This window comes from Rhinolophus sinicus, linkage group LG07 (genome assembly GCF_036562045.2).
Source record: "Rhinolophus sinicus isolate RSC01 linkage group LG07, ASM3656204v1, whole genome shotgun sequence".
In the NCBI taxonomy this organism is placed as follows: domain Eukaryota; kingdom Metazoa; phylum Chordata; class Mammalia; order Chiroptera; family Rhinolophidae; genus Rhinolophus; species Rhinolophus sinicus.
In genome coordinates, this window is record NC_133757.1 from 79563871 (window position 1) to 79673407 (window position 109537).

Genomic DNA, 109537 nt, shown 5'->3' on the forward strand with positions numbered 1-109537 from the left:
TGTTGGAGGGCGCCGAGCCGCAGCGTGCCCCGGGCAGGGGCGGGGCCGGTCCACAGAGGGGCCGTGGGTGGGTGGAAGGGTAGGGCGGGTGTGGGGAGGATAGTCCAGGGAGGGTGCGAGTCCCGGGAGGATGTGGGGCCAGGGTGAGGGTGGACAGAGTCGCTGGATGAGGGGAAGGGGATGGGCCGGGTCTGGGGGTGCATCCGGGCAGGGGGCGGGTCCCGGGAGGGAGTGGGGGGAGTCGGTGGAGGGGATGAGTCCAGGGGCGGGGCGGGGGCGGGGCGCGCGGGGCGGGTCCGGGGCCGAGGCGGGTCGGGGAGAGGGCTGGTCCCGGCTGCCCCATCCTGGTCGGGCGCAGAGCGGGGCGCATGGCGCCGGGTGCACGGCGCGGGGGCTGTGAACAAAGGGCCCCCGGCGGCGCAGCGGGGACGGAGGCGCTCGGACCCCGGCCCCGGCCCAACCCCGGCCCGCCCCTCTCCCCCGGCGCGGCGCCTCCGCAGAGCCGGAAAATGTGGGGCGCCCTGCTCTGGTCGCCGCTCTGGCTCCTGCTGCTGCTTTCGCCGCGGGACGGCGTGCACGCTGCACAGCCCCAGGCCCCGTGAGTAGCCCCGGGCGACAGAGGAAGCTGGCCTCTTTCTCGGGGTGGTGGTCTCAAAGACTGGCTCAGAGAGGTGCAACGACCTGTTCAACGCCACACAGCGTCCGCGCTGGGCGGTACCTAGAGTCTCATTTTCCGACCCCCACGCGTCGGACTGGGAAAGGGGGCAACCTGAGGCTTTAGAAGTGGCCCCGTGGAGGTACAGGGACTCCCCAGAGCTCAGGCTGCGATCTACCCCCACCCCACCTCGCCCCTTGGTGTGACGGGGCTATCTTTGGGGTGGCAATTTCAAGTTGTCCTTGACATGAAGGGAAGAAATAGAGTCTTGGCTGAGAAATAGGAGAGACCTACGTTCCGTCTTCCTTTGGAGGGCTTGGTGGTGGGGGAGGAAGTGTTTGTTTGGCTTCCACATTTTTCTTGAGGTTTGCTTACAGAGCTTCTGGTGGGTTGACACAGTGAGGAGGTGAATTAACTAGATGCTAAGGAGAATTTCCCATGAGCTGGCTTCAGAGGGAATTTTTCCAAATCTGCCAAGTTTGGGTGAGCCTTGCAAGGCTGTGGGTTCAGGGGGCCTGCCTCCAGTTGCCCAAGCTCAGCCACTTCGTCCATCTCAGCCTTTTTGAGGTGGCTTGTCTAAGCAGCTCATGTTTAGGAGTTCCCAGAAAACAGGTCACCAGTGGGACTGGGTGGGCGGTAGCGCTTCCAGCTGCACTGCTCCTTTGGGATCACAGTGTGAAAAGTAAGACACCGCACTGCACTTTGGGCAATGGGATTCCCCTCCACTGGGCTTTGCGAAGTTGGAACCCAGCAAACTTTTAAGGGGGCACCCTTTGGAATATCCGATCTCAGCCAAGGCATGACTTTTGTTCCCTTGGATCATTCAGCAATGTCCAGAGGCATTTTGGGGTTGTCACGTTCACTGGGTGGGGGCCACAGATGCTGCTAAACATCCTGCCATGCACAACACAGGTCATCCCCCAACACAAAGCATGACCAGGCCCTACATGAGAGCCCCTGCCTTGTAAGGGCCAAGTTCAGAGTCCCTTTGTTGCAGAGTTTTAAACAGAGTGTTTGACTAAATTCACCCTGGGATGTTAACCACTGTTACGTGAAATGGAACCGCCCACGCTGGGATACATTGACCGACTCAGGGTTCCAGATTAACCGGCCTCTGAGCTGTGGTCCATCTGCCTGATGGAACTCGTTTTAGAAATAGCCCTGATACTCACTTCCGTGCCCTGTGTGGTTTTTCCATGAGGATTCCCTGGCCTCAGAAAGCAGCATGGATTTATACTGTTGTAAGGCCAACACTGTGTATAGTTTACCAAACACCACCTTTCTCAGGTCCACAGGAAGAGAAGCCAGTGTCAGCCCAGAAGCCAGGCTTGGCAGTGACCAGCTGGCGAGCACACCGACAGCTGCAGCTCCTAACCCACAGGAAACGTTCGTTTGGTTCCGTCGGGTCCTCCAGGCCTTTGGGTGAAGATGCTAACCCAGATCTGGATAAGGGCTAACCAAGGAAAACAAACACGTGGATTGTATATTTCCCAGATGTTCTTCCACACTCAGCACATGCTACGTGCCATGGGAGGCCCTAGGGGTTAGCTGGGATCTGGACAGAAAGACTCCATCCTAAAGGAGGCCACATTCCTGTGTGGCAGCGAGACGGGACACATAGGAGCCCAGGGTCACTATATGCCCAGGGTGGTGCTGGAGTTAGATAGTAACCACATGTCCCTAGGGTGACTGTGTACTCCGGATAGTACAGGACATACTCAGGGTCATTGCATGCTCTGTGCACGGCTGAGACCAGCACTGTACAAGGAAGCTCAGGGTCTTTGCACCCTTTGGTCAGTGCTGGAGCCAGACACGTCACATATGAAGCAAGGGTCTTCCCATGCTCAAGACAGTACATGTCCATTCCCAGTGTCCCTGCATGCTCTGTTGGTTGCTGGAGTTGGATAGAACACATAGGATCCAGGGTCAGTACACATTCTGGTCAGTACATCCATGAAACCCAGGGTCACTGCATGCTCTAGAAGGTACAGTTACATACCCAGGATCGATGCATGCTCTGTGCTTGATGGGGGCCAGACACTGCACACAAGAAACCAGTCTGCAGCTATTGGTTGGTGCTGGAGTCAGACAGAACATGGGACCCCAGGGTTACTACTTATTCCAGTCATTGCTTGATCTGGCCACTGCACCTATGAAACTAGAGTCTTTGCATACTCTTGTTCGTGCTGGAGTCATATAGTAGATGGTAAGTCCCCAAGGTCCTTGCAGGCTCCGCTCAGTCCTGCAGTCGGACAGTACATGTAGGAACCCAGGGTGTGTGAACGCTGGTCGTTGTTCAAGCCGGACAGAACACAGTGGGTTCCCAGGGTCAGTGCTGTGGCCAGATGGTACTCAACAGGAACCTGTTGTGTCTTTTGAAATGCCAAACTTTTCATGAAGTTTTTTTTTTTCCCCAAGTCAAGTTGTTGTCCTTTCAGTCTTAGTTGTGGAGGGCGCAGCTCAGCTCCGGGTCCAGTCACCGTTTTCTAGTTGCAGGGGGCGCAGACCACCATCCCTTGCAGGAGTCAAACCAGTAACCTTGTGGTTGAGAGGACACACTCCAACCAACTGAGCCATCCGGGAGGCAGCTCAGCTCAAGGTGCCATGTTCAATCTTAGTTGCAGGGGGTGGAGCCCACCATCCCTTGCGGGACTCGAGGAGTTGAACCGGCAACCTTGTGGTTGAGAGCCCACTCGCCCATGTGGGAATCGAACCACCAGCCTTTGGAGTCAGGAGCATAGAGCTCCAACCACCTGAGCCACCGGGCCGGCCTTCATGAAGTTTTAATGAAGTCTAGTTTATCAGTGATTTCTTTGATGGATTGTGCTTTTAGTATCTTATTCACGAAATCTTTGACTAACTGAAACTCACAAAGCCTTTCTCCTATGTTTTCTTCTAGTGCTTTTATAGTTTTATGTTTAGATCTCTGACCCACATTGAGTTCCTCTTAGTGCATGGTGTGTGATAAAGGGTCTAAATTCATCTTTTTTAGCGTGTGGATGTTGGGCTGTCTCAGAGAAGATTTTGAGAAATGAAAATCTTTCCTCATCTCAATGCCTGGCCCAGTGTTTTCCCTTTCGCCTGTTTCCTTCTGTGCCCATAGTAGTGCACAGTTGGAATTATGCTGCCTTTGCTGCTGGGCCTCTTGGCATTTGTTGCATTGTGAGCGGGTCCCGTGGTTACAGATGAGGCTTTGTGGTTTTCAGTGGAAGGCTGCAGAATATGAGGAGGCGGGAACTCAGGTGGGGAAGCCTTGGCCCAGGTCAGGTGCCCTCTCCTACCTGTCTGTGTCATCTGGTGCACGTGCCTTCTCTTTCTGCAAGGTCAGCTTTTGTGTCTGGAAAGCAGGATAATGACCCGTTTTCTCCAGAAGTGTCTTCACAGTCAAGCTGAGGATTTGCGGTCAGAGAGGGCTGTTTTGATTCCATTGTTTATGGAACTTTTCCTGTTTCATGCCATTTAGTTTGTTTTCAGGTTTTGTTCTTAAAATTAATGCCGCAGGAAGCTCTTTGCTTCTTTTCACTGGGTCTGGGCCACCTGAGTCAAATCCTGGTCTCTCAGTGATGCAGACACGTGACTTGGCTTCTCCAGGGTTTGAGTTTGGACTCTGTAAATGGGAGATGTTCTCACTTCTCGTAGGGTGGCTATGAGGAAGAAGTAGGGTCCTACCCATTACTCAGCCAACAGGGGAGAGTATTTCCGGCTGGGTGCCACATGTGCAAAGGTCCTATAGCAGAGAAAAAGCCAGAGGCCAGAATACAGAAACCAAAGGGCAGTGTGGTACTGGGTAGATCCAGAGAGCCCAGATTCTTACCTAAGTGGGGGGGCTTTAGAGGTGAATAAGCCAGTCCATGGTCTTCAGGAGCTCACAGATTGGTGGGGGAAAACAGATGCATAAAACGACCGTGCTGTCAGAGTGTGGTCAGGCATAGGCAGGAGTCTGCCCAGGGTGCACCCTGACCCAGCCAGGGTGGTAGTGAGGCCAGGTGTGGGTCAGACAACCCTTGGTCTTCACTGTGGTTCTCCTCTCCTACAGGGGCTATTTGATCACTGCACCCTCTGTCTTCCGCTCGGGAGTGGAGGAAGTCATCAGCGTGACCATCTTTAACTCCCCAAGGGAAGTCATGGTCCAGGTTCAGCTGGTGGCCCAGGGCGAGGCTGTGGCACGGAACCAGGGAGCCATCCTGGGTAGGTCCTTGGGGTGCTTGGCCGGGGCTTCCTCTCCCTTTGCACAGTGGAGCCATTTGCTGGACTTTAGGGCTCCAGCAGGGTGGGTACTGCTTTGCCTCCTCCCACCCTACCTCTCCAGGACCCCTGTAGGGGGAGGGAAGGCAGGTTGAGTTCTCCCCATTTCACAGATGGAGAGAGTAAGGCCCAGGAGGGACAGCCACCTGCCTAGTCTGGGAAATCAGAGTGCTTTGTTCCCTCGGCAGCCCAGGTTCTAAGGGTGCAAATCTGGACGGAGTCAGGCACGCTTCTGTGTCAGTTTGGCCGGTGGTGGGCCTGGGGCCCGGAGGGAGTCCTGTGACCATATCAGACTTCCATTGAGCTCTCAGTACTCCTGTGGTTTTAGACCCAAAACTGGGCGCACAACCGGCCTGTCACTAAGTGGAGCTCAGGCCCTCAGCCTGCCTCTCACCCACTCTCCTTAGTAAACTGCAGATAACAGCAGTGCTGACCTCCGGACACACGAGAGCAGGGCCCCACCGCAGGGGCGCCCAGTGTGGCAGAGCAGCTAACTTATTCTTCATGCAGAGCCGGGTGCACAGGGATGATGCTGGGGCCCCAGTGGGACAGCACCTGTCCCCGGGGGGACATGGGGCGGCTGGCTTGGAGTGGAAATTAGGAGAAGGTCGTGTATGGACACGGTGCAGGCAGTCCCACTCCGGTGGCTAGCCCCAAAATCCCACTCAGGGTGACTTCAGCAACAGAGAGTTTAGGGGCTCTCATAACTAGAAAAATCCACAGGCATCACTGGCCATCTTCTGGCCCCACTTCTGGATGGGCCTGTGTCTCCTCAAAGCTCAGAGGGAATGAGGGGGTTCCCAGGACCTCTGGGGAGAGCCCCAGGTTCCCCTCTGATTGGCCCATCTTCGCTCATGTGCTCAGGCCTGAGCCAATCACTGATCAGGGGGAAGACCTATGTACATTTGCACAGAGCCCCAAACCACATGGACTGGGAGCTGGGTAGGTGGTTCCCCCAAAGAAATGGGGGTTTGGCTAGCAGGAAATCGGGGAATTGAGTCTGGGAGGCAGAAACAGTAGATGCCTAATCAAGTCCTGGAGGCCAGAAAGCCTGGAGAGGTGTCAGAGTAGCAAATGACTCCTTTTGGGTAGAAGAGAGAGGTGATGGGAGACCAGTCAGCTCCACTGGAGTGAGGTCCACTGGGGACCTCAGTCTCCTCTTCTTTCTCTCCACACTTCTCCTGTTCCTCTTCCCTGGAGTTTTTGCTTTGCTCCCCTCACAGCTTACCTTGGACAGGGGCCAGGGGTGAAGTGAATCAAGTACGCAGGCCGGCCAACTTTCCCCTGAATAGCTTGGCTTTGTCCATCCCCTCCGGCCTTCAGCTCTTGCCAGTTTGGAGGAAATCTCTCACTTCTGCCAATCCCAGCCCAGCCCAAGCCAGACCAGCATGACCCAGGTGTATGTGTGTCCACAGAAAATCCCTGTAGGTTGAGAAAGCCCTTGTTTATAAAGCTGTAGGCCGGAGGGGCAGGAAAACACTGCTCCTGATTTAACCGTTCTCGTTTTATTTTCATTTTTTAGATAAAGGGACAATCAAACTCAAGGTAAGCTATGAATTTTTAAAATCATAAACCCTACCTGGGAAATAAAAAATTGAATTGGAATGGGATAAGAAACATTGCATGTGTTTGGAGAAAAGTCATTAACAGTAATATACAAAAATGAATGGTGAAGAAAAAGTTTAGAAAAGAAGAAAAGTCACCCGTAATCCCATTCCCCATACTTTTCACTTTTTCATGTTTCCTACGAACCCTTGTCCACATGAAGACATTTTCTTTCATAGTTGCAATTAAAGGATATACACCATGGTGTTTCCTGCTGTTTTCTCTAAACATATTACATAAACATACCTCCATGTTTTCAACTCTCTGTAATTGTACATTGTCTTCTGTTATAAACAGCCTCCGATTGCATCTCTTTTATATACAGTTGACCTTTGAACAATGCAGGGATTACCAGCACCCGTTCCCACCTGGTGCAGCCAGAAATTTGCATATAACTTTTGACTCGCCAAAACTTAACTGTAATCTGCCCTCAGTATCCATAGAGGATTGGTTTCAAGACCCCCTTGCAGATACCAAAATCCATGGGTGTTCAAGTCCCTTACATAAAATGGTGTAGAACAATGCATACAGTTAGCTTTCCACACCCGTGGATTCCCAGCCACAGGTCGAAAATTCTGTTTTCAACCACAGATGCAAAACCCACAGATATGGACGCCTAACTGTATTTATTGAAAAAAATCCGTAATTCAAGCCCGTGTTGTTCAAGGGTCAACTGTACTAATTTACTAACCTCCCACCTTGTACACGGTTAGATTTTTTAAAAATTGTTTTGAGGATTTGGATAATGTCATCCAAAAGTTGCAAGCGTCTTTGTATGTAAAGTTACACTAGCATTCTGGATACCTGCCTCAGTCTAATTACCAGGTCAAGAGCCAGGCCTCCTGCTCGGTCCTGTTTTGTCTTAGAAAACAGCAGGGCTCACACACGGCACCACCTGCCATACATTAGACACCAGATTTCCCGCAGCTGCGTTGGCATTGAATATTATGATTTGAAAATTATTTTACGGACCAAACTACACTGTAGGTAATTCTCTGATGTGGGTTTTTAAACTGGAGTCCTTGGAGCTCAAGGGGTTTGTAAGCCCTGAAATTGTAGGCGTTTACTGGGTTAGCTAGTCCTTAACTTTTACCAGATGCTCAGAGGAGTCCCTGAATGAATGGGCTAACTCGAGAATCATTCTGAATTATAATGTGCCCTCCCCCAGTGATCACCATGAAGTCTGAGGTGGTTCCTCTTCCAGCGGGATGTGTCATTAGTGCCTAAGTGCTGTGGCACAGGGGGCAATAGTAGAACCTTTTTTTTTTAAATTAGTTTCAGGTGCACAAAACAATGTAATAGACATTTCTCATTTATATCCCTCACACAGTGACAACCTAGAACCCTTTCTTTAAGGCAGCATTTCCCACCTGATAGGGAGGGATGTTTAGTCCCTCCCCTCCCCGCGGCCCCCCCCCACCCCCGGGACTTTGGCAGTGTCTAGAGACATGTCACTCTTGGGGAGGGGGGTTGCTACTGGCATCTAGTGAGTGGAGACCAGGGGTGCTGCTCAACACCCCCACAGTGCCCAGGACAGCCCTCCCACCAAGAACGAGCCAGCCCCTGATGTCAGCAGTTGGGAAACCCTTGATAAGTACCCTGCAGCTACGCTTGCCGACTTTCTCTGAGCGGATCTGTTTTCTGGTGAGGCAGAAAGCAGGGATGCCCCGGGCAGGGGTTAAGATTGTGCGCTTTCCCTGGCCATCGCACACAAGAAGGCACTCTTCCCAGGGTAGGTGCTGTGGATTTGTATGGAGACCGATGAAGGGCTGTATAACTCTGGGAGAGGGGGGTCAGTGGATCTTGACCCACTAGATGACAGTAGCATCCTCATCTGCAGATAATGACAATGAGAAATGTCCCCTGTGGAGGGGGAAGAATCCTTCCCACCTCTACCCCAAGTTGAGAAATGCTCATCTAGAGCTATTCTAAGGATCCAAGACCCTTTGGGGGAGTCTCTAGTCTGTTGAGCAGCATTCCTGACCTCCACCCACTAGATGTCAGTAACACTCCCCCCCCCCGACCCCCCGACCCCCCGTTCTCCACTAGCTGTGATACCCGAAAATGTCTCCAGAAACTGCCAAGTGCCCCCTGGGGGGCACAGTCACCCCTGGATGAGCACCCCAACCCTAGACCTCTACGTTGCTTTCCCAACACCTAGGTCCCTTCCAGGGCGACACCCCATTTCCAAAGCTCCGTGTTCTGCCGGCAGGTGCCCACGGGGCTCCAGGGCCAGGCCCTCCTGAAGGTGTGGGGCCTTGGCTGGCAAGCAGAGGAGGGCCCCCTGTTCCACAACCAGACATCAGTGACCGTGGATGGCCGGGGAGCCTCTGTGTTCATCCAGACTGACAAGCCAGTGTACAGGCCCCAGCACCGAGGTGGGTGGCTGGCATGGGCCAGGGGGAGGGCTGGTCACTGTCTGGAGCTGCTACAAGCCTCTCTTCTTTCTTCCAGTGCTCATAAGTGTCTTCACCGTCACCCCAGACCTGAGGCCGGTCAGCGAGAAGGTGAGGTTGGCTTCTAAAACCGTGTGCCTGGGACACACCCACTTGAAATACCCTGGCCAAGGCCACCATCAGCAACTGGCTTTTCTTCCTGGCCCCTTTCCAATTTCTACCTCCATTTCCGGTTCCTTTCTAGCGCTCCATGTCTCCTGGGAGGCCCAGGAGGAGGTCTGGGACCTAGGGAGGCAAGATCGCTGGTGGGTGCTCTGTTCCTCAATAAGGGCTCCCCAGGGGTCCCCAAAGTGGTCAGTGCCCCTCCATGCAAGCTTCAGAAGGATTTAAGTAGCTGTGGATCATCATTTGAAATCCCAGTAGCCCTGCATTTATTTAACTTGTATTAGAAAGAAAATATAACTACACATCAGACCTATCATTTCTCCTTCGAAATAAACATATCCACAGAAAGAGGGCATTGATTTTCTTGTAACCTTTTATTTGGAAATAACTTCAGACACACAGAAAAGTTGGAAGAACAGCACAGAGAGATCCCGAATACTTTCATATAGCCCAGGGATCGACAAACTTTCTATAAAGGGCTGGGTAGTAGGTTTGTTCAGGTCTCCAGGCTGTTGCAACTGCTGTTGTGATGTAAACTCAGCCACAGACATATGTGTATGAATGGGCATGGCTGGGTGCCAATAAAACTTTATTTACACAAACAGTCAGAGGTCCGGATTTGGCTTGAGGGCTGTAGTTGGCCAAGCTCTGATCTGGAGCAGTGGTTCGCAAACTTGAGTGCGCATCTGATTTCCCTGGGAGACTTGTTCAGACAGAGATGGCTGGGCCCTCCCCAGAGTTCTTGATTCAGGAGTTTCTTGGGGAGGGGCCTGAGGATCTGTGTTTCTAAAAAATTCCCAGTTGATGTTGCTGCTGGTCTGGGGAACACACTCTAGAGTCACCAATTTCTCTCTCTCTCTCTCCCCACATATATACCTGTATACTTACAAAATTATTTTAATGATAAATCGTTTGAGAATACTTTGCAAATATCACATCGTTTTAGCCCTGAACACCTGTATCCTTTCAGAACAAGAACATTCTTGCGTACAACCAAAGTACCAGAATCACATTTAGGAATTTTGACATCAATACAATAGTATTATCTAATATAAAACCCACATTGTTCCAATGACATCCTTGATAGCGTGTTGCTTTGCTGGTCCAGCCTCTAGTCCAGACCATGTGTTGTGTGCAATCATCATGACTCCTGGCGTCCTTACATCTGAATCACTTCTTTCTGTGTCTTTCATGATGTTGACATTTTTGAAGGGAGTCCAGGCGGTTGTTTTGCAGGACTCCCCCTGAGGGGCTGGCCTGCTAGTTCTCTGTGGCCAGGTTCAGGTTGTGTGTCTCGGGGCGGGATCTGCAGGAGCCATGCTGGGCCTCCCGCCTGTGTTGTGCTCCTGCAGATCCCGCCCCGAGGAAGCACCTGACCTTGGTTTGTCCCGTTGTGGGTGATGTAAGTGCCGCCAGTGCAGGTTCAGGTAGAGTTCAGCCTGTTTCTCCCCCCAAAAGTCTGTATTTACCCTTCATGGCCAATAAGTAATCTGTGAGGGACACTTGAGACTCTGTGGACATCCTGTTACCCATTAGACGCTCACCTGCTAGTTCTAGCATCCACAGATAATTCGAAAATGAATCCGAACTTGCCGTGAAGATTGCAAAGTGGTGATTTTTCCAGCTCTGTTATTTTTTCTACATATCTTAATTGGCATTCTATTGTAAGGAGGAGCTTTCAGAAAGGCATTAATTTTGAAGAAAGATTTAAATAAACTGTACGTGTACTATGTAGCAAGATGTGAGTGTGGTGGTCTACAGGCTACTTCAATTTAGGGAGCCCTGATGGGGGGACGTGTAAGGTGGGTATTGCATGCGTCCCTGAGTACTAAATGCGTGGGGCATATCAATGAGCAGAGCAGACATGGACCCCACCACCATCGGGCTCATATTCTGGAAAATAATCTTGCAGAGTTCCTGGTGGCCAGCCTAGAAGAGCAGTTCTGTGGGTACACAAAGCTTTTTCTTAACTTCCATCATCCCAAGTTTCTGTGCTTTTTCATTGGATATTTTAATGCACTTGCCCATGTTCTGGATGCAGCCTTGTAAACTCACCTCAGTGTCTGAGTTCCTTCTGCCAAGGAAGGCTTCGTACCTAACCCCCGCTTCCTGGAGGACATTTGTTTGTTTCCATGTTTTCACTGTTGTCAGAAATGCTGCCAGGGTTACCTGTATTCGCGAACCTTCTTTCCCACTGGCACATCCTTCCTCAGGCTCAACTGGACCCCAGGAGCAGGGTTCTGGGGTCCACAGCCAGGGCAGTGTTGAAGGCCCTGCATGTGTGTGTGTGTGTTTTGCTTTCTGAGTGGACGGTGCTGAATTTGTGCACCCAGAAGTCCGAGGAGGTCCACAGCCTTCCCTGGGGAGGAGGCGGGGCTCAGTCACTTGACATCAGCTGCTGTCCAATATGCAGTTATTGTTAGGAAGCACTTGACACACACGGTAGAAGGGCAGAGCCCTGGATGTGTGCGGCTACCTGTTTTCCTTGGAGGTTGGTCAAGGGCCCGTGCTGGGTGAGACCCAAGGATAAAAATCACAAGAAATTGATTGTCAGCCCAGATACCCCTGGACACACTGTCAGCCCTGAGCTAATGGGAACGGACCCACGCACGTGGGGTCAGCCATGCATGGGGACCAGGCAGGGCATGATGTAGGGGACAGGAATCATGGCTGTGCAAGCTGTGCCCTCTGCAGGAGAGTTCTGAGTCTTGGTCAGAGTCGGTGGTGACCAGTTTGATGTCATGGGCACTGGCTCACTTCCAGGCTCCAGGCAGGTGCTGGGGCAGGGGCGGGGGTCAGAGATGGAAGTGCATGTTCTGGGCCTTCGAGGAACCTGGCACTTGCTGCCTGAGAAAATACCCCAATGACAGTCTAGGAGGGCTACCTGGCGGGGCCATCCCTGGTTGGAGGTGGAGGGCAGTCTAGAAGGGAGGACAGGACCATGATGGGGGGCGGGGAGCACAGAGGCCCCGAGAAAGGGCTTGACCACGCCACCCTCATTGCCAGCGGCAACTGCATGAGTTTGCTAAGGCTGCTGTCACTAAGTGTTATATAAATCGGGTAGGCTAAGCAACAGAAATTAATTCTCTCCCAGTTCTGGAGGCCGGAAGTCCAAGATGAAGGTGTCAGCAGGGTTGGTTCCTTCTGAGGGCCTTGAGGAAAGAATCTGTTCTCGGATGCTCTCCTTGGCTTGTCGCTGGCTGTCTTCTCTCTCTGTCTTCATATCATCTTCCTCTACGCATGTCTATGTCCAAATTGCCCCTTCTTATAAGGACACCAGGCCTATTTGATAAGGACCTACTCTAATGACCTCATTTTAAGTTGATTATCTCGATAAAGAACTATTTCCAAATATAGTCACATTCTGAGGTACTGGGGGTTAGGATGTCACATATGAGGTTTTTTTTTTTGGGGGGGCACAATTCAACCCCTAACAGTGACTGTGTTTTCTGACGGATCCAGGCCGTGCATGGATGAAGACACAGCATGCACCGAGGGTTGGGGGATTTCGGGGGTGTTTGCTCACTGTCTCTCTCTGTCTTTGTTGCAGCTGGAAGCCTACATCCTGGTGAGTGGTCTGCCCGCCTCAGCTCTGACTTCCAGCCTGGTTAGCCCGCGTTCGGCGAGACCCGGTCTACACCCACTGCCTGCCCCTCTGGGTTGATCCCTGCCCGCTCAGCGCCTCACAAAGCTGGGACCTGGTCCATTCCAGTTCCCGGGGTCCACCATGGGACAGGCCAAGCATGCATCTGTCTGTCTCTTTGTAGATTGCATGCAGGTTACTAAATGGTGATCCCTAATTGGTGAGACAAACCCAGCCTGGCCTCTTCTGCCCCTTTGTCCTCAGATAAGTCCCTTCTATTTCCCAAGCTCTTGTTTGCTCCCATGTAAGTGGCTAATATGGGGCCTGCCCTCCATGCTTGTCGTGCCCTAGAGAGGGCTCGGAAGGTCCACACCCAAACCGGGCACATGCTGGCTGCCCTGAATTGACCGTGTGTGTCCCCCGACAGGACCCCCGGGGATCCAGAATGATGGAGTGGAGACACTTGGAGCCGGTCTGCTGCGGTAAATGTCTTTCCCTCCTCTCCCCTTTTCCTTCTGTGGTTTGGGGGCTGCACCTTACAGTGGCAGATGTGATAAACCTTCAGGAAGACAGAATGTGCTCTCTCTGGGGACCCTCCACCCAAGTTTCTCTGTGCCCGGGATCCAGCTGGGGCACCTGCCTGTAACAGGGGGCCTTTCTGGAACATCGGGGCTTCACTTGTCAGCACCCCCAACCTTTCTCCCACTGCAGGTCTCCCATCTCATTACTCCCTACCCAGCATGAGAGGTGTCTTTTCCAGCTAGGAGTCAGAGGCTTTGCTTTGGCTGAGGAGCTGGCATTGTTTTTCTTTCTCTATGACAATAAGTACTGTGTGACTGACATCTCCCTTTTAGTTTTGACCCTAAGGGAAGTGAAGAGAGGTAGGTGATAGGTAGGATTTGGAGAGACTGAGGACAGCGGTGCAGCCTCAGCCTGGAAAATGCATAAATGCGACAGACCCCGAGTCCTGCTTGGGGGTGTTCCTGGACCCCACGTGCCTCTGTGAGCCAGAATCGGAGTGTGGGGTCTCTAGCAGGTGCATGCGCCATGGTGGTTTGCACAATGTCATGCCTCTGAGTCCCCTGGACTGGCCTTACCCCTCCCCATGTCCACTCTCCTCTTCCTGAGTCTGAGGTACCTGTGGAGGGCTGCTTAGTAGGCACAGGGCATGTGCAATAACCCTTATGACTCGGGTGGGGAGCAGAGTGGATGAGCTGGGGGGTCCCTCTCTCTGGTTTGTCCAGCTCATGGCCTGCACCTTGCCTTGGCTGCAGGACTCTCCTAGGAACCCAAGATACAGTCTCTCCCTGCTTCCTCCCTCCCAGCCTGCAGGGGTGCTTGTTTTGCCTAGTCACCCCAGCCTCGGTATGGTCTCTGGCTTCCCTGAGGGGCTGTTTGGGGCAGAGGGCCCCTAAGGTGTCTCTGCGCTGACCTTGCCGCTGTCCGACGTGGGCCCGCAGGCTCTCTGCACATGCACTTGCCACAGGGTGAGGGGGCATCTCTCTTCACACAGGCATCACCAACATGACCTTCCCCTTGTCCGACCAGCCAGTGCTGGGAGAATGGTTCGTTTTTGTCGAAATGCAAGGCCACCTGTACAACAAGTCCTTTGAAGTTCAGAAGTATGGTAAGTTGGAGAATCTAGCATCTTAGGATTTCAGACCTGGGAGAAACCACAGACCCAAGGATGACACAGATGATGAGGGTGAGGATGGCAGAGCCCCGTACAAGGAGCGCTTGGTACAGCCAGGCATGGCGTGGAGGGCTGGCTTTGTCATGGCCTTTTTTGTTTTTTTTTAATGGTGATAAAATATAAGTAACATAGAATTTGCCATCTTAACTACTACTAAACATGCAGTCAGTTCAGTGGCGTTAAGTACATTCGCACTGTTGTGTAGCCATCACCACCATCCATCTTCAGAATTTGTTATCTTCCCAAACTGACACTCTGTCCCCGTTAAACACTAACTCCCCATCCCCGCCCCCAGCCCCTGGCACCCACCATCTACTTTCTGTGTCTAGGAATCTGACTACCCTAGGGACCTCATATAGATGGCATTTGTCCTTTTGTGACTGGCTATTTCACTCAGCATAATGTCCTCAAGGTTCATCCATGTTGTATCAAGTGTCAGAATTCCCTTCCTTTTTAAGGCCGTCATTTCTTTTTGTACTTTCATCCTTGTCCTGACCTTGTGAGGCATCTCCACTTTACAGATGGGGAAACTGAGGCTGAGAGAGCCATTAAGGAAAATGCTCAAGTAACAAGAGCTGGGGAGCGAACCTGCCAGAGCCACTTACTCTGCTTCTGTGCTAAAGTCACCCTGACGTGGTCAAGGGCTTCTCCTTTTAAGAAGAAGATCCTGGAAGGAAAAGCTGTAGAGGTCAGGGCTGTGGGTTGCAAGCAACAGAAGCCCAGGGAAAATTCAGTAAGCAAAAGGAAGTTATTGTCTCCTGTAACAAGCTCTCAGGACCAGGTTTCCTCTGTGCTGTTCCCGGGTATTGCTCCCTCCCTAAGCTGTGCGCTGCACAGGGTGACCAGATGGCTGGACACTCCTAGGCTGAGTCCTGCAGCAAAGAGAGGCACCCTCCATCCGTAAGCACCCTCAGGATGCCTCTAGTTGGTCCAGGAGCCACTGGCACACCCCTGGGATGGGCTGGAATTGGTTACACGCAAAGTACGTGGCCCCCTGAGAGAAACGGGGCGCTGGTCCCCTAACGGTAGGAAGGAAATAGATGTGGCTGGCAAATCCCCAGAGAGCTGTCAGTGCTCAACCAAGGGTGACATGGATTCTTCAGTGCAGTGGTGGGGCCGTCATTCTTTGGCCACCTCCTGTACTCTGAGGCCCCCCCAGTGGTGGAAGCCATCTGCCTCCCTCCTCTCTGCTCTCTCCCTGCAGTGCTGCCAAAGTTTGAGCTCCTTATTGACCCACCCCACTATATCAGGGACCTGGATAGCTGTGAGACCGGCACTGTGCAGGCCAGGTGAGAAGGTTGTACCCTGTCCCCCACAGGCATGCCCCTCCCCCCGTGGGCATGTCCTTCCTCCCACTGGATGCCCCTTCCGCTATGGACATGCATCTCCTCCCACAGGCATGGCCCTCCCCTGCTGCTGTCCCCTCCCACTCCTTCAAGGTTGAGCCCTTCCCCTGAGGGGGGCACCTTTCCCCAGGCCGTACTTTTCTCTGTCAGGCCTCCCCCTACCCCGGGTTTTGCCCCTTCTCTGAAGGCTCCCACTCCCCCCTTTCCCACAGGCAGCACCCACAGCTGCAGTCTGACCAGAGAGGGATTTCTAGAGGGGGTTGCCCTCTTAATGGCAAGGCCTTTCACCAAGGCCAAAGTGCCGGTGACCAGAGGGTGTCAAGAGACACTGTCCCTTTCTGGGGTCCCCAGGAGAGCCCTGCAATGCCCAATGCCTGTATTCCTGCCCCAGCGCTGCCGCCTGCTGGAGCCTGTGGCCTGGCCAAGGCTGCTCTCTGGCCTGTGTCTCCTCCAGCTGTATGTGTGTGTTAAAATGCAAAGACGTGCTGTGTACACACACGTTTTCTAGTCTAGAAAACACTGTTGAAGTGTCTGGCGTTATAGTTTAATTCACTGCTGTCTCCCATTTTGCTCCTGTACCCTGGTAAGCAGGTGTCCCCTCTGCATCAGGCATGACATACATACATTTAAATTTCACCAATATCCCTGAGATGACAGTTTTATTCCCATTCTCTGGATGAGGAAACCGAGGCTCAGAGAAGTCAAGTCCCTAGTTCAAGCTGAACTCTTTAGGGCACTTAAGGCCAGGCTCTCTGGTACTCCAATGGAGTCACCAACTCCAGTGGTTGTCTCACACATTCTGCTTGTTCTTGGGTCCAGAGTTCCTCTCTGACCCTTGGTCTCTTTCTCTGTCAAACATGAGGCTTGGTGCAGAGGATCACAGGGCCATGATGTTATCTGTCCTGACTCAGGGCTGCAGGAAGGGCTGTAAGGATGGACTGTAGGATGGGGAAGCATCCCTGTGTGAGGGACATGATCTGGCAGTCGTCCATGAGCATTTCTTGGGCATAGTCAGCAGGTGGCCCTGGACAACTCCACCCCTATCCAGTTGCTGTACCAGTGACCATGCTCCTGCCTGTGGAGTTCACTTCTCTGGTCCTTTTGTTCCAGGTATACCTTTGGGAAACCTGTCTCCGGGACCTTAGTGATCAACATGACTGTGAATGGCGTGGGGTACTACAGCCAGGAGGTGGGGCGCCCCATTCTTAGGACCATGAAGGTGAGGAACAGGAGCCCCATGCTGCTCACCCACAGGGTCTGCCCTCTCCTTCAGTTCCATGGTCATCCATTTTAGTTTACTTTCTAAAACAGTATACAGTGGGGATTTTCCTGATGATAAAATTCTTTTTGGCTGAACATAGAGACTTTAGAAACTTTTTAAAAGGGAAGACAATAAAGATGACTTATCTTCCAACAAGCAGACACAACCATTGTTGATATTTTAATGTGTTTCCCCCCAGGACATTGAATATAAAGTTTTTTGTTTTGTTTTTTAAATAGCCATATAGAGTGTATGACTCAGTGGTTTTTAGTATATTCACAGAGTTGTGCAGCCATCACCACTATCCAGTTTTAAAATAGTTCCACCATCCCCCCAAAAAAATTTCTCAGGTCCTTTTGCAGTTAATCCCTGTTTCCATCTCCAGCTCTAGGTGACCACTAATTCACTTTCTGTCTCTATGGATTTGCCTATTCTGGACATTTCACATAAATAGGATCATAGAACATGTGGCCTTTCATGTCTGGCTCTTTTCATTCGGCATCAGTTTTTCAGAGTTCATCCACGTTGTAGCATGTCAGTGCTTCATTCCTTTTTATCAACCAAGTAATATTCCACTGTATGGAGGGACCACATTGTGTTTATGCATTCATCCATTGATGGGCTTTGGGTTGTTTCCACTTTTTGGCAATTGTGACTAATGCTTTCTGAATATTCATTTGCAAGTTTTTTGTGGCCAGATGTTTTCCTTTCTCTTGGGTGTGCCATGCCTGGGTCACATGGTGTGGAATTAAATGAAGACCACCCAAATTAGGGTGAACAAAGGCTATTGATTTGGAGTTTGCTGTAGCAAGGTAGTTAGCCACTTGCATTTGGCAGAGATTTCATGGCAGGCGGAGACGTGGGACAGCGTTATAGTGAAGAAACAAGAGAAGACGGCTTTAGGTGTGTCCTGTTGCAGGCGGGTGACCTAGAGAAGCTGTAGGCGGCTAACTAGAAGCAGGCATCTGAAACAGTGTGTGAGGGATGCACATTTGGCTTTCTCCAGTAGGTCCTAAGTTGGGAGTGGGGGCAAAAATCGGGGAAATTGTCAGTGATTAAGTCCTGGCCATTGGGGGCCAGTTGTTGCAGGTTATTGTTTAGTTGTTAGAGAGAGGAGTCTGTCTGGCTTCATGCAAATCTAACCTGTAGGTGACAGGTTGGCTTCCTGGGTTGGTGACTGCTGATTGTGTGTCAGTGTTTTTTTTCCTGCATGATCTGGCCATGATCCGTTCAATCTCTCAGGGGTGACTCTGTGTTTAGCCGTTTCAGAAATTCCCAGACTGCATGATTTCACATTCCTTGTATGTCAAGTTTTATAACTTATTTTTTGTTCTTCTTCAACTTAACGTTACGTTGTGAGTGTGCTACAGTGTACCTGCACATGTCCTGGAGATTCTGTGCTTCTATGGGGGCCGCTGACATTGAACCCTGTCAGTGCCAGCTCCTCCTCACCCCACCCAAAGCTTCTCCCTGTCCCTTCCTTTCTTCCTGGAGGCCGCCCGCTGGTGGTGACCCCTGTTTTAGTTCTCTCGTTGACTGAGTAACTCACTCCACAGCTGCGTCTGGATGTGGAGTTGCTAGGCGCCAGGTGGGTCCTGAGATAGGCATTGAATGGGGGAGTTCTGTGCCTCGGAAGTGGGAGGGGAGAGAGTGCTCTGAAACGGGACTATTTTCAAATCTCCTCCCTGCTGTCTGGCTGGCGGGGATTGTCTCACCTGCCCCACAGAGTAGACAGGGACATTGTGCATCCCCACACAGTGACTCATGGCGTAGGTCAGGTGTGTCACCGAGTGTCCTCCTGGCCCTCCAGGTGGCCAGAGAGACCTGGATTTCAGATGTGTGTTTGCGAGTTGTCCTTTGAAGCAGCTGCAGCCCCTACTGAGCACAGCCTGCGTGTCTCCTGCTTCCAGATCCACGGCTCCCAGGACTTTGACATCTGCGTGAAGGACATGGTCCCGGCCGACGTCCCTGAGCACTTCCGGGGCATAGTCAGCATCTGGGCCATGGTCACCACTGTGGATGGGAGCCAGCAGGTGGCCTTTGATGACTCCACCCCCGTCCAGAGGCAGCTGGTAGACGTCCGGTACTCCAAGGTCACCAGGAAGCAGTTCAAGCCGGGTCTGTCCTATGTGGGGATGGTGAGTGCTGGAGCCAGTGCCCAGCAGGTGCCAACCGAGGTCGCAGGCTCTGCGCTGCCTTCCACTCCAGCTCCCGCCTCAGGGCCACCATGAAACCACTGCCGTAGGGTCCCAATTGCAGCTGGAGAAAGCAAGACAAGCAGAGCTGGGTGTCACCTCAGGGGGAGGCTTGCTCTGCCCCTGGGCACTGCCACCCACACCCCGACCCCTTTTGCCTTCCACCGGCCATAGGATCCTGGTGTCCTCACACTGTGTCCCCCTCTTGCTCCACTTTGGGACCTCCCTTCTCTCAGCCACCACTGTCCCAAGCATGGAGACACAGCTCATATGCCCTTTGATTTTCAGGTCCCAGCTGGAGTAGAAGCTAAAGCACCGCAGGCACGGTCATAATATGCATGAAGAAGGGGCTTGGGGCTATGGATTCAGGGAAAGGGGAGCATTCATGTACAGTTGAGAAATTACCCACCATCTGCATTAAAGAACAGAGCTGTTAATGGGGATCACACAGGCTGAAGCCCCCGTCACCCCATCACCAAATACCTGCTCCAGGGTCCCTCCGCACCCACTGACCACATTTCTTTTACAACATTCATGTCTTCTGAACCCTTCATTCTGATCACCTTTTCTACCCGCCTGAATGATGAGCTACGAGAGTTCCTGTCTATGGCATTGCCCACCCTGTTCCTACCCTGGCATGAGGCTAATGGGTGGCTTGTGGTGATTTGCACCTTGTGATTTCTTTGCGCAGTCCAAAGTCATGAAGGTTTTCCCTCTGTTTTATTCTAAGCGTTTTATAGTTTTAGCTCTTCCATTTAGATCTGTATCCATTTTGAGTTCATTTTTATATATGGTGTGAGGTAGGGGTTCCACTTCATTCTTTTGCATGTGGCGATCCAATGGTTTCACCATTTGTTGTAGAAACTATACTTTTCCCCAGTGAGTGGCCTTGGCACCCTTATCAAAGATCAATTGGCTATAGATGTGTGGGTTCATTTCTGGACTCCCTGGGTCTCCATGTCTATTCTTATGCTAATACCACACTATCTTGATTATTACATTTTTGTAGTGACTTTTGAAATTGCAATGTGTGAGTTCTCCTTTTTTGTTCCTTTTTTAGGATTGCTTTGGCTACTGGAGTCCCCTGAAATTCCTTGTGAATTTTAGCATCAGCTTGTCTCTTTCATCAAAGAAGCCGGCTGGGGTTCTGGTGGGGATCAGGTCGAGTCTGTAAATCAGTTTGGGGAGTGTTGCCTAACCACTTGAAATCTTTGGTGACCCCTTCCAGGTGGAGCTGTCCTACCCTGATGGCAGCCCAGCTGAGGGGGTGACGGTCCAAATCAGGGCAGAGCTGACACCAAAGGACAACATCTACACTACGGAATCTGTGTCCCGAGAAGGGCTGGTGGCATTTGAAATCCCCTCCATCCCCATGTCAGCCCAGCATGTGTGGCTGGAGGTGGGTGAGTCGCCTGGGCCCTTGTCATTCAGCCAACAGGCACATGCTCAGGAGGCCTGGGTCCTCTCCCTACCCTGAGAGAGTTCATGGTCTGATGGGGGAAGCCAACAGGAGTACAAATAATGCACCTGCCCCAGGGCGAGGTGGGAGGCTGCTTCTCGGGGAATGGGACAGTATGTGCAGAGGCCCAGGGGCCCACGATCACAGTGCAATCGGGTCCTGCAAGTGCCCGGCCAAGCTGAGCCATTTCAGGAAGCTGTGGAGGAAGGAGCTGGTGAGGCTAACCCCCACCTCCCAGAAGGTAGTCAGGCAGACAGAGTCATCTGAATTTTGACACCCAGCCACTTCTCCAGTGCACATATCCTGTTTCCCCGAAAATAAGACCTAGCCGGACAATCAGCTCTAATGCGTCTTTTGGACCTGGTATTCTATTCTATTCTATTCTATTCTATTCTATTCTATTCTATTCTATTCTATTCTATTCTATTCTATTCTATTCTATTCTATTCTATTCTATTCTTTGTTATATTATACCTGGTCTTATATTATAGTAAAATAAGACTGGGTTTTATAAATTTTTGCTCCAAAAGATGCATTAGAGCTGATTTTCCGGCTAGGTCTTATTTTCAGGGAAACACGGTAGTTGGGGGGTTGGGGGATGACAGGTGGGCAGACAGGAGATGATGATGGAGAGGGCACCAAGCTTGGAGCTGCTGAGGTACAATCAGTAGGACTTGGTGTCCCATTGTCAGGGGAAGGAGGAACAGGAATGATAGAAGTGGTGTCCTGGCTCCCAGCTCTGTGACCGCCCCAGAGACACTGGGTGGGGGGGACGCGGCAACTGAGAATAAATGTGTAGGTGGGAGCTGAGGACATTTGTGGTCTCTGTGTCCCTTATGGTTGACATGTCCTTAAAGCTTTTTAACCACCAAAGCCACAAGCACAAGGGTCCCCAGGCCACCCACATTCTTTACCAACTGGCTATAAATTTGGGTTTCCTGCTGCCTCACTACCTTACAATTTCAGGTTTTTAAAAAATGGAAGACATTTCTTTATTTCCATTCGTCCGTTAGCAATTAAGTAGCAGCAAAGTGCCCAAATACTTCAAATATCAGAATTAGCTGAATAATTTTCTCTCATAGATGTCTAAAAATTAGCTTTTTCCAAAAATGTCCCTTTAATAGAAAGATATTCTATTTCTGTTACCAAATACTGCTTAGGAGAAGGTCTTTAATTAATTGTTTTTTAAAAAGCAGAACCAGTTTTAAATATTATCTAATTTTTTTAGTGCGATGTAATTGACATATAACATTATATTAGCTTCCTATGTATAACAATGATTCAATATGTGCGCATATTACAAAACAACCACTACAGTACGTCTAGTTAACATCTATCACCACGCATAGTTTCAAATATTTTTTTCTTGTGACGAGAACTTTTAAGATCTCCTTTCTTAGCAACTTTCAAATATACAATACAGTATTGTTTACCATAGTTATCCTGCTATACAGTATATCCCCAGGACTGCAAGTTCGAACCTTTTGCAATTACAGTTTTATTATAGAAAAATAATACAAATTAGAACAAAGCAAAGAGAGAGACGCTTAGGACAAGAGCTGGGAGGGTCCCAAATTCGAAGCTTCTTGTGCTGTCTCTGTGGAGCTGTGACTCATTACCCTCCCAGCTCACGGATGTGTGACAATACACAAAAAGAACTGCCAACCAGGGGCGCTCACTCACACATCAGTGTCCACTGTTTTTATTGGGGTTTCATTACATAGGTGCTTTGGAGTGAATCATGGGCCCAAAGACCGAACTCAGTCTCCAGCTACTTCCCCAACCTGGAGGTCAGGATGATATGTGACTCAGAGCCCCAATCCTCCAATCAAAGGGTTGGTCTTTCTGGAGGGGCCGTCCCCATCCTGAGTCATCTCATTAGCCACATGCTCAGGACCTACCATGAATAACAAACGCACTCTCATCACCCAAGAAATTCCAGGGGTTTAGAGAAAGAAGCCTGGCCACCTTCTTTATTCTTTATCACGCAGAGGTCTTAGACTCCCCCTTTAAACATCCCTCTTGTGTTAGCCTCATTCTTTTAGCAGCAACTGAAGGCAACAGGCTCAAACCACCAGAGGAGCAAAAATAGTATAACCACCAGGATCTGGGGCTGCAGGGGTTGGGCTGTGAGCTCCAGACGGGGCCAGGTCCAGAGCCGCTGGGATGCCTTCCAGGATAGCCACTCCCTTTCCTGACTGCCATCTCCTCTATTCCCTTCTCAGGCAGGTTATTCCCTCAGAGAAGCCACCCTGGGGCTGCTGGCAAGCTTGGGGCGGGGGAGGGGGGATACAAACATGCACACAGAGAGGAGGGGGTTTTCCCCAAAATGTGATGGCACTGTCTCCTGATGGCCACCTGTCCCTGCCTGAGCCAACCCCCAACACCCTGTGGCCAGTCTTGGACAATTGCTTCCCACAGAGCTGGAAAGAACAGGCTAACCACACTGAACCCCATTGTCTGAGAATTGAAAAGGGAGTTCCCCAAAGGGAAACTGGAGCCTGGGGGGTGGGTCTTCCTGCAGGGCAGGGCAGGGCAGGGCAGGGCAGGCCAGGCCAAGCATCCCAAGACCCCCTTCCCGGGCACCCAGACCTTGACCAAGTACCCTCTCTTCTTCAGACCAAGGTGACAGCACTCAACGGAAAGCCTGTGGGGACCCAGTACCTGCCCAGCTACCTCTCCCTCAGCAGCTGGTACTCCCCCAGCCAGTGCTACCTGCAGCTGCAGCCGCCCTCCCACCCCCTGCAGGTAAGGCTTTCAGGGGTGCCTTTCCCCGGGCAGGATGGAGCACAGGATGTGGCATGTACGCTCTTCCAGGGCACCTATACCGGCCCCAGCGGGACTAATGCTGAGGCCAGGGCTGGACCCCCCATCCCTCCAGCAAGGAAGGTATTCGTAGGAATGAATGCCTGTAATTTATTTGTGATGGACGTTAAGGCCGTGGCTCAGGGTTTATCATGATAAACGTGACTCCTATCCTCAGGGTGCCACTGCTCCCAGGCCTCAGATGGGCCCCCTGCTGTTGGCACTGGGTTCTCCACTTTCTAGAGGCTTCCACTTCTTGTGTGAAGGCACCAGGAATTTCCCCACCCAGACACTTCCAGACATACCGAGTGCAGAGACGAGACCAACTTAGAGCTGGGTCTCTTGTTAGTTCTTTCTAAGTCTGTTATTCCACGATCCCGATTAAGTAAGATGCGTGGAGAGGTACGTGGAGAGGATTTGTAAAAATTGAGCAGTAAGTTGGGAGAGTTCCCATGTACCCCTGTCCCCTGCGCACTGATTAGCAGCACCTTGCATTACTGTTAAAATGGATGAGCCAATATCGGTGCATTATTATGAACTAAAGTCCATAGTGTACGTTAGGGTTCTCTCTTGGTGTTGCACATTCTGTGAGTTTGGACAAATGTACAATGACATATACCGTGTTTCCCCAAAAATAAGACCTAACCAGACAATCAGCTCTAATGCGTCTTTTGGAGCAAAAATTAATATAAGACCCGGTCTTATTTCACTGTAAGACCCAGTCTCATATAAAATAAAATAATATAATATAATATAATATAATATAATATAATATAATATAATATAATATAATATATAACATATATTATACTATATACTATATAATATAATATATATTACATAACATATAATATAGTATATATTATGTAAGACCAGGTCTTATATTAATTTTTGCTCCAAAAGACACATTAGAGCTGATTGTCCAGTTAGGTCTGATTTTCGGGGAAACATGGTATATACCGTTACAGTATCATACAAAATGGTTTTATTGCCCTAAAAATCCTCTATGCTCTACCTCTTCATCTTTCCCTCCCCGCTAGCTCCTGGCAACCATTGATCTTTTCACTGTCTTTATACTTTTGCCTTTCCCAGAATGTTGTACGGTCAGAATCATACAGTATGTAGCCTTTTCAGTTTGGCTTCTTTCATTTAGAAACTTGCATTGAAGTTTCCTCTGTGACTTTTCATGACTTGCGAGCTCCTTTCATTTTAGTGGTGAATAATACTCCATTGTATAGTATGGACGAACTGCGGTTTGTTTAGTCCCTCACCTACTGAACGATACATAGCTGTGTGTTTTATAAAGCACTCCATTAACCCCCTTAACCAGAGCACCAAGGGCGGAGCCTGGCTGCCATGGGTGGTGGCAGGCCCGCCAGCATTGCTCCTAATGCAAACCACTTGCCATGGGCTCCCAGGCCCTACCAGCCCCATAAACCTCTAGCAGTTCTGCCCAGACCTGAGGCCACAAGGGGCCCCTGGGATGCAGCTCGAAGAAATTCCGGCTCCGTGCCTGTCTCCTGGGCTTGGCAGCCCTCTGCAGGGGTTATAAGAATGAGAAACTCAGGCGAGATCGTGCCCAGCTTGGCTGAACACACTGTTCTTGTCGTAATGCTGTTCAACCAGCAGTGTGGTGTGGGGACACTGGCGTTGGCCACTTTCCCACGGGGGTGGGAAGAAGCCCTGTGTCCCCAGCTGCCAGTACCGCTGTTCCCAGTAGGTGAGGACTTGGCTGGGTCAGATGAGGACTCAGACTTTCCTCTTGGAGGGATGTCTCCATCCTGCCTCAGTCAGTCAGCAGGCTCCAGCTCCTTCTACCCCCAGGCTGTCATCAAGGGGCCCTGGGTGCGACCTCAGGGCATTGAGGCAAGAGTGGCCATGCTTGGTCCAGCCTGCGGGTGGGAGGAGCTGGAGCCTGCTGGCTGACTACGTTTCCCCTTCCTCTGGCACCAAGTCACATGCAGGGATGAGCTGCTCTGTATAAGAGGAATGTCACTTGAATCTTTTAGGGTTAATGTGACACCACAGGGTTAGTGTAGGAGAAAGCTTTGTGCTCTTTCCTTCTTTCTATCCAACATTTCAAACAGAAGGGTACTTTTGTTTGTCTTTTTGTAGGGGATATTTACAAATTTAAGATAATTTTTTTAAAGTATAATAAACAACCACATGCTTTTCCCTTAGATTTATGAATTAACATTTTGCCTCCATCCGTCCATTCCTCCATCCACCCACCCCTTCATTCACCCACCCAACCACCCATCCACGCACCCATCTATCTAATTTCTCTACACTTTTTTTGGCTGCAGCATTTGAAAGTACATTACACATATCATGACGCTTCACTCTTAAATACTTGAGCATAATATATCCTAAAAATAAGGACATTCTTCAACATGGCCTCAAGGCCATTGTCACATCTACGAAAATTACATTAACTCAATTATATTGGTCAAGCCACAGGCAACATTCAGGTTTTCAAAGGTGTCCTCAAGATGTAACATATATCTAGTGTGTGTGCACACCCATGCATGTCTGCACAATTGTGTGCACCTATACATATATGTGCACGTGCACATGTGTGAATGCACATGCGTGGGTTTGTGTGCACGTCTTATTCAGGATCAATTTACATGTTGCATTTTGGCTCTTCTGTGTCCGTAGTCATACTTGATCTGGAACAATCCCCCCACCTTTTCATCACCGTAACTTTTGTGACGAATACAGGCCTATGGTTCCTTTATCCGGCTTCCCCTAGTGTTTTCAAATTTTTAAATGTTGTTTGCCTTTTTCTTGTTGAATCGTGAGAGTTCTTTATATATTCTGGACACTGTGCACTTATCAGATATATGGTTTGCAAACATTTTGTCTCATTTTCTGGGTTGTGTTTTCACTTTCCTGATGGTATCCTTTGATGCAACAAAAGTTTAATTTTGGTGAATTCCAATTTATCTTTTATCTTTTTTTTGTTGTTGTTGCTTGTGCTTTGGTACCATATTTTAAAGAAACTATTGCCAAATCCATGGTCATGAAAATTTACCCTTGTTTTCTTCTAAGAGTTTTATAGTTTTAGTTCTTACATTAAGGTTTTGAATTGTTTCCAGTTATTTTTTATATATGGTGTGCGGTGGGGTCTGACTTCAGTCCTTTGCACCATCTGTTGAAAAGACTATCCTTTTCCCACTGAATGGTCTTCGCACCCTCATTGAAAATCATTAGGCCATAGATGTGTGGGTTTATTTCTGGACTCTCAGTTCTATCCCCTTTATCTGTACGTCTAGCCTTATGCCAGTGCCACACTTTCTTGATTACTGTAGCTCTGTAGTAAGTTTTGAAATTGGCAAGTGTGTGTCCTCTGACTTTGCTCTTTTTCAAGATTGTTTTGGTTATCCTGGATCCTTTTTATTTCAATGTGAATTTTAAGGTCAGCCTTTCCATTCTGCCTAAAAAAGCCATTGGCATTTTGATAGGCTTGCCCTTAATGTTCACATCATACAAAACCACGGTACATTTGTCAAAACTAAGAAATCAACACTAGATATTTCCATGAACTAAACTGGTGTTTAAATTTCATTTGGTTTTTCTCACATCTTTTTCTGATCCAGAATCTCATTCAGGTTCTCTCATTGTGTTTTGTCTCCTCCAATCTGATGGTTTCTCAGTCTTTCCTGTCCTTGATACTCTTGAAGAGTTCACTCTTCCTTTTGCTGCTCAAATTTGGTCATCAGAGTGCCTTTGGGCCAGCTCCTTAAACAGGCATGTTGTCATCTTCGGGTGGTGGTGGTGGTGGTGGTGTGGTGGGGGGAGGTGTGGAATGACATTTATTAACCACACATGGCGAATCGGTGTGGTGTGGAGCATGACATGTTCATCCCCTCATTGGCTCTTTAGGACCTTCTGTCCAGGAGATATAACCTTATTTTATGGATGGGGGAACTGAGGCTCAGAGGGGTGAAATGACTTGCTCAAGGACCCACAACCAGAGCAAGACTCACCACCCGCCCCAGGTTTCCATCCTCTGGGCATTCAGGGCAATCCAGATGTTTGGGGAGAGTCATGGACTGCAAAAGATGGGGCATAGGAGGGAAGCTCTGGGGGAAAGGCCCAGAGGATGACCTTCCACATAGCCTGTGGCCTCAGCGTTAGACATGGTTATACCCCCAAGCCACCAGGGAGGTCACAGGACCTGGGAGGCTTCAGCTATAACACAGGGAATGAGGGCAGCTTGGGGTTTAAGCCAGGGGCCCTGGCATCAGCCTGCCTGGGTTTGAACCTAACCCCCACCACTCATTCACATGGGGAAGGGACAGAGCCTCAGTTTCCCCCTCTGGAAACTTGGGGATTAGAGAGGACCCAACTTGTCAAGTGCACATTTGAGGAGAAGGCCCAGCTCACTGTAGCGCTGGCACCTGCAGAATTAGGGAGTAGTTCCAAGACCATCCACCCTCCTGACACCGATTGCAGAATTTGGGGGTCCCCAAATCATCCTCAGGCTTTTAAAATTTCTAAGGGAAGTTTACAGAATCACTGAAAGCTGTTATACTCAGTTACACTTTATTATATTGAGAGACACAGATTAAAATCAGCCTAGGAAAGAGAACACAGGGCAGGGTCCAGGAGACTTCTGAACGGGAGCTTCCATTGGTCCTCTCCAGCATGATGTGTGACAACATGCATGGTGTGCTGCCCACCAGGACACTCACCTGAGCCTCAACGTCCAGAGTTTTTCTTGAGGGGTCAGTCACGTAGACATGTCTGACTATTGCATGACTGGCCTCTGTCACAGCCCCTCCAAAAGTCAAACCGATACAGCGTGGCCTGCAGCCCCCACAGTAAATCATATTGTCACTATCTGGTGCGGCCCAAGGCCCCTGGTAAACAAAGACACTTCTCAGGCAGAACATTTTAATTGTTCAGAGATCACCTATTAGGAGCCAGGAGCAAATTCCAGACCTCTTTTTGGGCCAAGTTCAATTCTTTACCACATGACACCTCATGGAGAGCTTCCATGCTGTTATCCCATGTTGTGTGCTCTGTAGCCCCACTTGTAGAACAACAGCTGAGGCTTCCAAGGAGACGTGGCCACAGCCGGCATGGGATACCAGGCATCTTCCCTGAAGCCAGCGCTCCTCCCTCAGCCATCCCAACCTCCCTGTGGCCCCAGAGTGGCTGGCTCCCTGCCTGGGCTGTGGCATTGGTACTGGGTCATTGGTGTCAGGCAGGAGTCCCCATGCTACGTGTCTCCTGCAGGTCGGGGAAGAAGCCCATTTTTCTGTGAAGTCCACGTGTCCCTGCAATTTCACCTTGTACTATGAGGTGGCCGCACGGGGCAACATCGTGCTCTCGGGCCAGCAGCCCGCCCACATCACCCAGCAGAGAAGCAGGCGGGCAGCCCCAGAGAAACCAATTCGCTTAACACACCTTTCCGAGACAGGTGAGCCAGGCCGCAGGCTGGAAGTTCTGTTCTTCGTTCTGAACCGCTGAGACTGGGATAGGTGCCCCAGAAAGGAAGGGTACGCTAGACGTAGTCAAAAGGGGAGCCTACCTCAGGAGGACATGTGTCCCAGGCGAGACACAGGAGGGTTCAGGAGGGTGGGCAGTGACTAGCTGCTGGAGGTGGAGACGTCCTCTAAGGCCATCCTCACTGTGTGTCTTTAGGGGACAGGGTGGGCCAGTCACAATCGGGGCCCCTACACTGACACGTACACTGCTGTGTTGCCATCTGGCCACCCCCCTCTCTGCCTTTGCCCAGGCTCTTCCCTCACCTAGGAGTCCTCTTCTCTCTCCTTGACTCTACGTGCTCCTCACGAGACCTACGTCCTCCCTTTGGTCGTCCCCTTCCCCATCCTTTTCACAGCCCTTCTGCCTAAAGTAGGATCTCCAAAGTGGGGACGGTGGAGGGCAGGTCATCCTCGACGGTGGGGCGTTCTGTGCACTGTCGGGTATGGAGCAGCGAGCGTCCCTGGTCTCCACCCACCAGATGCCTGTAACACCCATCCAACCTAACAACCTCTAGTGTCCCTGGGGGGACATGTCACCCAGCGTGAGAACCCTTGAGATGGATGGATAGATAGATAGATTTATAGATTTATAGATGGATGGATGGAGTAATTGACTCATGGAAAATAGATACATAGATTCATAGATAAATAGATTTATAGATAGGCAGGAAGACAGACAGGGTCTCTCTCATGCTAAGTCACTTTCTCACCTTTGGCCCTACTGATATTTAGGACTGGATCATTCTCTGTGGTGGGGGCTGCCCTGTGCATTGCAAGGCGTTGATCAGCGTCCTGGCCCCCCCCCACTAGAAGCCAGTAGCACCCCCAAATTGTGACAACCAAAAATGTCCCCAGATGTTGCTGAATGTCCCCTGAAGGGCAGCATCACCCTGGGTGCGAGCCGCTGGCTCTGGGCATTGGGTATTGTGCTTTGGGCATTGTGTACCTACATTCTGGGGCTTCTTTTCCTTTCTGGGTGAAATAACAGAGATATCAGTGTCCATGGAGCATTTACCATGGGTCAGCACCTCCCCATGCTGTGCCCCATGTCACCCCAGGGCAGCCTGGGGCACTGGTGGTCCCACTGTGGGATGCTGGGTTCTGATGCCTCTCCCACCTTTGACTTGTCTTAGAGCCCCCTCCAGCTCCAGCAGCAGAGGTCAATGTGTGCGTGACCTCTCTCCAACTGGCTGTGACCCCCAGCATGGTCCCCCTCGGCCGTCTGCTTGTCTTCTATGTCAGGGAAAATGGAGAAGGGGTCGCTGACAGCCTCCAATTCACTGTGGGAACCTTCTTTGAAAACCAGGTAGAACATTGGGAATCCCAGCTTGGGGGAGAGAAGAGGGCATGGTCAAGCACCGTCTGGGGCTCGGGTCCTCAGGGTGTCAGTGCCGGGATGGGCTGTGCACAGCTGCCACACATGGTGTCACAGGCAGGACTTGTAAGCAATAATTGGAACATAAGTTGCATCTTAACTGTCGCATCTTCAAAAGTCACCCAGATGGGGATTGCATTCATCATACACAGGGAAAAATGGTCAGCTGTTCTCTGTCCACACTGGGCTCCAGACCTAAGGGACATTGCTCATGTCCCCAACAATGGGCTCAGGCTCCCTCACCCTGTCTCTGCACCCTTTGAAACTGGCTGCAACATGCCCTTGGCTGGTGCCTGTCTCCCCACCCCTCCCATTCGTCCTCTGCACAGATGTCCCAGTTGCACCAGCCTAGTTCCTGTCATTCTGTCTCCCACTCTTGTCCTCACCTGGGTGGCAAGGTCAGGGTCCTGGCTGAGCTGGCAAGGACTGACTCTCCTTGGCAGGTGGAGAAGGTGGTTGGCGTGGGAGGGTATCGTCAAGCTCCTGGTTTCTTTGCTGTGTTTGGGTTCAGGTTTCACTGATGTTTTCAGCAAATGAGACCCAACCTGGGGAAGTTGTTGATCTGCGGGTCAGGGCTGCCAGGGGCAGCTGCGTGTGTGTCACTGTGGTTGATAAGAGCGTCTACCTGCTGAGGTCTGGGTTTCGGCTGACTCCTGCCCAGGTAAGTGGGGCCCCTGGGTGCCAGCCTCCAGCACCTCCACGGGGGTCTCTCACTTTCCAATAAGTGAAGAGCCCTGTGTGACTCCAGATTCTCTCTCTCCATTGGGTTCATTTCTCAGTGAAATTACTCCTTGTTGCTGCTCCAGTGCCGTTAGAAGGTCTTAGAGTCAGATTCATCAGACCCTTGCAATGTGACTTTGTTCTGGTCCTCCCTCTCCGACTCCAATCTGCCCATCTTTAAAATGGGCTAATGTCACTGCTCACCTGAAAATAAAAGGCCTTTCAAAGGGAGAGGCAACAAGCATTCATTTGAGATCAGTAAGAATAGCTATTTGAGGAGGCACCGTTTCAGGCAGAAGCCCAAGTAGTGTTCCAATTAGGAAACAAAGGCAATGGGTATTTATGAGAAAGGGAAGGAGAGCAATTACATCAGTAGAAGGAAGGCGTTTCTATTGGTGCATGTAACATAGCATAGTGCTGTTAATTCTTCACCATTTAAAAAAATTTTCAGTCCAGTAGTCATCAGGCTGGTAGTCATAATAACTGCTTTCTTGTTATCTTTGCAAACAGTTATTTGGGACACAAGGTTGCTTTAGGCCCAGTCCAAAGGTTATTTTTCCATTTTAGCATTCCAAAGGTTTGAGGCATAGGTCGCGCAAGGCTGTTTCTCTGGGACGGTAGCTCTGGCTTCATTTTAAAGTGGCTCCATTTATATCATTTTTAACACCATCAATGCCCGTCTCAAGATTGTCTCCCAATGATGTATGTGAAAGGAGGTTGAGACAGGAGCATGCCAGGCCCACGAGAGCCAGTTTGGGTCGAAAGAAACCATTAGCTGACTGATTCCCACTTCCCTTTGCCTGTAGGTTTTCCGAGAATTAGAAGATTACGACATTTCTGATGCCTTCGGGGTGTCACGGGAGGACGGACCCTTCTGGTGGGCTGGGCTGACGGCCCGACGACGCCGGCGCTCCTCTGTCTTCCCATGGCCCTGGGGTGTCACCAAGGACTCCGGGTTTGCCTTCGCCGTAAGGAGAGGTGGTCTTGGATGCTGGGTTCTCATGCCTCTCCCACTTTTGCCCCCTTCCATGCTTCTCTCACTTTGAAACAAAGAGATGAGTGCGGGTGGAAGCTTTCAAACTTTTATTGCCACAGAACTCATTTGGGATTCTCCTCAATGAAAGCTCATAAGCAGACCATTGGATTTGCAAAGCAGATGAGAGTAAAATGTTATCAGCGTGGACTGGAAACTTGAACTTGATAAGGAGCAATGATGTTCAGGGTACTTTGCTGGAAGGAAAACTGTCACATTGGGAGTGGGTGGCCCTGTTCTCAGGCAGCAGGTTCACTTGCGATGACATTCATAGCTCCTGTCCGTCCCCCTCCTTCCTGGCTACAGGGGTCAGGGGGCTGCCAGCAGGTGCAGTATGCACAAGTGTCCCCCTAGGTCACGCCAGGAGCTCACATGCTGGTGGTCTCCACTCAAATGCATGTTCCATCTGAAGGTACTTTTCATCTCAGTTTTAAAATCACTTAAAAGACATTCCTCCTGTTTTCACCGTGTTTCCCCGAAAATAAGATCTAGCCAGACAATCAGCTCTAATTAATCTTTTGGAGCAAAAATTAATATAAGACCCAGTATTATATTATATTATATTATATTATATTATATTATATTATATTATATTATATTATATTACATTATATAATATTAAAAACCCAGTCTTATAGTAAAATAAGACCGGGTCTTATATTAATTTTTGCTCCAAAAGACACATTAGAGCTGATTGTCCGGCTAGGTCTTATTTTCGGGGAAACGGTATTATGGAGTTTTTCAAATATATGGAAAAGTTGAACAAACTCATGAACACCCGTATCCTACAATTAACATTTTGTTCTATTAGCTTGAAAATTTTTATATATATATATATATATATATATGTATACATATATCATATTATCTATGAGGAGTGATCAAAAACTACAATGAATGTTTAAATAAAAAAATTTATTACAATAAAAGACACGTTGCCATTAATCCCCCTCAAAATAGGCTTCCTCGCTTCGAACACACTTATCCCATCATTCTTGCTCCTTTCTGAAGCAGTTCTGGAGGTCTTTTTTCATGAGTGTCTTTAGTTGTGCTGTCGTGGCTGCCTCGATGTTCTGAATTGATTCTAAACGTTTTCCTTTCATGGTCATTTTGTCTTTGGGGAAGAGCCAGAAGTCACATGGTGCCAGATCCGGTGAATAAGGTGGAAGACACACTGTAATGTTTTTATTTGACAGAAATCGCCATACCAGAAGTGATGTGTGACACGGAGCCTTTCCGTTGTGATCACAAAATACAGTGAATGCTGCTGCCGAGTGCCATCCAAGGGAAAGGCAGGAATCTTCAATGTTGGAAGTTGCATGTCGAGCCTTAGTAACAGTGTGTGACAAGTTTCAACTTGTTCGGTGCAGTCAGTCGGGTATGACCTATGGTTGAGAGAAGGTGTGTTTTAAAGTGTGCCATAAATCATCCTCCATCATGACAATACATGTCACACATCGCTTCTGGTATATGGCAATTTCTGTCAAATAAAAACATATGGTGTGTCCTCATCCACTTTATTCACCGGATCTGGTACCGTGAGACTTCTGGGTCTTCCCCAAAGTCAAAATGACCATGAAAGGAAAACGTTCTGAATCAATTCAGGACATCGAGGCAGCCACAACAGCTCAAGTAAAGACACTCACAAAAGAGGACTTCCAGAACGGCTTCAGAAAGTGGCAAGAACGGTGGAATAAGTGTGTTCGAAGTGAGGGGAAGTATTTTGAAGGGGAGTAATGGAAAGGTGTCTTTTACTGTAATAAATTTTTTTATTTAAACATTCACTGTATTGCTTGATCACACTGTATATTTGAACAATTGACTTATTTGCTAATTGTTTGCTAATATATTAGCAAAAATATATTACATATCTATCTATATTTACATTTATATATCGATATTGGAACAAATGATGTTTCAACTGTACGTTTGTTGAATGCCTGGTGATTTAAACCCCTGGGCCCTGCTGACTTCTGGAATTAAGAGGTGCTACCTCTGAGTCAAAGAAAGTAGGTTTAAGTTCTTTATTCGCAAAGCATAGTCAGCCAGTCTAGGATGGGACTTCTCCTCAACCCCGTCGTTCCCAATAACTAGCACAGCGATGAAGATACAGTGGTACCTCGGTTTTCGAACGTCTCTGTTGACGAACATTTCGGTTTATGAATGCCGTAAACATGGAAGTAAATGCTTCGGGTTTTGAACACACCTCGGAAGTCGAACATGTCACGTGGCTTCTGCTGACTGCAAGATCCTGAGGCCTAGCTGTCAGCTGTTTTTTACTGTTTCAGAACTCGTGGATTACATTTGAAAACCGAGGTACCACTGTAATTATAACAGTAACAATTGTAGCCCACATACCCCTTGGTCTAGATAATAATGCACTGTGCCAATTGATTTTTTGTGAAATTTACACAATAGAAAATTAACCCATTTTAAAGTGAACAATTCAGTGGCATTTAGTACATTCACAATGTTGTGCAACTACTACCTCTGTCTAGTTCCAGAACTTTTCCATCAGCCCAAAAGGAAATCCCATCTCCATTAGCAGTCACTCCTGATTCCCCCTCCCCCAGCCCCAGACAACCACCAGTCTGTTTTCTGTCTCTATGGGTTTGCTTGTTCTGGACATTTCATGTAAACGGAATCATACAATATGTGGCCTTTTGTGTCTAGGTTACAAATGTGTTGGCCTTCCCTTTGCTCTGCCCTGGATGGTCACTGGGTGCCATGACCCCCTCAGTCCGTGTCACCAAGCCCACAGCAGGGCCATCACACAGCAGCAATGTTGGGCCAGTGGCCCCAGGGTGATGAGAACTAGTGGGGCAATCACATCCACTTCCCCACCATGGGTCTGGATGTTGTCTGTTGCCTAGGAAACGGGACTTGTGGTGATGACTGACCTGGTGAGCCTGAACCACCGGCAGGATGGCGGCCTATACACCGACGAGGCTGTCCACGCCTTCCAGCCCCACACGGGGAGCCTGGTGGCAGTGGCGTCCTCCAGGCAACCCCCCAGGTAATTGCTGCGGACTCAAGCAGAGTTTTCTAACTTCACCCTGTTGACCTCTAAGGCTGGGTACCAGGTCATTCAATGTGGTGAGGCTGTCCCGTGTACTGTAGGGTGTTGAGAAGCATCCCTGGCCTCCACCCACCGGATGTCAATAGCACCACTTTCCTCCAGTTGTGACAACGAAAAATATCTTCAGACATCACCCAATGTCCCCTTGGGGGCAAAAGCACTACTGGCCTGGTGGACTGGGTCACTGAGCACTCGGGCCTGCCCCAGTGCCTGGGTTGGGGGTGTAGAGAGAAGAAGGTCCATCAAGGGAGAAGACCTGCCTGGAGACAGAAGGAACAGGGCAGGGAGGAAAGCTGGGGCTTCATCGTCCAGCTCCCAGAGACTCTGCTTAGAAAATTCCATTACTCTTTCTCCTTCCTGCTTTCCCTCTTCCTTCGCTCCTCTCTCTTCCTTCTTCCCCTCCAACTCTCTGCCTTCTCAAATTGGACACCAAATAATTACTTATCAGTCTTTATTATTTTATTTTAACTCTATAAACATTTAAGCCTTTTGAAGGCTATGAATTTCCCTCTGCTTTGGCTACACCTGAATTGTGCCGTGAAAAGTTTTCATTATTATTTGGTTCCAAATAGGGTCTCACTTACGAATGATTCCCTTTTTGAGCTGTGATGTGTCCAGAAGTGCTTTAAATTTTCAAGTGATTTTTAAAGTTCTTTTTATGTTTTGTAAATTTGTGCCAAATGTGTATTGTAGCCAATGAACATGGTCTGTGATATCCATCGTCCGGTTTTTATTTTGGAGACTGACTATATGGGCAGTGTTTGTAAATGCTCATGTCTATTTGAATGTCCAAACCCCCGTCATTGGGTACAGGGCTCTCTACGCATACTTTCATTCAGGCCTATTAATGGTGGTACCCAGATTCTCCATATTTTTGTTTGTTTGTTTGTTTGTTGATTAACATCAATTACTGAGAGAGAGGAATTCACATCTGCCCCTTAGATTTGTGGCTTTGTCCCTGGAGTCATGGAAACCTTTGTTTCACAAGAGGTGATATTTTCTCCTCTCTCCAGTCTCCCTCTTTGGCCTGTTCCTTTTGACCCCCTGCTGCCTACCTCTTTTCTCTCTCACTCCCTTCATTCCTCTGCCTCTGCCACTAGCTCCTCAATCCCAGGTCTCAGCCAGCCAGCCTGGGAAGGTGCTCTGAAAAATTTGCCTCCCTGCTCTCTCCGGATTTAAGGGCATGTTGGCTGGAACAGGGGAGGCAAACCTTGGATGGCCTCACTCCTGCCCACTCCTCTGAGCGAGGGCACAGAACCCAGGAGGGCCAAGGATGAGGTCAGTCCCTCAATGTCTGGATCTCTCCAGAGACGTTGAGGATGGGTCTCAGCACCCTTGTTCTGAGCCAGAAGTAGCCCAGAGGACCTTCTGCACTTGTGGGCCTGTCCATGAAAGTCCTCTTCATTTTCAAGCCTGCTCTGCCCAGATTGAGAGCCTTCCCCAACGCCCAGTCCCCTCTGCAGTGGTTCCTGGATACCTGGGTCCCCTGGGTTCTTCCTGCCTGGGCCACTCATTTAGCAGGAGTGGGGTAAGTCCACAGGGGTCTTCGTTTCCAAACTCCAAGTCAGGGTGTGGGCAGACCAGGCTCCTCCCACAGAAGTATGGATGCACATGGAGGCGTTGCCAGGATATGGTTGGATGAGGGAGGTGGCATACCGGCCCCTCAGCCTCCACCAGTCAGCCACCACCACAGGGACCCTGGCCCTCCCATGTGCAGGACTCACAAGAGATTGGCCCGGACTGGGCACAGAAGCAGCCTTCTGAAACCCAGAAACACAAAGGCAATTGTAAATCCCAGTACAGAAAGGTGCAAGAAACGCCTTAAAAAGCAGGTGTGTGTGCCATTTTGTTGGATAACATTCGTATTCTGAGGACAAGATATTATTCTTACCCATGTGCATGTGGTTGGAATTGTTTCAAACAGTGTGAAAGGTTATATAATGCAACGGAAGACTCCCTCCCACCTCCAGACCGTCGGTTCCCTTCCTAGAGGCAACTGTGGTCAATAATTCTTAGATATCCTAGAAAAATTTTTGTGCATATATAAGGATTTAAGGATTTTTTAAAAAATCATCATTGGGATAATACTGTAATACAGCTGTGCCTTCTTTTTTTTAAGTCAACAGTAAGTCTTGGAGATATTCCATATTAGTGCATACAATATATGCTTACCTCACTCTTTTTCGCTGACATAATATTCCAGAGTTTGACTACTTCCTAATTCTTTCAGTGCTGCAGTGAACCACTCCATCTGTCTGTCTTTGCACACGTGTCTGTGGGTATTTCCAGAGTGCGTTCCTAGGAGAGGTATTACAGGTTGAAAGAATGCGACCATTTTTAATTTTGAGCGGTGTTGTCAAATTTGGAGTCGGTTTTATTATTTTTTTTAATGAAAGGTCAGCCCCCAAAAAAGATGAGCTGTGAGGCTTCTGAGGATGGACCAACAATGAAACGCACTCTTTAGGAAACAGAGGAGGGATTGGGGGAGGTGGCGGGCTCTATGTGATGGTGCGGAAAAACATGGCAAATCCAGGGAAGGAAATGAGCAGAGGGGAGGACGTGGGGTCCCTGTGGCCCTTCAGGATATGAAACACCACTGTCGCTTTAAGGTGACTCTGCCAAGCCTTGGATGCCTCACTTCTAGTCCTAATCAAGTAGAATGTTAACCCTTCCAAGTAAAAGAATGAACATTTTATATCCTAATTGGGCAGAATGTTAACTCACAAGTAAGAGAATTAACATGTTATATCCTGACTGGGTAGCATGTTAACTGACAAGCAAATTAACACGGTATGTCCTAATCGAGTAAAATGTTAACCTGCCAGCTAACAGAATTAAGTTATGTTCATGAAACTTGAATCACTTCTTTTTTTTAATTTTCATAGAGCAGAGAAGAGGAAAAGGACCTTCTTCCCGGAAACGTGGATTTGGCAGTGTCTCAACATCAGGTAAGACTCCTTTCCTTTGCTGTCTTTGTGGGCTCTGAGGCACTCAGGCGAGTCCCGATTGTTCCCAGTGGGTTTGCCTGTGGATCAGACACCCACATCTGAGTAAGACGTTGGGCATCCTTTTCTAACACATAAAACCCAAAGCCATGAAGTCAGCCCTAAATCCTGCTGCAGCCTCGGACATCCGCCCATGAAATATGAAATGCGAGGGTTTTGTGCCTCTTACGACTCCCTCTTGGGGTAACTCTATCTGCTCTGTTTGCATAACGAGCTCATTAAAACGATTACAGTTCCCTGGAACATGAACTTGACCCCACCCTCCCCCTCCTCACTCCTCAGGGGACTCGGACTCCTGCCTGCAAAACAGGCTGCTTTTCTCAGCACGTTTCCTTTCCACATTTTTCCCCCTTTTCGTTCTCCTTGAAGCAGCAGTGCCCTGCCAAATTCCTGCTGGACGCAATTGGCTTTTTTCTTTCAGTGCTCAGCGTGAGAACACCAGTGGCACTGGTAGAAGGTAGTGGTAGCCTGCCTGCCCTGGGGAACCAGTGAGGCATGAAAGTTCAGACCCCTGGGCCAGCAGGTGGGCCCACTCCTGAGCCAGGTCCCCCTTTGAGGCACGAGGTGCCACAAGGCACATGACACATGCTCCAACACAGAACTGAGCTCACTGCTGGGAGTTCCTCAGGCTGTTTTCATGGATGTGTATGTCCTCATTAGGGGAAGGGTTAACCCCAGGTCAGAATAGATCCAGATTGTTCTGTTTGCCTTGGGGCCCCAGATTTAAGATGGGCTGTCTGGCCATCGTCATTCAAATATATCTGCTTTCTGGATGCCTGAAGATGTTTTTGGTGCCAAGAATGGCATCTTGAACAATGCGGGCAGGGTCCCCTCACTCATGGAATTTATTCCCCAAGAGGCTTCATGCTTCAGTAGGATTGGTGAGCTGGGCACAGGGCTTGGGAGGCAGAAGAGGAACCCTTTGGAGCAGCCAGTGAGGCTCCCAGGTGGAGCCCAAGCTGAACCCATGTTTTGAGGGTCCTGTGTCCACAGTTGCCCTGAGAGCTGTACATATTTCTGATTACAGCTAGTCAGGGTGGAGGGATGGCTTTCTGCTGTCACACATTCTGTGGTACCTTAAGTGCTTATTTCTAAGCTGCAGGGGGCACCTTCCTGGGCCCCGAGGCCGTATGGCTGGAGTCATCTGTTCTCATCTGGCTGCTCACATGGCCCTGGAGAAGGGCCGATGGGTTGCCCATCTTTCTGCAGTGACCCGTCTGGCGAGGAGACACTCAGTGTGCAGGTCCCTGACTCCATCACCAGCTGGGTGGCCGAGGCTGTGGGTCTATCTGCCACGTGGGGTCTGGGCATCGCTGAGCCCACCCTGCTGAAGACCTTCAAGCCCTTCTTTGTGGACTTCACGCTGCCTCTCCATGTGGTTCGTGGGGAGCAGGCCAAGATCCCGCTCAGCATTTACAACTACATGGGCGGCTGTGCTGAGGTACTGAACCTGCCCCCCTCACTACACAGCCTTCCCTGTTGGGGGGGCAGCATCCATGATGTTAGGAGGTGGGAGGATGGGGTCATTTTGGGGGACCATGGGGATAGTATCTGTGACGTTGGGGAGGTAGGGGATATGGGGTCATCCTGGAGAGGCCATGGGGATAGTGTCTTTGATATTGGGGAGGCAGGGTGGATGGGGTCATCCCAGGGAGATCATAGGGGCAGCATGTGTGTTATTGAGGAGGCAGAGGTAGGCTGTTTCAGCTTCTAATTCACCAGCCATCTAAGCTTGGGGAGGGTTGGGGAGGGGGTGTGTGCATGGCAGGGTTGGGGTGACAGGTATGATGGAGCCACCACCCTGACTTCTGGCCTGCAGGGGCATGGGGGGACAGGTATCCGATGTAGGGACTGAAACAGGAGCCAGCACACTTTCTCTAAAAAGGGCCAGATAGTAAATATTTCAGTCTTTGCCAGGCAGACGGCCTCTGTCACAGCTACTGAACTCGGTCGTTGTAGCAGGAAAGCCATTCTAGACCATATGTACATGAATGGGCCTGGCAGCATGCCCATAAATCTTTATTTCTGGACACTGAAAGTTGGACTTCATATTGTTTTCGTGTGTCACAGACTATCATTCTTCTTTTGATTCTCCCTCCCCTCCAAACATTTTTTAAAATGTAGACACCATTGTTAACTGTCTGACCTTATAGAAACAGCTAGTGGGTTGGGTTAGGGTCAGGTTGTACCATCCCGGGGCACAGAGACAGGAAATCCCGCAGGTCAACTGAGCGGACACCCGGAATCCCAGTTCCTACTTACAAACTCGCTGACCTTGGCCACGTAATTCAACTTGTTGGTGTGTCACTTTCCATAGAGTGTCAGGGAGAGAGGAGCCCCACCGGTGGTTACAGAGGTAAATGAGTTAGTACAAGTAGGTGCTAAGAACAGTGACCACAGAGCTGCAGACCTTGTTGATGCTGTTATTGGGGTTCTAGCTCCTGTGGGGGTGTGTGCAGTGGGGGCCATGGCTCCCTCTCAGAGGAAGTGGAAAAGGCTGCTGTACTAGTTTCTTTTCTTTTTTCTTTTTTATTGGGGAATATTGGGGAACAGTGTGTTTCTCCAGGGCCCATCAGCCCCAAGTCATTGTCCTTCAATCTAGTGAAGGGTGCAGCTCAGCTGCAAGTCTGATTACTGTTTTCAATCTTAGTTGCAGGGGGCACAGCCCACTATCCCATGCGGGAGTCGAACTGGCAACCTTGTTGAGAGCTCACGCTCTAACCAACTGAGCCATCCGGCCGCCCCTCTGGGAGCTCAGTGGCAGCTTGTTGTCTTCAATCTAGTTGTGGAGGGCGCAGCTCATAGGCCTATGTGGGAATTGAAATGGCAACCCTGTTGTTCAGAGCTCCCGCTCTAACCACCTGAGCCATCCAGTAGCCCCTGTATCAGTTTCTCAGCTGCCGTAACAAAGTAGCACAAACTGGGTGGTTTTAAACAGTAGAAATTTATTCTCTCACAGTTTCAGAGGCCAGAGTTCAAGGTCAAGGTGTGGGCAGGGTTGGCTCCTTCTGGAGGCTCTAAGGGAGAATCTGTCCAATGCCTCTCCCAGCTTCTGGCAGCGACCGGCAACCCTTGGCGATCCTTTCGCTTATGGCTGCATTGCTCCCTTAGCTGCCCCTGTCTCCATGTGGCTGCTTCCACGTGTATATCTCCTTATCATCTTTCCTCTGAATGTCTGTGTCCAAATTTCCTCTTATAAGAAAGGACCCTAATCATATTGGATGAGGGGCCACCTTAAGACCTCATTGTCACTTAATGACATCTGTAGAAATCCTATTTCCAAATAAGGTCATGTTTATGGGTACCTGGGGTTAGGACTTCAACATATGTTTTTGGGGAGACACAGTTCAACTCATAGCTCCCCTGAGGTGGTGGCTTGGGGCTGACCTTGGAGGCTGGGGGAATTTCAGACCCTGGTGGTGAGGTGGGATGGCAGGTGAGGTGAAAGGACCCATGAGGACCAAGATCAGATGGGGCACAGTGGGGAAGGGTTCTTTGGGGGGGCTGTGCATTCATGTGGCTTGGGGAGACCAGGGGCACCCATCTCCCTGATCTTGGCCTGGATGTCAGCTGGTGGGTGGGAGGCAGGGAGGGGAGGAGGGTGCCTTCATTGGCAGGGATTGTACGCTGAGGCTTCGGGCAGAGGGGTGAATGGGGCGCAGGGTCAGCAGTGCAGCCAGGAGCAAGCCTGCTCTTTGCAGGTCGGCCCAGAGCTCTGGCCGCAGGTCTCAGCCTTACCCCAGCCCGCTGGGCACTGCAAGCATGGCTGTCCTCCTGGGCCTGCCATGTGCTGGCTCATTTCATACCAAGGGCAGAAAACGTGAGCTTTAGCTCCAGACTAGAGACGCTGTGGAAACCAAGAGATTTCACTCCCCAAAAACAGACTTCTGGCTTTTTCCAAAAAATGAGGACATCTAGCCATGAAGTGGTTGGAATTTATGCCCTGAAGGGCACCAATGCTGCTGGGCATTTGGGGGCGGTGGTGTCTCAATGCCTCACTGTTCCCAAAAGACCCTCTAGGTTTTAGCTTGGCATTTCTAATTATTGGCTCATTTTGCATCAGTTTCCCTATCTGTAAACTGGGCCTGAGACCTCGACCTGGCTCCACTCACCACCGCAGGCTCAGGGTTTCATTCAGTTCTGTTTCTTTAGCTCAAAGCAGGACACCCACTAAGTGCTTCATCTATGTTGGTTGGACAAACGGATTTGGAGCAAAGAGCCTGTTCTAGATTGGGGGGAGGTATAAACATACATGCACACGGAGACATTAGTGTGCACACATATGCATGCACATATGTGTACAATGGCATGCTTGCACACATGCTCATAGATATAGACATAGGCACAATATATACACACACACATATGCACGCACACGCACACCCATAGAGCTCTGTTATGACGCCGTGGACCTCAGTCGTTGCAGAGAGGCTCAGCGGAAGTGCTCTGCAGGGCACTTCCTGTCGGTGGAGTGGTCCCTCCCCCCTGATGCTCTGAGGTAGACAGGGAGAGGCTGCCCTTGCACTGGTCTTGGTCCTGAGGCGGAACTGGACCTGTGGGGTTCAGGGGGCTGAGGGAGGGGGGACTCCCAGCAGGACGGTGAGTATTGGTTCTGATTGGAACTGGACAGGGGGCCTTTCCAGGAGGGCATGGCTTTTGGAGAGAGCCGACAAGGCTGATGGTGGCATTGGGCGGTGTGCTGGGAGGGCACACAGGTTCCAGGCGCCATCAGTACATGCCACCCCTGCAGGTGTATGTGAAGATCTCGGTTCCCAAGGGCATCCGGTTTGTGGGGCATCCTGGCAAACGCCATCTGACCAAGAAGATGTGCATGGCCCCTGGGGAGACCGAGCCCACCTGGGTGGTTCTGTCCTTCAGTGACCTGGGGCTCAGCAACATCACAGGTGAGGGCCCTGTGCTTCTTCAGGCACCCACCTTCCAGGCCATCAAGGGGTCCAGGTGCTGACCAAAGGCACAGGTGAGGGGGAGGTGGGGCAGCCGGTGAGGTCAGGACTATCTTGAGGGACAGGACAGCAGCGGGGGAAGCAGGGCAGAGGGAATGGTCAAGAGGTAGGGGGAGGCAGCCCCTGGGGGGGTCCTGAGGCCTCATCTGGGGAGAGCTGAACCAATGGAACACACACATGTGAACACAGAGGCAGGCACAAGCATGCACACACAAATAGGCAGGACATCCATGCACACTCACATGCATGCACGCGTACACACACACAAATACATATACATGCACAGACAAATGTACATATATGTACACTTGCACAAACATACATGTATCTGCACATATGCACACCTGAGACAAGGGTGGGGACAGGACAGCTCCCTGTTCTGAGAGCAGCCCCAAGCACTCCAATCTCCGCAGCCAAAGCCCTAGCTTATGGAGAAACAAGCTGCTGCCGGGACGGGAAGTCCATCAAACACCCAGAGGAGAATTACACTGTCAGGAGGGACCACATCAGGCGCAGCGTGGTGGTTGAGGTAAGCCCACACCCGCATCTGGGGCGCTGGACCAGGGCCCCTTTCCCTGAAGAATTCTCTGGTTTCGTGAGGCAGGGGCCCAGCCTGAGTGTGGGGTCTCTGCCTGAGCCAAGGCTAGGGCAGCCCCCACGGGTCCCTCCAGGGCTTGGGGCAGGTGAGGGGGCTTCCTCACCACAGGACTGCAGCATCCGGCCCCTCTCCATGGTGCAGAACCGGCTATGGTGAGTGGCCTGGGAGTCCCCAGGGCTGCAGGGAAGCGTGGCTGCTCCAACTTACCACCTGACATAAAAGAAGTATTAAAAGTTGAGAGCTGTGTTGGTCACACCAAATGCCAAGAGGCATATTGGGTTCAATTCTGGGCATCCCTTTAAAGAGAACAAGCTGGCTGCCTTCTATGATTTGGGAAATGTCTGTGGAAGGAGCAGAAGCAGGAGCATGGATGGAAGAGGCAGGAGACAAGGGATGTGTGGGAGTCAGTGGAACAGAGACCTCGTTCTTGGCCGACACGGGCGCCCACTTGTCGATACTCAAGGACATTAGACGTTAGTTGGGGCCTTAGGTTCCGGCAGCCTTTGCGTCATAGTGCTCCTTGCCCAGAGGGAGAAGCCAGTCTGGGAGCCGGGATGAATGGGGTGGCCAGAAGGGCAGGTGGGGGTGTGGGGAGCATGACTAGTTCAGGAGCGGTTGGTGAGTTCCTTTGACCGGAGCCTGGGGAAGGGGAAGAGAGCCTCCGTTTCCCAGCCTGGGTTTGGGAGGTGGGTAATTCAGTCCTTTTCTGTGCACATGAGACGTTGGACCCTGTGGGGTCCAGAGTTGGAGCTGCTGCCGTGGGAGGGTGACCCCCCTGTGATGACTGCCTTCCATCACTCAGTTCTCCTTGTTTCTCTGTTTCAGCCTGAAGGAGCACCCCGCACATACACCTACAGCGCTTTCTTCTGTCCCAACGGTGAGTCCTCGGGCTCACCCCACCTCCTGTAACTTCAGCCCTAACCCCTGCACTGTTGCAGCTCTCCTACTGCTACATGGACACTCGCCCTCCATGAGGGCAGAGAACTGAGATGTCCTTCCTGGGGACAGCCATGGGCCAGAGTGAGGGCTGGGCATCTGCCACACAGGAAGTGAGTGCACATAATTGTAGACTGTAGGTACCAATGATAAAAGAGATTGCAGTCAGGAGTAGGGCTGTCCTCAGGGCCCTGGGGTGAGGAGCCCAGGGTCCAGGGAAGGGCGGGCTTAGAGTGACATCAGGGGATCAAGAGAGACCCAGAACCCTGGTGCAGCAGAGGAGAACGTGGGAAATGAAGGTGGTTTCCAGAAGGTGTGGTATCTGGCGTCCACCTCAGTCCCCTGAAATTGACATTATACCTGCACGTGATCCATGAACAGGACATGGGACAGAGAGTGCCCAGTGGGTGAAGTAGCCAGAGAAGGGCCATCCACACCTCTGCCTTGGTGGGGTCAGGGAACAGGAGCCTGGGTTGCCTGTGGGAGTGTCTGTCCCTTCCCCATCCAGCTGCTGCCTGAGGAGCCGTCCAGCTCGGACCTCGGGCTGGGCCGGGCACCCAGCAGTCACCTGGGGGCTTTGCAGGAGGCAGAGCTGAGGATTTGGAGTCCCTGGGTCACATCCACCCTCAGGTGAACCCCTCCCCATTGCTAAGGCATTCGGTATGAATATGTATTCTGCATGTTAGTCCTTAATCAGAAAATGCTTTACAAAGGTACTTCTCCCAGCCTGTGTCTTTCCATTCCCTTAATAGTGTCTTTGAAAGAGCAGAAGTTTTTAATTTTGATACTGTCCAGTTTATCGATTTTCCCTTTATGGATTAATTTTTGTTGTTGTAGCTAAGAAATCTTTGCCAAATCCTATGTTTCCTTCCCCAAGTTTTACAGTTTTAGGTTTTGCATTTATAAAATGGCTATGACCCACATGGGGGTGAAAGTTTGGAGACTATGCAAGGCATGGATCAAAGTTCATTTTTCTGCATCTGGATAGCCAGGTGTTCCAGCCCCATTTCTTGAAAAGGTTTTCTTTTTTCTATGGAATTGCCTTCACAGCTACGTGGAAAGTCAATTGTTCATACATGTGTGGCTCCATTTCTACACTCCCTGTTCTGTTCCATTACCCATTTGTCTATGTGGACACCAAAACTGTACTGTTGTGATTCCTGTAGCTTTAGAGTAAGTCTCAGTGCCAGATGGGGGGAGCCCTCCAATTTGGTTCTTTATCAAAGGTGTTTTGCCTCTTCTAGGTCCTTTGTGTTGCCATATAAATTCTGGAATCAGCTTTGCAATTTCTCCAAAGACCCTGCTGGAATTTTGACTGGGATTGTGTGGCATCTGTAGATCGGTTTGGGGAATAATTTACATCTTGGGAATATTGTCTTCTGACCCGTGAGCATGATCTAGCTCTCCACTGGTTTGTCTCTTCTTTAGTTTCAGCAGCGTTTTGCAGCATACAGGTCTTGTGTAGGCTTTGTCTTTTGTAGGATGCATCCCTGTGAGCATTTCACTTTGCTGTGCTATTGGCAAAGCTGCTGTGAAGCCTGCAGCCATGCCTCCTGCAGCTGCTGACTGAGCCACAGTGAGACTGGCCCCTTGTGGTCCCGATTCTCCAGGTGCCCCCACAATGTCCCCTCTTTTTCCTTTCATCTAGAGAGAGTACATATCTCCACACCCAACAAGTACGAGTTCCAGTATGTGCAGCAGCCACGGCGCCTCACCGGTTTTGACATGGCTGTGCGAGCCCACAATGATGCCCGCGTGGCCTTGTCCCCTGGGCCCCAGGACACGGCCGGCATGATCGAGATTGTCCTGGGGGGACATCAGAACACCAGGTCCTGGATCTCTACCAGCAAGATGGGAGAGCCTGTGGCTAGCACACACACAGCCAAGATCCTCTCCTGGGATGAATTCAGAACGTTCTGGATCAGCTGGCATGGCGGGCGCATCCAGGCACGGCGGGGTTGGCTGGGGCGGGCATGGGAACCTCATGGTTCTCTGATATTTGCTGCTTCCTGCTCTGTGTCTGGTTCTGATGAGGTGGTGGGGTTTGGAGGAGGGAGTATAAACACAGGGCACCACCTCAAATTGCTCACAGTCTTCCAAAACAAAACAAAACAAAACAAAAAACGTGGTAAGAGCTATGGCAGAGGAAGCATTCAGGAATCTGGGAGCTGAGGGATAGTGTGTGGTCAGGGAGAAAGAAAGTGGATATGAGCAGGTGAAATTGGAGGCTGGGAGCACTTTCTGAGCCAAGCAGAGGGGACATATAAAAGGAGCAGCTAATACAGTTTTCTAGAGGAGGGCCAGAGCCAAACTGGGTTTTGAAGTATGAATAGGAGTTCACCAGGCAAACCAGAGCAGAGCCTGTTCCAGGCAGAGGGAACAGCATGTGCAAAGGCCTAGAAGTTCCAGCAAGCCTGGTCACTTCGGAACGTGTAGATGTCATGCTTGTTTCTCTTGGCCATTTAATGGATAGGGTGACCTCTAGTTTCTCTGACTATAGCCCTGTAGCCAGTGTCACTGCTGCCTGAGTACCACTGCACGCTTGCTTCCAGTGCCCAGCAGCCATGGCCTCTTTTTCCAGGTTGGCTATGGTCCAGAGCCATCCAACGAGTCTGTCATCATGGCCTGGACCCTCCCCAGGGCACCAGAGGTCCAGTTCATTGGTTTCTCTACTGGTTGGGGCTCCATGGGCGAGTTCCGTATCTGGAGGAAGATGGCGGTAGACGAGAGCTACAGTGAAGCCTTCACCCTGGGCGTTCCGCACAGCGCCATCCCCGGGTCTGAGCGGGCGGCCGCTTCCATCATAGGTGTGTCTGCCCCCTAGCCTGGCTTGGGGCGCATGGGGACAAGAGCCCAGGGGGCAAGGTGGCCACTCCAGGCGGAGTCTCACACTGGGCTTTGCTGGGACCTGTGCCGCCGGGGCCTCCAGCCACACACCCACTCACCTGACAAGCAGCTTCTAGTGCCTCTCTATGTTGGGGTCTGGGGGCAGACCCAGAGATGACCCGAGCCTTGCCCTTGAGGGGCTCCGAGTCTGGGCAAGAAGACAGGTCCACACCTACTCAGTCCAAGATCTATGTAGGGTAACCCCAAGGGGCAGGTGATAAACTATGGGGACAGTGGATCTGAGGTGATATGCAAAGAAGATCGAAAAGCCAGGTACAGGGTGGGGAGCGGGAGTCTTGGGGGTCTTGGTGAGAGGGTCAGCTGTCCAGAGCTTTTACTGAGTAGGGGTAAGAGGCTGTGACCAGGGGTCTCAAAGGGCCAGATGGGCTGAGTGGACACGGGGTGCCGTCCAGTTTCAAAAGGCAACATTAGCAGTCAGAGGTGGGGGTGGCCGGTGTTAGGCCACAGGCAGGCTCCCACCTCTGTGGAAAGCTGTCCCTAGGACGGCCAGGGCACTGGGTAAGGCCGGCCCCCAGCCCAGCCCTCTTTTCCTTCACACCAGGAGACGTCATGGGGCCAACCCTGAATCACCTCAGCCACCTCCTGCGGTTACCCTTTGGCTGTGGGGAGCAAAACATGATCCACTTTGCACCCAATGTCTTTGTCCTGAAGTATCTGCAGAAAACCCAGCAGCTCAGCCCCGAGGTGGAGAGGGAGACCACGGATTACCTAGTACAAGGTACTGGCGGAGCTGCCTGGGAGGAGGGTGTGGGGAGGACGGCAGAGGTGACTGCTGGGCGCGGCCCACACGGCAGGAGCAGCGGAGCAGAGAGGGAGGAAGGGGATGAACGAGGCCACTGGTTGGCCGGATCTGGTCACTGTCATCTGGAGCCTGGTGTCCACACCTGTTAGGACAAGGCTCTGAATGCTGGTGATCAGCCAGGGGGAAACAGCATCTTTTAAAAATGGAGATACGTATATTTTTTAACAATAAGAGCAATATAATAACAGTATAAAAAACATTTAGAGAAGAACCCCCCCCCCCCATAATCCCCTTATAGGAGTGGGCTCTGGGTTCACTCTCCTGCCCTCAGCAGCACAGATTAGCTCTGCCGCTCGTGGTGCCCTCTGCCGTGGCATCGGCCGTGTGTCCTGCCCCACGCTGTGGGTGTAGGATTCACCCACGGGGCTGAGGGAAGCTGTGGTCCTCTCGCCCCTGCTGCTGTGTGGAGGGATCATGGTCAGTGTGTGTCTGTTGACGGGCTCAGGACTTTTAAAATGCTACTGCCGTGAATCCCATCCGTGGGCTAGGTGACATGTCTGAGTATCGCTGGAATAGAATTGCTGGGTCTCAGGATGGTTTCAGTTGGTAATCACTTTCGGGGCTCACACGGCCCATGCCCCCTGCCGCCCTCACGATAAGAACAAATGCCCAGCTTGGAGGCTCCAGGGGCCGCCTGACTGTCCCTCCCTCCCTCCCATCCCACCTTGCTTCCCTGCTCCGGGACTCTGGCACCTTCTGTTCTCCGAGCACACCAAGCTCTGGCTCCAGCAGGTGGAACAGCCCCCACCCCTGGGGACAGAGGGTGTGGCCTTGAGATGGTGCTTTTCATTCACCACCGGGCGTGACTGAGGGCTGGTGTGTGGCCAGGAGTCGCAGAGGGGTGATGTCAGGAAAACAGAGAAACAAAGCAGAGGCTTTAGCCACCCCTGATGTGGTGTGGGGCAGTTTCAAGGACCCCAGATATAACGTAGGACAGTTTCAAGGATCCAAGATGTGGATGTGGCATTGTTCGGGGGGTCCCAGGGTAAGACGTTGGCTGGCCTGAGCCAGGCCATGCAGCGGGATGCTATTTATCCCCTTTGCTCACCCCACAGGGTACCAGCGGCAACTGACCTACAAACACCAGGATGGCTCCTACAGTGCTTTCGGGGAGCGGGACGCATCAGGAAGCATGTGGTGAGTCCCCACTACTGGCATTTCCACAGAGGCTTACGCCCTCTGCCCCCGGCTGCAGCCACGGCCTCACATCCAGCACAGCGAGGCCAGGAATTTGGGGCCTGATCCCCAGAGTCACAAGCATCCTGCCTGGGAAATGGGGCAGCGTTCTCCTCCCCCCACGGTTCAGAGGGGCGAAAGCAGGCGGCTCTGCCTGGCCCTGGATGGGGCGGGGGGCGGGGTGGTGGTAACAGTTACTGTTACTCTTCCTGCTCTTGGTGGTGTTGCTACAGCACCCAGGAACTGCTCTCTGGCCCCTTGGGAGCACGTCCTGGGCACTCAGGGCCTCCTCAGAGCCCACTACACCTGGGGATGGAGGGTAACCCCAGCAGAAAGGGATGGGCTGGGAGAAGCCAGACCATTGCCATGATGCCTGGGTTGGGGTGTGCGGGAGGAGTGGCCTGGTTTCCCTCATGAGCGGCTCCCTCTGACTTTTGGGGTGGCTATGGCAGGGAGGGCCCAGTGGGGGGCTGGCACACCTGACTCTTGTTCCCTGGGATCCTCGGACCATGGCAGTTTGTGGCATCATCATGGATTTGCCTCGTCCACTTTGGGGCTTGTAGACAGGGGGGCAGCCCCACTGACCCCAGAGGGCCTCCCTCTCCCAAAGTGCCAATCTGCAGCATCTGTGTCCTTAAGTCAATGGTGTCCACTACACAACCACAGTGCCAGGGGCCGTGGGAGTGGGGACATGCCTGGCTGAGCCCTGGGGTATGCAGCGTTGCTCATTGGCTCCAGAGGGGCCCAGGCTTGGTGACCTGCCCAGCCTCCTGTCCCCCAGCAGCCCATCCACTGTCCCAGGTCTGGCCCTAGGGCTCTGCTTGCTGACAGCCCTTGCTGCAAGGCCGCAGTAATGCCCTGGCAAGCAGAGGCCTCCGCCCGACCCAGGGATGGCCAAAGCCACTGACTCACTCTCTGAAAGCTGGCTGAGCCGCAGCAACCCCCAGGGGCCTCTGCTGGTCAGAAATAGTGAGCTATGACTCATGATACACCCTCCCACCGTGGACACACACACACACACAAACACACACACATACACACACACAGCTCAAGCAAGACCAATTCCACCATGGTGGTAGAGATGTGACACCCAGAAGCTTCTCCTTCCACCTTCCCCCATGAAAGGTCCCTGTAGGAGGAGGCTGCAGATAGCACAAGCAGCATCCATTCTGGAGCTGGAAAAATCCGGGCTCTGTCTGGTGAGCTGTGTGGCCTTAGACCACATGCCCAACCTCTCTGAGCCTGTTTGCTCACCACACATGACTCTCAGGACTGGGATCCAAGAAGCAATGGCGATAAGGGCATGGGTGTGCTCAGTGCTCTCACCACGATGGTTAGTATTTCTCCCTGAATAACTTGGCTCAGAGGATCCAGCACTGAAGCCTTAAAACTCAGGATCTGTTATAGATGGGTTCCTGTGCACCAGTGTTCATTCATTCGCTCATTCATTTGTTCATTCACTGAGTGTTGCTATGTGCCAGGCCCTGTTCTTAGTCTTAAAATTTGTGGACCAATATTGCTATATCATTATTAACTACGGTCCATAGTTTACAATCAGGTTCACTCTTGCTGTTGTACATTCTATGGATTTAGACAAATGTACAATGTTACACATTTACCATTACGGTGTTATACACTGTACTTCCACTGCCCTAAAAATCCCCTGTGCTCTGCCTCTTCATCCCTCCTTCCCCCTCCGCCCCTGGCAACCACTGATCTTTTGATTGTCTCCATAGTTCTGCCTTTTCCAGGATGTCATAGAATTGGAATCAGACAGTCTATGCCCTTTTCAGACTGGCTTCTTTCACTTAGCAATATGCATTTTAGGTTCCTCCATGTCATATTGCGGCTTGATAGCTCATTTCTCTATGTTCCATTATAGAGATGTACCCATTTGTTCATCCCTGATTGTGTTTTACAAATGGAAAAGTCAAGAGAGCTGTGTAACAGAATGTGGGAATTCCACAGTTCTCAGCACACGGGCAGCTGAGTTCTGTCTTAGCCCCCATGTCCCAGCCATTCACACAGGGTTTGTAATTTCCCTCTGGCTGCTGCATACAGAGCAATTTAGGGGCAAGGGCAGGCTGGGGAGACGGGAGCCAGGGGGTGGCTTGAAGCCAAGAATGGACAACAGTGACACAGAGGTAGGGTTGCGGGGGTCCAGTGGGGGGTCCTGAGGGCCCAGAGGCACCCATCCCAGAGTGAAGGTGTCCAGAAGGTTTCCTCTGGGGAGAGACCCCTGGGCTGAGTGTTCAGAGATAAGTGGCATCTCGTTCTGTGAAGAAGGGAGCAGGAACGCGATGTGTCCAGGGCTTGGATGGAGTAACTGAAGCTAGTGGGTTGGTGGGAATTTTTCTGCTGCAAGCAACAGAAAACTGGGTGGAAAGCAATTCTGAATATCCATTCACACCACAGAGAGGCTTCAGGGTTGGCCAGTCTGGCAGCCCCACAGTGTATCAGGGCCCCTGGATTTTTCCTTCAGTTCCTGTAGACTCCATCACTATGGTGGCTTATCCCCTTGTGGTGGCAGAATGGCTGCAGCTGCTCCGATCATCACCTCATGTGCCCATTTCAAAGCCATGAGCAGGCCTGGGGACTGGAATATCCATCGCCGTGGCTGGCTTGGGCCCCAGAGGGTCCAAGTGTCCTAGGTACCGTGCTGCCAGTTCCCCGGCAAGAGCTAGGATCTCTCAGCAAGACTGGGCAGCTCTTGGGGAAAGGCTGTGGAGGGCAGCGAGGAAGGTCTCCTGCCTCTGGCAGGGGGAGGTGGGACTGGGTCGGCTCATAGAAAGGCCTTGAGTGCCACGTGAGGAGCAGACCTGGGTGCGGGTAGGGTGGGAGGGTCCACGCAGGGAGGCTGGGCTCCATCCTCAGGCCAGCTGGGTGCCACACACTTCCGTCAAGTGCTCTCAACAGCCCTGTGAGGGCAGACGGGACTCTTCCATCTTACAGACAAAGAAGTGGAGGCTTGGGACAATGTGGGGAGCATGCTGCCATCTCCCGGAGGGCACGTGGGAGGTGACCCGGTTTGTGAACCCCCAGCCCCTCCTGGTCCTGTTTCAGGCTCACGGCCTTTGTCCTGAAGTCCTTTGCCCAGGCCCGCAGCTTCATCTTCATTGACCCCCGGGAGCTGGCGGCCACCAAGGGCTGGATCGTCAGGCAGCAGCGGGCGGATGGCTCCTTCCCGGCCGTGGGCAGGATTCTGAACAAGGACATCCAGGTGAGCAGCCTCAGGCCTCCTGCCGGTACCTTGGCCCTTCCCTGCCTGCCCCCCATGCTGCCTGGGGCCCGTACAGTGGGGGCTGTCCCCTCTGGCTCGGGGTGAAGCCTGCGTCCTCTTGCAGGGAGGGATCCACGGCACAGTCCCACTGACGGCCTACGTGGTGGCTGCGCTCCTGGAGCTTGGCGCAGCCTCAGAGGTGAGCACAGGGGCCTGGGAGATCGGACAGGTGCACTGGGCAGGTGGTTTCCCCTACAGGCTGTGTGTGGGCCGGGCCTGGGGTCTGGTTCACGTGCTATGTCATCCCTGGCACATGCCCCGGGAGGTACATGGTACATCTCGGCACCATACCTCTGCGGCGGGTCCCAGGCTTCATCCAGGTCTAAAGATAGAACGCTTCGGGACAGCATTCTTTCTGTGGTCTTCAACACTAAAGCAGTCTTCTGAACTCCTTGGCCCCACTGAGGCCCACACGAACACCATCGCCCATCTGCTAAACTCATTAACGTTTCTGATCACTCACTTTTCCACGTAACCATTACTATCGGGCAGCTTCCCTGAACCGAGCCCATTACTCGACAATGGACTGGATTTTCTGTCCTCTAGCTGCTCGCATGGGGGTGAGGGTGAGTGTGATCAGGGTTGGTGGACTTCCTGAAGGAGGCAACAATTGAGGCGAGGTCTGGAGGATGAGGAGAGCAGTGGTCTTAGAAGCCAGCTTGGTGATGAAGTAGGATGGAGTGGGGTGTCCAGGGCTCTGCCTGTTTTTCCCAGAGCTTTTCTGGGTTGGTCTGCTATGCTCAGACTTCATTTGGAAGAAGCTGGAGCCACATAAAAGAAAGAGGACAGGGTTATGAAAGCTGGGGCTGCAGGCAGTGGGAGTCCCAGAAGGATGCAGAGCGAGGGCCAGTATTCTCCCTAGGCACACCGGGGAAGCTGTGAGTGGGTGGTGGGTGAGCTGGGGGCAGAGTGGCCTCCCAGGGCTCCACTTCCCACCCCACCCCACAGGAGGAGAGGGGTGCCATTGCCAGAGCGCAGCATTTCCTGGAGTCCAACATGGCCCTGGCCTCGGACCCTTACATCAGTGCCCTGACCGCCTACACACTGACCCTGCTCCGCAGCCCAGCAGCCCCCGCGGCCCTGCGGAAGCTCCGCAGCCTGGCCATCATGCAGGGTAGGTGTCCCCTGCCTGCCACCCCAGCAGCCATAGTGTGGGACCCATCCACCTGGAGCCCCAGGAAACAGTTCATGAACACATGCATGGAGTAAGGAGGAATCTTTTGCTCACTTTATTCTATTATTCGTTCATTATTATATTTCTTAGTGGCTTCATCTGATTATGTGGTTTGAGCCTAAGCATCACTGTCTTCCCTTGTGAAACGGGATACTGAGCTCCTCCCTGCCAGGGTGGACAGAGCTCAGGGATCCCCAGCAGAGGATCCCCCGGGCTTTCTGGAAACCATCCCTGCAAGACTGCTGGGCGGCAGGGGAGGTCTGCACCTGGCTCCCTCCTACCCTGCCTCCCAGCACTGGGTGAGCTTCAGGAAGCTTTTTCATCGTCGGGGTGTCAGGCTCCCTGACTACAAAATGACTACCCACTGTGTTCGGAGAGCCCCAGTTACTGAGCTGTGACTTCTCTGGATGCCCCCAAACTGTGTTCCCTTCCCCCACCCCCCACCCCTCATAGTCCCAGCAACTGCACTGGGGCTGAGCGTCCATCCAGCTTTTCTGCTTAAGACATCACCTGAAGAGTTGTTTTCACTACTTAAGGAAAAAAAATGTTAGAAAGTAAAATTCTGAAGCCGACCAACTGGAGGAGGGTGTCTATTCAGTACTAAATGCTCAGGACGGGGAGTGGGGGTGGCTCGTTTCTTTCTGGGTTTGAGGGCCTTTTGCAGCTTGCATGAGCTCAGCATCCTTGGAGCCTTTGCAAATGGGGAGTGACTTCATGGGTGCTGAGTGGGGACACCTGGGGACACATCAGGGCTTAGCCAGGAGGGAGGCCATTGATTAGTGATGACTACCAGGTGTGTAGGATGGATTGATTAGTGATGTCTGCTAGGGGTGCAAGAAGGTAGTCATGGATCTGTAATATCTGCCAGGGGTCCGGGAGGGGCTGGGCTTTATGTAGTTGCAGATCTGAGACAAAGCCTCAAGGCCCTTCCTGTCCCAGCCATCTCCTCCTGGAACCCTCCTCCCACTGGGGTCCAGTCTTGGGGTCTCTTCGTGAGACCACATGCACTGATGCCCACCCTGGGATGCCAGACTGAGCATGGAGTAGGGTGTTGCCCCTGACCTGTCCTGGCCTTACAGATGGGGTCACACACTGGAGCCTGACAGGTTCCCGGGACGGGGACAAGGACACATTCCTGAGCTTCACTGACGGGGTGTCTCAGGCAGGTACTGCCTGACCCGCCCCTGCTGCCTGACTTGGGTGCTGGGTTTTGGGTCCTGGCATTGACAGGGCCCCAGCTGCCTCTTCCATTGCAGTGGTCTCTGCCGAGGTGGAAATGACGGCCTACGCCCTGCTGACCTACACCCTCCTGGGCGACGTGGCCACTGCCCTGCCTGTGGTGAAGTGGCTGTCCCAGCAGCGGAATGCACTAGGGGGCTTCTCCTCCACTCAGGCGAGCCGGGCAGGGCCAGAGGGAGGGGCTCGGGTCTAGGCAGGGTCAGTACAGTCCAGGCTCAGGGCTCGGAGCTGGCCAGGAAGCCACCGGTGCCTCAAGTCCTAGGAAGGCTCCTTGCATGCAGCCCCTGGGGACATGGAGTCCAAGAGGAGGCCTGAGGGACACATGCACTGGCATCTGGGACAGGGACCCAGCCCCTGCCTCCATGGAGATGCCCACTCTCTGTCTGAGGCCTTAGCTCCACGGGGCCTGCACGAGATCCAATCTGTTCCAGCCTCGTGGGTTCCTGGCCTCCAGGGAGGGTCCATGGTGCCCCTGATATGGGCCAGACTTCCTGGGACAGGTGTAGAGGAACCACTGGCCAACCCAGTCCTGGGGCTGAGGGCATCCTTCCGTTTTGTCCCCAGGACACCTGCGTGGCTCTGCAGGCCTTGGCAGAGTATGCCATCTTGTCCTATGCTGGCGGTGTCAACCTCACTGTGTCCCTGGCCTCCACCAACCTGGACTACCAGGAGACTTTCGGGCTGCACAGGGCCAACCAGAAGGTTCTGCAGACAGCAGTGGTACGGTTCCCAGGGCTGGGGGTGGGGGCCTGCCCGCCCATGAGTGACTATGGGGGAATCACAGCATCTTCTCTCCCCAGATCCCCAGCCTCCCCACAGGGCTGTTTGTGAGTGCCAAGGGTGAAGGCTGCTGCCTGATGCAGGTGAGGCTGTGGGGAGAGAGGACAGTGGCCTCTGGAACATGGAACCCAGGAAGGCAGGCGGAGGCTCCAAGCTCAGTGTCAGGCCAGGCTGTGTGGGGTGGATGTGTGTGCCTGAGAGACCCCAGGACAGACTGTCAGACCCCCATATGTACCCCACCTTGCCCAAGGCAGGGCCCACGGTCGGTGACCCCATGTCCCCTTAGGTGTGGGGTTCCCCCAGGAAGATCCATTTGACTGGCCTCAGTCTGCTTTCCCCGTATCCCCTCCGTCCGCAGGTCCTGAGGTGTAGCTGAGCTCTGGGCTGAGGCAGGTAGGCCTCACAGGCTCTGGCTGGTGGTGAGAGGGCAAATCTGCCTGGAGACCCTCGGCCCTCCCATCTCTAAAATGGAAGCCCAGACAGTACAGTGCTTAGACCTGGTCTTGAGATACGTAAAATGGGATGATGGTCAGCTCTAGGCCCACTTCGCTGTTTCAAGGCTAAATGGAATAACAGCAGTTCCCTGAACGCTCCCTGATTCCGCTGTCATCATCATTCTGGCTGTCCCCCACCGTGTCCTACCCTGCCTCTTCCTCCTCCACCCAGAGGGCCCCTAAGCCTCGTCCTCCCATCCTCCACAGATTGACGTCACCTACAACGTGCCGGACCCAGTGGCCAAGCCAGCCTTCCAGCTGCTCGTGAGCCTCCAGGAGCCCGAGGCTGAGCAGCCTCAGCCCCCGGCCCCAGCCTCCTCAGCCGATGACGATGACCCTGCAGCTGACCAGCACCGCCAAGAGTACCAGGTGACCCTGGAAGTATGCACCAGGTAAGGCCATCTGCCCTGTGCTTGGGGATGGGTTTGTGTCCGTCCTAGCCTATTGGTTGTCACATTGTGGGCTATGAATGCGTGGGCCACTCACCTGGACTCAGGCCACTTGCGGCGAGCCCCACAGACATTTCCCCCAACAGGTTCCGATGCTGTGGCTCCAGGGGTCCATGTGGTCCTTACTGCGATGGTAGGATGGGCACACCTCAGCTGCAACTGGCAGGGGACAAAAATCAAGGGTTATTGCTCACAGGTCCCGCAGGGCACATGGCATGCGTGGGGCCACACAGCAAAGGTGTGGGGAGAGAGAAAAAGAGAAAGCACAGACCTGGGGCTCTGCCTTTATTGGCGTCCAAGGGTGGGGTGTCTAGGATTTCATGGGTTTACTATTTATTGGTGAATTTAAAACGTAAGAGTGGAAATTAGGATGTGGGAAGGGAGAATCGGTATCGCTTACGTAGTCAGTTACATAGGTCACCCTGGGCTTTCTGAAAGGGGCCCTTCGTGGGTGGGGCGACCTGGCTCCTTATCTAGTAGCTGTGTCATGCAGCTGGCAAAAGTTCATTTGAGATCAGTGTCTGAAATAGATGCCTCAACAATGAAAAACTTAATGTCAGGCTCTTATGTCACAGTCAGAAAAGCTCAATTGTAGTCACTTACATGACAGGGTTTTTGAAGTGAGTGAGGGAAATGAACACTTCTGAATGGATGCAGCAGCAGACCCCAGTGACAGGTGGCACACGTCTGCTGGGAGGGATGGGTGTTGCTGGCCCCTGTGTGACGCACCAGCTCCAGCCTCTCGGTTTCTCAAGGGTGGCCCCAGGACTGGGCCACAGTGGGTCCTCAGGGTGGCACATGCTGCTACCCATGAGGCTGTTCATTGCCTTGGTGACAGTTTGGGAGCCCAAAGTAACCACGTCCCTTCCAGGCACCTGCCTGGAACTTGACCCTCAGCCAGCGTCGAATGGGGCTGGGGAACAGGAAGCAGCTGGACTGGCCCCAACTGTCTGGTCCCATCAGGCCTGCTGGGGACATCTTTAGTCCTCCCTCAGATGTGTTAGAAAGAACCCACTATGTGCCATCCATATATGGCTTGCTTAGGCTTCACCCCACAGGAAACCTTCCCCACCCACCCCAGGGTCTTTGGCCACCCCACCTCCTTGGGCCCACAGCCTGTAGGTTCCTCTGTGAGTGTCAGCCTTCCTTCCATCACTGGCACCGGGCACAGGGAGGGCCTGGCATGTAACAGGCCCCAGAGGCCAATTACCGCACCCCATGTCACCGAAGGGGAAACTGAGGGCTAGCACTGGGGAGCACCCAGTCACCTGGGCTCCCATGCTGGGGACATAGTGTGAGGTTTGGGACAAAACACGGCCCAGAGTCTATAGACCTGGGTCAGGCCCAGAACCCTCCGTTAAGGCCTCAGTGTCCTGGCTGTGAAATGGGCTGACTGATGACACAGCAAACCGTGTGTGTGCTAATGGCCGACCAGTCAGGCCCAAGGCAGGACGTCAGCCATGTGGGTGGTGGAGGTAGAGGGGCCATGAGTTCTACCATGGGGGCTGGAGTTCAAGGGCTGTTTCTCGTCTCATCGGAAGGTGGCTGCATGCAGGGTCCTCCAACATGGCTGTCCTGGAGGTGCCCCTGCTGTCGGGCTTCCGCGTGGATATGGAGAGCCTGGAGCAGGTGAGGAGGTGCTGACTGTCAGGGGCCAGTTGGGGTCTCTGGCTAGTGGTCCTGTACCAATTGCAAATTCCAAGCCCTTCATAAAATGGAGTGGTTGTTTTTATTTCCTTTCTGGGCAAACTGGGTGCTTTTGAGCTCACTACCTGCCGAGGGGCTGGCAGGGAGGGGGGGGGCTCTCCAGACGGGTGAGTCTCCCATGGGGCCCCTTGACTATATCCATGCTGTGGAAGAGGGCTTCAGCAGACTTGCTTCAAGTCAGACTCATCTCATGGCCCCTTTTGTGACCGGCTGGTGCACAAAGTGCGGGGGCTGCTTTGCCTGGGCCCGAGGAGATCTACAGTGTGGGGAGGGTGGTGCAGGAAAGTTGGATTTGTCCTGGGGGTGGTGGTGCTGGGGTGCTGGATAGGGCATCAGGGGAAGGAGGAAAGTAGCAGAGAGGCTCCGGGGCAGGAGGCAGGCTGAGGGGATGGTGGTTGTGTGGTACAGGTGAGGCAGGAACATGACAGGGCTCACCTGGGCCCCTGGAGGACCACAGGGAGGCCTGGCCTGTGGTTGGGGCTGGATGGGAGGAGGCTGCAGGGAGCAGAGGGGAGGTAGGTGCTTAGAACAGGAGTAACCAGCCTTGGGTGCCTTCTTCTGGGCTAGGGTCTGGCACGGCCTGGGGAGCACTGACTGCCGTCCCCTGGACTCAGCCATGGGGTCTTGTTGGTGACAGTGGGCAAACCCCCCACCCTCTGGGACCTCAGCTTCCTCAGGCCTACCTCCCACTGACCAGGGTGGGCCCCGCAGAGATTGGGGAGGAAGCAAGCATTGAGGGCAGAGGGGTTGGGCAGATCCCTGACCTCTGGTTTCCTTGCCAGCTGCTCCTTGACCAGCAAGTGGCGCTGAAGAGGTACGAGGTGGCTGGACGCAGAGTTCTCTTCTACTTTGATGAGGTACTGGCTGCTGGGAGCAGTGGCAGAGGTCTCCTTGGCACTCAATGTTGGTGAGGGCCAGCGGTCATGGCCCCGTGTGGGTCTTCCAACTATCTCGTATCATGAAAAGAAACTGGGAGGTAAATCCAGGCTGAGCAAATCCCCAGTGTGCCCCAGCCAGTTGGTTGGGGTGGAAAAAGTTTGGGGGGTGGGGTGGAACGGTATTCAGACACAAAAAGGAGTGAAGCACTGAGACACGCTACAACTGGGGTGAACCTCAAAAACATCATGACCAGTGAAAGAGGCCAGACACAAAAAAGCACATAGCCTGTGATCTCATTGATATGAAATGTCCAGAACAGGTAAATCCGTTGGGACAGAAAGCAGATTGGTGGTGGGCAGTGAGTGCTAATGGGGAAAGGGTGTCCTTTGGGGTGATAGGAATGTTCTGGAATTAGATAGAGGTGATGGTTGTACAACATTGTGAATGTACTAAGTGTCACAAACGCCGTGAAGGAGGGCCCCTGCTGCAGTCATGGGGGGGTTGAACAGCCAGCTGAGACCTTTTCCCAGGTAGGAAGGAAGGACCCACAGCACTGAAAATGGGACCAGGTTTGTGTTTCACACCTCCTGAGTACGCTGAAATAAGCCAGTTCTGGACCGACGCTTTGCGGTGCTGCAGAGCATGGAGGCGGGAGCTCAGGCCCTGGGCTTCGAGGCCCCAGCCCAGCCCGAGCTGCCCGCTGCCCCGCAGATCCCCAGCCAGTGCCTGACATGCGTGCGGTTCCGGGCGCTCCGAGAGCATGTGGTCGGGAGGACATCCGCGCTGCCAGTCTCGGTGTACGACTACTACGAGCCTGGTAGGCCCGCGCCACCTTCCTGCACCCCAGCTGGGCCCCTCACCCTGTCACCCCATCACATGCTCACCAGGCCCCCTCCACCCACAGCCTTTGAGGCCACGCGCTTTTACAACGTCAGCGCGCGCAGCCCGCTCGCGCAGGAGCTGTGCACAGGCCCCGCGTGCAACGAGGTGGAGCGCTCCGCCGCACAGGGCCCCGGTGAGTGGAAGGGGCCACCCAACCCCACCCGCGGGCGTGGGGGGTGGGGGTGTTGGCCATCCGCTTGAAGCTGAGATTTGAGCGGGGGAAGGGGCAGAGGAGGGGACAGGGTGGTAAGGCAGGAGCACGTGGCCTCACTGGTCAGGTCAGGGGCACGAGTTCTTTGCGCAGGGTGGTCAGAACGAGCAGGTGGAGCTGGGCAGGGTAGAAGAGAGGTTCAGAGGACCTTTGCCGCCCCTCTCCCACAATCCTGAGGGTGTGGGGACAGCGGGGCACTCCCCCTGAGCTCAGGGAGTGGCAGACGTGAAGGGCTGAGTGAGTGGGGCCGGGAGGTAGCCCCTCTGGCCCTTTATTTTCCAAACTTCTTCAAATGAGCTTAGATTGCTTTTAAAATTTAAACTTTAAACATTTAAAAATTTTACTTTAGTAAGTACTACATGAATATTTGAAAGAGGTTACACTAGGTCAAGGCTCAGGGCCTCCTAGTAATGGTGGCGCTCCATCACTGCACTTGGGTGGGGGTGGTCCCGGGCCCCCAGGGACTGTCCTCCACTCAGGCCTAGGCCCGCGGGAGATGCAGGCCCTGATGGGGGATGGGATCCTCTGGGCCCTGTCAACTTCGCCTCGTCGGTCCCCTAGGCTGGTCCCCTGGCGAGCGGGGCTCCGCGGCCGCCCCAGAGGAGGGGGCGACAATCACGCGCTGCGGCTGCTCACGTGACTGTGGCGCTCACGAGGACCCGGTGTGTGGCTCTGACGGTGTTGTCTACGCCAACGCCTGCCGCCTGCAGGAGGCCTCCTGCCGCGGGCGCGAGAGGCTGGAGCCCGCGCCCCCTGGCCACTGCGACCTCGGTGAGGACCCACCCGCGCCCGGCCTCGGAGATGCCACCTCACCCTGGAATGCCTTACCCCATCTTCTCCATCACACATCCTCCTCCATCACCTCCTCTACACTGTCCGGCATCACTCTCCTATTCTCTGCCCTCCCCACCCCTTCCTCTCCCTTCCCTTCCCCTTCTTTCCCTTTTCCCTTCTGGTCACCGCCTGGCTGAGCAGCCCCTGCTTCCGTTCCTGGTGACAAGGGCCGCTCTTCCCCCACTCTGTGTCCCCCACCCTTACAACTTTCCTCCCACTTATTTTTTCTTCTCCCTACAGCGCCCCTCCCGAATCTCAGTTTCTGGATTCTCTCCCCTCCCCCACAAAGGGGTTTGTGTTTCTCCTCCCCCTGCTTGGCAGGGCTCCGTCTATCTCTCCACCTCCCGTCAGCTTTCCCTCTTATTAGTGGCCCCTGTGTCTCTCCCCCAGTCTCCATCTCTGTTCCTTTGGCTTCCTGTACTCCCCATTTCAGTTTCTTGGTGTCTGGGTCTCTGCATCTCCTCAGTCTTGCTAAATCTCACCCCACCCCAATTTTGTGCCTTTCTGCATCTCCCCATCTCTGATCTCTGTGTCCCTTCACCCCCTCTCATGACCTCTCGCCTCCTGTCTGTTGCTCTGGGCCATACATCTCCTCCCCTTGGTCCCTTTGGGCTCTCTGCCTTCCCCTCCAGCGCCCTTGACCTACTAACTCCCCCTTCTTTTCAGAGCAGCCGCCTACGCCAGTCTCTGCTTACAACTACAACTATGACCCAGCCCCCCTGGACCCTGGGCACCTGGCAGCCGGCCATGAGGCTATGGACTTGGAGGGGGAGGCCGAAGACAGGTGAGAGCTGGGCCCATCCCCAACCTCCCCCACTTGCCCTGAACCAGGGCAGGGAATTGAAGTGACAATGGAGGGGTCAGCCTGCAGGTTTCCAGGACAAGGTGGAGGATCCTGTCTCCCCTGCTCAAATCCACCCAACACACCTCAGAGACTAGCCCGTATGTGCAGGGTGAGGCTGAGGGAGCCCTCAGAGGACAGCCTGAGGCCTGACCGTGCAGCCAGCCCCAAGGACCTGACACATACCTGAGCTGATAAATCAACCTGCTGCTTAAACCTCCTGAGGTGAATTTACTGTAACTTACACCCAAAAGATGGGCCTCCCCCAGAAAGTCTGTCCAGAAGCCCTCTCCCAGCCTCACTCCACAGGGCTCTCGGTTGACCCCCTTCAGAGGCTCAACCCCAAGACAGACCCCGCCCTGAGACCTACTTGGCATGGGACCATTGTTAAAGAAAAAATTCATGATGCAAGGAAGACTTTATTGGAAGGGAGGCGTGGAACTATCAAGATAGGTCGAGGGAGTCTGGCGATGGAGAGAGAGATTGAACCCAACTCCTAATACAAGAAGTGGGGATTTGTAGCCAAGGAGCAGGATGGGAGTCAGTGGGTGAAAAACTACGAAGAGGAAATATCAGGGGTAAGGGGATCTCTGGCTAAACCGACTTAACAGTATTCTTGCTGAAGGCAGGCCTGGTAATTGATCAGACATCATCCCCTGGGGAATAGACGGGAAGAGGAACCCCATTAGATATGAGAAGGATCAGATATGGAGGGTGGGGATTCTGGCTAAACTGACTTAGCAGGATTCTTGCTACAATTAGACAGGTGCTGAGATGAATACAAAAGTCCGAAACTGGAGACCTTGTTGAAAAAGCCCAGAGGAACCTGAATAGAGTTTGGTCAGGGAGAGAATCTTTGTTATCCCAAGAGAAGTGGTCAGACCGAGAGCCCTGTGAGGGGAGGCTGGGAGGGGGCTTCTGGGCAGAGTTTCTGGGGGAGGCCAATCCTTTGGTGTACATTACAGCAAACTCCACTCAAGACGTTTAAGCAGCTGGTTGATTTATTAGCTCAGGTATGTGTCAGGTCCTTGGGGCTGGCTGCACGGTCAGGCCTCAGGCTCTGTCCTCTAAGCCCTGACTTCCTTTACAAGGGTCTTACCAGCCCAGTGGCGAAGGCTGGTTCTCATCCCCACTCAGCAAACCCAGTATGAAGGCTTTTCCATCAGCACCCACCAAAGTCCCAGAGCCCCAGGGGTGCGCCATCTTGCACTAGGCACTGGGTTTAGTTCATGTGCATTTAATACAATTATCGATAGGGCTGGGTTTGGAGCTACTGGTGCAATATTTTTATTTTGTCCCCTGTTCTTCCCTTCCCATCCTCTTTTAAATTAATTGAAATTTTTTAGAATTCCATTTTAATTCAGTTAGTGTTGTTTTAGCCTTATTTTGTTTTAGTGGAGCTCTAGCGTTCACAATATACCTCCTTAAACTTTCCAGTCTACTTGGTGTGAATATTGTACTGCTTTGCCAAAACTGTTTCACTCTTCTTTTTTAATATTTATTGGGGAATATTGGGGAACAGTGTGTTTCTCCAGGGCCCATCAGCTCCAAGTCAAGTCGCTGTCCTTCAGTCTAGTTGTGGAGGGCACAGCTCAGCTCCAACTCCAGTTGCCCTTTTCAATCTTTAGTTGCAGGGGGCGCAGCCCACCATCCCGTGAGTGTGGGAATTGAACTGGCCACCTTGTTGTTGAGAGTTCCTGCTCTAACCACCTGAGCCATCTGGCCACCCCTCTGGAAGCTCAGTGGCAGAGGGGCAGCTTGTTATCTTCAATCTAGTTGTGGAGGGCACAGCTCACTGGCCCATGTGGGAATCAAACCTGCAACCCTGTTGTTCAGAGCTCACGCTCTAACCAACTGAGCCATCCGGCTGCCCCAAACTGTTTCACCTTTGAAGCCACATGTCCCTATTTTTCTGTCCCATCCCTCATGCTGTAGCTGTCATATGTACAGCTTTAAACTCCCAAGTGTTGCCACTCCCTCCAGTATTTGCCAGCTCTCTCCAGTGCCTTCCTAGGGGTCTGTTTTTGTTTTCATTATGGAGGAGCGATTTGTATTAAACTTTTAAATTTGAGCTCATCATAGGTTCACAAGCAATTTAACAGAGATCTCAGCCCCCAGTGGTAACATCTTGCAGAACTAGAGTACAACGTGACACCAATCCACCCATCTTATGCTTATGTTACCCCTTTCACGTGCGCTTATTTCCAACTGAGTCTGCAATTTTTCCTCCCGTGTAGATATGTGTAATCACCACCCCAGTCAGGACACAGAACAGCCTGTCACTTCAAGGATCGCTGTATAGCTACTCCCTCGATCCCCCCACTTCCCCTCCACAACTGCTCATTTGTTCTCCCTTTGTAATTTTGTCATTTCAGGAATACTGGTATGTACACGGAACTGTAGAGTATGTAACTTTTTGAGATTGGCCTACTAAGCTGAGGTCCCCTTCGATCGATACATAGTGTTGTTTCCTGTATCAATTGTTCCTCCCTTTTTACAGTTGGGTTGAGGTCCCCAGATAGTTTCTCAATTTGAGGCGCGGTCCCACACTAGCCGCTCAGCTCTTCACAGAAGTAAATGCCCTGTCCCCTCACTGTGGCCGAGTGGGGGTGGGCAGGGGTCTGAGGAGCCAGGCTCCCTACTTGAGTCTCGATGGGCCAACGCAGCCGGGCTGAGCCCTGTGGCGGCAGCATCAGGGAAGAGCACTCAGCCCATCCCACCAAGACCCAGCAGCCCACAGCATCTTTCTCCTTCTCTCCCCATCAGTCAGAGCGGCTTCTCCTCCTAACGCGCAGAGCAAGACGTGATTTGGCTGCGTCCTGTCCCTGACCATTCTGCTGGGAGGGAGCCACTGATGGGAGAACTTCCTGGACTGCCTGGTGGGCTCGTGGACCCTGCCCCAAGTAACTCCCACCTCCAAATGAGCCCTATAAATAGAACCACAGAGACCTGACCTTCCCCAATGGATGATGGGCCTCTTGGGGACCCAGCCCCCACCTCCACAGGAGGAAGGCCTTTGTGGGGGTGGCTGGAGGCCCTTTGCACCCCCCCAAACTCCCCAGCTGCAGCTGGAGCTCCAGGCTCTCCACCCTCCGTTCTAGGACTGGATGTACCCCCCATTGCAGGCCAGAGCAGCTCCCTCAGCTGGACTTTCTGCTCCCTGGAGAAGGGACGTTTCTGGGAAGAACTCATAGCCAAAGGGCTATTTCTGACGGGACAAGACTCGGGCCAAATCAAGGACATTGCGTTCATCACCTCTTCAGCAGCTTTGAAACAAAACAAGCTGTTTCTCTCCAAAATGCAAAGCCCCATCCTCCCCTTTGGGGCACCCAGACTGCTGACCCTGAATTGTTGTAGTCCTGCACCCCCACCCCCACCTCAACCCCCACCCCACCCCCACCCCAGTCTTGTCCCAGAGGTGCCTGAATGTTAGGTCTTGGGCAGATGAACCTGGATCTTCCTATGGTCTGGGCTCTGCCCATGAGCCCCTGGTCGCCTGGCTCCCCACCTGGAGAACCATCCCCTCCACAGTCTTGGGGTGGGGTGGGTTGCCCCAGCTCCATGACCCACTGAAGCTGCATACTCAGACCTGCCTCCCTGCCAGGCTCCTCTCCAGCTGTGGTCTGATTCCATTTTTGTATCCTTTGGGCATCTGCCTATCTTTCCCTCACCCCCACCCACTCGTGGTATTTATTTCAGACCTCCACTGGGGGCAGCATAGAGACCTACCTGTCCATGCCTGAGGTGGCTGCCCCAATCCGTGGGGTCCCTGTTGGGAACATGGGCCATTTCCTGTGCTCCTGCTCCTCGCCAGTCTACGAGAGAAGTTCACTGGCTGAGGCCCCATTCCTCAATCACTAAAGGCCGCTGGTGTAATAAAAGCTCATTTCCACAGTCAGTGATGGGCTTTGGCCTGGGGGTGGGGGGTGGCGTGACGGCCCCAAAAGCTGAAGCTCTGGCTCCCGGGTCTCTGCTCCTCCAGCTATAGCCTAGCCTAGTCTTCCAAAGTAGGGTGGGGAGGCGGATGTCGCCCACCTGCACCTCAAAATGATCAGATTCCCATACATTTGTAAGAAATTACACCAATAAGAAGAGGTCCCAGCATCCCTACCCAGACTCCCCCAGTGGTAACATCTTGGAAAACTCTGGTATATCATCACACCAGGCTATCGATGTCGATACACTGCTGATCTTACTCTTCCGTGTGTGTGTGTGTGTGTGTGTGTGTGTGTGTGTGTGTGTCCCGGAGCTGCCTGCTCGCCAGCTCATTCTTTCCCAGACCAGAGACATAGCCCCAACGGGGAGTCCAGGAATGGCCCCCACTCCCCTCTGCCTTGGGGGGCTTGCTGACCCCCATAGTTGATGCATCAGTGGTTCCTGACATACTGTGCCGCTCTCTGGAGTGGAGGGGGAGAGTGGCGAGTGCCTTTACCCACATGGTGCCGTTAGCCCTTCCCACTCAGTGCAGAAGAGGCTGTAAACCGCTAGGGGTGGGGGTCACAGGGCTGAAGCTGCCCCCTGCCCCCTGCCCATATTGTTCCTTCTCCAGTTCCCCTCCTACCAGGTTCTGGGGGAAGGGAGTTAACATCAAATGAGAATAATCAGATGTCAGGTTAAGGGGAAGAAGTGACATCTTGCAGCCAAGGGATAGCAGGAGACTAAGCCCTGTTGCTCCCAATGATGAGTTGCACAAGGCTTTGGGGAACAGAGTGGGGGTCTCCGCAGTGCTTGCTCAGGAGACGCCCTGTACCCTGAAGCCTGTCCTGGAGCCAGAAGCTGGGCTTCTGAGAACAAGGACCACCAGTGAGGCTCCCAGACTCTTGAGCCACCGGGGGTGGGGGGGTGGGGGGGCCTAAGCTTCCTCGGTAGGGACCTCCAGCTGGTCTAGGGTGGCTTCAGCCTCCTCTCATCCCCACCTTGGACACGAGACAGCGGCTGGGCCCGAGAATCTGCATTTATCCCTGTCATGGTTTCCTGGGTTTCTGTCACCAAGTACCACAAGCCAGGTGACTTAAAACAGAAATTTATTGTCTCACTTCTGGAGGCTGGGCTGAGAGGCTGTGGGCAGGGCTGGCTCCTGCAGAGCCTGCGGGAGAGTCCCTCGGAGGATGTTCTCTGGTTTCCGGTGGCTCCCAGCAGCCCTCTGTGTTCTTGGCCTGTGGCCCAATCACCCTGCTCGCTGCCTCCGTAGTCGTGTCCTTCTCTGTGTATCTCGGTGTCTTCTTATAAGGGCATCAATCATGAGGGGTTCATAGCCCAATATGACCTCATCCTCATTACACCTGCAAAGACCCTATATTCAAGCTCATTAGAGGTTCCTGGTGGACATGAACTTGGGGGGCACCCTAGTTAACCCAGTACCACCCCTCTCTGGTGCCCTGCCTCCTGAGGGGCGGTCACAAGCGACGAGGACCGGGTGCCTGTGCCCGGGCTGCCCCTCTCTCTGGAGGTCGTGGCGGCTCCCTGTACCCGGCGCAGCACCTCTTCCCGCACTTTGTCCCTGAACTCGGCTGATACGTAGTAGTAGACGAAGGGGTCCACGCAGCTGTTGAGGGTGCTGAGTGCCAGGCTGGGCACGTAGGCGGCGTACAGGTGCCCCCAGGTGTCCAGGTCTGGGTCTGAGTAGTGCAGCAGAAGCAGCACGTTGCTGGGCATGAAGAAAGCCACGGCCGAGGCGAGTACCAGTGAGGTCAGCCTTAGCGCGTGGCTGTAGCGCCGGCCACTAGCCGCCAGCGCATGCAGAATGGCCCCGTAGCAGAACAGCATGGCCAGCAGAGGCAGGAGGCAGCCGAACACAGCCAGGCAGATGAAGGCGGGGCGCCAGTGGGAGGCCTGGGTGCCCACGGGCAGCACGTCATGGCAGACCACGTGGTCCGAGTGTGACAGCCGGAAGGTTTGCTGCTGCAGCCCCAGGGGCAGCACGAGGGTGATTGCCACCAGCCAGGCTGCAGCGCAGAGCCCAGTGGCCAGGCTCTGGCCTCGCAGGGCGCGGGCCCGCAGTGGGTGCACCAGAGCCAGGTAGCGGTCCAGGCTGATGGCCGTCAGGAGCAGCACAGAGCAGTACATGTGGCCATAGAGCGCGGCCATGTCCAGGCGGCAGGCGGCCTCGCCGAAGGGCCAGCGCTGGCCCCGCAGGTGGTAGGCAATGCGGGGTGGCAGAGCCAGGGCTAGTAGCAGGTCGGCAGCTGCCAGGTTCATGAGCAGCACTGTAGAAGGCAGCCGAGGCACCCGCGTGGCCAGGATCCACAGTGCTAGGCTGTTGGCGGGCAGCCCCACGACCAGGACCAACCCATAGAGTGCGGGCACCAGCCTTGTGGGCACCCAGCCCAGCAGCAGTGCCCGAGAGTTGTCCCAGAGCTCCAGAGTGTCGCTGTTGTTGGTGCAGAGCCAGCCAGGGAAGCTGCGTGGGAGGGGTGGGCAAGGGGTCGCTTCCTGGGGCCTGGTCCAAGGTCCCAGCGTGCCATCTGGGGGAGGGAAGGAGGATGGAGGCACTGAGAACCCAGGCATCACCCCCCCTTCCTGCCTTTCAGCCAGTACCTCCAGCGAGATGGTGCTGCCCTCCCCACTGACGCCCCCAGGGGCTGCAGTCCAGGTCCCAGATCAGGAACCTCCAGGCTGTTGGGACAGAGCTTGACACAGTCCCTTGGCTTCAGGACTGGGCTGGTGGGACCCCAGTCCTGCATCCTGCCCATCTCTGATACCCGCCCCCACAGCCCCAGGCAGCACCTGGAGTCACTCACCATCTCCACCTTCTGTGCTCCCGCCCTCGTCGTAGTCGCTGGGGGTCTGAGCGTCACCCTCCAGGCTGAACCCCAGGGCCAGAGGACACAACAGCAGGAGTATCCACATGCTGTTGGATGGAGCTCGGTGTCGGCTGCTCTAGGCCGCGGCCGACTGACCTCCAGCTTCCCGTCTGCTAGACCCCCTGCCCCCAGCTTCCTGAGCACAGGCAGAGGGCAGAGAGGGCTAGCAGACAGGGCCTGGTGAGATAAACCAGCCCCTGCCTCCAGCCAGCCTGTGGGCGGCCCACGGATGACCTAAGGTGGCCTGGTGGCTGGCACCACTTTGGCAGAGGTGCTTCACGGTGTCCAAGTGTTGGGTCAGTAAAATGGGGAAGGACGTCCTAGGCTGCAGCGCCTCCACCAGCCCCTGTCCAGCTCAGGAAACCTCTGTGGTCCAAGTGGTTACTTCCTGCTGGCCAGTCACAGTTCCCATGACAGCCCAGCCTTCCAGGTCACATTCCCTACCAGGAGCTCGGCATTTCCTGAAGCCTCCTCCACCTCCTGCCTCTGGCAGGCAAGAGGAGAGCCCTGCCTTCCAGGTCAGAGGTCAGGGCAGGTGAACCAGCCCCACACTCCTACACATACACTCAAGTATCCCGGGTTTTCTGTGGGGGCTGCCCCACCTTCTTGCTGCCTCAGCCATGCCGCAGCATGGCTCCCCTGGGCAGGTGCAAAGTGAAGTGTGGAGAGGGGAAGTCACGTTGTGAGTCTGGGGTCTGCTCAGAATGGCCAAGGAGGTGTCTGTCACTCGTTGGCTGGAGCCTCTGACGCTGACCATGTGCTGCCCTGGGGGTCTGAAGGGATCCTGGCTGCAGTCTCCTCTGGGAGGTGTCCATCTGGCTGGTTCTGGAAGTTCCTTCTGTTCCTCTCCTGGCCCCACCTCAGCTTGGGGTCCCAGGTATGACGGGGAGGGTGGTCACGACCATATCTGAGCCCAAGGGAGGCAGCCAGCACGGAGGATCCTCTGCCCACCCTCCCGGGAGCCCTCCTTTCTCTGGCCCCTCCACATTTCTGTCCTCAGATGGGGGTCCACTGTGCAGATGAAGAACTGAGTCTCAGAGGGGAGGGTACACCTCTCTCCTGCACTCCGTCTCCCCGTCATTCATGCCCCTGCAGGCTCCAGAGAGGCCTCCACTCTCACTGCCCTGGGGGAGCCCCTGCACTGGAGGTTCTCGACCCTGTGCAGTCATCCGTGGGCCATGGTGGCAGGGGGCATGTCTGGGAACAGGAGGGCCCCCAGGGGCGGTGGGGGTCAAGGAAGAAAAAAAGCACAGTGGTGGGAAAAGGGATCAGATATGGTGTGTCTTGGAGCAACAAGCCCTAATCTAGTCACACACTCTGGGCCCGCAGGAAGTGACTGAGCAGCCTAGACAGTGGGGCTGGAGGCTGAGATGCTGAGGTCCCTGCCCTCAGCCCCAAGGTGGGGGGCGGGGACCAAGGCCTAGAGCACTGCTGCTGAGGCAGGAGGCTGTCCTGTCTCAGCCAGCAGGCTGTCCCCCATTTCTGAGCAGTTTCCACTGGTACCAGTGACAAATTCAGTCCCATGCCTATGTCTCTGGGCACTACATGACTGGTGATGCCCTCAGTGCAGGAAAACTGGGATGGGGACCCTCTGCCACCCTCCAGGGAAACCTGTGCAGGGGAACGGGGGGGGCTGGAGACACTGGGCCAGGGCAGACTGGGGTCCCCCAAGGAGGACAGTTTAACTCAGGAGTTCTGAGTCCAGGAATTTATGACAGACACACACCTTGCAGGATGGCATCTGTACAGGGATATTCCCGGCAGCACAGGGCAGGGGCTGCCCCCTTCGCGAAGACAATCCAGTGCGAACAGGAGGGAGGGATCCCAGACAAGGCAGATGGAGGTGCAGGCCTCTGTCCTGTCCCAACTGGAAGACAAGCCATGTAGAGGCACCTCCTGGGGGACCCTGGGGCAGCTGCCTTTGGGGAGAGGGACTTGGTCCCTTACTTTTCTCCGTGTGCTTCTTTGTACAATTGAAATTTTCTGTATGTGTGTCCCTTTCCATGAAACCTTATGTTTAAAAAAGGCAGAAAGGTAGCTTTAAAAAGAAACAGAGGCCAGGCAAACACTGATTTCCTTTCTGAAAGTATATGTGGATGAGGGAACTTGATTGTGAAGGGACACAAGGGAATCTTTAGAGGTGGTAGAAATGTTCTATATCTTGATTGTGGCGACAGTTACACAGGTGTACACATTTATCAGAACTCATTGACCTGCACATTTGTAACAAATACATTTCATTGTATATAAATTACACTTCAATAAACTATATTTAAATTGTTTTTATCAAAACAAAAAATTCAGACAATAGGATTATGAGCTGCTGAGTAGTCTGTAATGAAATAAATAGCTATTAAGAATAAACAAAGAAAAAAAGAAAAAAAGAAAGGGAGGACCAGCCCGGTGGCTCAAGCGGTTGGAGCTCCATGCTCCTAAAGCCGAAGGCTGCCAGTTCGATTCCCACATGGGCCAGTGGGCTCTCAACCACAAGGTTGCCGGTTCGACTCCTCGACTCCCGCAAAGGATGGCAGGCTGTGCCCCCTGCAACTAAGATTGAACACGGCACCTTGAGCTGAGGGGTTGCTGAGCTCCCGGATGGCTCAGTTGGTTGGAGCGCATCCTCTCAACCACAAGGTTGCCGGTTCAACTCCCGCAAGTGATGGTGGGCTGCGCCCCCTGCAACTAGAAAAACGGCAACTGGACCTGGAGCTGAGGTGTGTCCTCCACAACTAAGATTGAAAGGAAAACAACTTGACTTGGAAAAAGTCCTGGAGGTACACACTGTTCCCTAATAAAGTCCTGTTCCCCTTAAAAAAAAAAAGAAGTGCTTATTTAAAAAAAAAAAAAAGGTAATTCTGATACATGCTACATGGATGAACCTCAAGGACGTTATGCTGAGTGAAATAAGCCAGACACAAAAGGACAAATACTGTGTGATCCCACTTATATGAGGTCCCTAGCGGAGTCAGATTCATAGACAGAAAGTAGACGGTGGTGCCAGGGGCTGGGGGAGGCGGAAGGGGAGTTAGTGTTTCCTGGGGACAGTGTCAGTTTGGGAAGATGAACAGGTTCTGGAGATGATGGTGTGATGGTTGCCTAACGATGTGAATGTACTTCATGCCACAGAGCTGTGCACTTAGAAATGGTTAACATGGTAAATTTTGTGTGTATTTTACCATAATTTAAAGCTTCTTAAATGGTGATAAAAAAAGGCAAACAGGCCCGACTCAGCAGCGAGGTAGTCCTGGGTTTCCTCACGCTCCAGCCCCGGCAGGAACCCCGGAGGCCTTTCCTCCCTTACCGCCTCTCCCACACCTCACTGTCCTCAGTGGAAGATGGGGGTCTCGGAGTGGACAAACCCCTCAAGTCCCTCCAAAGCAACTCTTCCCAGGTAGCCATCTTTGTGGGAACTGTGTTGTCATTATGTTGTATTTTGAAGCCAGATGAGCACCCACATGTGCCTCCAATTCCCTTCGTGCCCAGGCTAGGCCTCTGTGAGCAGGACGTTAACCCACCGGACTGACCCAGAAGGAGGGGCTGTGATCCCATCTTGCTGGTGCCAAGTCCGGCCCTCCAAACCCCAGATGCCCTGAGCTTCTGTGGGGACAGAGTCCCAGAGAGCAGTTTCCAGGTTCTCGGCCTCACATGGGAAGGTGCTGGCTCGGTTATTAGATGGCCATCAGCTGTGGCTGGGTGGCCATCAGCTGTTACCAGTTAGCCATTAGCCACTAATATAACTGCCGTGGCTACGCAAGGGGGTTTGTTGGTTGGTTGGCAGAGAAGCGGACAGTTTATTGCGGATGGAGGACTGTGGATCGTGTGGCTCCTACATCCTGTGTCTCTCCCAGCCACCAGCGAGACTGTAGTGCAGGAGGACCCCTTGTTGGGGTGCAGGCGGATGTTTACTTCCTGTGTCTCTACCAGCTGACATCGAGAATATGTAAGTACCTCGGCTGTGAGCCACTATTGTTCCAGCACAGGACCTTGAGAACCCTGGCTGTGCCCAGAAAGACTGGCGGTGCCCTAAGAAACCCTGGCTGTGCCCAGAAAGTAGGTGGACATCGAGGGCCACCCCCTGGGACATTATTGAACCGGACTGAAACTTTCTCATGAGTTGGGTTCCTGACACAGGGCCCCTCACGGAAGACACTTGTCCCGTAGATTGTGAGGCGAGACCCTATAGGGGTGGAGTGTGGGGACAGAGACAGGAGAGCAGCTTCCAGGCTCTCAGCTTCATGTGGAAAGGTGCTGGCTCGGGTAGTAGATGGCCGTCAGCTGGGACTGGTTAGCCATTAGCCACTAATATAACTGCCGTTGCTAGGCTAGGGGGTTGGTTGGTTGGCAGAGAAGTGGACGGCGGATTGCGGATCGTGTGGATCCTACTTCCTGTGTCTTCCCCGGCTGTCAGCAAGACTGGGGTACAGGAAGACCCCTTGCTGGGGTACTGGCAGATGTTTGCTTTTGTGTCTCGATCAGCTGCCATCGAGAATATAGTGGTATGACTCCCCCATCCATGGCTCTGTGGGTGTTCCTTTTTGGCCTCAACATATCCTGCGTTCTTGTGTGGGAAGCGGGAGCTGAGTCCCTGCATTAGTTTCCTCCCTGGGACCCCAAATCTGAGTCTGCTTGACCGTGCCATGGTCTGGAGTTTCCACACTCAGGGCAGTAGGGAGAAGGTACTGGAGAACGACGGGGAGGGCAGAGTCGGAATTCCTAAGGCCCCAGCTTATGGAGGCTTCACCCCATACCCCAATCCCTACAGGCTCCTATGAGGCATGTCTTACCCCCACCACAGACCCCTAAGACTGCCTCTAGGTCAGGTTGCTTTTTAGAACCATCAGCCTCATTGTCAGCCAGGACATTGGGTGTAAAAAGTGCTAGCTGTACCTCGCAAATAGTCAGCAAGGCAAACACCCCTCTAGTAACAGAGTAAATGTTCATCAGGTCCCACCTGAACTGTTCCCCCACTGACTCGCAAGCAGCACACACCACCCCCTCCACCATGCTGGACGGAAGGGCAGGGCAGCCGCCTGAAGGAGGAGAGGGGATGCACAGAGCAGTGAGGAGGGAGGGCTGTCCTTTCACCATGACCTAATCCATTGCTGGGGAAGCAGTGGCTTCAAACAATAGGCCCTTAAGATCTGGCACTTTCCTGGGTGAGGAGTCTGGTCAGTGGGCGGCGCCTCCACCCAGGGCCTCACCAGCCTGCAGCCTAGGTGTCCCCGCACCTAGTTCTCATCTGTGGCTGTTGTGCCCCTTCCCAACATGGAGCTGCCACTTCCCAGGCCAGTGGGAGACCTTTCCTTCAGTCACTGTCCAGGAACGTCATCATGCTCACAGGCCACTGGAGGGCAGGGACTAGCAGGGGTGTCCACCAGGGCGGGAATCCTGGGGCCATCTCAGTTCTGCCCACCACAATGGGACTGGCTCCCGTCTGCTCTCTTGGGACCAGGCGCCCTTCGTGGGAGCTACAGAAGCCACCATTTGTACCTCAGGGCCTGTCTTCCCAGTGCTTCTGACTGAGGGAGGCTGCTGGGGGCCCCTGAACACCCCCAACATAGGCTCTGGGCCGGAGCCTTGTTCGTCAAGCTCCCTGCTACTCTTTACCCTCTGGAAGGGTAGGTGGACACCACCAGGGGCAGTGCACGTGCTGGTGGGTCGGACATGGGCAGAGGGGGTCCCTGGGAGGCAGCAATGGCCCCCCACGGAGGTCAGGACAAGTCCTGGGAGAGGACTGGCCAGGTGGGCAGGGTGGTGCCAACAGCTCAGGGACCTGACAGGTGAGGCCTGGCTGTGGGCACTTGGTGGGCTGAGACGAGGGGAAGATACAGGGTGCGGCTGGAGGGGCTGGCCAGTTCTGCTGTGGAAGCCGCAAGGGGTGCCAACTAAGAGGCCCCTGAGCACAGCTGGGGGCTCCCCCATCTGGAGGTGGGGTTGGAGGAGTGGAGGCAGGCCGGGTGGGAGGGAGTGCTGCAGATGTTCGGGGGACACAGTGATTGGAAAGATGTAGGAAGTGTGGGAGGAAGGGGGAGGCCCTTGGGGGAGCAAAGGCCTCAGGACCTGGTATCACATGTGAAGGGTAGAGAAAGCTCAGAGCAAACACCATGTCCTGAAATTGGGTTTTGCACGCACAACACTAGAAGGAAACATCTCACATTTCTATTGAATATAAAAACCGAATGGGGAATAAATAGTCTAGAAAACGCTCCCATATGCGGCTGGGGCACCGGCCCATAGGAAATGTGACTCGCATTGCGCGGGGGCAGTGCGGGTTCCTCACACCGGTTCCGGGAACCTCCGGGTGCGCAGGCGCGCACACGCCCGGTGGCTCCCACTGACTCACCTGGCAGGCAAAGCCGCCCTGTGATTCACCAGCAGGAAATGACAGACAGAACCTCACAGCTTTACGTCAGTACTTTTTAACTTTAATGTGCAAATAAATAGAAAAGGAAACTACATTCAAAATAGCTGCAAAGGAAGTCCAAGCCCCAGAACAGAAATTCTTCAAAAACGCAAGAGCTCCCTAGAAGCATGCAGGGTCGGGGCTTGGAGGTCTGGCCCGCACCCCAGGCCCCTGTGGAGGCACAGGGGGACTGTGGGCTCCCCAAGGGGCTGCCAGGTGGGGCTGGTTCAGGAATTCCGAGGCTAAGTTCCCTTCTTAAAAATAAGGATGAGGACAAAGTGCCTGGATTACACTCAAGAAAACACGGGCAGCGAGACCCCGGCAGGGATGCCTCCGTATGGGCCCAGGCCTAGAAAGCCTTCACGAACCTCAAGTTCCACAGGTGACTTCTAGAAACACGTCTCCACTTCTGGGAAGCATGGGTATGGCACAGCTCAGCGGCAGGAGGGCGAGGGCTGCGCCAGCAGAGAGGAGGCTGCACAAGCTCATTCCGGGCCCATCTGTCTGTGGATCCCTGTCTGCCGGTGCCAGAGGCCTGGCCGGGGCTTTCAGCGGTGCCGCAAATGTAAAGAGCTGGTCCCCAGCTTGAACTGCTTGTGTTCTTGGCACAGAAAGCCTTGGATGCCTCTGGGGACGGTTGCCTCAGCCCCGATGCCCATGCCCTCCCCAGGGGGCGACTGCGGGATCAGCAGTGTCATGGCGGGTATGAGGAGGGCTCTTACCCCCCAAGAAGCCGAGGGTCTTCGCTGTTGCAGAAGTTACAACCACTGAGAGCGCGTCGAGGAATAAATATGTGTGCATATATGTATTTCTAGCATGTCCATCTTCGGTACATGACCCCGCCCACGGCCTCCCCGTGTGGGCCACTCAAGCTGGGCAGTTGCATTGGGCCGAGCCCTGCCCTCTCACAGACCCCGAGTCCGGCTGCCAGATCAGCACGGGGTTTGGCGTCTCTGTTTTCTAGCGTGGGGTCGTCCGGGCCATTTTGGTGCTGCCTGTCCACCCCGTCTTGACGTAAACACAGAATCCTAACCGTTCGGCTGAAAGGGCTCTTCCCACTTTCAAAGTGATGAAGACCCACGTGCCGGCGGGGCCAGGCCAGCGTCCACTCTGCCAGATGTGGGCGTCACCTAGCCTGCCCAAAGTTTCTGCAAGTTCTCAGAACCACTCAGGAAGGACATCATGCTTTTAAAGCAGGTCCACTGGCCCGACTCCTTGGGTGCTGGGGGCTCTGGAACGCTGACCTCTCCCAAATGTGTACCCTTGCGTGGTCTGTAACTGACTTTTCCACGTGACCTGTGCACAAAAGGACCAGTGCGGCCCTGCCCAGGGATTTGGCACTTGTGAGGTAAGCGCCTGGTAGGTGTGTGAATGCAATTGCTTGTTCCTCAGCCAGTGTGTGGATCCTCCTATTTCTGGTGGGGGCTGAGTCCCCAGAGTTCAAGTGCAGGGGGTTCAGGTTCAGCACAGGACAGGCCCAAAGGAAGCTGAGGAGCTGAGAGGGGTGGCGGTGTGGGGCTGCAAGCCGGCACAACCCCCTTCTCTGGAGCTGGCAGCCTGTAGCAGCAAGGCTGGGGGAGGCTCTGCTTCCCTTAGGTGGTTCATGAAAATGCCCCGATGGACACGTAGCTGAGGACGCGACCGCAGCAAGCGGCGTGTCGTGGTGGCCATGAGGGTCCATCAGGGAGAGGCCGGGCGGCGGCTGTACTGCACACGGTAGCGGGTCACGGGCAGGCCATGCACGTGGGCTGTCTCGCAGAGCGTTTTGCAGGGCACCATGTCCTCATCCTCCTCGCCCATCAGCCAGTCCTGCACCAGGCCGGCGGCCTCCACGGTCACGTTGTCCTCCAGCCAGCGGCCGTGCCACTCCTCAAAGTGCTGGTGGTGCCGCAGCAGGACCAAGGGCTGCACCTGCAGGGGGCGGGGGGGGGGCAGACAGTCAGGGCCCTGGGTACCCCCAGCCGGCTGTGGGCTGGACCCAAGTCCCCAGCAGGGCGACGGGAGGGGCACCTGCTTGGCCCGGCAGAGGGTCCCCCGGCGGTACATGTAGTCCTCGGAGTTGACGATGAACATCATCTTGTGGGAGCTGAGCTTGAAGCGGCAGTCCACGTTGCAGGCGCTCTCCACCCCCACCAGCCGCTTCCAGGAGCTCTTGGCCTCGCCACGCAGGGCCCGCACCTGCTCGCACTGCCACCTGCGGAACTTCTTGAGGTTCCTGGGGGCCAGAGGAGGATTTGCGGACGAGGAAATCCTCAGCCGGACTTCCCAGGGGTCAGGGAGATGCAAATCAAAGCTAAACACCACCACCCAAACCCTTCAATCCAGGGAAAAGCAAACCCAGTCACACACTCGTGCTGGCAACGCTGGGAGGGGCTGCCTGCCCTGCTGGCTCCTCCCATTTGCTTCCTTGGTCCCTCCAAAAGGGATGGCCCTTGCCCAGGGTCCCCCCTCCCCAAATCTGGCACCCCTTTCTCCTCAGTCCCTCTCCCACCCATTTCCCTCCCTCCTCACTGGGACAGTCTCATCTGAGACTCTCTCTTCTTATCAGTGGGTATGCGACCCTGGGGACCCCTCCTCTCAGGCAGGTCCCCACCTGGCAAGTGGTCCCCACTTGAATCTAAACACCCACCAATGGCCCGCACTGATCTTACAATCTACTGTCTCAACCTGGCCTGAGACGAGACCGGGTCCCAGAGGCCATCACTCCTGCCTCTGGAATGGCTGCCATTTCCAGTAGCTTCTCCCTCAGGGTCCTCACCACCCCCCCAACCCCTCTCCTCTCTCAGGCAAGGCAGTTCCCTTGTACCCTCATGGTCCTAGGATTACTGCTCTGCTCACCCCCGACCTCACAAGGGCAGGGCCACACCTCACACACATCAGGTGCCCAAGAAGCGCCCCCAGATGGAGGACACTGTTGCTCAGTATCAATTAACGACAAGGAGCCTCCCTGCGGGTCCTCTCACCTCTGCAGGAACACAGGCTTCAGCAGGAAGCCCTCAGTGGGTGAGCTGGCGGCACCCTCAGTCCCCACGTATTGTTCCACGTACCGAGCCAGGTGCTGGGGGACAAAGTGAGACACAGCTATGACTTCCCGTGCACGGGGCCTCTCTGCCAGCACCGGAGCCCAGGGCTCCCAGGGATGTGTCCCCACCCATCTCAAAGCTTTAGGGGGATAATAGCTCTTGAGGACCCTGACGCTTGAAGGAAACCTCCCGTCTGCAGCTAGGGCGGGATGTGCACACCCAGCCACGATTAGGCAACTTATGGTATTTTGTGCTTAAATGGAGAAATCCCTTCTGTGTAATGATCTTTCTGTAATTGTCATGTGGTAAGTTCACACAGGGGACGGAGGCACCCATATGGAGGAGGACAATGGGGTCCAGAAGGACAGCAGGACATGAACAGAAGTAGGAAAAAGGAAAGACCAACTTGGAGGTGGGGGTGAGCAAACGGCAGGGCTTGCAGGGGCCACCCAGGTCAAAGGTGGGCATGGCTGGTAGTGTCCACCCTGTTAAAGCCAGAGGCTCCTCCAGACAGGAGTTTAACAAAACCTCATTCTGGAAACTTCCAGAAGGGGCAGGGTATGCAGGTCTCCACCCTCACTTGTCTTGGAAAGCGTTTCCTGTGTGGGGAGTCCTGAAGCAGGTAAGGAGGGCCACTGGGAGGGGAGCCCCGTGGCTGTGGAGGGTGGTGGGGTTACGGGCCCTGCTGCCAGCTGTCACAGTGAGGGCACCAGGGTCACGGCACCTTCCCGTTTCTCCAGACACAAAGCTCCTGAGCAGACTTGCTGCTCCAGCTCCTGGTCCACAGATCTGAGCTGCTTGACTCGAGGTCAAAAGGCAGCAACAGAAATCGTATTTCTGATGTCTTTCTTTACTGCTGCTCGACTCCACAAAAGGATCCAGTGCAGCAGTGTTGGGACCAACTGTTGTGGTTTGTCTGGGAGCAGTTCCTAGGATGGGGGGCTTTTGGGAAGAAAACCGGGAATGTCCCAGGTAAACTGGGAAGAGCTGTTCACTATTGTGGGTTGAACTGTGTCCTCAGAAAAGACATGTCTAAGTCCTAACCCCTGGCACTAATATATGACCTCTTTTGGAAATAGGGTCTTTGAGGATATAATCAAGTTAAGGTGAGGTCGCTCTGAATTAGGGTGGGCCCTAAGTCCGCTGCCTGGTTCCCTGTGAGAAACACAGGGGAAAACGCCTGTGGAATGTGTGACTCGGAGCGTAGGCCAGGAGGATGACCTCCTGGTAATTGCAGCTAGGGAGCCGGAGTGCTGAGCGTTAGCACAGGGGGTGCAGAGGTCACACAGCTCGGGGTCACGGGCTTAATGGGGATGCCACGGTGTCTATGGGAGGAGCCGGGAGCTAGCGTTTGGGGGAGAGTGGCCTGGCTCTCACGACCCTCCTGCCCTGGGGCACACCCTTGTCTCCCGAAGGGTCATCGGAAACCCCCATCCCACCCTGGGCTTCCACGGAGAACCTGTGGCCTGTGCTGGCGCACGGGGCTCTTGGGGCGGGAGCCCCGGACGCTCGCTGCCCACGGCCACTTCTGGCCCCGCCGCGTGCACAGGCACAGAGCGTGGCGCTGTGGCCTCACCTGCACCTCCACGGGGTCCTCTGTCTGCGCCTCCTCCGTGTCCAGGAGCTCAATGGTCATGATCACCTGCCCTTTGCGTTGAAGGAACATCACCTGGGGAAGGTGAGGGACAAAGCCGCAAGTCAGGGGAACAGCAGGGCCAACACAGGACGAAGTGGAAAGGTCATCAGTGACCTGACTTCACCAGCCACCAGGCCTAGACCTTCCTCCAGGGACCACGTGCTGGGTGCCCACCTCACAGGCTCTGTGGTGCCCTCGAGGCTGCGCCAGTATCCGGAGGCCCAGTTAAGGCAGTGCACACGGGACCAGCTGCAGCAGAATTATGATGTGGCCCACGCACACCCCCTGCCCCCCACCGGGCCCTACAACAATGGCTGGGCCTCCTGTTGGGGGCGCCCCACCACCACCCAGCACCCCAGCCTCACATGGGGCTGAGTGTGGCTGGCCTCTCACCTTGAAGCAGTTCTCGTCAGCCATGCACCGCTCAGCCTTCCACTGGTAGCTCGTCTCCCTGGCAGCGCGGACACAGCGGGAGGACAGGTTCCCGCCAGCAGCGCCCCGCTTCTTCTCGTTCAGGTAGAGCTCCACCACCTTCAGACAGACGTCATCACTCACGAGGTGGTGCAGCTGGTGGGGAGGGAGAGCCAGGGGGTGCCAGGTGTGTGACCCTCAGGAAGAGCGAGCACAGCCGCGGCTCACACCTCCTGCTGGGGACCCCCCCTCCATGTGGCGGAGCCCATGATGAAGGCCAGGACCTGATGGGCATGGAGGGTGACTTCAGTACAGGGTGCAGAACAGACCAGATCAGACCAGACTAAAACAGACCAGACCAGAAAAAGACACCAGCAAACCACAGCAAACCAGTCCAGAGCAGAGCAGACCAACCTAGACCAGAGCAGCAAACACTGCCTGGGTGTGAGAAGCACACAGAATAAATGCAGAAGAAAATGTTCTAAAATGGGGATGTTTAACTATCTCAAAGCGTTGGGAGGAAGCGTGGTTATCGTCCCTAAATGTTAAACTATAAACACAATGAATTCCTTTAATTCCTACAGACACATTTAAAACCATGTGACTCGGCCCCACGGGGCACTAGCTGCAGCCAGACAGGCTGGACTCAGGGCCTTGGGTTCTACCCCCGTGTTGCTCTGTTGAATGAATATAGTGACATGTAGATACACGCGGGCCTCATACAGTGCCTGGCATGTGGGAGGTTCCCAATAAACACTGGCTTGTTACTGAAAACAAGAAATGTTAAAAAACAAACAGACAAAAAGAGGCAAAGAGTGAGGCCACGGCCCCTCCAAGGCAGGTTATAGATGTCGGCATGGAAGGGCCCTGTGAGCAGCCAGCCCAGGGCATTGCCAACTGGCTTTGGTGGAGTCACAGCTGTCCCTAGAGCTGTGCCCGTTGGGGACTGCCTTGGCCCTAGCCCGGAGGTGAAGCGCTCAGCCCCATGGTGTCTGCAGGGCCCCATGCCCGCTTCCCCATCACCAGGCCGCTTGGCCATGACTGGATGCTGACAGCGGGGACACAGACCCAGCCCAGCACGCAGAGGGAAATGGGAAGGCTGCGGAAGACGGGTGAGGTGTCACAACAGAGCTTTCTGTGTGTGTCCTTGTAGCCAGAAGCTTCTCACTCATCAATGAGGAAAACTGGCACATGGCGTAGATGCGTTCTTCACAAGCCAGGACATTCACACAGCCACAGAGGGATGAAACGGTGCCGACTCCGTAAGCTACTGGGGAAATGTCATGTAAAGCACAGTGAGAGCACACTGCCCCCTCAGCCCAGGAGCCAGGAGAGATCGCCAATCCCCGGCCCCAGGCAGGATGCGGAGCGCCCACTGGGAAACCAGAAGCTTCTGGGAAACCGAGGCTGGCGGGCCTGCCTCCACACCATCAGGGGAATGCAGGAAATGCCCAGATGGGCACTAGGAGATATGCAGTGCTGCTCCAAGGGCCCAAATAGGAGCTTATTCCCTGGAACCCTTCCAAGGCTAGGACGAAGGAGCCACTGACATCCCAACAACCAGGAATGTCGCATAATCAAGCTGCACAACACAAGCCAGATGGGCGGTGTACTTCCATTTACACCCAGCTCAAGATCAGAAATCAGGGTAGTAGGTGCCCAGTGCAGAGTGACTGGGAGGAGGGTGGATGGGAATATCCGTATGTGAAGACCCACTGAGCCGCGCACTTAAGATCTGGGCACTTGTCTGTGTTCTACCTCAATAAGAAGTTTCTCAAACCTGGAAGGAAATGCCTTTTCTAGAATGTTCCCAGTGACCGTTTCTGGGTGGGAGAGTAAGGACATTCTTTTCCTGGCTTCTCTTCCGCTTTACAGTGAACAGCCTTACTTGATAATCAGGAAACAAAAGTCAAGTTGAAGAACAACTGCAACGGTAACTGAGCAGGAGCAGGACCCACGTCGGGACCACACCCAACCCATCTGGGACTTTGCTGTTTACACTTATGCGACCAGTTTCCTCTCATTGACATTTGCCTGTGAGCAATGTTTCACGCCTGTAAGTGATGCTGATGCCTGGCACTGATATGCGACACGTTCCCCCCCTGCCCCCCAGTGAGCTAAGATCCTTTCCAGTGGCCACATTACCACCTCAAAAGGCTTGTCAGCAGGGACTCAAATCCTTGCACATGCTCACAGCAGCGTTCCCCACAGCAGCCAAAAGGGGGCAACCGCCCAGATGTTCATCCAGGGATGACTGGAAGCACACACTGGGGCCCAGCCACACAATGGAACATGATTCAGTTACAGGGAGGACACACTGACCGCACTACATGCAACACGGATGATCCTGAAAAATCACGCTGAGAAGCCAGACACAAAAGACCACACAGCGTATGATTCCGTGAGGAAGAGACGTGTGCAGAACAGGCAAATCCAAGTACAGAAGGCAGACTGGTGGTTGTCAGAGGCTGGGGGAGGGGATGGAGAGTGAGTGCTAATGGGGACGGGGTGTCCTTTTGGGGTGACGGCAATGTTTTGGAACTAGATATAGTGGTTGTATAACATTGTGAATGTACTAAATGCCACTGAGTTGCTCACTTTAGAATGGTTGCTATTATGTTACTTGACTTCTACCTTGATTAATTAAGAAAGAAAAAAGGAAGCTGCTGACACGGGGCGAACTGCAGATCATGGGAGTCTGGGAGGGCTGGTTTTCAAAGTTGGGGACAGGCAGGGAGTCAAGGGGAGCTGCTGCTGCCCTGGGTGTCACACCTCCTGCCAGCCTGCCGGCGCCCGGCCCTCGCTTGCTCACCTGGCGCGCGATGCTCTGTACCAGCTTGTCCATGGTGAAGCCCACGTAGGCGTGGATGGTGAACATCTCGCGCAGGGTGTCCTCGTACTGCGTGGGGTCAATGGTGCCATCCAGCAGGCTCCGCACCATGTCCAGGAAGGCTGGGTAGTATTCTTCCAGCTCCACCTCACCTGAGGGCAGGCGCGACCAGGTCACCCAGGGCCACAGCCACGAGCCCCCACCAGAACCGAGCAACGCTCGTTCCCCACCTCCCGCTACAGGTTTTCTAATGTGGGCCCAGGGCTCCAGGACAGAAGCTCGGGTGGGCGGTGGTTCCACGCATCCAGGCTTAGGGGAAAGCACCCAGAGCTTCGTGCTCGGGGAGGGTGGGTGAGAAGCGGTGATGGCTGTGGTCTGGCAATGCCATTTTCCTGGTCCTACCAGGGCACTACAGCCAAAGGGGTGCTACCGCTCGGGGAGGCTGGGGAAGGGTGCTCAGGACTCTATTTTTGTGACTTCTCATTTGACATTTCTCATCCGAGATAATGTCATCATTTCACAATGCCAAGTCAGAAAAACTGCGAGGGGACATTTCTGCCTATATAAGCTATGAACCGGAACCCTCGGGGCCCACAGGGGCCCTCAGCACCCATGTGTCACCCCAGGGCTCTGGCAGGGTCTGGGGGACTCACTGGGCTGCTTCAGCCGCAGCTCCATGGCGGGGTCATTGCCCTTCTCCCGGCGGCCCTCGCACAGCAGCTTCTCCCTCTCCTTCTCGGTCCGATACTCCAGGAGCTGCTTCTGTGCCTGGCGGTAAATCTTCAGGAGCCGGGAGCACAGGGTCTGGTGGAGGCGCAGGAAGAAGTACCAGTTGTTGTTGGCGAAGAAGAGGCTGTAGACATCGTCCAGGGCCTTGTGCGCTGCTGGTGGCGGCGGCGGTGGAAGCTGCTGCTCGGCCGGGGGACCCTCGCCTGCAGCCCCCTTCTCCTCTGGAGGGCTACTCTGTGGCCCAGGAGCCGGCTTCTTCCGGTCCCCGGGATCCACGCTCTGCCCCTGGGGGCTCCCCCGGCCCTCGTCGGCGGAGTCCTCAGAGGCCGCCAGGTCCAGCTGCTGAGAGAAGAGGCTGGGCACGAACTGGTGCAGCAACTGGTGGATGGTGGCCTGGTCCTCCTTCTGGATGGCGGGCTGCCGCTTCACGTAGTAGCTGATGAGCGCAGCTGCGTCCTCCAGGATCTGCCTGTCCTCGTACACGAAGATGAGGTGTGGCTCGCTGGAGGGGGCGCTGCGGCCCTCTGAGTGCTGCTCCTGGTGCTGGGGACAGGGTGGCCATCAGGTGAGCATTCACCCACAGGGAGAACCCGAGACAGGGACCCGGGGCTGCAGGGCTCTGATGGGGTCACACTGCCCAGCAGCAGGACCAGAAGGGGACCACACTCTCTATCACCAACTACACCTGCAACGACGCCTGGAGTCCCCCAAGTCTAGCTGACCTGGGCTGCCCAGTCCAAGCTTCCCATGGGGGCGAGGAAGGTTGAGGGCAGACCCTGGCCTCTCTGCCCACCATCAGTCATTCATGGATGCTCGACAGACCTTGAAGACTCGGCTCTGCTTACCGGTGAGCCCTCCCCTCCCACAGCCCCTCACACCTGGCCCGTACACTGCCTGTCCCCTTCCCACCTGCCACAGCCTCCACTGTCCTTTCACCCAGCACAGGCCTGCCACCTGCCTGCTCCCGTTCACCTGCCCACTCCAACCATCTGCCCATTGAGCAATCTGGCCAAGAGGAGGACAGCCAGCACCATCACACCTCTCCAGGTCCCCCCACATGGCTCAGCAGAGCACCCCAGCACCTGGTACGCCGCCCTGCAGCCTCTCCGGCCTCAGGGCATCCGGTGCCCCTCCACTGATGCTTCAGGGGCAATGAGCTCTGTTCTGCTGTGCACAGGACCTTTGTATGAACCTGTCTGCTTTCTCCTTGCAGAACTGGGTTGGTCCCTGGGTTCACCCCTCCCTTCGGTCATTATCTAGCTAATGATTTTTCTTCCCCACACATGAAGACAACCACGACTTCCCCCAGACCGCCTCGAGCTGCCTGATGTCAGCCCCTGACGTGGGGCTCACGCAGGCTTTTGGGAAAAGTGAGTGTGGATTCCAACCCTGTATAGGTGGGACCTCCTGAGGGCAGGGCCTGGGCCTCCCCTCATCAGCCAAACGTCCCTCCCCGCTTTGCCCCCAGGGAAAGAGCCAAGGAACTGAAAGGTCAGTGGTGAGTCTGCTGGGCCATATTATCACCCCCAATTTGATGATGAACCGTGGATCCTGGTGTGGGAGGGTGGTCTCAGGCCTCGAGGGCCCACCTGCAGACTAAAGTGAGGCGGCTGGACGGGCTGTAGGGTGGAGCCAGGGGATGAGGGGTGGGCCCTGCAGGGGTGAGGGTGCCCCAGGGCGAGGGAGGCAGGAAGGGAGAGGCTCTCAGGGACCCCCAGCTGTGCCACTCAAGAGCCAGGAAGTCTAGCTCAAGCGGCTGGCTTCTCTGCCTTTAAGTTCTGCACCCTAAGAGGAGCTATGACCCCTGGCTGCTTACATGAGGAATAAAGGGGATAAGTGACCCTGCCAAGGCAGGTGCTCGGTCACTGAAGCTGCCCTGTCTCTGTGACCTGGGTACAGTCCGGGAGCAGTGGCCCTTCCTCACCACTCGTCAGAGCTCTGGCCGACCTCCCTGACGGCCACATCCCGCGGCCTCCACCTCCGTGCTGGGCCTCCCACTGCAGGCGCTTGTGAGTAACTTGCTCCCTGCGTGCATTTCTAAAAGGTCCAGATCCTCAGAGCCCAAGAGCTGGGCCCTACCTCAGTTCTGTGGTTCGGGCCCCAGGAGCCTGGATGTTCCAAGTCTGGCAAGAGGGCACAGTGCAGCAGCTGGAGGTGGAGCCCCGATCTCCTGCAACTGGAGCCACCTCTCATGCCTCAGTTTCCTCACTGCTAAAATCTGGATAACAGTACTGCACAGAAAGGTCTGCGAGCGAGGGTTATGGGATGCTCCTTCTGGGTGTTCTACCATTGCCTGACATACAACAGCGGTGGAGAAGGGAAAGCTGCTAGTATCAGGCATCTAAGGAAGGTGCATCAAGGCCCACATAGGGGGAGGGAAGGAGGGAGGGAGGGAGCGAGGGGAGAGACCCCTGCTGACAACTGCAGAGCCGCTGCAGCCCTTCCCCCGGCCAGCCCTAGTCTGGGTACCACAGCCATAACCCTCCTCACCCCTACACGGCCCTGTGAGGGCGATGCCACTGACCCTAACTGTCAGAAGCAGAGGCCCAGAGACCCAGTGCTGCCTGAAGCTAAGGGCCTGCTCAGACCTGGACAGAGGAGGGCCTTACCTCGTCATAGACGCTCTCAATCTCATTGAGCAAGCTCTTGGAGCGAAGGGCCTTGGTGTCGTTCTGCTTGAAGTTCACGGCCTGGTGGTCTAGGGACTTGAGGTATGCCTTCTCGTACTGCTCCCGCCAGATCTTGTTGAAGCCCTGCTGGGCCTCCCGCCACTCCTCCTCCTTGGCCTTCAGCCTGCAGGGACCAGAGGGCTCAGCGCAGGGACCACATGGGGAGAAGCTGGGGCGCCTGCCTGAGTCGTCCTGCACAGGACCAGCCTGTCCACCCACACCAGCCAACGCATTCTGAACTCGGGACAGCCAGCTCCCGACCTGTCTGTGTACGGGGTTCTGTGTTGAATAGAGGGAGGGAGAGAGGAGGCAAAGGCTCTGGAGATCCAACGCAGACAGTGTTACTGCCAGAACCCTGGCCTGGCTCCTGCCGCTGACCACGCCCTGTAGAGCTATTGGCTCGACTCTGCGCCCATGAGGGAAGGGACTGTGTGGGCCTCGCTTGGCTGTCTAACCCCAGGGCCGAGCACAGCACCCGACTGAGGGCCACCACTTAATCGACTGACACCTGCTCACTAGCATAGAAGGGCTCCTAAGACGTCTTCTGAAACAAAAGGCAAGCCACGGTATAGTTCCCACTCTTCACGTTCAGATCTGATTATGTCTGTGGTGGAATGTGCTAGAAGGACACAGACGACCATTAACCGTGCTTGTCTCTCAGGAGAACAGGGAGATGAAGGAAAAATGGAAACTCTAGTAAGCCAGCCTGAGACCCCACAGACACCCCTTCTGCTAACGCCTGTGAGAAACAGCACTAATGAGCTCCCACGGGGCCCCTGTGCTGGGCGGGGCAGCCAGAAGCTGAGGACACCTTTTGAGGACGACAGGGACGGCGGTGACAGGGTTTTTCTTGAGGCTCTCAATGATCTCCGGAGCCTTGTCGCCATAGATGCGATGGATGGCACGACGCTGGATCACCTCTGACGTGCCTCCCAGACAGTCATCCAGCCGGAACTTCTCCTGGTCTTCTGGCGCCATCCGGGACAGCTTCTTCTGTACGCTTTCCAACACCCGGATCGTGGCCAGGTTGGTCTCCAGGACTACGTCTAACTATGGAGAGGAAGGCAAGAACGGTCGGCCATGCGGCTGGTCCTGGGGGCCGCAGGGAAGGGCCTGGGCTAGCAGAAGGGACACTCGGACAGAGGTAACGAACGTCATGTCTGAGGGGGGATGACAGGCCTCAGGAGGAGGGGCCTGATGAGGGTCTGGGGGCCTGATTACCGGGCTGGCATCTTCCTAGGGAGGCGCAAATGCAGGACTTGGTGCTCAGGGACGGGCGCCCGGGAGATGCTCACTGCTGGCTGACTCCCTTCAGGGGCATCAAGAGCACGTTTTGCTGGATGACTCTTGGGGCAGAGGCTGAGGGAGCCAATCCCCGAAGGGTACATACTGTGTGCTTCCATTTATGACAGAGAGAGAGATGGAGGGCAGGTCAATGTGGCGAGGGGTCAGGGCCAGGATGGGGCCAGGAGGGGGACACTGGGCTATAAAGGGCAGAATGAGGGGTCCTAGTAGTGGGGAGCTGTTCAGTATCTTGGCAGTGGGGCTGGATACATGAACTTCCACAGGGGGGAGAACTGCACAGAGCCGAATCCACACACACACACCACACATGCACACATACAAATATAGTCCCACTGGGCAGATGTGTCAACGTCACTGTCCTGGCTGTCATACTGTGACGGACTACAAGCTGTGACCATTGGGGGAGGGAACCTGGATTGCTCTGTTATTTCTTACATTGCATGTGAACCTATAATGATCTCACAAAAATTGGAAAAAATTAACTTAAGCTAACGTCATTTTATTTCAAGTAATTAAGTTCAAATATATATACTTGTATCTTAAAAATGAAAACAAAAAGTACCATTGCCCAGCTAGCCCAGAGGAAAGCAAGGCAGAAAAGGGACCTGCCAGAAGCTGCCCTGTTGGAAAGCACTGGCACCCGATACTTGAAAGGAGACTTGTTGAGGAGGTCAGGATACATCTCAGGGAGAGGAAGATGAGCTGGGGGAGAGTGAGAGGGCAGGGACAGGGGGCTGGGGGGAAGGGGAACAGCATGCACCTGGGCCCCCCCAATCCTGGCTAGGACTCAGGGCCGCTGAGAGGGCCCCCAGTGCTAGCACACGCACCTCAAAACGCTCATCCTCACAGCGATGCAGCTGCTCCTCATAGGGAGTCTTCTTGGAGCTCACGAAGGTGGAGTCCTCTGACCAGGAGGGGAAGGAGACCCAGGTGTCATTCAGCACCTGCGTCAAGAGGAAACACTGTTATTGACATGATGGCCCCCAGCGGCCAGGACTGTTGATATGGGAGTAATACCATCCTGATTTGACAGGAAATCCCCTTCTCATACAAATAGTAAAATTAATTTTAAAGTGGCCTTAAGAGGAAACGTGACTTTGACTAAGTGAACAAATGCTACTTCAGGGGTAAGGCAATCCTTCTCTGCAAAGAGCCAGATAATAAATATTTCAGGTTTTGTGGGCCACGTGGTCTGCAAGGACTACTCAGCGCTGCCTTTGTCCAGTGAAGCAGCAGCAGGCAATATGTAAATTAATGGGCGTGGCTGTGTGTCAATAAAACTTGACAGACACAACAGGTAGACTGGGTTTGGCAGGTTTGGCCCACAGGCCATAGTCTGCTGACACCTGGACTATACTTTGGAATCCAGCAGGCACTCCTGAATTCTGGAAACACAGTAACAGCCGGTCCACTAACCCCAAAGGAGTGTTCAATGGTCAAGCTAAAAGGAAACATACTGAGGGCAGTGAACTGGAACAGAGCACTTATGGCAAGAATAAATTAAGGCAAAATGATGGAGGAATGTGCCAAAGCCTACGCTGGCACCGCAGGCTCTGTGGCTTACCGAAATTGCCTCGGGTAAGAAACCGTCATCTCTGATCAGGTATTTTCTTTTGCCAAATCCCAGCAGCATCCATTATTCAACATTTGGGGGGTTGATAGTCTTTCATCTGACACATGGGGGTGATGAGTGTTTTTGCAGGGGACGGGGGACATGTATCACACAAGCTGCCAAGAGCCCTGGGGAGCTACCTCCTTGCAGATGGCTGTCCTCCCACTGCACTTGGGCTGCTGGTAGGTTTTAGGGAGAGCCCGGTAGCTGGATCCAATGCGCTTGCAAGACGCGTAGTCGATTTCCCGGCTTATTCCATCCCCGGATCTGTCACTCATGGGTGGGGCGAATGACAGCTCTTTCACCCCCAGGAAAGACTTAAATTGTGCAAAGAGTTCTGGAAATTTCCTTCAGAAATAAAGACAAATGGTAAGTGGGTACCCCTGGGGCTTTCTGGGAGTGATCTAGAGATTTCAGAATGGCTCTGTGTAGATGCCTGTGGATAAAGATGGTCGGAATGCAAGGTCAGGGAGGAGAGGCAAGAGGCGGGACCTAGCATCAGATGTGCGTCCCAAGCCCCACTTGGAAGTGAATCTGTACCCCCCCCACCCCCAAAACTTTGTCACCAGCCAGGCCCTGCCACTTGCAGGATGGCCTTGAAACATGCTGGGAAAGACGACCTAGACTGGCAGACGCTAGGTAAGCAACGTTCCTTGACTGGAAGAGGTCGGGGTTGGCCAACTACAACCAACCTGCCCATGCTTGTCTTTGTAAATAAAGTTTTATTGGCAAGGTGACATCTATTCCAGACTCATTGCTTGTGGCTTCTTTTGCACAATGCCAGAGTTGGGCAGTCCTGACCCTTGGCCCTTGACAGACTGTCAGTGAAGCTCTGCTCTGGAGCATTCCCATGGGAGACACAGCCTGGGAACACCCTCTGTAGATATGCTCTGACGAGTATAATGTATGTTGATTGAAAGGTTTTCATGCAATTTACCCCAACATCGCCTGGATTTATGTTAAAATGAATTATCAAATCCTACTGAAAGGGTGCAGTTACTATGACAGCTGGCACAGTGATCCTGCTGTCAGAGCCAAGCGGTCTCCCCTGAGGGTGTCTTTGGGGCTAAATAGGTCACGCACAGTCGTCTATAATGCATGCTCACCATGTTCCAGATTCTATTTAAGGGTTTAAGAGCCCGTGTGGAGTTTTCTGAAACTGAGGTCAGACTGGCTAAGTAATCTGTCCGATGTGACAGCACTGATGAGGGGGAGGCAACCCTGGGATGCAGCCAGTCCCTTCCTAAAGCACATTGTGCAGGAACTATGCGTGCGCATTCACCTCCTAGAACGTCCCTGCATGCCCAGCAGCTGCCCTGGCCTGGGCTTTGCCCACACAGTGCGGCCCACACTCTGTAACTGGATGTACTGGAACCTGGTTGCTGACCTGCTAACGGGGTTTCTCTCTGGGCAGCTAGGGTGCTAGGTAGTTTTTCATTCTTCCTGCAACTTGTTAGAATTTTAGAAGTCTATATTAAGAGAATCTCCAGAGTTTTATGCTGGTGGAAAAAGCGAGTCCTGAAAGGTTCCATACTGTATGATTCCATTTATATAACACTTTTGTTATGTAAGTTAGAGCAGGAGCACAGATGAGGGGTTGCCAGGGGCCTGGGGCCGGACAAGGATGGGAACAAGAAGGATGCGGGCATGGGCAGCAACGGTCAGCACAAGGACCCTTATGGTTCTGGAGCCACTGAGTACCTTGACTGTCGTGGTGGACACACGACCCTTCCCAGGTGATAAGAGCTACACACACACACAAAACAGGGAAACCTACAAGGATGGGTGGGTTGCCCAAACGTCACCATCATGGTTGTGGTGCTGACTTCAGATGTTACCATGGACAGAAGGGGTCCTAGGATCTGTGTTCTTCCTTACAACTGCAAGGGAACCTGTAACAAGCTCCATAACAATTTCTACTTAAAGACCACATCGAAAAAAAACACCTATTGTTTTTCAAAAGCGATAGCCCAAAGAAGGGTGGACAGAGTGTACAAAAATAAAACCCCTGTGAGGAGTCTGGGGTAGTACTGCTCACCCTAGAAAAGGACTGACGAGCTGGAGGAGCTCAGAGCCGGACACCAGCTCCTGATTGAAGAGCGCGATGCAGCGGAGAAAGTTCTCATAGACCTCCTGGCTCTTCAGGACCCTGCGCACCTGTGAGGAGAGCAAGTCAGGGGGCCTTGCAGGCCGGGCCCAACCCTTGCTCCCTCGCCCACTTGGTTCAGACATCACTAGGCGCACACAGAGTCACCGACCCATGCATGCTCTAACACGACTGGCTGTGGTGTGCAGGGCAATACTCTCTGTGCAGCCATTTGTAGCTAAGACAGCATGAGCATGGGGTCATCTCACTGGCTCGGCCCACTGACCCTGGGTGCCAATCCCAGGACCATCCCTGCTTTAGAAGAGCCACACAGCTGAGGAGCGGCAGATGTGTCCTTATATCCGCTTGGAACCTGAGCTCTGCTGCCTCTTGCCCACCATCCACCACGTGCTCGATGATGGCACACACTCCCTTCTCCTGTGAAAGCTGGTGCCAGCCCCCTCCTCCTAGTCCCACCCAAGAGCTCCCATCTCCACCTGTTCCCTTCCCAGGAGCCCCTGCTCTGCACATCTGAGCCCCAAGGGTCACCTTGTCAAAGAAGGAGAACTCCTGCAGAGTCCCATACTTCCCCACAGCGGCAATTGACAGGTCTTTGGTACCACGCAGTTTCATTTTCTTCTGTGGAGAGAAATTTGTGCTGTCAGTGCTCTGCGTATCCTACAGGCAGCCCCTCTGTTCTTCTTTGTCAGAGTCAAGACAGCTCTCGCACCAAGCTCTCCTGATGGGAACCATCATGGGACGCTGGATGAGATCTGCCCGGGACCCCCCCCAGAGGAACTTCTCAGGACCACCCACCTCCACCCGTGACCCAGTGAAAGATAAAGGTCACATGACCACCCTACCCACAACCTGGGGTCTAAATCTCAGCAGCTTAAGGATTTTGATAATAGGCAGGAGCATCATCAAGTTGAAACCGTAAGGGAGCGGTGCCCCTGGATACAGTACCAGACACCTCTGCTGTCTGTCCTGTCCCATGGGCCGTGATGGTGACGGGAAGGGGACAGGAAGAGGACAGCATTAGTGGGATCCTAGAGAAGTCCAGGTTTTAAATCTCTGTGAAGACTTTTGTCTCTAAGCTGGACTAGGACCTAAGCTTGGCTGTACACCTGAGGCATTGGGGATGCTACAGAACCATCTCCGAAGTGCCTGAAGAATGACGGGATGTGTCAAGAGGACATAGGAGCCAGAACGAGGGGCCCCACTGGCCAAATCTGGGACAGTCTGGGCATCAAGATAAACTGATAGTCATGGATTATAACCCGAAGTCCATGGTGATATAGGTAACTAAATAAATGGGGATAAAGAGAAAGCCCACCCTTATAGTAAAAGTCACCTAGCATATGCACAAGGAATGATGGAATTAGAAAATCACTATCATGTGTGATGAGTGCAACAGGAGCTGGATCTCAGCCCCTCTCATGCCTCAGCAGGGCACCTTGTGCAGTGACCAACCTGCACAACTGTACAGGGACCTTGCCTATGAAAGAGTAGTGATTGTGAAAAGGAACAGATGGAGCATTACATCCTGTTTCTGCAGGAGGGAGGTAACACTCCTCACAACAATCTTGTGAGTTGGGGGAACAGATGAACAGCTACCTCAGAGGTGAGCTGACGTCCCAAGCTCCCACAGCCGGTCCATTTCAAGCCATCCCGGGGTCCAGACTGAGCCCCCTGCCCCAGGCCTGCTGCTTGGGCCGTCTGCATGTTGCTCCTCAGGTCTTCTACTAGTGGACCTACACACCCAGCTGACAGTTACCTTGGCCGGTGCTGACACGGGACGGAGGAGTGAGGGCCGGGAGCGCTTTTTGCCGTGTTCCAGGTTTTTCTCATGCTCATTCTTTTGGACACTGTTCATTTCGCAGGGTCCATTTCCTGTGAACTAAGGACACACACGCAGGAGATGGTTAGCACTGCAGAAGCTCAGCCAGGCCCATCAGTGCAGTTCTCCATTTGTCTGAGTGCACAGAACCGCCTTCAGCTCGGCCCACAGCCCCAGCAAGCACTGCCACGGGCCAGGGGCTCTGTCCACAGGTGAGGTGACCGCGGCTCTGGAGTTCATGTTTACTGGGGGGGAGATTAGTGTACCCAGATCATCACAGCATAACACCACGAGGCTGCGAGAAGGCTCACAGAAGGCTGCCGGGGAGGATGGGTCCTGAGAGGTGAGGGAGGACTCAGGATAAAAACACCGGACTTGGGCCTGGACATGTGGGGCTCACCTGACGGACCACTGATAATGGGGGTCTGGGGTTCAAGAGCACCGCAAAGAGAAAAAGCATTTCCGACAAAGACTGGCATGTGCAAAGCCCCGGCAGCAAGAGGAAGCAGCGGAGAGCCGCCAGGTCACTCAGGGGCCTCCAGCCAAGTTTGTACTGCTCCTGTGAATGCGAAAATACTTCCGGGGGGCAGTGTCATCACTCAGTGGGGACTCATTGCTGGTCGTTTACGTCCACCATGAATTAACGGGTCAGAGATGTTCGTCCCAAGCGGGGTATCTATAGAGTGTTAGCAATATTTACAAAGAACAGTTCTGGAAGAATCTAGTCAGAATGTGCATCTATGCGAATGTGCTGGAAAGCTGGAGCAGGCAGGGGAGGGTAGATGGACCGCATCTCTTCTGCAAGATGTGTGCAGGGCCAGGGGGCACATGAAATCACCCCACCAGGGACCTGGACTTGGAGATAACACACGAATGACATGCTGTTAACCCAAAGCGTGGGCTGGGTGAGCAAATCATGCAGCGTCCAACAAAACAGCAGCATCTATCAGACCAGCGTGAGCTCTGTGTCTCTGTGTCACTGCTAGGGATGGGCATACCTGATATTCTTACATGAAACAGGAGAAAAACAACCCCAGTGGCAGAACAGTGTGCCATTTTTTTAAATAAGGATAAATATTTCTTTGCACATGCAGAGGAAATTTCTGGAAGGACACATACTATAAGATACTTGTGAGTGTTTAACTCTGAGCAGAGTAACTGGGAAACTGAAGATAAGGAGGGAAATTTACTTTTCATACTTAATTGTCTTACTGATACTCGATTTTTTCACGAACATATACAATTTTATAATAATTAGAATGACAATAATAAAGTCCTATGGTTAACTACAGGCCAAACTTGTCCCTTAGGGGACAAACTTCTTTGGAGAGTAGTTATCCAAAGATTCAAAGTTGCTCCAAGAACCTTAAGTGGAAAAATTCTCCTTCATCTTTTTGTAGATGCCAAAACAGGTGGAAACACCAAGGAGGCAGGCGGGTGACACTATAACAAGCACTGAGTGGGATGGGGACGCCAAAGGTGCAAGGGCAACATGAGTTAACAGCATTAGCTAACTATCCCACTTGGTGAGCATTTGAGATAGATCGACCCCCAAAGCCCATTCTGCTGGCAGCGGTATACTCACCATGCTCGACCTGTTTTTCTAAATAATGTTTTATTGGCAAACAGTCACATCCATTCATTGACACATGATCCAAGGGTGCTTTCCCACTAGGATGGCGGAATTGAGTCTTTGCAACAGAGGCTGCCTGGCTTGCAAAGTCTAAGATACTATCTGGTCCTTCATAGGAAAACATCTGCCAAGTTTGATTTAGGCCAAACGCTTGAGTTTAATTAGGACAGTATCAAATTTCATCTTTGGTTTTTTTCCCTGCAGTTTTAATAGAAATCCAAAAATTAATATAAAGGACCGTGAACATAAAGATCACTTTATGTAACAGATTGTACATGGGTGTTTCTAATAATTTAAAAAATAATTCAACCTTTTTAAATGTGTGAGATAGCTCTAATCACCCAATATACACTAAAAAACTCTGCTGAATTGACAACAAATACCATTTAAAGAAACTGTGTGGGTAGGCAGTTTTCTGAGGGAAATGCTTATATTTTTTAGGGAGGGCTTTATCCAGTCCAACTTTGAAAATTCCCAGTTGTGCCCACCAGGGGGCGCTGTAACCACAGCCATCAGAGGACAATAGGCTCCACTCACCTGCTCTAGACCTACCGTGTTTCCCTGAAAATAAGATCTAACCGGAAAATAAGCCCTAGCATTTTTCAGGATGACATCCCCTGAACATAAGTCTGAATGTGTCTTTTGGAGCAAAAATTAATATAAGAGCCAGTCTTATTTTCGGGGAGACACGGCAGTGCTTGAACAATCACCACCAAGATGAAAATGTACGGAACTAAGATAGCCCTTGCCAAAACACTTCTGAGAGTTGGGACGAGCAGTGTGGCCTAACAGTTTTATCGGTTACCTGGTGTCTGCTGTGCACTGCTCCCTACAACCCCAGGCGATGGGGCTCCCTACCTGTGATATCAACCCCCAGGGTGGTTCTGCTCACAGCTCAGCAAAGGCAGGACCCTAGCACAGCCCCGGGCTCACCCTGGCCAGGCCCTTCCCTAAGGAGTCTTCCAGGCGGCCTAGCGGAAGACGTGTCCATCGCCACTTCCTACATGAAGGAGCTGAGGCTCGGGAAAGTGACCTGTTAAGGCTTCTGCAGCTAGAAGGTGACAAAGGGAGACACGAACCAGGTGTGCGATCATGAGCCCTTTGCTCCAGGCGCTGCACCCACCACCTCCCATCAAGGCAGGGCTGCTCTCTTGAGCCTCCCTGGTGTGTGGAGAAAGGGCATGTTCCTGGCCCCTTGGCCTCCGCCAGAGCAGCAAAAGCTGGCAGGGCACTTGGCCAGCCTTTCTTCCCTGTAGCCATGAGGGTGGGCTGCCGCTGGACCACTCAGCACTAAGGCAGTGGCTCTGAGAAGGCCGGCCGGGGATGTCACTGTGCACTCACCTTCCTGTGGGGATAGAGTTCAGGGAAACAGCTGCCAAGGTCAAGGTCAGAGCTGAGATGTGAGACCCAGATTTAAGAGAATGGGATTCAAAGAATCCATAAGCACATGAGGGGGCAAGATGGGGCTTCACTGAGTGTGACAGACAGAATGCAGCTCAAGCTTCTAGGGAGGCAGGGAGACCTTTGACGAATGGAGGAGAAAGATGGAGCACTGAGCATGTGCCCGGCCCTGCACGAGGTGACTGAAGGACAACGGTTTGCCGAGTCCCCATTCGAGCAGGACGACCTGTCAGTCCCGTGCCAGAGAACGAAACAAGGCCTAGGAGATGATGTGACTGGCTCAAGCCCACCTGCCGTGCCTGAGGAGGCTGAGCAAGTGCTACGGCCCGGGCTGGGTGCTCACGGGGCTCTGCCAAACCCCTCAACTCTCTGAGGATGCCTGAGGTTCCAGGCAGGTTGGAAGGATGGGCTCTGGCTCCGGGACTTGATGTCAGCCCCACTGATGGACACAGAGCCTTTCTGACTTGGGAGTCAGGAAGGGTTTCCTGGAGGCATCCCTGCTTAGGGACAGTGCTGTGTCCTGGAGACAGTGACATGGGGACAAGCCCCAGCCCATGCCCTGAAGTCCATCTGCCTGGACCAAGAGTCTTCACAGCGTCCAAACCCAGACACCTGTGGCCCCTGATCCCCTCTGAGACCCGCTGTCACCCAGCCCTGTTCCCCCTGCATCTTCACTCACAAGCAGACCTGGGAGAGCTGTTGGTGCTGCATCCAGCACGGGGCAGGGGAGGGGGATCCTCCTGTAAGCGGGGGGTCCGCTTACAACCCAAGTGGTCATCAAGGGCAGAGGAGAAGAAGGATGAAAAAAGGAAACAGAAGTGAACAAACTAGGAAGAGAAGGGAGCTTCCTCAATTGAATACAGGGCGTTTGGGAAAAACCCACAGCTCACAGCACACTCAGTAGTGAAAGACTGAAAGCTTTTCCTCTAAGATCAGGACGCCTGCTCTCACCACTTCTACTCAACACAGGACTGCAGGTTACACTACAGCGATTAGGCAAAAAAATAATAAAAAAAGAAAAGAAAAGAAATAAAAGGCATCTAAATTGGAAAGGAAGAAGGAAAACTATCTTTATTAGCAGGTGGCATGATCTGCTCTATAGAAAAATCCTAGTGAATCCACAAAAACGATTAATGCTAATAAATGGATTTAGCAAAATTAAAGGATACAAAATTAACATACAGAAAGCAGTAGCGTTTCTATACACTAGTAATGAATGACTGAAAAATGAAATTAAGAAAACAATTCCAGGGGCCGGCCCGGTGGCTCAGGCGGTTAGAGCTCCGTGCTCCTAACTCCGAAGGCTGCTGGTTCGATTCCCACATGGGCCAGTGGGCTCCCAACCACAAGGTTGCCAGTTCAATTCCTCGAGTCCTGCAAGGGATGGTGGGCTCTGCCCCCTGCAACTAAGACTGAACATGGCACCTTGAGCTGAGCTGCCTCCCGGATGGCTCAGTTGTTGGTTGGAGCGCGGGCTCTCAACCACAAGGTTGCCAGTTCAATTCCTCGACTCCCGCAAGGGATGGTGGGCTCTGCCCCCTGCAACTAAAATTGAACATGGCACCTTGAGCTGAGCTGCCGCTGAGCTCCCGGATGGCTCAGTTGGTTGGAGCGTGTCCTCTCAGCCACAAGGTTGCCGGTTCGACTCCCGCAAGGGATGGTGGGCTGTGCCCCCTGCAACTAGCAACGGCAACTGGACCTGGAGCTGAGCTGCGCCCTCCACAACTAAGACTGAAAGGACAACAACTTGAAGCTGAACAGAACCCTCCACAACTAAGATTGAAAGGACAACAACTTGACTTGGAGAAAAGTCCTGAAAGTGCACACTGTTCCCCAATAAAGTCCTGTAAAAAAAAAAAAAGAAAACAATTCCATTTCCAATAGTATCAAAAAGAATAAAACACTTAGGAATAAATTTAACCAAGGTGGTACAAGATGTGTATACTGAAAACTATTAGGTTGGTGCAAAAGTAATTGCGGCTTAAAAGGTTAAAAACAACTGCAAAAACCGCAATTACTTTGGCACCAACCTAATATAAAACACTGCTGGAAGAAATTGACAATTTAAATAAATGAAAAGATGCCACATGTTCGTGGATTGGAAGGCTTCATACTGTTAAGATGTCAATACTCCCCAAAATAGCTGAAAGGTTCAATGTAATCCCTATCAAGATCCCAATGGCCTTTTTCACAGAAATGAAAAAGGTGATATTCAAATTCATATGGAATTGCAAAGGGCCCTGAATAGCCGAAACAACCTAGGAAAAGAAGAACAAAGTTCTCACAGTTCCTGATTTCAAACTTACCACAAAGCTACAGTAATCAGAGGAGTGTGGTGCTGGCATAAAGACAAACATGGAGATCAGTGGATTAGAATGAAGAGTCCAGAAATAAACCCATACAACTGTGGCCACTGATTTTCCACAAGGGTGATAAGCCCCTTCAATGGGAACAGAAGAACAGTTTCTTCAACAAATGGTGCTGGGACGACTGGATCACCACACACAAAAGAATAAAGTTGTACCCTTACCTTACACCATATACAAATACTAGTAACTCAAAATGGATCAATGACCTAAATATAAGAGCTAAAACGATAAAACTATTAGAAGAAAACATAGGGAGAAACCTTCCTGACCTCAGCAGGCTTGGTAATGAATTCTGAAATTTGACACTAAAAGCATGAGCAACAAAACAAAAAATAGGTAATTGAACTTGATCAAAATTTAAAACTTCCGTGCATCAAAGGACACTAAGAAGGAAGAGAAAAGACAACAGAATGAAGGAAACTACCTGATAAGGGTCTGGTGTCCAGAATATATAAAGAACTCTTACAACTGCACAACAAAGACATACAAACTGAAAAATGGGACTTGAATGGAAATTTCTCCAAAAAAGATATAAGAATGGCCAATAAGTACCTGAAAAGATTCTCCATTTTATCAGTCATAGGGGAAATGCAAATCAAAACCACAATGAGATACCACTTCAAACAGACTATGAAGGCTATAATCAAAAAAAGAAAACACCAAGTGTTGGTGACGTTGTGGAGAAACTGAAACTCTAGAATATTGCTAGCAAACATAAAAGGGTGCAGCTGCTATGGAAAACTGTTTACTGTTTGGCAGTTCCTCAAAAAGTTAAACGTGTGAACGTAGTTATGATATGACTCAGCAATTCCACTCCCAGGTATAGAACCCAAGGAACTGAAAACAGGGACTCAAACAAATCCTCGTACCCAGCAGTGCAAAGCATCACTACTCACAATCGCCAAAAAGTGGGAATGACCCAAATGTCCACCAACGGATGAGCGGATAAACAAATGAGTGGTCCATCACACAAGGGACTATTACTCAGCCATGAAGAGGAATGAAGCACTGACACGAGAGAAACCAGACACAAGAAAACCACATGTTGCATAATCCCATTTATATGAAATGTCCAGATAGGTAAATCCGTAGAGGCAGAAAGCAGATTGGCGGCTGTCACGGGCTGCTCATGGGGGCAGGGTCTACTTTAGGGGTGATGGAAGTGTTCCAGAACTAGATAGAGGTAATATTTGCAAAACATTGTGAATGCATTAAATGCCACTAAATGATACACTTTAAAATGGTGACTTTTACGTTATGTGAATTTTACTTCATCTTTTTTTTAAAGCCTTATGTTCATGGAAATGAACGAATGGAAAGGGCAGCCCCGAGGCCTCAGGCTACAGCAGTGCAATCTGCACCCTCACCGCCCGTCCCAGGCCCATCCTCTGCTCTCTGCCCCCCAGTGACTGCCAAGCCTCAGCCCAGCCCCACCGGGTCCCTCGAGAGGGGGAGGTGCTGGGCCCAACCTTCCTGCACCTGTCCACCAGGCCCTGGTTACAGGTGGGCGGCTCTGCAGTCCTGAGCAGGTTGGAGGAATACCAGGTCCCTTTGTCCGTACAGAGAAGCCATCTTCAGGATCTACTCCAGCTTGACGTGGAGGTGGAGCCTGTGACAGAAGTCTGCCCTGGAGGCCTGAGGACATCTGTACCCTGTGTGGTTCCTGGGGAAACCCAGTATGTCCTGGGGGGTCGGACAAGCCTGGCCTGGCCCTGGGGGCTGCACCGAGGCACGGGGTTCCAACTGAGGAGGTAGCCCCCCGGCCAGGTAGGCACTCTATACTCACCAGGGACCGCTTGGCTTCAGGCAGGAACTGTCCAAACTCAGAGAGCAGGTCCTCCTGGCCCCGGAAGAGGTTGGCCACCTCAGTGAACACCTCCTCTTCAGACATGCCTCGGAAGGGCCGGCCTTTTGTGCTCAGCTGCTCCTTCTGCCAATTGTCAGGAGGGTGAAAACGAGTTAGTCAAGGAACCAGGCATCCTGACGGTGACATTCAGGTGTCCCCTGTGAAGGAGAGAGGGGCCTCACCTGCCACCCTGCTGGTAACTCAGGGTGCCCCGCACCGGGCCCCCCTGCGTGGAGAGCAGTACTGTGTGCTTATGTCTCAGGCCTGCACCACAACACAGCCTAAGCCCTGGCCATGGACAGGACATGTGCTAGGCGTGTGGGGGGACACGGGCAGGGGCCTGGTCATGGAAGGACCTGGTCCCAGCCGTCCCAAGGGCAAGCGGGCATGTTCTGGGGGCTGGGGGAGCACAGAGCTAGCACTTGGCCTTGAAGGGAAGAGGGTGAAGACGAAGGAAAGGGACTTCCAGGCCAACGGACCTGTTACCCAGCCACCAATCGGCCTGACCCGGAGCTCAAAGCAACGAGATGAAGACCAGAGGGGACCTAGGTCGGAAGGGCAGGAAGCCGTGGGCAGAACATTAGAAAGAAGTCTGTCAACTTCACACCCGAGAATATGACTAAGCAAAAGGCATCGGAGAGGGCCGGCCCGGTGGCTCAAGCGGTTAGAGCTCCATGCTCCTAACTCCGAAGGCTGCCGGTTCGATTCCCACATGGGCCAGCGGGCTCTCAACCACAAGGTTGCCAGTTCAACTCGAGTCCCGCAAGGGATGGTAGGCTCCGCCCCCTGCAAATAAGGTTGAACACAGCACCTGAGCTGAGCTGCCTCCCGGATGGCTCAGTTGGTTGGAGCGCATCCTCTCAACCACAAGGTTGCCGGTTCGACTCCCGCAAGGGATGGTGGGCTGTGCCCCCTGCAACTAGCAACGGCAACTGGACCTGGAGCTGAGCTGCGCCCTCCACAACTAAGACTAAAAGAACAACAACTTGAAGCTGAGCAGCACCCTCCACAACTGAGATTGAAAGGACAACTTGACTTGGAAAAAAGGCCTGGAAGTATACACTGTTCCCGGATAAAGTCCTGTTCCCCTTCCCCAATAAAATCTTAAAACAAACAAACAAACAAAACAACAACAACAACAAAAAAAAAACGGCATCAGAGATGGGGCGTTCCAAGAGCACAGGATATTCCCACCCTACAGCTACAAAGGGGAACGAGCCAACCTCAGTCAGCGTCTCCCCCACTCCCTGCCTGCTGCACCCTGAGGGAAGCTAGTTTTTAATCCTGCACCCATAACACCTATTTGGGGGGGGAACTGCCTCCCCACCTCCGCCCAAGTTACTAGGACACTTGAAAGCCAAAGAAAAACTGGGCCAAGACCACTCAGCTCAGAGAATAAATACGAGTCCCCTCTACACACATGAAACAATGATCGAACGGAGTGATGCTTACAGATATACAACTTAAAACAGCACCACTCCGCTCACCAGATCAACAAAGATGAAAAGAAGTGGTTCCTTTCTTCGGGATGTGGGAACTGTAAGGCGGAAAGGAAGACGGGCGTACCCCGGAGAGGGAAACGTGGCTCTATCTACGACCACGTAACAGGCACACATGCTCACTCAGGGATGTGCTTTCTGGGAACATTCTTGCAGAGAAGGTCAGTTCTGCTCTGATGCCTGTTTGGAACATGCAAATCTTTTGAGCTGGATACGCGTACTAACTAAGGAACGATCTGAGCACAGTGCAGACTTTGCGATTGCTTCCGTGGGGGAAACCCCGGACGAGTGCGGGGTCACGGCACTGGGCTGACCAGAGGGGAGCACAAACACACTTCCCATCCAACCTGGCAGTTTCTGTTAAGAACCACTGCCCAGGTGGTAGGAGGTGACTACCACCTCTCCCACGTCAAGAAACCTCCTCCTAGTACCTCCCAGGGCACCCCAGGCTGCAACCTTCCCCCATCCACATGTGAACCTGAGGTCTTCCCAAGGTGAAGTGCCAGAGGTGCTGTAGTATTCATGTCATGATTAGCCATCTCACATGTGTATGACAGTGCTACTACTAGTAGTAGGTGCCTATCTTTTTTCAGTGTGTTGCTCAGTTTCCCAGTGTTGTACCCTGACCGTTTTCCCATTGGCTGATGCACATTTGCAGAGCAAGATCACTTGTAGGAATGTCACGTGTCACATAAGGCCAGAACTGGCTGTGCTCATCGGAGCACACGTATGTACAAAGTTGGAAAATAGGGACCAGCTGCCCACGGTAGACCCGAGGCACGCACTGTGCATGAATCGACCTCAGGTAACAACATTTAACCCACAGGTCAGCACCACCGTTACAACCATTTTATAGATTAGAACCTGAGGTTCAGGGCAGTGAGGGAAAGGGTTCTGAGGGTGCAGGTGGTTTCAGAACTAAGTCTGACCCAAGGCCCAACAGAGATCGAAACACAGTAACACGTGGCCAAATTTACCTCGAGTTGCTGGCTTGGGGTCTCACGGTGTCTTCCAAATTCAAGACAATATTCTAAAATGAGGATAATTCACACAATAATTCCCACTTCTAGCCTGAGGTCGCCACGAAGCTTGTTTAAAATGCAGATGGTGGGCCAGACCTGAGGAGTTGCCACTCTGGGGGGAGGCCCAGGTACCTGGATTTCCTCCCAACACTCAGTGGCTCTGGTTGGAGGACGCTGAGCTGTCCCTTCCCCCATGAGTCTTCTCTGAATGAGTCTGCGGCCCATTGCGATGACCTTGGATAAATAAGTCTCACTTCTCTGCTTCAATTCCCATCAACAGAACAGACACCTCCCAACCTTCTCTCTCAAGAGCCTTCCAGCCCCTAAGCTGTGGTGACGTCATGGACTCTGGGAAGGACCCATAAGCCGCTACGATTCCAAACGTCATCCTTCCACACAGATCAGATGTTACAGCTACCACTCATCTGAGAAGCAAGAAGCTCTCACTGCTGTGCAAGCACCACGTGCACGCTGGATTTGAGTCCAATGGGGCCATATATGTTGACAACACCGACGGCAAGTTTGTTGCATCAAAACAGCGCCACTGGGTTTACAGGGAGCAAATGCTATCAACCTAATATTAAACATTTATGCTAAAGAGAATTCCACTCCTTTATTTCACTTATCAAGGTTGTACAGAAAGTTTTTTTTTTTAAAGTGGGTTCTGCTTATGACCAAAAGGGTGAACTGTGAATGAAAAACAGTTCTAATGAAAGTAACCTCTCAGGGTGATCTCATCATAACTTCCTAACGGGGCAGGTCATGGTGGGTGGTCACGCCCCAGGCCTAAGACTTTAGTGAAAGGTTGAAGCCAGTCCTGTCCGTTGTTCTTATGCATCTAGGGTTAACACACCTTTGAAATGCCAGAAGTAATAGCCCTTGAAGGGGGTGTTAACCCTCAAGAGAGCACATAATCTTGTTAACTATCCTATAATCCAATCCCTGCCTTGCTTTCTCCAGTCTTCATGACACCCCCTCAATTTCAAATTCATAAAAGAAGCTGCAAAACTATTATCTTCTGAGCAGTTGAGATCTTGCTCCCACACGTGTTATCGGTTTAGCTCAAATAAACTCTTACAAAAAAATTTAAATAAATGAATGAATGAATGAATAAAAGTAGGTTCTGCTGCTTAGAAAAATAAAAGGCATCGGAAACTCTGTGTAGGGAAGATGATAACATTCAAGCTCCTTGAATGACACAGATGTCCCTCGCCACTGGACTGCCAGAACTTCCTGTCAAGTCCCTTGAAACCAGCTCTGACCCCTGGGCCTTTGCACAGGCCATTCCTAACACCCCAAGTCTGCTCTTCATCTGCACTTGTCTGCCTGATGGTCTGACCCATTTGTCAAGGTTCAACCTGAATATCCTCTTCCTGACCTCCCAGGGGGTTGGCAACCGTTAACCCTGACGTACATACTTCCGTTCTTTTCCACCCCCGTCATCTCTAAGTTTCTCCCACCTCTAAACTGAACTCCCAAGCAGCAGCAATCCTTCACCTCTGCCACTCCAGCACCTGGAACAGAGTCCAGTAATCAGCAGAAACAAAGGAAGCTGTGAGTTCTAAATAGTATGAAGTCATCTTGTAAAAAGTGTCCCTTAGGATCTTTTTAAATCCCTGTGACGTGTGTTTTCTAGCGCTTCTTGGGTGCAGAGGTGCCTCAAGGAGTAAATTAAAATAAAAACTCAATGGAACTCCTGTTGGATTTGTATATCATGTTCACAGCAGCCAAATGTGACAGTAACCCAAGTGTCCACCAACGGATGAATGGATACACAACACGTGGTCCATCCACACCATGGAATACTATTCAGCCATAAAGAGGAAGGGCACTCTGACACCTGCTACAACATGGATGAACCTCGAGGACATTATCCTAAATGAAATAAGCCAGACACAAAAGGACAAATACTGTATTGTCACACTTATGTGAGGTCTCTAGGAGTCAGATTCATAGAGACAGAAGGTAAAATGGTGGGTGCCAGGGGCTGAGGGGAGGCGGGGGAGCTAGTGTTTAATGGGGCAGAGTTTCAATTTTGCAAGATGAGAAAGAGCTCTGGAGATGGATGGTGGTGACGCTTGCACAACAATGCGAATGTATTTAATGCCACTGAACTGTACACTTAACAATGGTTAAAATGGTAAGTTTTATGTTACGTATACTTTATCACAGTTAAAACAATTAATGCAAAAGAAAAGCTTATCAGAGTTTTACAGGATTCCATGAACGTGGACAAGAAAATCCTAATGCTTCCCATGCACCTGACATCGAATGACGACGGCACGATCGGCCACAGAAGTGTGACGTGAGGCTTCTTACCTGGTAAGTGTGCAGGATCTCCAGGAAAGACCTGTAGACCTCAGGGTGGTCCAGAAAGCGGGTCTTAATCTTGTTCACGTAGCTGATGGCATTGTTGAACTCCACGGAATCCGACTCCAAGGGCACCTGGGGTCTGTCCTCCTTGTAGAGCAGCTGCGGCTTGAAGTTCTCGGCACAGTCACTGTGGCTGTGCGCATTCTCCTGACAACAACACAACAGTGAGCGGCTCTCAGCCTGACACGGGAACAGGCTGTGACTGACGCCAGAACCCAGCCACTGTTCATACAAGAACAGGCAAAACCCAGCACAGAGCCAAGGGTTTCAATTAGACGCAGAGAAAGGTTACTTCTGGGGGCCTGGAGGGAGGAATGAGGGGGTGGCACAGAACATGCTCCGGAGTGAGTCTCATGAACTCCCTTCTGCCTGATCTTTCCCAATCGATGTAGAGAACACGAAGGCCTGATACACACTTTACACTTTGAACAATAGCCTTTGGAAAAATGTATAAAGTGTGGATTGTTTAATCCTTTTCAGAGTGGAATTTTGGGCTCTTTATAAAAGAAGTCTTCCCACACCTGCTGCCAGCCCATTTCAGCAAGATTGTTTCCAGGTATAAAAGCACCTGCTCTCACCAGGTGTAAAACTGAGACCCTGTAGGTGAGGAAGGGAGGGCACCGTCCAGGCTGCCAGGGTCTGTGGGACTTTGGGTGCTAAGCCCAGGGCACGTCACCTGAGAGAAAAGAGATGGGCCCTGACCAGTCAGCAAGCACGCCATCTATGTGTGCTTTTACATCAGTGCAAATGAAAATAAAAAGACAGACACACACCCCCCCCTCTCCTGGGCACTCATAATCCTAATTTGTGGTGGACGGGACCACTCCCCGAAGGAGGTGATGTCTGTTTCGAAACTGGAATTTTTCATGTGGGTTTGATGACGGCCTCCCTCTGCAACTGACCACAGCTGGGCCATCAGGAGGACCCTCGGCATCCTTCAGGTCCCAGCACGGAGGGGCCGGTACTCGAGCAGCCTTCCAGAACCATCGTGTGGCAAACCAAAATGACCTCGTCTCCCAGCGCTCTGAGCCTCTTCCTTGCTGTTTTACTCCGTGACTCGTATCAGCTTCCTACACGTAACATACTGTCATTATTTTGTTCTGTCCACCCACACGTAACATACTGTCATTATTTTGTTCTGTCCACCCTGACTGGATGGCAAACACCACGAGAGTAGAGATTCTGTTTTGTTCACAGGTGTCTCCCCAGTGCCTGGAACAGAGCCTGGAACAGAGAGGCTTCCTCCACGGCTGGGGGTGATCAGATGAATGGATGAAGGAACAAACGGACTCTACCGTTTCGCTTCCATCACCCAGGTGTGTCCATCGCCCAGGCGCCGGCATTCCACCCCCACCAGCTGCTGATCACAAGGCCCCGGGGCGATGGGGCCTGCTGGGCACAGCAGCCGTATCTGGGTAGGGGCACCAGTCTGCTCAGGCTGCTGCGACCAAATACCACCGACTGCGCGGCTTCGACAAGATCCAGTTATTTCCTCACGGTTCTGGAGGCTGGAAGGCCAAGATCAAGGTGCTGGCAGGGTTGGTTTTTCCTAAGGACTCTTGGCTTACAGAGGGCCGCATTCTCACGGTGTCCTCACATAATCACCCACCTGTGTGCCCACATCCCTGGGTCTCCGTGTGTGTCCAGATTTCCTCTTCTTCAAGGACCCCAGTCAGGCCAGATTAGGAGGCCACCATAAGGGCCTTATTTTACCTTAATCCCCTCTGTAATGACCCTATCTCCAAATACAATCACATTCTAATGTGCTGAAGGTTAGGACTCAATGGGAGACCCTGAGGGGGACACAAGTCAACCCGTCACAGTCAGCCTAGCGGCAACTCTAGCCAGTCTGAGCTGAGGAGGGCAGAGACAGAAGACTAGAGCAGTCACATTCTAGACACCATTTCTCCCTGGCAGTGGAATTCCATTCTGAGACACTCTGGGGATGTGCTGGCCGACTCCCTCAGGCTGGAAAGAGCTAGAAGGACCAGGGGGAGGCAGGAGCCTTGAGGCCACGGTTGGCTTCAAAGGAGGCTGTGCGCGCAATGGAAGCTCCCAACCACTCTGAGGCGGCCATTTTAGGCACCACATGCCCCTTACAACCCTCCGGAGTGTCACTGAGATGAGACAGAACCGTCTGCTAGACACCAGGGCTCCACACAGTGGGCCAGACAGTAACGTGGCAGACTCTATGGCAAACAGTCTGGTGGTTCTTTAACAAATTAAACATAGTTACCATGTGACCCAGCAATTCCACTCCCAGGCATCGAGCCAAACGAACTGAAAACAGCTGTTCCACCAAATCCTTGTACACGCATATTCATAGCAGCGCTGGTCACAATCGCCAAACGGTGGAAACACCCCAAGCGTCCATCAGCTGATGAATGGATGAAAAAACTGTGGGCCATCCACACAGGGGACTATTACTCAGCCATAAAAAGGAACGACACTGTGATTCATGGAAGCTCTGATACAACATGGATGAACCTCAAAAACATCATGCTGAGTGAAGGAAGCCAGACACAACAAGTTGTATAGTGTGTGATTCCATTTCCATGAAGTGTCCAGAACAGGCAAATCCAGAGACAGAAAGTGGGTTAGTGATTCTCGGGAGAATTGGGAGGTACACTTTCTTTTTGGGGTGATAGAAATGTTCGGATTGGTGGCAATTGCACAATATTGTGCATATACTAAAAACCACTGAATTGGACACTTTAAAATAGTTACAATGATGACGTTTGTTATGTGAATACTACCACAATTTAAAAAAAACTTATGCAATCTCTGGAAAATGCAAAAACCACCAACCATACACAAATAAGCTGGCTTTGGCCCACAGGCCATAGTTAGCCAAATCTCTGCTCTGAACCTTCTAGAACAATCCAGTCTTTTCTCTTCCTCTGCCTGCCCTGGTCCAGGCAGTTAGAAAGGCCCCCTAAACACTGAGGAGCCAACCCACAGGCCGGAGTTGTCCATCCGAGTGCCCACACACAGCCCCGCCTGGATATTGAAGAGACTCCTCGTCAAACAGCACATTCCAAACACAGAGCAGTAGCCACTACTCCCCCCCAACCTTGCTCATCTCCACAGGGGCAGCGACCTTTACCCAGCGGCTCAGGCTCATCCTGGATCACCCCAGACTTCTCACTTTCTTTCACTGACACCCCACCCCTGGTCCACATCATCGTGCACTCTGTCTGAATCACACGGGGCCCCTCCCTGGCCGTACAGGTCCCCTGTCCCTCAGTCCACTGCTGGCACAGTAGCCAGAGTGGTCTTTCCAGAACTCTCCACTAACTGCCCATACTCCTGGCTCTAGTTCCTACCCTCTCCCCTTCTTGTCCCAACTCCACCGGCTTCCTGCCTGTTTCTCAAGCACACACGCTCATTCCCACCTCAGGTCTTTACCCCCCACATGACAAAGACCCTCCGTCCCACCACAAGACACAGGCACAGCTCCCGCTCCCCTCAAACCCCACCCCTGATGTGTTTTGCTCGCACTGCTCAACTCCCGTGAATATTTCATATCTGTCCATCTGTATCTCACAAGTCCCCACCTCGACCATGAAAGCACCCCAAGAGCTGGGACTCCCAATAAAATCCAAGGCCTGGCACAGAGAAGATATTCTATATCCGTTCTGTGGGTGACTTGGGCACAAACTGAGAGGCGACCTGCCAGGAACTGACTGAACTTCCAAATGACCCTCCCCAGAGAGAAGACAGCAGGCCTCCCTTTGAACATAACAAGGCCACTTATTTTACGAGCTGCACCTAAA

General features: G+C 53.0%; 3 protein-coding genes across 11 annotated transcripts; 1 reads left to right on the top strand and 2 right to left on the bottom strand.

Moving 5' to 3' along the window:
• Positions 1–308: 308 nt before the first annotated feature.
• On the top strand, positions 309–66169 carry CPAMD8 (C3 and PZP like alpha-2-macroglobulin domain containing 8). 9 transcript variants are annotated; one of them, XR_012498063.1, is made up of 43 exons: positions 310–598; positions 4692–4843; positions 6423–6445; positions 8667–8883; positions 8960–9012; positions 12617–12634; positions 13077–13131; positions 14163–14276; positions 15547–15631; positions 16799–16907; positions 18860–19087; positions 20373–20543; positions 23223–23351; positions 28656–28839; positions 30040–30212; positions 30793–30942; positions 31808–31969; positions 34908–35050; positions 37999–38061; positions 39328–39559; positions 42869–43022; positions 43496–43611; positions 44506–44557; positions 46265–46563; positions 47198–47423; positions 48065–48241; positions 49381–49462; positions 52544–52721; positions 52846–52920; positions 53730–53895; positions 55035–55121; positions 55212–55348; positions 55759–55914; positions 55995–56057; positions 56676–56860; positions 58459–58546; positions 59407–59481; positions 60215–60320; positions 60408–60518; positions 61158–61367; positions 62097–62214; positions 65038–65174; positions 65373–66169. XR_012498063.1 is itself a non-coding variant. In XM_074337963.1 (42 exons), the coding sequence occupies exons 1-42, from the start codon at positions 369–371 to the stop codon at positions 65057–65059; spliced, it is 5574 nt and encodes a 1857-aa protein (XP_074194064.1). In that variant the 5' UTR covers positions 310–368; the 3' UTR covers positions 65060–66169. The 9 variants fall into 9 exon arrangements, 6 of the variants coding, with proteins under 6 accessions (XP_074194067.1, XP_074194068.1, XP_074194064.1 ...); XR_012498064.1 differs by having other exon boundaries at positions 65397–66169; XR_012498065.1 differs by having other exon boundaries at positions 309–598; positions 62102–62214; positions 65038–66169.
• A 1158-nt stretch (positions 66170–67327) lies between these two features.
• Positions 67328–69498, bottom strand: F2RL3 (F2R like thrombin or trypsin receptor 3). Its single transcript, XM_019736835.2, has 2 exons — positions 69012–69498; positions 67328–68735 (listed from the first exon to the last, which is right to left on the bottom strand). Exons 1-2 carry the CDS (start codon positions 69118–69120, stop codon positions 67621–67623), a joined length of 1224 nt encoding a protein of 407 aa, XP_019592394.1. The 5' UTR covers positions 69121–69498; the 3' UTR covers positions 67328–67620.
• Positions 69499–75477: 5979 nt separating this feature from the next.
• On the bottom strand, positions 75478–105905 carry SIN3B (SIN3 transcription regulator family member B). The gene is made up of 16 exons (XM_074337968.1): positions 105708–105905; positions 100808–100951; positions 93556–93678; positions 92328–92417; positions 91731–91849; positions 89833–90040; positions 88908–89024; positions 87587–87825; positions 86716–86899; positions 84031–84649; positions 83360–83529; positions 80530–80703; positions 80077–80169; positions 78441–78535; positions 77488–77692; positions 75478–77388 (listed from the first exon to the last, which is right to left on the bottom strand). The coding sequence occupies exons 2-16, from the start codon at positions 100910–100912 to the stop codon at positions 77158–77160; spliced, it is 2772 nt and encodes a 923-aa protein (XP_074194069.1). The 5' UTR covers positions 100913–100951; positions 105708–105905; the 3' UTR covers positions 75478–77157.
• Between the last annotated feature and the right edge of the window lie 3632 nt (positions 105906–109537).

Coding starts and splice junctions, on each gene's coding strand:
- CPAMD8 (XM_074337963.1), top strand. CDS start 369: ATGGCGCCGGGTGCACGGCGCGGGGGCTGTGAACAAAGGGCCCCCGGC. Junction 13,132..14,162: donor CTTGGAGCCGGTCTGCTGCG/GTAAATGTCTTT, acceptor CTCTTCACACAG/GCATCACCAACATGACCTTC. Junction 47,424..48,064: donor GGCGGCCGCTTCCATCATAG/GTGTGTCTGCCC, acceptor CCTTCACACCAG/GAGACGTCATGGGGCCAACC.
- F2RL3 (XM_019736835.2), bottom strand. CDS start 69,120: ATGTGGATACTCCTGCTGTTGTGTCCTCTGGCCCTGGGGTTCAGCCTG. Junction 68,736..69,011: donor GAGCACAGAAGGTGGAGATG/GTGAGTGACTCC, acceptor TCCCTCCCCCAG/ATGGCACGCTGGGACCTTGG.
- SIN3B (XM_074337968.1), bottom strand. CDS start 100,912: ATGTCTGAAGAGGAGGTGTTCACTGAGGTGGCCAACCTCTTCCGGGGC. Junction 80,704..83,359: donor TACAGAGCATCGCGCGCCAG/GTGAGCAAGCGA, acceptor CCTCCCCACCAG/CTGCACCACCTCGTGAGTGA. Junction 77,693..78,440: donor AAGCCTGTGTTCCTGCAGAG/GTGAGAGGACCC, acceptor TCTGGCCCCCAG/GAACCTCAAGAAGTTCCGCA.